This window comes from Carex rostrata, chromosome 5 (genome assembly GCF_964058835.1).
Source record: "Carex rostrata chromosome 5, lpCarRost1.2, whole genome shotgun sequence".
In the NCBI taxonomy this organism is placed as follows: Eukaryota; Viridiplantae; Streptophyta; class Magnoliopsida; order Poales; family Cyperaceae; genus Carex; species Carex rostrata.
In genome coordinates, this window is record NC_135922.1 from 5,648,695 (window position 1) to 5,791,020 (window position 142,326).

Below are 142,326 nucleotides of genomic sequence, written 5' to 3' on the forward strand. Positions count from 1 at the left end.
TGAGAGGAAAGATTGGTGTACTGGACATCAATAAAGAACAACAAGCTTAAGGAGGAGAATGATAGAATTAATCTTGTTGTTATGTTTCAGTTTGTTTTGTTTACGTTTTGTTTTAATTCTAGCAGAAGTTTAAGTTTTCTGTTTTTAGATAAAGTGTACTGTCAAGAGTAATCCTAACGGATGGCTAAGAATAGAGTAGAGGTTATTCTTAGTGAGCAGTTATTTTAGATTCCAGTTTTTTATTTAGTGGATGTAACCTTTCTTATAGCAGTTATGATTTGTATATATAAGAAAAACCAGAAAATGATGCAGTAAGTTTTTTTAAGCATCGCAAATATCTGTCTTTTGTTTTTCTCTCTGTGATTGTGTCACTGGCCGTATGCAAGAATAGCCAACATCAACCTAGTTTTGATGAAAAAAATCATATGGGTGTGAAACTGAGACGACACAGGTCAGACCCAACCCATACTGTTCTGACTCAGCCGATTTTCCAATCCATGGTCCATTGATTACTAGTACCGACAGGCTTATCACCATCTGCTTCCAGAGCCGGTACTAGCGGCGGGGACATTTTACCCAGATAGTACGCTTGACAAGGAGCATATGATCTTTCAGATAGTTTGAGGCTGTAGCCCCAACTGGCCTTGCCATGCCATGGCGAGAAAGTCATCAGGTTCAAAGAAGCAGGGGTAGTGCTCGACCATTTGTAGGTGGTCCAATCCCGGATGGATAGAAACTGATACGTGGTCGGAGATCGACACAATGATGCCTTGCAGGTAGAATTGTATCACCTAGTTGTAGCCTCCCACTGGGAAGCGCTCTGACTCGATGCTGTCCATGTTACTGATATTTCAAATGTTTTCGACCCTGTGACGAACACCAGGGGCTCTGAGACCATTGCAATATTTAGATGAGAAATATATATAGTTATATATACTGATATTTGAGCCCTGGTTACGTTGTAGGATCGATGACTTCATTGCAATTTTCTGAAGGTTCTTGCATTTATAGATAGATGGGTCATGAGTTGCCGCCTCAGAATTAATTACACAATATAAGTAATATAATCTCAGATGTTGAGGAATATCTATTGTCAAATCAATTTCTTTGAATAAAGAAAATGACGATCAGGTTCCACACATACGGCGGTACAGATTTTAGAATGTCAGACCGTTTGCTTACCTCTTTCTTATTGGAAATTGAATATCACTTAATTAACAATTGATGCAACCTTTCGACTCACACTGTGACTGTCCTTTAATCTTAAAAACGATCCAGTTGAATAGATGAGGGAAATGCCTTGAGTCCACCACTCACAAGTCTCCAAGGAATAATAAGCAAATTAAAAGGAACTAAAGTAGCAAGTCATTTATATATCTTATTAGGACAGTGCGTCATTTAATAACTTAATTAGTTTAATTATTATTTAAATATTTTAATAGGGCGGTGTGTTTAGAGGTTAAAATAAGTCTAATGTTCCATGGATATGTGATCAAAATAAGTCTAATGTTCAGTCAAAACCTTCCAATTCAAGTTATGTACATATGAATTAGTTTTTAAAGTATAAATTATAAATGTTAAAACCGAGTATGAAAACACAAATTATTAAAAAAAAACGTGTATAATTCATATTTATTTAGAAAAAATACCAATCAATCTTAAATTTGAATTCAAATGAAGCACTACATTCACCAATAGACCAAAAACACTACGCTAAATTTCAAAAAGATATAAATTAAAACAACACATATCAAAAACATTACATTTAGCAATATATATAAATAAATTTACAATTACATTAAACAAATTGTTAAATGAACAACATTCTAACTAAAAAAATGTAAATATAATGTAAAACCCAAGGTCTGAAACTTTATACATTTACATGATCAATATCTTAGAAAAACTACGGTTAAACTAAATAAAACATAAAAAAACTTCATCAGAACCTGAAAAGTGCAGTTTTGCCTATAGGTTATAATGTGGGAAATATTCGGACTTACACGCACTGATAATGTAAGGCAGCTCGAATCTGAGGTACAGACCATGGAGTATTATTTTTCATACTATTTTAATTGATTTTTCACTTTTGATTGAATCGCATATGCATTGGTTTTTCTATTGGTAGATCGAGTACTTGAAAACAAAGAATAAAGAATTACCAAAATTAAGAGCTGAGTTGTATAACAAAGATGAAATTCAACATAAGCTCGAATCTGAGGTACTGATCGTGGAGTATTATTTTTCATACATTTTTAATTGATTGTTCACTTTTAATTGACTCACATATGTATTGGCTTTTCTATTGATAGATCAAGTCCTTAAAAAGCAAGAATGATGAATTATCAAAATTAAGAGCTAAGTTGGATAACAAAGATGAAATTCAAAAGAAGCTCGAATCTGAGGTACTGGTAATGGAGTATTATTTTTCATACTTTTTAATTGGTTGTTCACTTTTAATTGACTCACATATGCATTGGCTTTTCTATTAATAGATCGAGTCCTTAAAAAGCAAGAATGATGAATTACCAAAATTAAGAGCTCAGTTGGATAACAAATATGAAATACAAAAGAAGCTCGAATCTGAGGTACTGACCGTGGAGTATTATTTTTCTTATTTTTTAATTGATTGTTCACTTTTGATTGACTCGCAAATGCATTGGTTTTTCTATTCACAGATCGAGTCCTTAAAAAGCAAGAATGATGAATTACCAAAATTAAGAGCTGACTTGGATAACAAAGATGAAGTTCAAAAGAAGCTCGAATCTGAGGTACTGATCGTGGAGTATAATTTTTCATTATTTTTTAATTAGTTCTTCACTTTTCATTAACTCGCATATGCATTGGTTTTTCTATTAATAGATCGAGTCCTTAAAAAGAAAGAATAATGAATTACCAAAATTAAGAGCCGAGTTGCATGACAGAGATGAAATTCAAAAGAAGCTTGAATATGAGGTACTGATCGTGGAGTATTATTTTTCATTCTTTTTTAATTGGTTATTCACTTTTGATTGACTCGTAAATGGATTGGTTTTTCTATGGATAGATCGAGTCCTTAAAAAGCAAGAATGATGAATTACCAAAATTAAGAGCTGAGTTGGAAAATAAAGATGAAATTGAAAAGAAGTTCGAATATGAGGTACTGATCGTGGATTATTTTTTTTCATTCTTTTCTAATTGGTTGTTCAGTTTTGATTGACTCATAAATGGATTGGTTTTTCTATGGATAGATCGAGTCCTTAAAAAGTAGGATTGATGAATTACCGAAATTAAGAGCTGAGTTGGAAAACAAAGACAAAATTGAAAAGAAGCTCGATTATGAGGTACTGATCGTGGAGTATTATTTTTCATTCTTTTCTAATTGGTTGTTCCCTTTTGATTCACTCGCATATGTATTGGTTTTTCTACTGATAGATCCTTAAAAATCATTCTAGTCCTTAAAAAGCAAGAATGATGAATCACCAAAATTAAGACCAGAGTTGGATAACAAAGATAGAATTGAAAACAAGCTCGAATATGAGTTACCGATCGTGAAGTATCATTTTTTCATTCTTTTTTAAATGGTTGTTCACTTTTGTTTGACCAGCATATGCATTGGCTTTTCTATTGATAGATCGAGTCCTTAAAAAGCAAGATTGATGAATTACCAAAATTAAGAGCTGAGTTGGTTAACAAAGATGAAATTCAAAAAAAGCTTGAATATGAGGTACTGATCGTGGAGTATTATTTTTCATTCTTTCTAATTGGTTGTTCCCTTTAGATTCACTCACTTATGCATTGGTTTTTCTACTGATAGATCGAATCCTTAAAAAGCAAGAATGATGAATCACCAAAATTAAGAGCAGAGTTGGATAACAAAGATGAAATTCAAAAGAAGCTCGAATATGAGGTACTGATCGGGGAGAATTATTTTTCATTCTTTTTTAATTGGTTGTTCACTTTTGATTGACTAGCATTTGCATTGGTTTTTCTATTGATAGATCGAGTCCTTAAAAAGGAAGATTGATGAATTACCAAAATTAAGAGCTGAATTGGATAATAAAGATGAAATTCAAAAAAAGCTTGAATATGAGGTACTGATCTTGGAGTATTATTTTTCATTCTTTTCTAATTGGTTGTTACCTTTTGATTCACTGACATATGCTTGGGTTTTTCTACTGATAGATTGAGTCCTTAAAAAGCAAGAATTATGAATTACCAAAATTAAGAGCTGAGTTGGATAACAAAGATGAAATTGAAAAGAAGTTTGAATATGAGGTACTGATCATGGAGTATTATTTTTCATTCTTTTCTACTTGGTTGTTCATTTTTGATTGAGTTGCATATGCAATGGTTTTTCTATTGATAGATCGAGTCTTTAAAAAGCAAGATTGATGAATTACCAAAATTAAGAGCTGAGTTGGATAACAAAGATGAAATTCAAAAGAACCTCGAATATGAGGTACTAATCGTGGAGTATTATTTTTCCTTTTTTTTAAATTAGTTGTTCACTTTTGATTGACTCGTAAATGGATTGGTTTTTCTGTTGATAGATCGAGTCCTTAAAAAACAAGATTGATAAATTACCAAAATTAAGAGTTGAATTAGATAACAAAGATGAAATTCAAAACAAGCTCGAATATAAGGTACTAATCGTGGATTATTATTTTTTATACTTTTTTAATTGGTTGTTCCCTTTTGATTCACTCACTTATTCATTGGTTTTTCTACTGATAGATCGAGTCCTTAAAAACCAAGAATGATGAATCACCAAAATTAAGAGCTGAGCTGAATAACAAAGATGAAATTCAAAAGAAGCTCGAAGATGAGGTACTGATCGTGGAGTATTATTTTTCATTCTTTTTTAACTGGTTGTTCCCTTTTGCTTGACTTGCAAATGCATTGGTTTTTCTATTGATAGATCGACTCCTTAAAAAGCAAGAATGTTGAATTACCAAACTCAAGAGCTGAGTTGGATAACAAAGATGAAATTCAAAAGATGCTCGAATATGAGGTACTGGTCGTGGAGTATTATTTTTCCTTGGTTTTTAATTGGTTGTTCACTTTTGATTGACTCGCAAATGCATTGGTTTTCATACTGATAGATCGAGTTCTTAAAAAGAAAGAATGATGAATCGCCAAAATTAAGAGCTGAGTGGGATAACAAAGATGAAATTCCAAAGAAGCTCGAAGATGAGGTACTGATCGTGGAGTATTATTTTTTTATCTATTTATATATTGAATACATGCATAATAAGAGTGAGTTACTGCAGACTAAGTTTAATTAATGTAGAGGTTGTGCTTTTGATCCACTTGCAAGAATTGAGAGCCATATTATTTTACATATTTATTAAATTAGTTACTCAATTTTAATTGATCCACATATGCATTGGTTTCTCTATTGAAAGATTAAGAACATAGAAATCGAGAATGAGGAACTGCAGACTAAGGAGAAGGGTTTGGAAGATGCAAACGAGTTGAATTCTACAGTCAATGCACGTATAGCTTTGTATACCAGTATGAGGTTTGTTCAATTTAATTTTAATCAGTTCTAAGGTTGAAGTAAACAAAAAGAAAGGGAAAGGGAGTATGACACGTTTTATATTTAAGTCCCATGGGAGTATGTTGCTAATAAATATAAATATAAATATTTCATAAAACTGTCCTTATTTGCATATATATAAAGTTGAGACCAATTTACTTTATGAGTGATGCTTTTACATGCAAAAAAAATATACTTTTCAGTTATTTTAGTATCAAATCAAGCAGTCAAAAATGTTGAAAAATGAATGCATTAAAATTAACTTAAAAACTCACACATTTGACCAGTTGACTTGATACTAAATAAATTTGAAAAATTATAAATTTTCCATGTAACACAAAACTAATGAAATAGATGAGTTTGAACGGTTTGGATTCACCATTTGAAGTCGTCAGTTCGATTGGTTTTAGAGTTAGTGTTTTGTAGGCTGAAATGACATTGATGTCACACTAGCCATACTCTACAATGTGTATTTACTTTTCTTATCTCCCTTAGTTTCCTTAATTTTACATTTGTCCTCATAAATTATCAGAACTACTAATTAATATTAGAAAGTATACATGTTGGTAAAATGTTGTTCGCATTATTTAGTTCTCCTAACGCTAGATTAAATATTCGTATGCCAAATCAGCAGCCATATCAGAAGAGCAGTTATAACACTTCCTCCAGTTCTATCCCGTGCCGTTTGCTAACACTTCCTCCAATTTTGATGCTTCTGGACCCACATTGCAGAGGAATTTACCCTCAACGGTCACAGACAGCCCTTTAATAGCGGGGCCCAAACTCAGCGTCCCTGTTTCATTTAATTTCTGCCCAAGCCATTGACCGTGCTGCCCCGTTCCTTCTCTTTTTCACTCTGTCCTTCAACTGAGTGAAAATTAGAATCAATCTGCCCCAATTCATTATCCGCATATGGCATTTTCCTCCCCAAGTATGAATTAAGATTATGAATTAGATCAGTGCTTTCCTTACTCAGATCATCTTCGGCTTTTCGTAACAAAACAGTTGCGCCTTGGAGAAAAATATGTTCAATTTAAACATGTCGATTGAAATATAAAAAATGGTTTATAGTGTTCAATATCATAACACGATTTTCATTTGTCAAATTAGATCTACTGTTACATCATATGCTTTAATGGTTAGCATCTAAGTTTGATGCAATATACATTCCATAGCTTGTCCAATTTTAATAACCTGCGTACCTTCCCCTGTTGTCTAACATAAACCGAAATCTTCAGAGAAATTTTCAAATCACATTTTTGTAGTATAATTTAGAAGAAAAACTCCATGAATGCATCTAATTCTGTAATCCTTAGATTATTGTATAATTGTCTTCTGATGCAGATATATATTTATATAGAGTAATAGATATATAGAGTAATATACTTTGCAAGATTTTCCCATTCACTTTCTATTCTGTTGAACTTTTTGAGGCCGTGAAATATTATTTTTCACATGAAAAAAAAAGTAAATAGTGTATAAGCTTCTAAACTTCAAAACCCTAGTTTGATGAGGAAATTAATTACAATGGCTGTTATGTTTGCAAAATGGTATGTACAGTACCAGTTATTTTTCACATAAAATCTTCTTTACTTTCATTTCATATCTTAGTGTTTTTATTATTATTTTTATTGTTGTTAATTAAATTAAGGGAATGCAAGTGCAGGACGAAGGCTTGTTGCCAGTCGAACATCACAATCCTTGTCCTATTCGGAGTTGCATGTCTTGGGATTGCTTTAATCGTGTTTAACATTAACAAGGTTTAATTTTTTTTGCCTTCTCATCTCATCCAATCCTTAATTTCCAGCTTTTGACTTTATTTACTTTTGCAATTTGTATGTATTATTCAAAAGTAGCATATTTAATCTTTTGGTGGGAAGCAGCCAGCGCGCTAGAGTGATTGGAATTGCATGTAATCCGATGGATGTACTGTGTGTTATTAAATAAATTGATTTATGCATATCAAATTATTCACCTTCATTATATTTATACACCTATAATATGAGGTAGATTCGTCCGTCATCTAAACTTGATTTTTCATGTCATACAATTCAATTAATGTTACGTTATAATTTTGTGATTTAACTATTAATATTAACTTTTAGTATGGTTTAATTTTTCATTTCAGTTTTAATTTTGTGATTGGCAGTTTTGATCTCACTTACATATATCATACAAAATTTAGTAAAGTTGGTCAATTGTATATTGAGGGTTCAAATGCCTCATGCAAAAAATGTGCTCCGAGACCAAATTTTTTATTTTTTTTGAACGCCTCACTTACTATTTTTTTTACTTAGGTAAAAAATTACAATTTCTAGACTATCTAAAATTACTGTCGAGATTGAGCATGACAGAGAATTTGATCCAATGCCTATCAGGCCCCCTTTGTTCCCTTGTAAAAAATGTTGAAATGTGAAAATTTTTCTGAGTGTGAAAAATGGGTTGTGGATTGTGAAATTAAAATTGAAATGAATATAAATGATTTTTTGGTATTTAATTAATTTTTATTTTTTTTTGCATTGTACCTAGCTGATTTGGTTTATAAAGCCAAAGCATGGATAGATGTGGGATACACTGACATAAAAAGAAAACTCCTTTATAAATAAAAACGAATATGGTGGCCATAAAAAGAGAACACCATAAATGAGAAAGAGATAAAGATCAACTAACACAAAAAGCTTCAACCAAATTGAAATACATATGAGTCTTTCAAATGCTGTTAACAACCTAATGTCAAAGTACAAAATGCTGTTAAAACAATATACTTAATAGCACTGACTCGACCATTCCTTCACATACAAATAATCTAAAATTACAATGACTTGACCCTCACTACCTCTCTCTCTGTCTCTGCAATAGCAAAGGGTTTAAATCATAACAATTATAAAATATTTTCAATGCCAAAAAAGGAGAAAGGAAAAAAACTCCAGAACTAACATTTCAATTTATCTTGGTCCAGTTATCATTGATCATATAAGCAGTTCCATGGGCACGACTACTACTGGCACCAACACGTACGGTTCCTGTTGTATGTGCCGGCGATATTTGATTGGAAAGGCCCAGGGAAAGGGTTAGTTGTGCCATGATTGACTGACAGGTGGGGTCTAAGGTACAGATTTGTGTGTACATTAAAATAGTAAATTGGTAAATTGAACGGACAAATCTTAATGTGGATCACACGGCTCAGATCAGACAAGAAAGGATGCATAAAAGTTGGATTTATTTTTAAGTGTTTATTTTTTTGTTAATGATGTGAGAACTTGGGTTATCTATATGACCAGAGTTTTTATTAATTTGAACTTGGGGTTATCTCCAAAAACTGTTGATTAATTAAGACCACAATAATTATTTCCTTTCTTAATCAATATTTTAGATTTAGTAAACTTAGAAATAGAAACATTAATAATAAAGCATTTGCTTTTGATGGTTAAATATACAAATTAATTTAATGTTTTGATGGACAAATGTCTAATACAAGAGACGATACATTCATGAACACGCACAACTTTATATATGAACTAACAATAATAAATCCAAATGGATGAACCAATAAGACTCAACAATATTTTTCGGCCCAAACAAATAACTAACCAGGCCTGAGGCCCAGTCCAAGGATGGGCAATTTACATGGATCAAGAGATAGACAACGGCCTAGACAATTGAAGTTATATATGAATTAAGAGGAATGCTCAAATGCTCCATTAATTTTGTATTCCAATGATGCCTCACAATTAAAGTTAATGTCACGGATCAATGCTCCTTTCAAGATTGTTGGAAAAATTAATGCGATGGTGGTTTCTAGATGTTGACAAGAGAAGACCTTTGATCAAGTCAACTGTCTTTTATGCTCATGTATGCTACTAAAAAAATATTAAGTTTACATGGTTGTATAGTAAAGTTTACAGTCATGAAAAGTTTGAATTTAAATAATTAAAAGTAGCAGTTAGATCCAGATTTAGAAAAAAAAAATTAAAATTAATTTACAAGTTTAGAGACTTCAAACAAATGCTTTACAAAATTATGGTTTGTAAACTTGGTGATGAATAATTTACATACTTAAAAGTAGTTCCGGTTAGTTGCTAGTTATGGAAAGTCGACATTGACCTTCTAGAAGTGGTCCCGGTCAAAACGGTTAGCCTGAGAATTTACTTAATAAATTTACAGATTTGAAGTACCCACTTTACATGTGAAATTTACAGATTTTGGTGCAAAAGTAGTCTTAAAAGTACTCGATTTATAAATAATAATAATGATTAATTTCATTATCACCACTAGAACTCTCCCACCATTCATTTGGTTTGCAGCTGAAAAAATAAACGGTCCAACTTTTGACACATCTCTTTAATTGACTTGACTAACGACTTCTCTCTTGACAATATCACCTTGTTAACTATTCTACTCGAAACAAGAAAAATTACCTAATTCCTTTGTGAAAATTAGAATTTTGTTCGCCTATACGTACTACATAAATGCTTGTGTCTAATTGCCTTGACAAGGACATAAGTAACTATATATAGACGATTAATCAAAGCTCTCTAACATCGAATCTCTCTCTGATCTTATATGAGCAACTGTTTTTCAAATTACCTTTTCCTTCTTTTTCCTCTATCCACCAGTTAAGGACTTAATAGGAACCAGGCATTCATTCAACCGTATTTATTATACTGAGCTTCTTTATTTGTTTTATTATAGAAGTGAGACATCTCTTTGTGTAGGATAAAGTGTATGTGTGTGTGTGTCTCGCACCCTCTCACACACAATCCTTTGGTTTTGATTTAAGAAGAACAGATAAAGAGTTAAAACTTGCCAATGACACTATTCATTTTAACCATCATCATCTTCATCATGGGGAGTCGTCTGTGTACAGCCAAAGACACCCTCCCACCAGGTAAGACTCTTTCTGGAAATCAAACCTTAGTTTCCAAAAATGGTTTCTATGAACTCAGCCTTTTCACTTATTATGTCATGTCTAATGACCACTACCTTGGAATTCGGCCTGTAAACATTTCTGATGAAGTGTTGTGGGTTGCCAATAGAGGCAATCCTATTCGAGATCCTCTTACGTCTGAACTCAAAATTTCTTGTACTGACAATTTAGTACTGATCCAATCTCTTGAACTGATCTGGTCAACACATCTTAAAAGATCGGATGACACACCCTCTAGCATTGCAGTTTTGCTTGAAACAGGCAATCTTGTACTACAAGAAGATGCACTACTACAAAAATGACATTTATCATCGGTCATACACCAACGGTTTTAGTGAACCACTGGTAAAATATAAATAACACAGGTTTTTAAAAAACCGATGGTAAATATAGCACAATTACCACCTGTTTTATCTAAAAAACCACTGCAAAAAAGTTTTGCACTTATTGCAGCGGTTTTTTCGATAAAACCAATGGTAAATGTTCTACATTAACCATCGGTTTTCCATAAATAACCAGTGCAAAAAGTATAGAATTTTCTCCAACTGTTGTTTTAAAGAAAACCGATGCAAATTGTTTGACATTTCCCATTGATCCACGTAAAAATAATGTTTTTTTTTAGGCTTGCACACTTTATTTTGCAACTTTTTAAATAAAAAATAGTATTACCATTTTCTATTTTTTTATGCAAACATATTTTATTTTGAAACTGTAGTATAATGAACCAATTTTTCGATAAAACCAATGGTAAATGTTCTACATTAATGTCACACCTCAGATTTTTACCATCCGGAGCATGATTATATAAGCATTTTCACATCTTTCATTGGCCCGTCAACCTACATCGCCAACAGAAATGAAAACAAAATAACAAAACAGAGTCAGCTACAAAGCTCAATAACTGGTTATTTAACGACGCGCTTCTCTATAATTGGCTTAATTTAACAACCATTCAAATAGGCCGGATTAATCCACACAAATTCACATCAAATTAAGCATGCATATTTAACCAGCGATAGCACGTCGGTTTAGGTTATCCATAAAACAAGTCACATCATATTTTCAACCATCGAACCCGACTGCGACTAACATTCCCCGCATATCGGTCCTGACCACGACTAGCAGCCCCCGTGTATCGGACAAATCAAATTCCAACCTCAAACCCGCTATCCCGTTAAATATGCTATCATAATCCAATATGCAATACCAATATTCAAATCAACCACAAAAAACGAAAACACAGATTATAGAGAAGTCCGGTTACCTGATAGCGAGATGTTTTCAAAACTGAAGTCAGACAGAAATCAATTATACAAAAATCAACCGCGATGTAGATCAAAATTCCAATCAGACATATTACAAAATTCTCTTTTATTTAATCTTTTGTTTTCCTTTCTCTTTTTCGCTAACTTTTCTTTTATATAATTTTGTTTGTTTTCCTCTGTACAGAGAGGGATTTTGCCTTTTTAATAGGATATAGGTCGGTTAGGGTCGTGCCCTTTCAATAGGATTAGGTCAGTTATAGATGGATATATTGAATTGCTTATAGAAAATGTCACGTCGGTTAATATATTTCTTTACAAAGCTTCTCAATATAATTTCATACTCAATTAAATCATCCAAGAAAGGAAATAGAACCCGCTCATTTTGAGCAATCAATGAAATTATCCTAATTTTGAAGTAAATGACAAATATAAATTTCCGATCATGGTTTAATCCATCACGTTGAAGATATATTGAATAAACAGAAATTATTTCCAATAATAAAAAAAACAAACTTTATTTATGAAAAGGCCTTGTAAGTAGAATTAATAAAAACTTAATTTTTCAAGTTGTTACATTCTTCCCTTCTTCAAAAAGAATTTTGTCCTCAAAATTGAATCATAAAATTGTAAATAGGTGCACTACGCTTCTGTTGGACAACTCTGGTTAAATTATAAAACTGTTTTACAAAAAAAATCAAATTAAATAATAATTTTAGTTAGACAAATAATAAATAATAATTTATCTAAAATCATATCACACAAGATTAGATATAAATTAATTTAATTAGAAATTTATAACTTCTAAGTTTAACATAGTTAAAACTAGACAGCGAGGATTTTCGAAACTAGATGATTGAATTAACAAAACCAAGTTAGACAATAATAATTAATAAACAACTTTAACATATCAACAAAAATTAGGAGTTTATTAAGTCGATAATAAATCAGTTAGGATGGAATCAACTTGAACAATCGTAATTTAACATGACCAACAATGAAATGTATTTATGGACAATTTTAGTTGGAAATGAATCAAATTACACAAAATCGAGAGATAGATTAATTTGGATATTGAATAACAACTTCGTAGGAATTGTCGGTGAAATATGCAATTTAAACTATAATAAAACCGATTTGCCATTATAATATTTTATATATTTTAATTCAAGGTAAAAAGGATAAATATTTAGCCTGTATAGCAATTATTGATAGAGGAAATCAAGCAATGAATTGACACAGAAATTATAATTCAATCGGGATATCTCAAATAGATATCTATCACATTGGTGGCGCAGATCAGATGAAGATAGAACAAAACCGTCAAGCAAATTATATATTTATATCTCAAGAAAATTGATTGCAGATCAAAATTCAAAAGGAAATCGAAAACAAATGAAACAAGGACCCAAACACAATCCGAGGAACGAATGCTCTGATGCCAACTTAGTTGTCACACCCGAAGACAATCCGCCACGTATTTACATGTAAAGCGTACACACATCACATACATTATCAATAACATCCATAAATGTCACATTTAATTTCACAAATCAGGTCTTACAATAATAATAAAAGTAGTCTAGCAGTGGTCACGACAGACATGGTTAGAATACGATAACAACCATGCCTATTCAAATGTACCAATTTTTATGGAAAATAAACACACGATACAAAAGCAAACATAAGTGGCATTTCATCTAAATTTGGATCTTTCCGCCTGCTATTACTCATGACGTTTGCTCTGGCGCCTTTTCTTCATTACCTGGAACCCATATAAATATGGAACGGATGAGAGATTCAAACATTCTCTCAGTGCGGGATTCAGTTCCAGCCGGAGTTGTAAAATCTACTTAGTTCTCACAAATATGATATAGATGAAATATGATAAAATAAATTCATAAATACCACTAATGCAATGCAATCCTACACATTTAAACCATTATTCACTTTCAAGTTTCTGTTAAACCATTTTATTTGTCTCACTAGACGGCGAATTCATATTCTGCTAGATCTTGACTGTGATAGGACTGCTTCCGCCTACAGTCATGTCCGTGAGAGGACTGCTTCCACCTACAGTCACGTCCGTAACAGGACCGCTTCTGCCTATAGTCACATCCATGACAGGACCGCATCAGCCTACAATCACGTCCATGAGAGGACCGCATCAGCTTACAATCACATCCGTGATAGGACCGCTTTCGCCTACAATCACGTTAACGAGGGGTCTAGTCAAACACCGGACCCAATGTATACATCCCGATACACAAGTATATCTGTTCACTTTAATTATCAGCTCATTTCACGTTCATTCATTTAACACATCACTCATGTCATAGTCAACACATCCTATTCACATAAGTCCTTTGATCAAATGAATAATCCTATCTTAATATCTCCTAACAAAGTCAAATGGTTGTTCGAATCCAACATGCATAATTCATCTATATGCATGAAAAATAAATGCACACAAAACGGTAAGTAATAATTTCACAAAGTCCATAAAACCCGCACCTGATATATGAGTAACTCCTTGATTGTCTTTTCCGTTGTTATTATCCTTAAAAGTCGAACCTAAAACATAAGCATACCATTAATTAATAATATTTGACTTCATTGATTCTCGTTTCCTAAAACCCTTAATATTAATCCTAACTTTTGAATTTTTAATTAGTATACTATCTAAGCTAATTAGCGAGAATAATATTTTGACTGTTTTGATCAAATCTCATGTTAGATGTTGTTTTGTTAATTAAAAGTCTGACAATTGATTCGGCTTAAAGTCTCATTTGGATATCCTCTCTGCTTCGTATTCTAAGAAAGAAAAATAATAATAAAAAGAATAATTTGCTTATGTTATTTGATCCTTATCATAATTGAAAATTAATTAGATGTAATATATTATATATACAATTATATGATCACAATTGAATATCTGGTTATATAAAAAGATAATTTCAGTTTTAAAATAACTAAAAAGGATATTATTAATAAACCTAAAATTTCAGATTATAGTATATTAAAGAAAATACTTATTTCTAATATTAAATTTTCAGATGTTACTAAAATAAATACTAATAATCACATGGTATTCTAAAATTCCAAAATTAATCTTCTGGCTTATAATTAATATCTACTAACTTTATGTTCTTCAATAGATATCAAAACTCAACGAACTAAAATAAAACTTGCAGTTCTTACTAATAATAAATACATTTCCAAATTAAAGTATACTCACAGAATGATAAAACCTTTTATACTTTTAGTGCAGAAATTCACTCAAACTAAATATATCAAACTAACGTGTATATATATAATCAATCAATGTATGTATATAATAAATTGTTTTATACCTTTTCTTGCAGAAATTTTCCAAACAATAGAGAGGGATGGCAGCAGTTTGAGAGAGAGATATATATATGGCAGAGAGAGGGTCGTTGATTGGGTGGGAGACAAGGGGACATAGGTTGCTATCCTTACAACAGAGGAGAGAGAGAGACGGTTTAGAGAGTGAGGATTGTGTGGAGTGAAGAGAGAGAGAGAGAGAGAGAGAGAGGGGTAAGTCTTAAATAAGAGGGGGGGTCAGGGATGGGCAGGGTTTTATGTAGTTTAAATTTGTGAAAGGAGTGAGACGTGTACAGGGGATGTGATCAGTTTTCAAATGAAGGGGTGGTTACATGAGTTGGTTATTTGAAAACAAAATATGGGCTGCTGGAATTTAATTGGGTTGGGCCTCTTTTGATATGAAAATCAATTTCATTTGTATCATGGCCTACTAATTAATTAAGTTAATTAAAAATGAAATTTTAAATTAGATCATTTCTCACATCAATTTTTTCAATCTACGTGGCGTTACAATTAACCATCGGTTTTCCATAAATAACCGGTGCAAAAAGTATAGGATTTTCTCCAACTGTTGTTTTAAAGAAAACCGGTGCAAATTGTTTGACATTTACCATTGATCCACGTAAAAATAATGTTTTTTTTAAGTCTTGCACACTTTATTTTGCAATTTTTTAAATAAAAAATAGTATTACCATTTTCTATTTTTTAATGCAAACATTTTTTATTCTGAAACTGTAGTATAATGAACCAATTTTTTTTTCAAATTTTTATTAATATTGTGCACTAGTTTATAAAAGAAAAACCGGTGTGATAAAATTTATCTCCAGTTTTAATTGCATAACCGGTGTGAATTTGTTTAAAATTGAAAATATCCCAAATTCATTTAGAACCCCTTGTATATCTCATATATTTCTCATATATTTTACATACTTGTATATTTATGAGATATTTGTATTTATAATATTCCAGTACCAAATTTAATAAAAATGTAGTAATAGTAATAGTAATAATAATAATAATAATAATAATAATAATAATAATAATAATAATAATAATAATAATAATAATAATAATAATAATTATGGTGTATAATATACTTGATCGACTATTTTTATAATATCTAAAACATAAGTGATAAGGGTCTTTAAAAAAATATATGAGATAAAAAACTAGTCATAATTTATAAATACTTGGACGGTCAAGATGTTATCTGACTTTTTTTGAAAGAGAAATGTGAAAGTCGAGCCTTCAGATTCCATTAATCAGACACCAGTAGTGTCAAAATTACAAATTAAAGTAGTTTTTTGAAATCAGTAAAATCAAAGAAAAATAAAGTGATTAAACACAAAACATCTAAAATAGCCAAGAGCTATCGATAGGTTTATTTATTCTAATCTGTCTCCCGATTCTATGATGAACCAACTTCTGCACTCTTGTTTGATCTCTGCTGCCAGTCCAACATATGTTTTTGCTTCATCAGCAAAAATTCATTTGCATCGCTCTCGCCATACGACAAAGTAGGTTATTATTTGGACTTGCCTCAAGAGCTTGCTCCCCGGTTGCTGTATGTTATCCGTATAATGCTGGTGCAGGAACTCTCTGTGTGCCTTCAATTCTTCCCATGTATCAACCAGCTGTGTCATGACCTGTCTTGTGAACCAACACCGATGGAATAGGTGGTCGCACGTTTCCTCCGCTGCTCTACACATGTAGAACATGTTTGGCAAGTTCCATCCCTTCACCACTAGATTTTCTTGTGTCAAAATTTTATTTTGCAACATAATCCATGTGAAGACCATGAACCTTACTGGTGCCTTAATTTCCCATATCTTACTCACTCTAGCCGATACAAATGGTCCTTGTCTCATTGCGTTGTAGCATGATCCTGCAGTATACAACCCCTGTGTCGTCCATTTCCATTGAATTTCATCCTTGGATTCAATTCTTATGGTCTGCATATGTAGTTCCGCCATTAGGGCCTCTTTCTGTAGTATTGCTTCTTCTGACAGTGTTGACAGTATGTCCAGTGTCCATTCTCCATTACTGTTGATTTGTTGCACCGTCGCCTCACTCTGTTGAGTATGTTTATACAGTTCTGAATACCTGATGCTTAAGGGCCCCCCCCATCCATTGGTCTGTCCAGAACCTAATTGTTGCTCCATCTCCCAGAATGAATTGTACTGAACATTGAAAGAAAGGTACCATTTGACTCAATTTATGTATCTTAGAAAGAGGCAGTTCAGTGGGAGTAAATTATTTGACTCAATTTAATTTAGAGATCAATTATTAAGGCAATGCTAAGTAAATCCATTCTCATGGGGTCATGTTCTAATTAAAAGGATAAAGTTAGCAGTATTGATGTTTTTTGGCAGGACTTTAAATTTCTACAAAAATAACAATAATTTGAATTCGGAGGAGTCCAACTGGTGCAACAGACATTACCTTCAATCATTCAAAGGAGGCATGTAATGGCAAAAAATACAGCCAGAATATGTAGCTTGGTGTTCATCTTGTTTTCAGTAAGGACCTTAATTTTAATCCTCAATTATTCATTGTCAAACTGGTACGGGTTCTGTATTTTACTCTAATCAACCCTGTCTTTCTTCATTATATTTTCATCCCTTATTATAGTTGCAATTATGCCCTTGGACTTCTCTAAATTTTGTATTTACCAACCACATATCAATAATGAAATATATATACGAGTGTGGTCATGATATACAGTAAAACTTCCAAATTACAAACTAAAATATTATATTTTTGCTTACCCGATTTCTTTTTAAACAATATAATTTTCTTTATTTGAAAACGTCTAATTGTCGTTTGGAAACCAAGGTTCTAACCTGTAACTTGTTTTTTTTTTGAGTAAATAACCTGTAACTTGTTATTCAAAGATTCATGCATAATCAAGGATTCATACCAAATATTCATAACCAAAGATTACTAATATAACAATTATGCTACAGTAACATCTTACTGTACTTGTTGTAAATTCTATTATTTTCAAAGTGTTTTCCTAATGAATTTATACTATTATTCTGTCAACAAAACAGATATTCTGAAGGAGAAGCTGCGAAGGGGGGACTTCGTGCCAGATAGAGAGGATGATATACTCACGAGGGCCTTGGGAAATAAAGAACATCATGGGTGAACACGAGGTGCTGGTGCTACTGTTTCTTGGGGGAGAGAGTTCGAGGTACCAAAGAAGGCTAAGAGGAAATCCCGTTCAGAAGAACTGACGGGTGCGGACTTGGAGTTGTTGCGCCCTCAGATTTCTGAAGAAATACGTGCAGAATGCAAAGAAGATATGGAAGATCTCGAAAGACTTGTTTCTAGCATTCAAGCAACAATCGTCGTAGGCAAACCAGCAGTGGATGATTCATCAAGCCCAGGGCTTCATTGCAGCAGTCACAATTCGGCCATTTATGTCGATCTTTTAATTTACTTAAGGTATTTACATTTTAATTCAATTTGATCAAGGCAATTGATACATTCTGTAGGATATGTAGTTTCAATTAAGAAAAACACTGATTGGTTCTGTTTTACATAAAGAAATCCAAGCGCTGCAAGCTTCTCATTTAATTTGACCCGGATGAGCCACGGTCGTTGCCCAAGGTACAGTCATGGCAAATACTCCTCATGCCACTAGCCACTGTGAAGAGATAAAAGAGGGGTATATTAGGGTCTCAGTGGATAAAGTAATGCGCGATTATATGGGGTGTCCTCTTCCCGTATCGACCACCTATGTCAAAATTTTGGACCATGCAGTGGGGAACTTTGTAAAATGGCCCAAGAAAGGGATCATGTTGGATGAGGTAAAGAAAACTTCCCTTCTATTTATGATATTGGATAATAGATTTCTTATACTGTGATGTTTACATCATGATTGCATGCAGACACCACATGTTGCTTTTATTTATGATATTGGATAATAGATTTCTTATACTTGGTAGTTTTCACAATACTAATCCTTTTGTCTGAAATATACAATATAGTGCCCTCAGCAGCTGAAGGGTGATGTTAAGTGGTGTGGATTGTAACATCCCAACTTTTAAATATTGGTAGAAACTTTTATAACATTGTAATATGTTTAGACTGACCTCGAACTTTTGTAAATAAAACAGAACAACTATTTAAATATGATTTGGTGATAGCATCACATAAGTAATTTTATAGGGTTTTGCTAATCTTTGAATATTTAAGAGCTTATTTAATAAAATGTAACATAGTTTTACTTTACTTATGATCAAATGGCAATTAATCTGATTACTTTATTTAATTATAAAGTAATACCAGTGATTAGATAGATTTTATTATTCTTGAAATATTTTTAGATTAACAACCTGTTGATTAAAATTAAGATTTTTATAAAAATATGTTTAGTTCTGAAATATATATATATATATATATATATATATATATATATATATATATATATATAAATATATATATCTCCTTCTTATTAAGGAGCTTAATGTCTAGATCCTGCAAGGGTTGTGATTAAAAGTTAAATTTTTGGATTGAATATCAGCCATTCAATCACATAACTTATCTTTTCTTTATTAAATTTTATTTCTTATGTGTAGAAGTCTATATTTAGTTAAATATTTATCCGCTACACGTAATGCCATACTTACTGCACACCATTTCAATTCTAAGATCTGTAAAAAAATTTTGCTGGGTGCGCCTCCCTCCCTAATCCGAATCCGTATCCTCTGAGATATCTCATATTTTTGCGTGACTTAATCTCAATCGTTCAGTAAATCCAATGGATAAGAATCACAACCTAATTTATTAGTGTTGCCCATAAACCTCTAACCTGACCGATTTGCGTGACTCTCCCTCTCTCTCGTTCTCTTCTCCTTCGACTAGATCAGATGAGCTCTCGTGCTCTTCTCCTCTGCTCCGACCCGACCCCGCCCACTCCATCCCAACCCACTGCCTCCAGCAGCCCTCCAGCGCCCTCTCCCTCTCTCTCTCCAGCAGCCCTCTAATGCACTATGTGTCTATGGTTCTATTTCATTCTTGCGCTAATAAGGATATCGTCATATTTAGTGTGTGTTGTACTTGGTTGTTTTAAGGAATTCTAATCAGGGGCCATGATGAGTGCGATTGTGATGCCAGCTCTTTAGGGAGTTCTAATTAATAAGTTCCATTTTCATTTAAATACTAAAAATGATACTTGGATAATCATTTGTGTGAAGACTACAGTTCTATTTTGCTACAATAGTGTGGTAGTATTTTATCTAACAACCATAGCACTAATGAGCACACCTACCTGCGCCATTCCTATTGGCCCATACCAGTAGAATAAAATACAAAATTATAGCATCTGAAGTGATTTTATAAAGATTTTGGAGAAACTAAGTGCTCGAAATTCTTGGATTATCAGATCAATTTGTTAAGAATAGACTTTTCTTGGCTATACTAAAGCTACCTAAGGTTGTCATCTCTAATAGTTAACAACACATGCTTTTGAATTTTAGTAGTACTTGCGCAATATAAATTAAGATACCTGGTTCAATTTGTGTTTAGAATCACATGCAAATTCAATGATATATAAAGATTTGGGTTTGCATCAAAATCCATTACATGCCACTTTGCTTCAATTTAAATGAACTTGAGCAGTGGAACAAAAATGATCGAATTACATGCTACTTGATGTAGAACCATTAATACGTATAGAACCATTATATCAAGTACATAAAAAGAAAAGGTCATTACATCAAAATCCATTAACCACATTACATGTAATTTAAAAAAAAAAAAAAAGCCGAATTACATGCTAAATCAAAATCCATTAACTATATCAACTAATTAAATGAAATTTAATTACAACTTCAAAATTTCAAAACTCAAAATTAATTATTATTCAAGAGATCTTCAATAGATTATCTTTCATGCTCCTCTTTCTCAAAAACTAAATGAACATCATCATACCAAAATAGATGAGTATATCTTCTCTGCTCCTGTAAATGAACATTAATTAAGTGCAGAAAGTGAGAACGAGGAGAAAAATGAAAACTGGATGCTAGAGTTGAAGCAAGGGATAATGAATATACTTCCATTCCAAAAAAATTTATAAACTCAAAAATTAATTACAAACTCAGAATTAATTATTATTTAAAAGATTTTCATCCGATTATGAGTATACTTTCATTTCATCTACTTCACTTGTAAGGCAATTTTATAAAATTTCTCCAATTTTACATCTAACAAGATAAACAATAAATTTCATCAAAACATTCATGATTTTTGCCCCAATACACTCAATTTTATGAAATTTTCATCCAATAAAATAAATTGAAACGTGACCAAGAATTTCTGCCCCAATACAGTCAATTTCATATTTTATACATGATTTTTCTTCCAATAAAATAAATTGTAAGCTGTATGTGCTTCTTACTCTTTCTTGGGGGTTCTGTTCACCTGGCTGGATTTTCTATTTTGTTGTCCTGAACTGGTGTCTGTTCAATAAATTTAGTCTGCTTATTCAATAAATTTATTTTGCTTTACTTTCTCAATATCATCCTACGTTGGTTCATGTCCCCTTTGAACATTTAACTTGGTGAAAGTGTTTCTGTCTGTACTGTTTCTTAATTATTCTATAAAGGAGTCTATTACGTATTGGTTTTTCAGGCAACTTAGCAACATCTTGGGTTTCAGCAGCTTGCATTGTCAACAAGTTAATGTTGTGTGTTTTCATCAATCTATGTTAATTTGTCAAAACTGAAAATAGTATTTTATTATATTTTTTTTCAATTTAGACAATTATAATATACTTTTTTATATTTTATTTATTTATTTTTAAAAATGTTAGACTATATCGAAGTATATCAATGGCAATAATACTTCAAAAAAAATTTCATGTTATATTTTATCTTCTTTTTTTTCATTTATTGTTGTTTCTTTTACTGTTATTTATTATTTGGATCTCTGTTTTTTTTCTTAATTTTGTGCAAATATCAATAACAAAATCTTTTCATATTCTATTTAATTATATAATATGGCCCCGTCGCAACGCACGGGCACGATACTAGTATATATATATATATATAAATATGGGATGCGGTGTGCAAGTCATTCAATATGAAAATAAGTAGAATAAATAAACAATTTTCTTGTCTCATAGCTTCATGTGTAGACACCTGTCAAATACTTTGATGGTTCATTTTCATCACCTTATTCCGGTCCACTAATTTCTCCACCTGTCAAGCACTTGGATAATTCATTTTGACCACCCAATTCCACTAACTTTCTGTCATTAATTGTTTTACCAAATTTCTTCAGTCCATATCATTTTTGTTGTGAAGTTCACCAATTGGCCTTCCCACTTTTCCCTTTCTAACTATAATTTATTTTCTCTTTGACTCAATAAGTAAATTAGAGAAAGTCTTAGGACTTAAATGTAAAAATTCTCAAAATAATACAGCCGACATTCTTTCTACTTCTCTCTATTTCTTTCTCGTTCAGTCCACATAGCTGTTACCTTGAAAATATCGAGAATAGAAAGTATAAACCGAGGGAGAATAAGAGTGAACAGAGGGAGGAGATAGAGGAGAGAAGGGAGATAGTGGTGCCTCTTTGCTTGCTTGGTTCATGTGCCCGCATCCGAGTAACTTTCTCCGATGGCCAAGCAACTACGAAGAGATGAAGGAGACGAGTGCTCACAGCACCTATCGTTCGCTCGAGTTTGATCGACTCTTTCTCACAACTAATTGAATAATTTTTTTGGTATTTAACAATCTCCCTTGTACATTCATTTTCTTTCTGAATTTGATGGTATTAAACGAAGAGTAATCAAGTGAAAATTATTGTACTCATTTGTTCATCCACTATCTCAATTAAAATCTAGTTTAACGCCCTCAATTTTGTCATCCCTATCAATTATATAATTGTATTAACTATTTTCTGGTTTAAGCCATGTTAAGAACTCTATGTACCTCTTTTGTTCCGGTACCGACGGATTACAGTGCTTCATGGTGTACTATAAACCACTAGCAATAACATAGGCCTCTTTATTTTGTAAGTTTGGAGAGCTATGGTTAATGAAATTAATAAAGGACAACATTAAACTATCGATTCAGTTTTGATAATTCGACATAGGCATGAACCTTGCGCAATTGGATCAAGTAGAATTGTATTATGCATCCACACTGCAAACACACACTGATCGCATCGCCTCAACATTACTAAGGTGCAGATTTCGAGTTATTCCTAGATTCTTCTAACTTATTTTATTTTATTGATTATTTGTGGGTATTATTGTTTGCTTGGTCTTGCATGTTGTTTGTGTGATGACTATGATTTGGTTGTGGTTTAGATTTGCATGGCATAATTATCTTTATTATGAATCTGGTGCATGGCATAGTACAAAGAAATTTGGCCAAACATGAGTTTCATTTAAATGTTCTTTTTGCATGATATGAATGCATCACGTTGCATATGAGACATTACCTTATTTTATGAAATAAATATATAATTTGATTATAATCATTTCAATTAGAACATGAGTTTTAGTTGAAGTAAGCATTGTATTTTCTAATGGAATAAAAAGGATGCAGGAACATACTTTATGTAGGAAATATTTTTCAAACTGCAACTTGACATGATTTGGAAACAATCACTTGTAGTATGATATTGTTTGTAAATGAACTATGTTAAAGAACCAAATGTCTGAAACCTGACGATCATGTAGGCGCCCTATTCGGGGTAAGCATGTAATTTATGTTATGTAGGCGCTGAACTTGTAGCACATAACAGAAATTGCATAGGCGCCATATTCGGGGTAAGCGTGTAATTTTTGTTATGTAGGCGCTGAACTTGTAGCGCATAACATAAATTGCATAAGCGCCATATTCGTGGTAGCACATGACTCGGTTATGTAGGTGCTGAACTTGTAGCGCATAACTTTAGTTGTGTAGGTGCCATATTCGGGGTAAGCGCATAATTTCAAGTTATGGCCATAACAGAAATTGTGTAGGCGCAATATTCGTGGTAGCGCATGATCGGAGTCCTGTATGAGTCTTGACGGTCATGTAGGCGCTGAACTTGTAGCGCATGACCGGGGTCATGTACGCGCTGTACTTGTAGCGCATGACCGAGTATTGTTAATACCACAATGGTTACCTTATATAATGATATTTTATTTTATCATGAATAATCTTGAATAAAGCATAAGTATATGACATGGTTGCACAACTAAATTGTATTGAACTTTTAAGTCTATTGTACATGAGCATTGCATGATATAATGTTTCTTTTGCTTGATTGTTATTGCCATAAATTGTTTCTATGACTTGCTAATTATAAGTTGTTATAGTATTAGCAATTGTTTCTCTAGCTTGCTGATTTCGTTCGCGGTATTTGAGCATTTCTTAAAGTGAACTTATATATTTTTTTTTTACTGATAATAGTTGGTAAGTTAGATTCTTTGATTCTTATATTATTCTTGTAGTCTATATTTTTTGTGCTCGGTGTTGTTTTAGTTTCAGTTGGTCGGATCTAAGGATAACTCGATTGGAACTGAATACCGCACTGGGAGATTTTCAATCTCTCACCGTTCCACTTTGTGGGTTCCAGGTACAAAGAATAAGAAACGAAAACGACTTGTAGAACTTCAAGATTTGCAGGACTTGCCACTAGAAGGTTATTCGTTTACTTCAATAAATCTGCTATGGTATATTTGGGTTGTATATTATTACACCATAACAGGTTTATTCTTCATTTTGTGTATATCATGTATAAAAGATTAAAGAAGGTTCCTTCATGTATTGTGGCTCTTGTCTTGTCATTGATAATGTTTGTGTATATATTGTGTATAATTATGGAAGCGCCTTGCGTTAATAAGCGCGGCGGGTTGTCTTCCCTATTGTCGGGGTGTGACATGGATACTATGTCATGCGGTTAATGCTTGAGCTGATGACTACTTATTTCAATATGTTTCCAACTAAGGTATAATATTATATTGATTCATAACCATTATCTGTTTTTATCTCACTAACCACGATTAACTAAAAAATTATACAAGATAGGTACATTAACTGTTTTATTATGTTTGCATGCAGTGTTCTTTACCTTCTGGGCCATGTTCTGATGAAAGCTTTAATGAAGTACGTAGGTTGTGGTCTAAGTTTTTCATGAAAAAATGTTAAACCAATATGTACCAGTATGTGATTGCTGGTTTTTTTCTTTTTTTTTTCCTTATTATGGGTTAGTTTAGCTTGATTGTAGTAGGGTCTCCATTGTATGCTTGATGAACAGTATGATGAGCAAGCTGTACCTAATTTTGATTAATGAAAATTCTTGGCAGATGCAGTTTCCAAAAAAAAAAAAAGACAATCAATATGTTTATCTAATTGTGTGTTATTTAATTTATAAAATTATGTTTTTGTGGCATATGAATGTTGTTATAGCAAGAAAATTTGAGGGCTAGCTAGCCCAATATACACATAATTTTGATAAATTACAAATGAGAAGTACCACCGGTTTTTTAATCAACATCGGGGGCAAACCATTTAAGTGACCGATTGTTTAAAATTTATCGGTGTTAAAAATAGTTTTAACATCGGTTATTTTGATTATAAACCGGTATTAGAACTATTTGTAACACCGGTTATTTTGGTTATAAACTGGTGTTACAAATAGTTTTAACACCGGTTGTAAAAACTTCATATTTCCAGCAACCCTCCCATTAGCAGCAGTATAAGAACAGATGGTAAATGTCAAATTTAACAGCTGGTAATTGGAATTTCTGTAGTAGTGATGATAGTATTTCTAGAATAGTATGGCAGAGTTTTGATTACCCAACTCATACTTTCTTCCAGGGAAATAATGTTTACCTCACCGCTTGGTTTATAATTATGTTAGCCATAGCGGTTGCAACCTTATTGGTTGTTGGGTTACTGTTTTTTTGGAAGCACAAAGCAATTTGCCTTGTCTTAATTCAACCAAAAGGATATAACTGGGGACCAACTCGTAGCATATTCATATACACAAACAAAAAATATCACCAAGAATTTCTATCACAAGCTTGGAGAGGGAGGTTTTGGTAGTGTTTTCAAGGGATCATTACCAAATTCAACTATTGCGGCTGTTAAGTGAATGAAAAATGCTTGCTTTGAAGAGAAGAAATTTAGAACGGAGGTGCAAACGATAGGAATAATTCAGCATATAAACGTTGTCAAACTTCTTGGATTTTGTTCCGAAGGCACTAGGCGGTTGTTGGTGTATGAGTACATGCCAAATGGTTCTTTAGATTCTATTCTCTTTTCAAATCAATGTGTCCGTTTAAAGTGGAACACCCGTTACGAAATGATGATTGGAATTGCAAGAGGTTTAACTTATTTGCATGAGGAATGTAGAGACTGCATTATTAATTGTGACATCAAGCCTGGAAATATACTTCTTGATGTCAACTTTTGTCCTAAAGTTGCTGATTTTTGTATGGAAAAACTACTGGGGAGAGATTTTAGCAGAGCATTAACAGCAATGAGAAGAACAATCGGCTATCTTGAACTCGAATGGATTTTAGCAGAGCATTAACAGCAGTTGTTTTCCTTGTTGAAATTTTTTGTAGACTTTTTGAAGAATTTATTTGTTCAATTATTCAAAGTCAAATATGATTCACTTGCATATAATTGGTCTCCGCCAGTATTACAAAACTTGATTCGTCCAGTAATTGGTTGAAGGCCTGAGGTCAACATTAAATATTGAAAAGAATGGATTGCAAGAATTGGTTTAACACTGGAGATGATTTGGATCATGCTACTAACTATGATAATATGATGTCACGGCTTCCCTAATCAATTAGTAAAGTATCATTCCCTAACAGTATAAATATCAAAGCAACTCCTCTCTGTACTTATTCAAGAGGAAAAACAGAGCAAGCGCAGATGGCCACTTCTAGAATGAAATTGGGATCCCTGGTGTTTGGAATTATTAGTATTACATAAATATCAAGATGTGATGATAAAAAATTGGTTATCTGTAAATCAAATTAAATATGATTTATTTGAATGTTCATTATGTAACTTTTAATATTAATTTTCAATTTATAATTCCACTACCTCATTGCTATTGGTATTCATTTTATCCTTTACTATTATAACGTCTTTTTATGTACAATTTCTAGCCTATAAATATAGACTTTGTAAACATAAAAAATATACACAAAAGTAGACAATAAAATTATGTTATTGCTCTCTCTATCTATTTCTCTTGTTATATATTTACTTTATTTTTGTTGTAACTTTACTTTAATTTTACAACATCTTATATATATATCTTAAATTTTTTATTGTTCTCGTGCTTGAATACAAAAAAAAAAAAAAAAAAAAAAACCCTGCTCTGTGGGGGGTCTCAAGTTATTTCCGAATTTAAATTAAAAATATAAGAGTATCACAAGTTGATCAGGGGATCGAAAGGGACTGCTATTTTACAGCCCTTGGGTTTTGACACCAGGTTACAGGCTACAATCACTTCAGAAAATTGCAAATAAGCGACAGACTTGAAAATTTAGTTGTTTCAAAGAATATGGTTCTCTCTACAATTGATCCGGGCAACGCAATTAAAATTGTCAATAAATATCTCCGATCCAATAAATGATACAATACTCTAGTTTTGCTCACCAAATTTTCTTTGATCGAATAATCGATACAATACCGCGAGCAAAGCTAGCTTGTACTATCATCATCAAGAGAATTTGATGAGTGTAACTCTAAAATCTATTAAAACTTTTGAAACGGATCAATTTCACAAGTGATATGTGTTCATATAAATTTTTCAATGTTAAAATTCATTTAGTATAAAATAAAATGGTAAAAAATAATGCAAAATAAATGTATTAAAATAACATGTAGAACTTCATTTCTTTTACCTTTCAAAATTGTATTAAATAAATTTCAAAATGTTCAAAATTTTGCATGTAAACACATTACTCGTAAAGTAGATCGGTTTCAACGTATTGAATTCATCGTTTCAAACCAATCAAAAATAATAGATTCAGGAGTTATGCTCACCAAGTATCTCCATATTAACATCACTGTTTTTCATAAAATTCTCAACCATCCAAAAAAAAGAAGTGATTTTGTACCTATCTAAAAAAATAATATTTCTTTTTCAAAAAAACTTAAAATTTGGCCGTCAAACACATTTTAATACGGATATCATGTTAAATGATTCTAATCGATTGTTTGAATATTAAAAATAATGATAAAGATGTGAGGTATAATTGAGACAGAGAAAATATTCCAATATTTTTCTAGGTGTAAATAAATTAGAATGTATGCATCTCCAACTCTATACGTTAGACATTATTCATTCCCAAGTTAATCTTTTCTTGCATGGCTCGCAATATTTCTCTTTTGCATTGTTGCATCCTTGTTCTTGGATGTTTGCTTTATTCTCATTCTTCACAAGCCCTTGAGGAAAGCATTGTTGTTGGACAAGTATCATCTCCATTACTGTAAAAGATTACATTCACTTTACGGTTTGAGATTAAATCTCAACCGCTTTGAGATTCGGGCTAGCGCAGGTAGAAGTATTAATGGGCTTTGAAATTCGTGCCAAGTTAAAATAAATGGTCCAGATCCAGTAATTGTAAAAGATTCCCTATTACAGTACCAGGGATGATGTGAATTCCATGTTTTTGATGTCCGATATCTCTTGTCTAGCTCTGATTTCTCTTCTCCAATAGGTACATTACAGTCTTGCATAATCTCTCCATTGATGCGAACGTCATTTTTTTTGTTGTTGTTATTAGCTTAAATAAATAGTAGCTAATGCACAATTCAATTAATTTCTTTTGTTACTACAACGGTGATTTCTTTTAGATTGATAATCTGATGTGATAATTGATGGGATGTACCACAGTTTCTAAATTAGCAAATTTGCTTTAAAAGAAAATATTTTTTTAATGACATACTAGCTAATTAATTAGTTCAAATATTTTCTTCCCTTATATGTAGCACTCTCACTCTCTTAATTGCAATTCATAATTAATTTTTGGGATGGAGTGATTTAGAAATTATGAATCCCTTAATTGCTAAACTCAGTGACGTGGCTAATTTTAATTTCTAAATAATTTTATGAGATAGAGATGCTCTTAATATTCATTTCGTTCTGTGTGTGGTACCTTTTCCTTTTGTTTTTGTTTTCTCTTTTGTAAATTTGAAGCTTAATTTAATAATTCATAAGATGTGTAAAGCATAATTGCAAGACAAGGAAATGGTGAAATGCTCTTGCTTTTAGTAATGTAGATATCCATATGTTTTATTCTTTACTTCTTCTTTCCTCTTTGATGATATGGAAATTCTTTGCTTGAGAGACTAGCTACGTACTCTTTCCACTTTTAAACCCCTTAACAAACCAGAAATTTTAAATTTACCATTCATTAAAAAAAAGGAAACCAATTTACCATAGACGCAACTTCATGTTGCGTCCAAAAATTTGGGTGGGCCCCACATTTTTTTTGGCCACTCAAGTTGGTTAAAAAAGAGGATGTTTTTGATGCAAGACTCCACGTGAAGTTGCGTCGATGCTAAATTTTGAATTCTCACAAAATCGTGATTTTTTTTATTTATCATTTTTTTAATGGTGAAAATAAAAGTTTCGTCTTAACAAACAATTAGATTTCTTTTCCTTTACTTTATCATTTTTTTGTCTTTCTTTTTTTTTTCCTCTTCCAAATAGGTTAAAAGAGGAAATAGGTATATTATATAGGGGTATCTTTCTTTTACTTTTAAAAGAGAAAGAGAGGTATATTAGGGGTATTTTTTTTCTCTTTTTCTTTTACTTCTCTGTTCAGCAGGGTATCTTTCTGTACTTTTGTGTTTATTTCTTTTTCTTTAGCAATAGAGCAAGATGTCTCCCTCTCTCCTCTCACTAGCACTTCTAAATTTTGGTAATTTCATACAACTAATTTTCCTTTTATCCTACATATAGTTGAATTTGGGCATCAATTTTAGTGCTCAGTGTTAAGGGAGAATTACAAAAGCTGAACAACAAACTAGAAAATAGAGAAACACATGGAATGGTAGAATGAGGAGGTAGAATGAGGCAAAATGACTGAAATTGAGGTTGAGGAGGAGAGGGGAGCAGCATGAGAATGCCAGCGATGGAATTGAGGAGGGAGAACACAAAGTTGGCACGGTCAGTGGGATCAAGGAGGACGGCAGTGGTCGTGTGGTGTAGATGTAGAGAAGAAAGGAAAGAAGAAGGGTAGTTTTGTCTTTTATTTTTTAATCAAAGTTTAATCAACTTTTTTATAATTTAATTAGAAATAATTTAGAATTGGTTAAGTGATGGGTAAATAAGAAACTATTGTAAGAGTTGAGGGATAAATAAGATAAATTTAAGACTTGACGGGTAAATATGAAATTGAAGATGTCTTGAAGGGTACATAAGAAATTATCCCAATATTATATTAGAATCCAACTAAGGATCAATCACTGCCAGTATAGCTAATCCACGCATTAGTTTATTAGTTGTCTTATAATTAATATCTAAAATGAAGTTTATTGTTTTCCTACAAGTAATATAACTTATTTAGTCCACATAAGACCTTATTTCCCATCATATAAAACATAAATGTTCATAAGGGAATAAGTGGCAAATACTCTAATCATGGGTGCATCCATTCCTCCACTTGCAGCGGCTTCTTTTCAACATTACTTGCAGCAAAACAATAAACTTCATTTTAAATATTAATCCAGCTTAGGCACATACACACATACTCGTCACACGTAGATGTCTCAATTTCTCCATATTTTTGAAAAGATTTCCTAATCCCCCCCCATTTAATCATCATATACTCAATTTTCTGATTTCTTTTCATATTTTAAATGTCATTTAAGAAATTTTTGAATTGATTGGTAATTGAATGATAATGTCTTTATTTTGCGAACTCTTAAGATATGTTTCTTTCATACTGTGGAGATGATTTTAAAAAATAAATCTAATTCGCCTGCTCCTAATCAAAAGTTTTGAATACCTCATTTAGAAAACAAATATTATAACTTATTTATAAAATCGAGCATTTATCACAATGTTGTAAAAAATGGCGTTTAGCCTGACTATATGTTGGTTATTTTTGTTATTCTTTTTTTTGTATTTATCCGTTTTATGTATTATACTTTCTCTTGTCTTATTTGAATTTTTTTAAATGACAATTTCATAAAATTTATTAATTGTGCTTTTGTTTAGTGTGACAAACGCATATTGGTTGCATTTAGAAATTAGTCATAGGTTAGGGAAAATTAGAGTTCATATATATATATATATATATTGTTTTTCATTTGCTCGGAAGATCTAAGACCAAAGAAAAGAATAACAAATAAAAACTACGTTAGTGAAGCAATACCATTCATTTTTCTCGTTAAAAAAATTATGCATCGTTCGTGAAAATATATTTATATGTATATACAATACTTTTTTTTACATAATAAAAGCCAAAACTTATATTAACCTTAATGTGTTACATTTTATGTTAGGATTTTGACTTGTAGTCCTAATTTGTATGTACACAGCGGTGCGGTAAAGATTTTAGAATAGATGACCGTTTGCTTGCCCTCTTTCTTATTGGAATTGATGCAACTTTTCTGTCTCCTTCCACCTCATTAAACAAACACAGACTGTGACTGGCCTGACATCTTAAAAACAATCCAGTTGACCAGAAGAGAAAAATGCCTCGAAGGCCATCATTCACAATTCTCAAAGGGCTCTACCAAGGAATAACAAAAAAGAATTTATGTCATTGTTAATTAGGCGTTGTCTTTTAGGAATCAAAAGTAACAAGATCAATTAAAAATCTTAATAGGACGGAATGTCATTTAATTGTTTAATTAGTTTAATTATTATTTAAATATCTTAACAGGACATGTCTATGCTGGTTAGAGAAGTGGAAAGGGGGCGTGTCTAATGAGATCAAAATCTGTCCAATGTGTTTCAAGATTTGAGAACATGCACTTTATCCGTACGATTTTTGAAGCGGTGCATACAAATTTTGAAACGAATTAGACACTTCCGACTGGATATCGGATCAATTTTGGTCCGATACCGATACCAATTACACGCCCCTCATTTCCTAGAGAAGTTTAACATGAGAAGTACAGCAAATTAATGGTTAAACCATTTGACGATACGTTTAATTATATATTTCTAAAACCTTGCTGGTATATTATATAAGTTGGGAATCTCCTTGAGAAATAAGTAAATATTTTCTATAAGGTATATAGGTATAAAATATTCTTAGTAGTACTATAAATAAATGTGACATATAACTTGAATTGTAACCTACAAATCAAGAAGAAAATAATTTAAGGTTTAAATTTTTGTATGTCTCTCTTCCACATACTACTACAAATTAAAAGCACCAAACAAGTAACCATAATTAGTATCTCAAATTTTCATACTGTTGACTGAATATTGTTAAAATTACTGGTCAAAGAGTAGTCTATTTATCAAAATGCATATAAGTTTTTTTTTTCAACAACCAGGCCATGCAAGTTAATTAGTGTGAGTTTAAACTCAAAACTTTAAAATAATGGAATCAACTTCAACAATAATTACTAATTGTAATTTTGATTTACTTTATGATCGTAAATTTAGAGGTTCAGCACGTAATATTTGATTCATGAAGTAAATCAAAATTACAGTTCACAATTATTGTTGAAGTTGATTGCAATACTTTGAATTTAGAGTTTAAACTTATACTTACATATAAGTGGGGATAGAGCTGCACAAAAAATTCGTAGTTCGTGATTCGATTCGAGTTTGATTCGAAAAAGCTCGTAAAAAGTTTGATTCGAAATAGTTCGAAATTAATTCAAACCAAATTCAAACTGGACCTGAATCGTTTGAAATAGGTTTGCGAACTATTCTAGTTCGAATCTCAAAGTAACGTGAACCGTTGATTTCCGCTGATGACTTATGTTCGCTAATGACTTAAAAGTTAAAACATAAACCGCCCAACCATAAGTCATAACTCGTAAGTCGTAACCCTCACTCTCAATTCTAAAACCCTAGACGACTTTCACCTCTCGATTTCGGCAACTACGATCACTCTTTCTTGTTGTAAAAAACTTCGTAAAAAATTTGAAATTGAGTTCGTAAAAAATCGATTCAAAATTAATTCGAACCAAATTTAGTTCGAAATTAATTCAAACCAAACTCAAACTTACGTAAATTTGATTTGGTTCGATTCGTTTGCAGCCCTAAGCAGGGTTGAATATAACATTAAGTTTTTGAGAATAATATAATCAAACGTTCCCTTAAATAATAATTAAACTATTAAGATATTAAATGACTTGGTACTTTTAATTCCTAAAAGACAACGCCTAAGAATTACATGAATTCCTTCTTATATATATTATTATTCCCTCGAGACTTGTTAGTGATGGCCATCCAGGCATTAATCAATTCTCTGGTCAAACTTGATCGTTGCTTAGGAAGTGCAATTAAAGTTCCAATAAGGAATACTGCCGTGTGGATTTATTGTTTAATTAATTGTGAAGCGCCAATGGAGGACCCATGCATGCATGCATCTATCTATAAATGCTCGATCTATCTGCAAATTAACTAATTCATCCCACAAAAAGTGCTCAAAGATCAGTTTAACTGACAACTCTAAATATCAACTCTTCTCATCAGTTAAAGTTTTGGTATAACAACCATTAATCAGAATGGCCCTGGAGTTCGTCACCGGGTCGAAAACTTTTGAAATAACAGACTACTCTGTCGTCAAAAGCATCAGTGGGAGCAGCATCCTGTCGGAGCGCTTCACAGTGGGAGGCTACTACTGGGTGATACAATTCTATCCGCAAGGCGACAACAATTCAGATTCTGAGTATGTATCGGTTTTTGTCAATGTGCTGAACGCAACAAAAGATATCCAGGTGATGTATTCCTTCAGTCTGTGGGACTGGACCACCTCCAAATGGTCAAACACCTCCAAAACCTCTAGTCTGTTCACTTTCTCGCCATCAATCTCCAGTGGGGGCTACCTCAGATGCATTAAGAGGTCGGACCTTGAGGACTAGAACTATCTGAGAGACGATACTCTCTGAATCAAGTACTCTCTTTGTAATGGCAGACAATGATAAGCCTGTTGGTAACCCAAGTGGGGCCAAGATTTCTATTGATAACGGTTTCCACACAGCTAGCTACGCAGCTACGCTCCACCGAACGCTCCCAACAGCACATACACCAAGCTGCCGAGACAACCAACAGTCAGGATTTACTGTGAGGCCAACAAGGATCTCAGTGTGACTGTGCGCAACGGTATTGTTGTGTTGGCACCTGTTGACTCCAATGATTACTATCAGGTACTTAATCAATTGATTAATAAATTATTCCTTTCCTTTTTTACATGGGTGATCTTTGATAACTGGTTTTGATTCATTAGTATATATGAACTATTTATTAGTTTTTCTTATTGTTTTTCATTAAAAATGCAATGCATGTACAGCACTGGATAAAGGACATGAGTTATGGTGATAAGGTAAAAGATGTAAGGGGTATGCCTGTTTTTGCACTGGTCAACAGAGTCACAGGAGAAGCTCTTCAGAACCCCGCTGGTGAAAATGAAGAGGTAACTAATTATTTGTGTTAAACAAACTTAATTATTTGGCATAATAGTTAAAGAGCTTGTACCTATATCATACATATATTAAACCCCTGTTTAATGAATACATCAGGTCAGCTTAGTTCCTTACAACACGAACCGCCTCGATGAATCGGTTAAGTGGACTGAGATGTGGTCGACAGGTTTCCGTTCCATCAGGATTGCAGACAAGACTTCCCTCAATCTGACTGCCATCAGTTCTGATATTGTTACTAATTTCTCTGACGGCGACAAAATTGTCGTCAAGAAGTGGGTCAATAGCCCTGTTCAGCGCTGGATGATCGTCCCAAATGTTCCATGTTAATTAATTTTTAATATTGAGGCAGCTAGCAAGGATTCCAACGTAAACTTATGCATTGTTTTTTATTATCATTGTTATCATCTTTTTATCCTTTTCTCTAGCTATGTATCCTCTTAAACTTGTGCTGGTGTGAGTTCATAATTAAGTGTTCCTGAAAAAAATATTGTTCTTCTATTGGTGTTTCAACTTTAATTACAATTAATCACGTGTTATCAATTGAAAATTGGTAAGTATGTTCATTTATTTACTCTTTAGCTGTAGCTAAATTTTGAGATTTTCTACTTTTTCATATTTTTATTAATATCAGAATTTTGTTAATAAAAATATTGTAGGCATCTTCACAAAAAATATCATACATAAAAATTTAAGCATAAGTACATCTATAACTTTATGGAAACATTCAATTTTGGTGGTACCTATATTTGTAAAATATAAAACATTATTCCAATTAAAAATAAAAATTGTTGATGTGTTCTCAGTTGTTTGGATAGGAGGATCAAATTTGAGTCAATTTAGAATTTCAATGGTAAATATTTAATTATTCGATGGAATGATAATTATTTCTCAATTTAATTTACAAAATAAGAAATAATAGACTATTCTATCAAAATCAGATGAATTTATTCAAGAATTTTATCAAGAAGTTGTTATACTCAACCAAGAACACTTTTCTCTTGTTTATTTTAGTTTCATTTATAAAATGAAGAGTGATCAAGAACTTTTATTGTTTGGGCTCCAACAAGATTGTGCCATCTTCTAGGCTCATGTTCATTTGAGAAAATATTATCCAAGTTCTAATTGTCAGAGAAAACTAAATGGTAAATGTGTGTGCACGGTACCAATTTGAGGGCCTCACCTGGTAGAACGTGATCAGACCGTGTGCATGAATCTCAAAATCCCCGTGCATCAAAGGAAAGCCTGGAAAGAAAAATTGCTCAATGTGAATTTCATCAGCAACGTGCAGTATAACATAGGGGATACTCATTCCACCGCAATGGAGACAATCAGGCATTTGGAAAGAAGGGTCTGGGGGATACCGGTTCTGTATGGTTGTAAACTTGTAATTTCCATGTTTTATTTTGGTCTATATTTCAGAATACCATGCATGACTCAACAGCAACACTTATATTTCGGCCATTTCTAATATACAGTGAATATGTATTTACTATAACTTACATTTCGGCCATTTGTTGATATAGGGTATTAGTTCAGAAAAAGGTTTGCAGCTCAAAATGTATTCTTTTTAAAACAGTGGCTCATCCTACCTTTGACCCATAGTTTTATATCGGTGAAAACGAATATGGGCCGAATCAAAGATGTTTCTCCTTTAATTTTCTCGATACTATGATCAAGAATGCAAGACTTCTCAACCGCCACCTCTTGTGATTTATAGAATGTACATAGCATCGGTGATCCTGAATTAAGTTGAACTTTACCCATTTACCAGTTCGAATATCCTAAAATAAGTCAAATTTTTTGCTTTGTCACGGATATTAAAGGGGGCCATCAGTTTCTAACTTTGACCAGATTGGTCTGAATTCTGATCAGACGGTTTGAATTCAGACCCCTCATCAAATGTATACATATATTGTAAAAAAAATTGAAAAGAGAGTTGAAGGTCAAGCCAACCAACATATTTTACTTGTTCAAATGAATATAAGGTCAAGCCAACACAAGTTACACAACATATTGGTCTGATCAAATGAATATCAGTATAACGTAGAATTGATGTCGCAATACAAATCATTTCTGACCTGGATGCATCAACAGGTACTTATATATTTTGTCTGGTTGTGTAAATTAAGTAAAACTAACATGCAAATAATTTGAGACTTTTATGAACTAAATTAAACATATAAAAAATTGTGATTAATACTTTGACATGATCATCAGAACAAATTATCTTATTTAAATTTAATTATATAAAATTGAACAATGTCTTTTATGTTGGAGGTATCAAGATTAAAATCCAGCTGAGAGTAGCTTATTTATATTTCAAGTTGAATCAGTTGATTTCAACATTATCTAGAATACCCATTCCAGCTGGGTTGTAATTAATACTGAATTGATCTGTCATTAATTTTAGATAATTAAACACCGTGAATTTTCCCAGATCAATGGCCTTATCACAACAAGCTCCTAATATCATCCAAATTAAACATCAGTGGCCTTGTCACCTGCGCGCTGGCCACCACTATTGGGTAGACGGATCGAGCCTGAAGAAAGGAGGTGCTGCTTATGTTCTTTGCTGGGATGATATATATAATGATTCAATATGAGGTTACATATAGCTCGGCCTGCTCAGCTTATCACATGGAGGTAGTGGCTATGCTGAACGACATGCGTGCAGCTGCTTCTGTTGGAATTAATTCATGTGTTTTTCATACTGACTCTAAAAGTTATGCCGTTTGCTAAACTGTAGGAGAATTCCTCTTGGGTAAAATAAAGGAGTTGTAATAATATTTTTGATGTACTCAACGTTGGCAAAAAAAAAAAAAAATTTATGTTTGTAAATAAGGACCATATAAGGTCGGGCAAATACAATTTTAGAACAAAATTACACAACAAAACTCTTATACATATCCACTAAATAAACAAATGTTGGCTCTGAATTTTTAAAACTTAAACTTTGTATTGTTTCATTATGCTTGTTGAAGAGAACAAAAAAACATGCTTAATTATTTTAGCCGCATATAGTTTTCTCTCCTCATAAACTATCAAGCCCTGACTTGGTTGCTTAGGAGACTTAGCGGAAGTGGGATCCACCAATAATGTGCTTGAGCTTTTTTCTTTTTTTTTCATAAAATTGGTACTATATATATTGAAACATTTAAAATTCTTTATTTTTCTATCTAAATAATTAAATTTTTTATTTCTCTATTTTAAATTGAGAGAATCGTCCATATACCAATTCAAAATATTCAAAATTGTCTATTTCTCCATCAAAATACTCCAATATCTCATTTTTCCATTTTCAATTAAAAAACTTTCTTATTTTTTCTTATGTCCATTAAATATTTTTTTGAATTTACTTAATTATATAGTTATATTTAATAGTTGAAATACTGGTTTTGTTCTATTTTAAAATAAGCAAATAATTAGGAATTTGAGTGTTATTTTGGTGAAATAAACAATTTAGGATGTTTCAAATGATATACCAACAATTATGTCTATTTTGTTTTTGAGAAATTATTCGGTCTCCTGGCTCTCAATCCAAATTCCAGATTCAATGTACTTTGTTAAATTTTCCTTTTTTAAATTTTTTATAGTTCATTTCATTCTCTTATCACTCACCTCTCGTCTTTTACATGTTTTTAAAGGAAACTTTTCATTTAGTCTCATTCATGTTTTATATAATCTGTGATGAACTTGTGTATCTAAAACTACGGAGATTTTGTACTTGATTTTATCTTCAAATGAGATCCATATGAAGCACATTACCCTGACCCATGTTAAAATTAAAAAAAATTACAGCCTATTTGCTCGATATGAAAATAAAGATTAATTTATAAGAATTAATGTTGTTAGTTGAAAGCCACAAACAATTGCTCAAAGAATTAATTTTACAGCATATTAAGGTTAGACGCATGCAAGTTTGCATCAATTAATTATTTATTCGCCATTTAGCTTCGTGCATGTTACTGGCCTGCTAAGTTCAAACCAGCAATTAACATATTTTTTATTTATTTTCATATCTACCATTTTTTAATTTATTTACATTGAGTGATAATCTATCTCTATCTATAAATATAAGAACCATCTGCAAATTAATGGATTCATCCCACAACAATTGCTCAAAGATCAGTATAACTAAGAACTCTATATATATATACTTGTTATCAATTAATTAGGTTTGCTCTAACAACCATTAATCGAAATGGCCATGGAGGCGGAGAACCCGATATTCGTCTGCAGATCAAATACTCTTGATATAACAGGCTTCTCAACCCTCAAAACCATTGGCAACATGAATGGCATTGAGTGGGAGAGCTTCACATTGGGTGGCTACAACTGGGCGATAGAATTCTACCCGCAAGGCATCAACAAGTTGGACTCCGATTACATATCAATTTTCGTCAAATTGTTGAATGCAACCAAACCAAAGGGGGGGAAGTATTCCTTCAGTATGTGGAACTGGATCGGAGCACCTCCGACTGGTCTACCGCTTCCTCAAATCTGGTCACTTTTTTTCCATCAGATGGCAAGGCCCGATGGGGCTATGACAGGTACGGTCTCAATTCGATAACTGAAAGCACAAACTATCTAAGAAACGATACGTTCAGAATCAGGTATACTCTCTTGGTAACACCTCAACTTCAAGCTCCAGACACTGGTAAGCCTGCTTGTAACGGCTTCCATACGGCCAGCTATGCTCCGCCGAACACTTCCCGCGACACATACACTAACTTTCTGAGACAACCGACGGTCCGGATTTATTGCGAGGCCAACAAGGATTTCAGTCTCACCATACGCAACAGTATTGTTGTGCACTTGTGCTGGCACCTGCTGACTCAAACGATCACTATCAGGTACTTATATAATCAATTGATCTATTATTTTCCTTTTGGGTCATCCCTGATAATTGGTTTTCCGTGATGTAACTTTTGAATATGAGGTCATTAATTAACTCCTTTAGTTTGATTAAAAAATGCATGTAGCACTGGATCAAGGATATGAGTTACAGTGATGAGGTTACAGATGTAAATGGTTTACCTGCTTTTGCACTGGTCAACAGAGTGACAGGACAAGCCCTTAAGAACCCAGTTGGAGAGAATCAACAAGTAAGCAATTAATTATGTTAAACAAACTCAACTATTTTCCATGATAGTCGAACAACTCATAACTAAGATGAAGAATTTTAATGTCTGCATGAATAAATCAGGTCAGGTTAGTTCCTTATAACCCGAACTGCCTCGAAGATACGGTCAAGTGGACAGAGTTATGGTCTACAGGTTTCCGTGCCATTAGGATTACAGACATGCCTACTCTGAATATGACTGCCCTAACTTCCGGAGATAGTGACGCATTCTCCGTCGACGGTACCAAGGTCATCATCAAAGGTTGGAGCGACACCCCAATCCAGCACTGGAAAATCGTTCCTTATAATTCCAGGGTTCCCTATTAATTAATTTGTAATCTTAATTAAGGCAGCTAGCAATGTTCCCAAAACTTATGCATGCCTTAATTTGTACTATTACTTTAATTTATCATCTGTTAATTATTTTCGTGATATATTCCTAAACTTGTGCTGATGTGATTCATAATAAAGTGTTCATGCAATGGATTCCTTGAAATATATATGGAACAAAAAAACATGATGCTATTATATTGATGTTCGCTAAGATGCATCTGAGCAAACAGTTGATGTTCCAAAGCAGCAGGATGAGAATACATGCATGACTAATTAGTTAAAGAGTTATTAGGCTTCTTTGACGCACGCTAACATATAAATCAATCCTCAAAAATTTTTACTGTCTTGGTCTTAATTATGGCATTGTACCTTACCACGGTTCATATTACAACCTTCTCACTGGTTTACAAATCGCAGCCCTTTTAGGTGAAGCCCTTTTAGGTGATTCGGATGTAATTTGATTTTATACTGGTACGGAGCCAGTACCGGTTTTGTATGAGCATGATGATGAAATGCTGTGGCATTGGTCGGCCAATGGTGAATATTCTGCAGCTTCGATCTATAAACTATGGACTACGGCCGGTAAATTCGCAAGCTGTTGCTCCTTCGAAAGTTAAGGTGTTCTCACTATTACTTTAGAAAGACAGAATATTGACCAGAGATATGCTTCAAAGAAGAGGAATACACTGTGAGCAAAATTGTGTGATGAGAGACCATTAGAAACATCATATCATATTTTCTTCTAATGTGCAAATGCGAGAGAGGTATGGGCATGATTCGATGATCTGTTGCTAAGCAAGGAGTCAGTTTGTGATACATGGGAGGCATCAAAACTGAAGTACGGTAGTACCGACGGGAGACAAGGAAAAGTCTGGATGGCAACGTTTACGGTTGTCCTATGGTCATTATGGAGGCAACGCAACGAGATAATTTTCTGAGACTCGAAGTTACCAACATTGTTAGTTGCGAACAGAGCGGAGGAAGATGCTAAGATGTGGTTGATGTTCTATAGAAACCGTAGAGTTCTTGTGTCAGGGGGAGATCCAAGTAGGGGTACATAATAACAAAATAAATGTAATAAGTAGGATATGTTGTTGTAATCAATTTTATTAATATATCCTTGGTTGGTAGTTGCTACCAAGTTTTTAAAAAATAAAAAAATCGCAGACCAAATTACTTTTTTAGATGCAGATTTCTAACAAAATTTCCATAAATCGCGCGTTTTGCTTTTTACAAGCAATTTTGGTTCTATTTTCGTTATATTGCAAAGATGTTGTTATATATTATGCTTTGCTTTTTACAAGCAATTTTGGTCCTATTTTCGCTATATTGCAAAGATGTTGTTATATATTATGTTTGTAGTGGGTATAGGTCACTTTATTATACGGTTGCATTTTAAATGACTATGTGTGTAAGGTTGGCTAATTTTTGCGGATGCGTCTCCTCCCTTTACACATGTTAATTTGAATTTTTTTTCATCCGTGTATAATACGCCATGTATGGTTAATGTTTTTGCAGTAGTATAATTAATTTAAAATTTAAACTCAGTATTGTATCATTTGATACAATTGAGATTTAAAATATGAACACAATTTACAAAAAAAAAAACGTTTATAAATCTTTTTATAAATTTTTTTAATGATGTTGTAATGTAGTTAACGAATAATTTATGGTAAATCCTCCACAACATGATAACAAGACAACAAAAATAAGTGTTATACAGCTACAAGGAGACGAAGTGTCTTGCTTCTTTGTGTATATAGGTAAGACTCGGCGAAAGTGAGATCAACCAGGTAACCTATTTTTCTATTAAATATTCAAATTATTTTTATTGTACTATTTTAAATTAGGAGAATTTTGATATCCATTCAAATATTATATATTATCTATTTTTGCATCAAAACAATATTGGGTTTACTTCCCTTATTTTATTAAATTATATTAATTATTTAGTTGTACTTAATAGTTGAAATACTTTTTTTTTTTCTAAATGTACTCTTTTTTTTTTCAATGCACTTGTCCATTTGATTTTCAACACTCCGTCCCTTTCTTAATTTGTGATTATGCCTAGCACCAGCTGTGTAACTTTTGTCTCTCTCTCTTATTAGTTTTAGTATACGTAGTGATTAGCCACTAACACTTTTCTCAGGCGCAATGTTAATCAATACTAAAAATAATAAAATGGGGAAAAATAGAAGTAAATGATTAATTAAATTAAAAGTTTAAGATTTAATGAACATAGGGGACAAGAAGAAAATATCTCAATTGAAAATGGAGAAATAAGGAATTTTATTGTTTCGATAGTAATATAAACAATTTCGAATGTTTCAATGTAGAGGAGGGTTCCACTGCCTCAATTTTTCATGCCTCCATTGAACCTCCAAATCTGGACCGCTCATTCATCATTCTCATCAACGGTCAAGATTAGAAATCTCTTCAGCGAATTTTTTTTTCAAATCGTCTCCAATACTATCTCTTCGTCTCTCTCATTCGCCCGACCCCTCTATGCCTCCCAACCTCAAATTCGCTAGGTTGCCTCTCCCCCACGCGCCTCCCTCACCTCTTTCTCGTGTCTTCTTCCCCGGCCCCCTTCCCCCAGCCCCTCCGTGCAACCTCCGATGCTTCTCTAAGCCTCCTCCGACGCCCCCATGGATCCTTTTGCTTAATTGCTTGTAAGTTAGATAATTTTTTTTCTTTTCATTTCGCTGCTCATGGATTTTCCTTTCAAATTAGAGGGAACGTCCAAGAATTGATTGGAAATTAATATTTTGGATTTCTTGGTTAGAGGAGATTAAGAAAAGCAAATTACAGAAGTTTTGATTTACATGGATTAAATGAAAATTACCATTTATATACTTATGTTTTCATAGTCACATTCTAATTCAAGAAAAATTTTATCTTTTGATGCAGTGCAAGGTACTCTGTGGTTCTAACCCTCGATGGATCCACCACCGATTTTGCTGATTTCAAACCGCCCCCATCCTCCTCTTATCTCCCCTGATTCGCAACAATGGATTCTTCACTTTCGATCCCATATAACAACCTATCCCTTTCATTGTACCGCATCAGGTTATTGTGGCACTGATTGCCCTGATTTTGCTTTGTGTTGTTACTGTTATTGTGATGTCACTGCTACTGTTTTTGTATTGTGTTGTTATTGTTATTGTTATTCTGATGTTAATCCTATTATTTTTACCTTGTGCATTTACTGTTGTTTTAATATTGTACTGTTACTTCTTTTTTATGCATTGTGTTTTGCTGGTTTGTTATCTTGTGAACTGCTACTATTTGTTGTTTGCTGGTACCGTAGCCCTTTCTGGTATTTTTGTAAATTTGAAATTTATTCAAGATGACCGAACTTTATACAAGATCATGTTAAATCTGAATTTTTTGTAAAATATAACGAATTGGAGCCATACTGGTAATGTAGATGAAATTGATACATGTTATGTATTCTTAATTGGAATAAATTAACTTAGTAACTTTCTAATATTTTATTGTAGGAAAAACCAAAGTGATAGATTAAATGCCTCTTACTGTTGTCCGGATTCGTTACTGATGGAAGCTGCGGAGACATGATGGCTATACTTGGGGTTTTATTTTGCTTTGTGGGATCTAATAATTTGCAAGGAAAAATTGTCTTTTCTGGTCAATAATTTTTGACATTTTTGTTTTGTGCCAGCAGTGAGCAATATAGTTCTCTTTTTGTTTCACACAATATATGTGCAAATATAGCTTAGGGAAGTTATTCAATTAAATGACTTGAGATTCAGTTTTTTGAACGATTATAATGAATTGGCTCAGTTCAATGGTAACAATGAAGGTGGTGCATGAATATATTCCTTTTTTTGTTTCCATTAACTCATCCATTTGTAACTGCTGTATGAAATCCTGAGCAGTAACTTTTAAAATTAATAAGCCCTAATTTACCCACAGAATCAAAGAAATCTTGGGCAGTCATAAAGTGCAAAATAAGGAGATAGCTTTTGAGATGGGTACAGTATTGATCAGTAGGTCTCCAAAATGAGCCTATGCACTGATCTGTACTGATACAAGTAGTTTTATAGAAACTTATCTCAAGTCTCAACAATCATTATATAATAATAATAAAATCAAAACCATACAAATATACACATCTTTTCTCACTTTTGCAAAATATGAAAAAATAAGAAAAAAAGTAACTCCTCACTTGCATCCCCGAATTTAACACAATAAGTTACATGCTTTTGAGCAATAGAGCAAGCTCACCTCAAGTAAAATTCTATTACAATTACTACAACAAATACACAACTTAAAAAAAAAAATCCAGGACCTTCACACCATAAAAATATATGTGCCTTCCACACAACTCAAATGTAGTACCAATTCCTCTATGATTTTCCATGCAAGAGAAATAGAGATGTCATTAATCTAGTCTAGCCAATCCATTATCATATAATTAATCTAGCCAATTCAACAATCTACAAAGGTCTTGAATCGAAAGACTTGGAATCAATTAGAAATAGAAGGTTCATAGACGATTATTTCTATTGCATGAATATGATTTCCTCTTCTGAATCTAGGGTTTCGTTAGGTGGCACAAGGGAGAGGTTGTCCGACAGAGAATAAGGCCGGCAAAGAAGGTTGTATTTTTCTGTTGCACAAGGCGGTCGGGAGGTGGACACGAAATAGAGCGAAATTAAGAGAGGGAGAGGACCAGAGGCAACAAAGGGGGTGGACAGCGAATTGAGACTGGAGACGATTTGGATAAATTTTTCGCTGAAGGGATTTCTAATCTAGACCGTTGATGAGAATGATGAATCAGCGGTTCAGATTTGGAGGTTCAATGGAGGCATGAAAAATTGAGGCAGTGGAACCCTCCTCTTCAATGTATATACCAACAATTTGATTGTTTCTTGGGACAAAATGATCAACGTTTTTGTTATGATATTCGACGTGGAAAGTTGACAAAAGAGCGTAATGCAGTTATAAATATGGTTTATATTGAATTCATTACATACTCTTATGGATGACCCGGACAATTACTTTTAGATGAAAATTATACAACAAAACTTGTACATATTCATACTAATAAACAAATTTAGTTTTTCTATAATTAAGAATTAAAGAACGGTCCCGCACGCATTGTTGCACCACAGGATGATGAAACTCAAAACTTTGTATTGCACTATTTCATTTCATACATGCAATTAATTAAGATTTAAAATATAAACACAATTTAAAATAAAAGTGTATATATCTTTAAAAAAAAATAATGTTGTTGTGATGTCGTTAACGAATAATTATACTAAATACTCCATAACAACATGGCTACCTAGAAAACAATAAAAAGGATATTCGACTAGTTATACAGCAGCTATCACGACCCAATTGATTTAGTCCATGACCTCTACGAAATTAGAGTGCTATACTAATTAACCCACTAATTGGTTTCAACATTACAATAACATTATATTTTACTGATTAAATTATAAGAAGAGCGCTCAGCAATCTTGAATGATGATGATGTCCTTTTACGATCAACATTTTGTAGTAGATCGGTTTTCCATTTTTTTTTTTAAATATGGATTTTAAATATAAATAAATTATTTGTGAAGTAGATCGGTTTTAACGGTTTAGATTTATTGTTTAAAGTCAAATTCTATATATTTTAGTTACCGAAGAACTTGGTGAGTTTAAGAAAACCTAATTAGTTTTACTCGTGTAATATATATATATATATATATATATATATATATATAGAGTTAGGCTGGGGTGCTATGGATAGCATAGTGACCTCTATGCTACGGCTCAATATTCGAGTTTCCAAAATCCAAACGGTCAATCCGAACCGTTCATCTAATTCTCCATATTAATATCTGCTTGGAGACCAAATTTTACATTTTTCTGAATTTTTTTACTATTTATTAAGTATTTTACAAAATTGTTGATCCAACGGTGGCTGCACAAAACAGTAAAACCGTTGGATTAGCGATTTTCAAAGTGGCTTAATAAATAGTAAAAAAATTCAGAAAATTATAAAATTTGGTCTCCAAGCAGATATTAATATGGAGAATAAGATGAACGGTTCGGATCGACCGTTTGGATTTTGGAAACTCGAATATTGAGCCGTAGCATAGAGGCCACTATGCTATCCATAGCACCCCAGCCTAACTCTATATCTCCATTCTATTGTTAAGCACGTTGGGTGTCCGATCCGCCAACGGCTACGATTAAAAGGTGAAACTTCAGATTTAATCTCAGCCCTTCAATTACATAATTTGTCTTCTTTTGATTAAATGCATCTGTTTTATGTATAGAAGTATAAATTTAGTTAAAAACATACCCACCACATATGCTGCCACACGATACGTTACAATTAAAATTGAACAAATTCTGAAATTTAGCAATATATTTATTTGTTTCCTTATTTCTCTGTTTCCATATTTCTTCTCTTCAATTAAGAAGACTCCATCTTTCATTTTCTTATTTCTTTGTTTCCTTACTTTTTTTTCGTTTCTCTTTCTTTGTTTCTATACATATTGGTGTGGGCAATTTAGAATATATTTTCAATATAGAATATATCAATGTGTGTGTATTCTATAAATTGGAAACAAATAAGAAGAAGAATATAAATTAGAAACTAAGAAGAATATAAATTGGAACCTGTGTGTGAATATATATTTCTCTTATAATATGTGTGTGTGTATATATCCTATACGAGGAGGGTTCAAATACACCCAAATGCACCCTATCTTTCAAATCATTTTTCTCCGTTTTCAAAGTCCGAATAGTCAATCCGAACCGTTAGATTCGATCTATATATTAAGATGTGCTTGGAGACCAAATTTTACATTTTTTGGAATTTTTTTACTATTTAATAAGCCACTTTGAAAATCGCTGATTTTACTTTTTCTGGACCATTGGATCAGCGATTTTCAAAGTGGCTTAATAAATAGTAAAAAAATTTCAAAAAATGTGAAATTTGGTCTTTAAGCACATCTTAATATATAGATCGCATCTAACGGTTCGGATTGACTATTCGGACTTTGAAAACAAAGAAAAAGGATAGGGTGCATTTGGATGCATTTGAACCCTCCTCATCCTATACATACATACGATAACACTTTTTATTTATGTTTTTTGATATCATATTATATATTGATATTGAATTGTTGTATGATATTTAATATTAGATTCAAATCGAGCTATTATTTGATACCATTGGTACTTAAAAAAAAATAATCATCACATCATCAAATTGTTATCAGAGGTCACGATTAAAGTTAATTAAAAATACATAATCATATAAATTTTCTATTAACATGTGTTTTAATTTTTAAATAGTTATTAGTTTTATTGATATATTTGTTTCTTATAATATGTCCCGTTGCAACGCACGGGTATGATACTAGTATATATATATATATATATAGAGAGAGAGAGAGAGAGATGAGCTATGGTGAGCTATAGAGTAAAAGGGATTTTTTACTCCATGGAAAAAAAGTTCATTTTGAAAATCCAAACAACCGATCCGAACCGCTCAACATGATCTACATATTGAAATGTGCTTGGAGACCAAATTTTACATTTTTTGGAATTTTTTTACTATTTATTAAGCAATTTTGAAAATCGCTGATCCGATGGTCCAGAAATTTTTACTGTTTTTACTGTTCACCCGGATTTTCAGATTTTTCAAAGTGGCATAATAAATAGTAAAAAAATTCCAAAAAATGTAAAATTTAGTTTTCAAGCATATTTTATTATAGATTAAACATCTAACGATTTGGATCGGCTATTTGAACTTTGAAAATAAAGATATTGCATGGAGTATAAACGTGTTTTACTCTATAACTCACCGTAGCTCATCTCTCTCTCTATATATATATATATATGAAGAGAGAGAGAGATATGGGCTACGGTGAGTTGTGAAGTAAAACACATTTTTACTTCACTCAATATCTTCATTTTCAAAGTTTAAATAGTCGATCTAAACCGTTAGATGTTTAATCTATATTAAAATATGCTTGAAAACTAAATTTTATATTTTTTGGAATTTGTTTACTATTTATTAAGCCACTTTGAAAATCTGAAAATCCAGCTGAACAGTAAAAAACAGTAAAAATTTCTGGACCGCTGGATCGGCGATTTTCAAAGTGGCTTAATAAATAGTAAAAAAATTCCAAAAAATGTAAAATTTGGTCTGCAAGCACATTTCAATATGGAGATCATGTTGAGCGGTTCGGATCGATGTTTTGAACTTTAAAATCGCAAAATATGAGCGTGAAGTAAAATAGTTGCTTTACTTCGCAACTCACCATAGCCCCATCTTTCTCTCTCTCTCTCTCTCTATATATATATATATATATATATATATTAACAATTCATAATATAAGGTTTAAAAAAAATTATATAGATCACCACTAATTGATAGGGTCACTACGCAGGATCCGTATCCTAACTCTCATTAAATCTTAGCCAAGCGATTAAAATTTGGTGTCTATTTGAACATGGAGGTCTGTATTGAGATTTGTGTCAAGTTAAAAACTTAAAACTGACGACTCAGATTTTATTGTACTCGCACAGATAATTGCACTCGATACGAATCCCACTAAGCATGCATGGGCACATTCAAACCTGACATATATGGACGCTGACTTTTTTTATTCATTTTCGATATATACGAAAGCCACAATTAAGATATTATTGTAATTATGAAAAGGCATAGAGACTATTTTGTCCAGGCCATCTCAACGCTCAACAGACTATTGCATATCAAATAATATTATGACTCAACCATTAAGACTTCAAAATCGAGATTCAGATCTAAAGTTTGGAACGATTGATCTGTGTTTTATATAAAATAAATTTACAAAATTAAATGTCAACTACGTATTATTTGCTAGTTATGAAAATAAAGATCAATTTATTTGAATTAATGTTGTTATTTGAAGCCAACGACGATTTTTGAGGTTAGACGCACGCATGTTTGCTTCAATAATTAATTATTTATTCGCCATCTTTGCTTTGTCCATGTTAAGGGCCGGCCTGCTAAGTTCAAACTATTATCCTATTTTCTTATTTTTGTTAACTAATGTTTTGTTAGTTTAATTATTTTTCTTAACTACTATTTTGTTAGTTCAATTATTTATACAGTGTAATTAAACTGGCAATAGATGGGGTCGGAGCCCGACATAATTAAACTCATCCCATTTATAAACTGGCGATAGATGGCGATATAGAGTTGTTGTGGGTGATCTCTTATAATTGTTTTCGATTCAGTTAGTATGAGCTATTTAAATATCTTGTTTAATTATTTTTCATTAAGGTCAAAGATGCAAATGGTTTTCCTGCTTTTGCACTGGATCAAGGACATGACTTATGGTGATAAGGTCAAAGATGCAAATGGTTTTCCTGCTTTTGCACTGGTCAACAGTGTGACAGGAGAAGCCCTCAAAAACCCAGCTGGAGAAAATCAAGAGGTAAATAAATATTTATGTTAATTAAACTGGTATGATAGGTTTCCATTCCACAACAAACCATACCAAGTTTTCAGTTTAGGTACCACCACTCTGGTACCGCACATTCAACAAACACACACACACACATATATTTAAGCTAATGCGCTTCCTGTAGTATTTGAACAATATGCTTTCGGCCTCCAAAATTATTCAAGTCTGTTTCAATCGATAAATCCAAACTGTTTGAACCGATCTCCTTAATGAGGGTTTTGTTTCGATATATTTTTTAATTTTTAAATTTCAACTCAAGCAGTCAAAATATAAAGGATTTTGTGCGTATTTTAATGCGATATTTTATTAAAATGACCGCTTGACTTGATATACTCTCATTAAGGAGATGGGTTGAATAGTTTGGATTTATCGTTTGAAACCAATTTAATAGATTTTGGAGGACAAAATCATATTGTTGAAATAACAGAGAAAGCGCGTCAGCCGGAATATATATATATGAGATAGGCTAATGTGTTTTCGGTAGCATATGGGCCGAAATACACACGGTCCAAATTTAAAATTTCAAAATCCAAACGGTCGATCCGAACCGTTCATCTTATTCTCCATATTAATATCTGCTTGGAGACCAAATTTTACAATTTTCTGAATTTTTTTACTATTTATTAAGTATTTTACAAAATTGTTGATCCAACGGTGGCTGCACAAAACACTATTAGAGTTCTCCAAACACCTTCAATTGGAGTGTTGTATTAGGGTTGTAAATATATCCTATTATCTTGCCATATAGAGACAGTATTGGAGTTCTCCAAACTCCATCAATTGGAGTGTTGTATTTGGATTGTAAATTTCCTATTATCTTGTCATCTAGAGTCATTCCTAGAGTTCTCTAAACACCTTCAATTTGAGTGTTTGTATTAGGATTGTAAAAGCCCGATTATCTTGCTATATAGAGACACCATTAGAGTGCTCAAAACACCTTCAATTGTAGTGTTCTATAAGGATTGTAAATGGTCTGTTATGTTTCCATATAGAGATACCATTAGAGTTCTCGAAACTCCTTCGATTGGAGTGTTGCATCAGAGTTGTAAATGCCCTATTATCTTCCAATCTGTAGACACTACTAGAGTGCTCCAAACACATTCGATTGGAGTGTTGTATAAGGCTTGCGAATGCCCTGTTATGTTGCCATATAGAAGAACTATTAGAGTTATCAAAACTCCTTCAATTGGAGTGTTGTACTAGGGTTGCAAATACCCTATTAACCTGCATTCTAGAAACACTCCTAGAGTTCACCAAGCACCTTCAATTGGAGTGTTGTATTAGGGTTGTAAGTGCCCTATTATCGTGCCACATAGAGACACTATTAGAGTGCTCCAAATACCTTCAATTGGAGTGTTATTTAAGGGTAGTAAATGCTCTATTATGTTGCCATATAGAGGCACTATTAGAGTTCTCCAAACATCTACTATTGGAGTGTTGTATCAGGGTTGTAAATGCCCTATTATCATATCAACTGGAGACACTATTAGATTTCTTCAAACACCTTCCATTGGAGTGTTCTATTAGGGTTGTAAATTCTCGATTATCTTCCCATCTATAGACATTAATAGAGTGCTCCAAACACCTTCAATTGGAGAGTTGTAAAAGGGTTGAAAATGCCCTATTATCGTGCCACATAGAGATACTATTAGAGTGCTCCAAACACCTTCAATTTGAGTATTGTTTAAGGGTAGTAAATGTTCTATTATGTTGCCATATAGAGACACTATTAGAGTTCACCAAACATTTTCAGTTGGAGTGTTGTATCAGGGTTGTAAATGCCCTATTATCTTGTCCGGTGGAGACACTATTAGAGTTCTCCAAACACGTTTAATTGGAGTGTTGTATCAGGGTTTTAAGTGCTCTATTATCTTGCCATATAGAGACACTATTAGAGTTCTCCAAACTTCTTCAATTGGATTGTTGTATTACGGTTGTATATGCCCTATTACCGTGCCACATAGAGACACTATTAGAGTGCCCCAAACACCTTCAATTGGAGTGTTGTTTAAGGGTAGTAAATGCTCCATTATGTTGCAATATAGAGGCACTATTAGAGTTCTCCAAACATCTTCTATGGGAGTGTTATGTATCAGGGTTGTAATGCCCTATTATTTTGTCAACTAGACACAATATTAGAGTTCTCCAAACACCTTCAATTGGAGTGTTTTATTAGGGTTGTAAATTCCCGATTATCTTCCCATCTGTAGACATTTCTAGAGTGCTCCAAATACCTCCAATTGAAGAGTTGTATTAGGGTTGTAAATGCCCTATTATCGTGCCACATAGAGACACTATTAGAGTGCTCCAAACACCGTGATTGGAGTGTTGTTCAAGGGTAGTAAATGCTCTATTATGTTGCCAGATAGAGACAATATTAGAGTTCTCCAAACATCTTCAATTGGAGTGTTGTATCAGGGTTGTAAATGCAATATTAGGGTTGTAAATACCTTATTATCTTCCCATATAGAGACACTATTAGAATTCTCCAAACTCCATCAATTGGAGTTTTGTATTAGGGTTGCAAACACCCTATTAACTTGTAATCAAGAAACACTACTAGAGTTCTCCGAGCACCTTCAATTGGAGTGTTGTATTAGGGTTGTAAGTGCCCTATTATCGTGCCACATAGACACACTATTAGAGTGCTCAAAAACCTTCAATTGGAGTGTCCTTTAAGGGTAGTAATTGCTCCATTATGTTTCCATCTATAAACACTATTAGAGTTCTCCAAACATTTTCAATTGGAGTGTTGTATCAGTGTTGTAAATGCCCTATTAGCTTGTCAACTGGATACACTATTAGAGTTCTCGAAAGACATTCGATTGGAGTGTTGTATTAGGGTTGTAAATTGCCGATTATCTTCCCATATGTAGACATAACTAGAGTGCTCCAAACACCTTCAATTGGAGAGATGCAAAAGGGTTGTAAATGTCGTATTATCGTGCCACATACAGACACTAATAGAGTGCTCCAAACACCTTCAATTGGAGTGTTGTTTAAGGGTAGCAAATGCTCTATTATGTTGCCATATAGAGACACTATTAGGGTTCTCCAAACTTCTTCAATTGGAGTGTTTCTAGAATGCAAGTTAATAGGGTATTTGCAACCCTAATACAACAATCCAATTGAAGGAGTTTTGATAACTCTAATAGTGTCTCTATATGGCAACATAACAGGGCATTTGCAACCCTTATACAACACTCCAATCGAAGGTGTTTGGAGCACTCTAGTAGTGTCTACATATTGGAAATAATAGGGCATTTACAACTCTGATACAACACTCCAATCGAAGAAGTTTCGAGAACTCTAATAGCATCTCTATATGGAAACACTCAAAAATCATATGGGTGTGAAACTCAGACGACACAGCTCAGACCCAACCCATACTGTTCTGACTCAGCAGATTTTCCAATCCATGGTCCATTGATTACTAGTACCAGCAGGCTTATCACCATCTGCTTCCAGAGCCAGTACTAGCGGCGGGGGCATTTCACCCAGATAGTACACTTGACGAGGAGCGTATGATGTTTCAGATAGTTTGAGGCCTCCAGGACCGACCTCATGATGTAGGTGCTGTAGCCCCAACTGGCCTTGCCTTGACATGGCGACAAAGTCATCAGATTCAAAGAAGCAGGGGTAGTGCTTGACCATTTGTAGGTGGTCCAATCCTGGATGGATAGAAACTGATACGTGGTCGGAGATCGACTCAATGATGCCTTGCAGGTAGAATTGTATCACCTAGCTGTAGCCACCCACTGGGAAGCGCTCTGACTCGATGCTGTCCGTGTTGCTGATGCTTTTAATGATGCAGTAGTCTGTTATTTCGAATGTTTTCGACCCTGTGACGAACACCAGGGGCTCTGAGACCATTGCAATATTTAGATCAGAAATATATAGAGTTATATATACTGATATTTGAGCCCTGGTTACGTTGTAGGATGAGTTCATTGCAATTTTCTGAAGGTTCTTGAATCTATAGATAGATGGGTCATGAGTTGCCGCCTCAAAATTAATTACACAATATAAGTAATATAATCTCAGCTGTTGAGGGATATTTATTGTCAAATCAATATCTTTGAATGAAGAAAATGACGATCAGGTTCCACACATACGGCGGTACAGATTTTAGAATATCATACCGTTTGCTTACCTCTTTCTTATTGGAAATTGAATATCACTTAATTAGCAATTGATGCAACCTTTCGACTCACACTGTGACTGTCCTTGAGTCCACCACTCACAAGTCTCCAAGGAATAATAAGCAAAAAGGAACTAAAGTAGCAAGTCATTTATATACCTTATTAGGACAGTGTGTCATTTAATAACTTAATTAGTTTAATTATTATTTAAATATTTTAATAGGCCGGTGTGCTCACAGGTTAAAATAGGTCTAATGTTCCATGGGAAATAAAAGCTCTCGCAATACAGCGCATCTCGAATCTGAGGTACTGATCGTGGAGTATTATTTTTCATACTTTTTTAATTGGTTGTTCACTTTTGATTGACTCGCATATCCATTGGTTTTTCTATTGATAGATCGAGTCCTTGAAACAAAAAACTACTGATATATCACAATTAAGAGCTGAGTTCGATAATTACAGATATACAACTCAAATGAAGCTCGAATCTGAGGTACTAACCATGGAGTATTATTTTTCATACTTTTTTAATTGGTTGTTCACTTTTGATTGACTAACATATGCATTGGTTTTTCTATTGGTAGATCGAGTCCTTGAAAAAAAAGAATGATGAATTACCAAAATTAAGAGCTGAGTTGGATAACAAAAATAAAATCCAAAAGAAGCTCGAATCTGAGGTATTGATAGTGGAGCATTATTTTTCATACTTTTTTAATTGGTTGTTCACTTTTGATTGACTCACAAATGCATTGGTTTTTCTATTGATAGATCGATTCCTTAAAAGGAAAGAGTGATCAATTACCAAAATTAAGAGTTGAGTTGGATAATAAAGATGAAATTCAAAAGAATCTTGAATCTGAGATATTGATCGTGGAGTATTATTTTGCATATTTTTTTAATTGGTTGTTCACTTTTGATTGACTCGCAAATGCATTGGTTTTCTATTGACAGATCGAGTCCTTAAAAAGCAAGAATGATGAATTACCAAAATTAAGAGCTCAGTTGGATAACAAAGATGAAGTTCAAAAGAAGCTCGAATCTGAGGTACTCATATTGGAGTATAATTTTTCATTATTTTCTAATTGGTTGTTCACTTTTGATTAACTCGCATATGCATTGGTTTTTCTATTGATAGATCAAGTCCTTAAAAAGCAAGAATAATGAGTTACCAAAATTAAGAGCTGAGATGGATAACAAAGATGAAATTCAAAAGAAGCTGGAATCTGAGGTACTGACTGTGGAGTAATATTTTCATAGATTTTTAATTGATTGTTCACTTTTGATTGACTCACAAATGCATTGGTTTTTCTATTGATAGATCGATTCCTTAAAAAGAAAGACTGATCAATTACCAAAATTAAGAGCTGAGTTGGATAATAAAGATGAAATTCAAAAGAATCTTGAATCTGAGGTACTGACCGTGGAGTATAATTTTTCATTATTTTTAATTGGTTATTCACTTTTGATTAACTCGCATATGCATTGCTTTTTCTATTGATAGATCGAGTCCTTAAAAAGCAAGAACAATGAATTACCAAAATTAAGAGCTGAGTTGGATAACAAAGATGAAATTCAAAAGAAGCTCGAATATGAGGTACTGATCGTCGAGTATTATTTTTCATTTTTTTTAACTGGTTGTTCACTTTTGATTGACTCGTAAATGGATTGGTTTTTTCTATGGATAGATCGAGTCCTTAAAAAGCAAGAATGATGAATTACCAAAATTAAGAGCCGAGTTGGATATCAAAGATGAAATTGAAAAGAAGCTCGAATATGAGGTACTGATCGTGAAATATTATTTTTCATTCTTTTCTAATTGATTGTTCACTTTTGATTGACTCGCATATGCATTGGTTTTTATATAAATAGATCGAGTCCTTAAAAAGCAAAATTGATGAATTACCAAAATTAAGAGCTGAGTTGGATAACAAAGATGAAATACAAAAGAAGCTCGAATATGAGGTACTGATGGTGGAGTATTATTTTTCATGCTTTTTTAATTGGTTGTTCACTTTCGATTGACCCCCAAATGCATTGGTATTCTTTTGATAGATCGAGTCCTTAAAAAGCAAGATTGTTGAATTACCAAAATTAATAGCTGAGTTGGATAACAAACATGAAATACAAAAGAAGCTCGAATATGAGGTACTGACAGTGAAGTATTATTTTTCAATTTTTTTTAATTGGTTGTTCACTTTTGATTGACTCGCAAATGCATTGGTTTTTCTATTGATAGATCGTGTCCTTAAAAAGAAAAAATGATGAATTACCAAAATTAAGGGTTGAGTTGGATAACAAAGATGAAATTGAAAAGAAGCTCGAATATGAGGTACTGATCGTGGAGTATTATTTTTCCTTGTTTTTTAATTGGTTGTTCACTTTTGATTGACTCGCAAATGCATTGGTTTTTCTATTGATAGATCGAGTTCTTAAAAAGCAAGAATGATGAATCACCAAAATTAGGAGCTGAGTTGGATATCAAAGATGATATTGAAATAAAGCTCAAAGATGAGGTACTGATCGTGGAGTATTATTTAACATATTTTTTTAATTGGTTGTTTACTTTTGATTGACTCGCAAATGCATCGGTTTTTCTATTGATAGATCGAGTTCTCAAAAAGTAAGAATGATGAATTACCAAAATTAAGAGCTGAGTTGGATAACAAAGATGAAGTTCAAAAGAAGCTCGAACCAGAGGTACTGATCGTGGAGTATTATTTTTGATATTTTTATAATTGGTCGTTCACTTTTGATTGATTCGCATATGTATTGGTTTTTCTATGGATAAATCGATTTCTTAAAAATCAAGAATGATGAATTACCAAAATTAAGAGCTGAGTTGGATAACAAAGATGAAATTCAAAAGAAGCTCGAATTTGAGGTACTGACCGTGGGGTATTATTTTTTATACTTTTTTAATTGGTTGTTCACTTTTCATTGACTCACATATGCATTGGTTTATCTATTGATAGATTGAGTCCTTAAGAAACAAGAAGGATGAATTACCAAAATTGAGAGATGAGTTGGATAACAAAGATGAAATTCAAAAGAAGCTCAAATATAAGGTATTGATCATGGAGTATTATTTTTTATACTTTTCTAATTGGTTGTTCCCTTTTTGAATGACCCTCATATGCATTGGTTTATCTATTTATATATTGAATACATGCATAATAAGAGTGAGTTACTGCAGACTAAGTTTAATTAGTGTAGAGGTCGTGCTTTTGATGCACTTGCAAGAATTGCAAGAATTGAGAGCCATATTATTTTTCATATTTATTACATTAGTTACTCAATTTTAATTGATCCACATATGCATTGGTTTCTCTATTGAAAGATTAAGAACATAGAAATCGAGAATGAGGAACTGCAGACTAAGGACAAGGGTTTGGACGATGCAAACAAGGAGTTGAATTCTACAGTCAAGGTACGTATAGCTTTGTATACCAATATGAGGTTTGTTCAATTTAATTTTAATCAGTTCTAAGGTTGAAGTAAACAGAAAGAAATGAAAAGGGAGTATGACACGTTTTATATTTAAGTCCCACGGGAGTATGTTGCTAATAAATATAAATATAAATATTTCATAAAACTGTCCTTATTTGCATATATATAAAGTTGAGACCAATTTACTTTATGAGTGATGCTTTTACATGCAAAAAAAAAAATATACTTTTCAGTTATTTTAGTATTAAATCAAGCGGTCAAAAATGTTGAAAAATGAATGTATTAAAATTTACTTAAAAACTCACACATGTACAGTTGACCACTTGACTTGATATTAAATAAATTTGAAAAATTATAAATTTGCCATGTAATACAAAACTAATGAAATAGATGAGTTTGAACGGTTTGAATTCACCATTTGAAGTCAATTCGATTGGTTTTGGAGTTAGTGTTATGTAGGCTGAAATGACATTAATGTCATACTAGCCAGATTCTATAATGTGTATTTACTTTTCTTATCTCCCTTAGTTTCCTTTATTTTACATTTGTCCTCATAAATTATCAGAACTACTAATTAATATTAGAAAGTATATATGTTGGTAAAATTTTGTTCGCATTATTTAGTTTCTCCTAACGCTAGATTAAATATTCGTATGCCAAATCAGCAGCCATATCAGAAGAGCAGTTATAACACTTCCTCCAGTTCTATCCCGTGCCGTTCGCTAACACTTCCTCCAATTCTGATGCTTCTGGACCCACATTGCAGAGGAATTTACCCTCAACGCGCGGTCACAGACAGCCCTTTAATAGCGGGGCCCAAACTCAGCGTCCCTGTTTCATTTAATTTCTGCCCAAGCAATTGACCGTGCTGCCCGGTTCCTTCTCTTTTTCACTCTGTCCTTCAACTGAGTGAAAATTAGAATCAATCCGCCCCAATTCATTATCCGCATATGGCATTTTCCTCCCCATGTATGAATTAAAATTATGAATTAGATCAGTGCTTTCCTTACTCAGATCATCTTCCGCTTTTCGTAATAAAACAGTTGTGCTTCTGAGAAAAATATGTTCAATTTAAACATGTCAATTGAAACATAAAAAATTGTTTATAGTGTTCAATATCATAACACGATTTTCATTAGTCAAATTAGATCTACTGTTACATCATATGGTTTAATGGTTAGCATCTAAGTTTGATGCAATATACATTCCATAGCTTGTCCAATTTTATCCTATAATAATAACCTGCGTGCCTTCCCCTGTTGTCTAACATAAACCGAAATCTTCAGAGAAACTTTCAAATCACATTTTTGTAGTATAATTTAGAAGAAAAATTGTCTTCTGATGCAGATATATATTTATATAGAGTAATAGAGAGGTTGGCTATTCTACTTCCATAAACATATGGCCACATATGCTTATAACTCATTTTTACATTTTCAATGTCCAAACGACCAATCCAAACCGTTCATCTTGTTCTCCATATTAATATGTGCTTGGAAACTAAATTTTACATTTTTCTGAATTTGTTTACTATTTATTAAGCCACTTTGAAAATCACTGATTCGATGGTTCAGAAATTTTTACTATTTTTTACTATTCATAGCAAAACAGCAATTTTCAAAAATGCTTAATAAATAGTAAAAAAATTCCGAAAAATGTAAAATTTGGTCTCCAACCACATTTCAATATGGATTAAACATTTAACGGTTCAGATCGGTCGTTTGGACATTAGAAATGCAAAAATGAGTTATAAGCATATGTAGCCATATGCTTATGGAAGTAGAATAGCCAACCTCGAGTAATATATATATAAAGTAATATAGTTTGCAAGATTTTACCATTCACTTTCTATTCTGTTGAACTTTTTGAGACCATGAAATATTATTTTTCACATGAACAAAAAAGTAAATAGTGTGTAAGCTTCTAAACTTCGAAACCCTAGTTTGATGAGGAAATTAATTACAATGGCTGTTATGTTTGCAAAATGGTGTGTACAGTACCAGTTATTTTTCACATAAAATCTTCTTTACTTTCATTTCATATCTTAGTGTTTTTATTATTATTTTTATGTTGTTAATTAAATTAAGGGAATGCAAGTGCAGGACGAAGGCTTGTTGCAAGTCGAACATCACAATCCTTGTCCTATTCGGAGTTGCATGTCTTGGGATTGCTTTAATCGTGTTTAACATTAACAAGGTTTAATTTTTTTTGCCTTCTCATCTCATCCAATCCTTAATTTCCAGCTTTTGACTTTATTTACTTTTGCAATTTGTATGTATTATTCAAAAGTAGCATATTTAATCTTTTGGTGGGAAGCAGCCAGCGCGCTAGAGTGATTGGAATTGCATGTAATCCGATGGATGTACTGTGTGTTATTAAATAAATTGATTTATGCATATCAAATTATTCACCTTTAATATATTTATACACCTATAATATGAGGTAGATTCGTCAGTCATCTATTGATTTTTCATGTCATACAATTCAATTAATGTTACGTTATAATTTTGTGATTTAACTATTAATATTAACTTTTAGTATGGTTTAATTTTTCATTTCAGTTTTAATTTTGTGATTGGCAGTTTTGATCTCACTTACATATATCATACAAAATTTAGTAAAGTTGGTCAATTGTATATTGAGGGTTCAAATGCCTCATGCAAAAAATGTGCTCCGAGACCAAATTTTTTATTTTTTTTTAACGCATCACTTACTATTTTTTTTACTTAGGTAAAAAATTACAATTTCTAGACTATCTAAAATTACTGTCGAGATTGAGCATGACAGAGAATTTGATCCGATGCCTATCAGGCCCCCTTTGTTCCCTTGTAAAAAATGTTGAAATGTGAAAATTTTTCTGAGTGTGAAAAATGGGTTGTGGATTGTGAAATAAAAATTGAAATGAATATAAATGACTTTTTGGTATTTAATTAATTTTTTTTTTTTGCATTGTACCTAGCTGATTTGGTTTATAAAGCCAAAGCATGGATAGATGTGGGATACACTGACATAAAAAGAAAACTCCTTTATAAATAAAAACGAATATGGTGGCAATAAAAAGAGAACACCATAAATGAGAAAGAAATAAAGATCAACTAACACAAAAAGCTTCAACCAAATTGAAATACATATGAGTCTTTCAAATGCTGTTAACAACCTTCAAAGTACAAAATGCTGTTAAAACAATATACTTAATAGCACCGACTCGACCATTCCTTCACATACAAATAATCTAAAATTACAATGACTTGACCCTCACTACCTCTCTCTCTGTCTCTGCAGTAGCAAAGGGTTGAAATCATAACAATTAGCAAATATTTTCAATGCCAAAAAAGGAGAAAGGAAAAAAATTCCAGAACTCACATTTCAATTTATCTTGGTCCAGTTATCATCGATCATATAAGCAGTTCCATGGGCACGACTACTACTGGCACCAACACGTACGGTTCCTGTTATAAGGTACGGATTTGTGTGTACATTAAAATTGTAAATTGGTAAATTGAAAGGACAAATCTTAATGTGGATCACACGGCTCAGATCAGACAAGAAAGGATGCATAAAAGTTGGATTTATTTTTAGAGTAATTATAATTTCCCCCGGGCTTTCATCCCCCGTTTCATCCCCCGAACTCCTTATCCATACTAACGACTTAACAAAAATAATTTCTCCATTTACCTTCTCTCTCCTTCCTCTCCATTTCTTTATCCCTTCGTTCTCCTTTTCCTTCCCCTTTCTCGTTCGTTGACAGCTCAAGTATTCACTCGATCTGTTCTCCGACTTCACCTCTGATTTGTCCACCGTCTCTCTCTAACCTGGACATGAAGGATTCTCGACGGAGAGAAACAGATCGGAAAGAGCAAGATGTATCAATGGCGGCAAGTTCGAGTTCTTCGAGGAGAAATCCGGTGGGAAGGCCGCGATCCTTGCCGAGATCACTGGAAGGATCCAATGTTGCTCCAGCGGTAGAGGCAAGATCACCATTGGTTGCGACGATGATACTGCCGGTCTCATTGATCGTAGCTTTAAGCTTTCAAGCGGGTTTCAAGCGCACTCCTCCATTGTCCTCTTTCTCCAGCAGGTCAAGGTCAGCTCCTTATGATAAATCGACTTAGGAAATTAAAATTGGATCAATTGAACTGATGTGAAATTGGATTGCAGATGGTGATTTCAGTCAAACCACTAGAAATTTACTACTTGTTTTACTATTTTGACTTAATTATGGCGATTCACGATTAATATTATCGGTTTTCCTGTAGCAAAGCTCTACTATGAATAACTAATGTTATAACTTCGGTTTGATTTGAGATTAGAAATTCAGGGGTCAATTTCAACTTAAATAGCTTCAAATATAATGTACCTGAGATCCTTAGTTTCTGATCTTAAAAAACAAATGATGCCATCTGGAAGGGCTTGTCAAGACAGGTTTTGGATGCTGTTAAGACGGGCTGAAAATCATACATTACTCTACTTATCTGGTACTGTTATTGTGCCAGGGTCACAGGCTGAAATGAGACTCGCTTGAGTGCTGAACTCATCAGTGAGTAGTGTTAGATTGATTCTAATTTGAGTTTACCGAAACTTTGGGTACCGGTTGATTTTAATGATTAGATAGTGAACTTTGAATGGCTATAAGGGCTAATTTGCATTTTTTTTTTTACTTCATTTCCTTGTCAGACCTTTGCAGGTGTTTATTTTTTCAGTTTTGTGCTATGCGTACCAGCACACAATGACACAATTGGATCCAGATGTTTACAGCAGGCAAGGCTTTCAATGAGACACCTTAATATGGATTTAATATATTATACTTTGTTTTATTTCAATTGGCTTTTAGTAGTTACTTTAACTATATAGTGTATGAATTGTGTATGACTGTACTGGTATTAAGTACTAAGAAATTACAGGAAAAACAAATTTAAAAAAAATAGAGGTGTGTGAACGAATATTTCAACGTGTATGAATGAATACTTGATGTCTTAGGTATTAATATTGAGTATGGCTAATATAACATCAATGTCGTTTCAGTCTATATAACACCAACTTCAAAACCTATCAAATCGGGTTCAAATGGTGAATCCAAACTGTTCAAACCAATTTACTTTATGAGTGATGCGTTTACATGCAAACTTTTTATATTTTCGAGTTATTTTAGTATCAAATCAAGCGGCAAAAAAATTGAAAAATGAATGTATTAAAATTAACTTAAAGTAGCGAGTTATTTCCAAAGAACAAAGCTTCAATAATAGTGAATTAGACTTCACTACGAAATGACAAAAAAATATTTTTTTTAAAAAAAATAGAGATATGAATACTTGATATTTTTGTTATGAATACTTGATATCTTGGATATGAATTTTTCAATGTGTATATATGAATACTTGATATCTTATGAATGAATACTTCAATGTAAATATATGAATACTTTCCATATTACACATTAATATCATCAATTTCCAAAAAAAATTTGTAACAAAATATATTTATCTAACAATATGTTGAAATAAAATACTCTACAATGTAAATATTCACACATCAATGCACAAGTGTGAATACTTTCTATTAAATTTGTTTTTTTCTTAATAATATTGTTATCATTACTTCAATAATTTTGTTTTGAAAAAAAAGATAGAGGTATACGAATGAATACTTTAACGTGTATGAATGAATACTTGTACAACGAACAACTCGAAAATATATCATTATGGATCTCATTTAAAAGATAAAATTGTGTAGAAAACACTCGTAGTTTTAGATTTGTAAAATTCCTCACATATCGTCAGAAATATTGTTTAAATTGAATGGAGAAGAAAAAATCATATCTAAAAACGTGTAAAAGATGGATGAGTGATGTGTCCAGTTTACATATTTATACATGCACGACGAGGATGAATACTTTCTTGACGAGGGATGAATACTTCTGTGATGAGAGATGAATACTTGTGCAATAGACAACTCGAAAGTATGTCATCATGGATCTTATTTGAAAGATAAAAATTGTGTAGAAAATATTCGTGGTTTTAGATTTGCAAAATTCCTCATAGATCGTCAGAAATATTGGTTAGATTGAACGGAGAAACAAAACCACCTCTAAAAACGTGTAAAAGATGGATGAGTGATGTGTCAAGTTTTTAATTTGCACTTGCACGACGAGGATGAATACTTTCTCGATGAGAGATGAATACTTGTGCAACGGACAACTCAAAAGCATGTCATTATGGGTCTCATTTGAAATATAAGATTATGTAGAAAACATTCGTGGTTTTAGATTTACTAAATTTCTCACCGATCGTCAGAAATATTGATTAGATTGAACGGAGAAAAAAAACCCACCTCTAAAAACGTGTAAAAGATGGATGAGTGATGTGTCCAGTTTTTATATTTTCACTTGCACGACGAGAATGAATACTTTCTTGATGAGGATGAATACTTGTGGAACGAACAACTCGAAAGTATGTCATCATGGATCTCATTTGAAAGATAAAATTATGTAGAAAACATTTGTGGTTTTAGATTTACAAAATTCCTCACCGATCGTTAGGAATATTGATTAGATTGAACAGGAAAAAAAAAACCACCTCTAAAAATGTGTCCAGTTTTTTTTTTTAAATACTTGATATATTAGTTATGAATACTTGATGTGTTATAGATAAATACTTGATACATTATAGATGAATACTTGCGTGCGCCAGTTTTAAAATCTTTCAAATATTAGATGGTCCCCAAATAGTAAGTGGTCCCCCTAGGTAGTTAGTAGTTATCCAGGTAGTTAATAACTGGGGGATAAATGGGGGATTGTTACGGGGGGATAGCTAGGTTCTCCCTTATTTTTAAGTGTTTATTTTTTTGTTAATGATGTGAGAACTTGGGTTATCTATATGACCAGAGTTTTTATTAATTTGAACTTGGGGTTATCTACAAAAACTGTTGATTAATTAAGAGCACAATAATTATTTTCTTTCTTAATCAATATTTTAGATTTAGTAAACTTAGAAATAGAAACATTAATAATAAAGCATTTGCTTTTGATGGTTAAATATACAAATTAATTTAATGTTTTGATGGACAAATGTCTAATACAAGAGACGATATATTCATGAACACGCACAACTTTATATATGAACTAACAATAATAAATCCAAATGGATGAACCAATAAGACTCAACAATATTTTTCGGCCCAAACAAATAACTAACCAGGCCTGAGGCCCAGTCCAAGGATGGGCAATTTACATGGATCAAGAGATAGACAACGGCCTAGACAATTGAAGTTATATATGAATTAAGAGGAATGCTCAAATGCTCCATTAATTTTGTATTCCAATGATGCCTCACAATTAAAGTTAATGTCACGGATCAATGCTCCTTTCAAGATTGTTGGAAAAATTAATGCGATGGTGGTTTCTAGATGTTGACAAGAGAAGGCCTTTGATCAAGTCAACTGTCTTTTATGCTCATGTATGCTACTAAGTACGCTGTCATTACTAAAAAATATATTAAGTTTACATGGTTGTATAGTAAAGTTTACAGTCATGAAAAGTTTGAATTTAAATAATTAAAAGTAGCAGTTAGATCCAGATTTAGAAAAAAAAAATTAAAATTAAAAGTAACATTCTGTACTTTCGAAAATTACAGTTATAGGAAGTTATTGGCAGTTAGAGTTAATTATTAGCGTCCGCACTGGGTTGAATCTTGTATACTGTAAAATTGAATCTTGTATATTGTAAAATTGAATCTTGTATACAGTAAAATTTTCAATTGAATCTTGTATACTATAAAATTGAATTTTCTACACATTAAAATTTACAATTAAATCTTGTATACTGTAAAATTGAATCAGCAGAACTGTAAAATTGAATCTTGTATACAGTAGAATTTTCAATTGAATCTTGTATACAGTAGAATTTTTAATTGAATCTTGTATACTGTAAAAATTAAATCTTGTATACAGTAGAATTTTCAATTGAATCTTGCATATTGTAAAATATATACTGTAAAATTAAATCTCGTATACTGTAAAATTTTCAAATAATACTGTAAATTTTCAATTGAATCTTGTATACTGTAAAAAGACAGTTAGATGAGAGTGGATAAGGTTGTGGACAAATAGTGGACAAAACCCAGTGGACAGAAACCTTTTCTCTTTCACTTATTATGTCATGTCTAATGACCACTACCTTGGAATTCGGCCTGTAAACATTTCTGATGAAGTGTTGTGGGTTGCCAATAGAGGCAATCCTATTCGAGATCCTCTTACGTCTGAACTCAAAATTTCTTGTACTGGCAATTTAGTACTGATCCAATCTCTTGAACTGATCTGGTAAACACATCTTAAAAGATCGGATGACACACCCTCAAGCATTGCAGTTTTGCTTGATACAGGCAATCTTGTACTACAAGAAGATGCACTACTACAAAAATGACATTTATCATCGGTCATACACCAACGGTTTTAGTTAACCACTGGTAAAATATAAATAACACAGGTTTTTAAAAAACCGATGGTAAATATAGCACAATTACCACCTGTTTTCTCTAAAAAACCACTGCAAAAAAGTTTTTCACTTATTGCAGCGGTTTTTTCGATAAAACCAATGGTAAATGTTCTACATTAACCATCGGTTTTCAATAAATAACCGGTGCAAAAAGTATAGGATTTTCTCCAACTGTTGTTTTAAAGAAAAAACGATGCAAATTGTTTGAAATTTACCATTGATCCACGTAAAAATAATGTTTGTTTTTAGTCTTGCACACTTTATTTTGCAACTTTTTAAATAAAAAATAGTATTACCATTTTATATTTTTTTATGCAAACATATTTTATTTTGAAACTATAGTATAATGAACCAATTTTTCGATAAAACCAATGGTAAATGTTCTACATTAATGTCACACCTCAGATTTTTACCATCCGGAGCATGATTATATAAGCATCTTCACATCTTTCATTGGCCCGTCAACCTACATCGCCAACAGAAATGAAAACAAAATAACAAAACGAAGTCAGCTTAATTTCACAAATCAGGTCTTACAATAATAATAAAAGTAGTCTAGCAGTGGTCACGACACACATGGTTAGAATACGATAACAACCATGCCTATTCAAATGTACCAATTTTTATGGAAAATAAACACACGATACAAAAGCAAACATAAGTGGCATTTCATCTAAACTTGGATCTTTCTGCCTGCTATTACTCATGACGTTTGCTCTGGCGCCTTTTCTTCATTACCTGGAACCCATATAAATATGGAACGGGTGAGAGATTCAAACATTCTCTCAGTGCGGGATTCAGTTCCAGCCCGGAGTTGTAAAATCTACTTAGTTCTCACAAATATGATATAGATAAAATATGATAAAATAAATGCATAAATACCACTAATGCAATGCAATCCTACACATTTAAACCATTATTCACTTTCAAGTTTCTGTTAAACCAATTTATTTGTCTCACTAGACGGCGAATTCATATTCTACTAGATCTTGACTGTGATAGGACTGCTTCCGCCTACAGTCACGTCTGTGAGAGGACCGCTTCCACCTACAGTCACGTCCGTAACAAGACCGCTTCTGCCTATAGTCACGTCCATGACAGGACCGCATTAGCCTACAATCACGTCCATGAGAGGACCGCATCAGCCTACAATCATATCCGTGATAGGACCGCTTTCGCCTACAATCACGTTAACGAGGGGTCTAGTCAAACACCGGACCCAATGTATACATCCCGATACACAAGTATATATGTTCACTTTAATTATCTGTTCATTTCACGTTCATTCATTTAACACATCACTCATGTCATAGTCAACACATCCTATTCACATAAGTCTTTTGATCAAATGAATAATCCTATCTTAATATCTCCTAACAAAGTCAAATGGTTGTTCGAATCCAACATTCATAATTCATCTATATGCATGAAAAATAAATGCACACAAAATGATAAGTAATAATTTCACAAAGTCCAGAAAATCCGCACTTGATATATGAGTAACTCCTTGATTGTCTTTTACGTTGTTATTATCCTTAAAAGTCGAACCTAAAACATAAGCATACCATTAATTAATAATATTTGACTTCGCTGATTCTCGTTTCCTAAAACCCTTAATATTAATCCTAACTTTTGAATTTTTAATTAGTATACTATCTAGGCTAATTAGCGAGAATAATATTTTGACTGTTTTGATCAAATCTCATGTTAGATGTTGTTTTGTTAATTAAAAGTCTGACAATTGATTCGGCTTAAAGTCTCATTTGGATATCCTCTCTGCTTCGTATTCTAAGAAAGAAAAATAATAATAAAAATAATAATTTGCTTATGTTATTTGATCCTTATAATAATTGAAAATTAATTAGATGTAATATATTATATATACAATTATATGATCACAATTGAATATCTGGTTATATAAAAAGATAATTTCAGTTTTAAAATAACTAAAAAGGATATTATTAATAAACCTAAAATTTCAGATTATAATATATTAAAGAAAATACTTATTTCTAATATTAAATTTTCAGATGTTACTAAAATAAATACTAATAATCACATGATATTCTAAAATTCCAAAATTAATCTTCTGGCTTATAATTAATATCTACTAACTTTATGTTCTTCAATAGATATCAAAACTCAACGAATTAAAATAAAACTTGCAGTTCTTACTAATAATAAATACATTTCCAAATTAAAGTATACTCACAGAATGATAAAACATTTTATACTTTTAGTGCAGAAATTCACTCAAACTAAATATATCAAACTAACGTGTATATATATAATCAATCAATGTATGTATATAATAAATTGTTTTATACCTTTTCTTGCAAAAATTTTCCAAACAATAGAGAGGGATGGCAGCAGTTTGAGAGAGAGATATATATATGGCAGAGAGGGTCGTTGATTGGGTGGGAGACAAGGGGACATAGGTTGCTATCCTTACAACAGAGGAGAGAGAGAGACGGTTTAGAGAGTGAGGATTGTGTGGAGTGAAGAGAGAGAGAGAGAGAGAGAGAGAGAGAGAGGGGTAAGTCTTAAATAAGAGGGGGGGTCAGGGATGGGCAGGGTTTTATGTAGTTTAAATTTGTGAAAGGAATGAGACGTGTACAAGGGATGTGATCAGTTTTCAAATGAAGGGGTGGTTACATGAGTTGGTTTTTTGAAAACAAAATATGGGCTGCTGGAATTTAATTGGGTTGGACCTCTTTTGATATGAAAATCAATTTCATTTGTATCATGGCCTACTAATTAATTAAGTTAATTAAAAATGAAATTTTAAATTAGATCATTTCTCACATCAATTTTTTCAATCTACGTAGCGTTACAATTAACCATCGGTTTTCCATAAATAACCGGTGCAAAAAGTATAGGATTTTCTCCAACTGTTGTTTTAAAGAAAACCGGTGCAAATTGTTTCACATTTACCATTGATCCAAGTAAAAATAATGTTTTTTAATTTTAAGTCTTGCACACTTTATTTTGCAACTTTTTAAATAAAAAATAGTATTACCATTTTCTATTTTTTAATGCAAACATTTTTTATTTTGAAACTGTAGTATAATGAACCAATTTTTTTTTTCAAATTTTTATTAATATTGTGCACTAGTTTATAAATGAAAAACCGGTGTGATAAAATTTATCTCCAGTTTTAATTGCATAACCGGTGTGAATTTGTTTAAAATTGAAAATATCCCAAATTCATTTAGAACCCCTTGTATATCTCATATATTTTACATACTTGTATATTTATGAGATATTTGTATTTATAATTTTCCAGTACCAAATTTAATAAAAATGTAGTAATAGTAATAGTAATAGTAATAGTAATAGTAATAATAATAATAATAATAATAATAATAATAATAATAATAATAATAATAATAATAATAATAATAATAATAATAATAATAATAATAATAATAATAATAATAATAATAATAAATGTTCCAAATGTTTATATGAATAATTACGGTGTATAATATACTTGATCGACTATTTTTATAATATCTAAAACATAAGTGATAAAGGTCTTTAAAAAAATATATGAGATAAAAAACTAGTCATAATTTATAAATACTTGGACGGTCAAGATGTTATCTGACTTTTTTTGAAAGAAAAATGTGAAAGTGGAGCCTTCAGATTCCATTAATCAGACAGGTGTCAAAATTACAAAGTAAAGTAGTTTTTTGAAATCAGTAAAATCAAAGAAAAATAAAGTGATTAAACACAAAACATCTAAAATAGCCAAGAGCTATCGATAGGTTTATTTATTCTAATCTCTGTCTCCCGATTCTATGATGAACCAACTTCTGCACTCTTGTTTGATCTCTGCTGCCAGTCCAACATATGTTTTTGATTCATCAGCAAAAATTCGTTTGCATCGCTCTCGCCATACGACAAAGCTGGTTGTTATTTGGACTTGCCTCAAGAGCTTGCTCCCCGGTTGCTCTATGTTATCCATATAATGCTGGTGCAGGAACTCTCTGGGTGCCTTCAATTCTTCCCATGTATCAACCAGCTGTGTCATGACCTGTCTTGTGAACCAAGACCGATGGAATAGGTGGTCGCACGTTTCCTCCGCTGCTCTACACATGTAGCACATGTTTGGCAAGTTCCATCCCTTCACCACTATATTTTCTTGTGTCAAAATTTTATTTTGCAACATAATCCATGTGAAGACCATGAACCTTACTGGTGCCTTAATTTCCCATATCTTACTCACTCTAGCCGCTACAAATGGTCCTTGTCTCATTGCGTTGTAGCATGATCCTGCAGTATACAACCCCTGTGTCGTCCATTTCCATTGAATTTCATCCTTGGATTCAATTCTTATGGTCTGCATATGTAGTTCCGCCATTAGGGCCTCTTTCTGTAGTATTGCTTCTTCTGACAGTGTTGACAGTATGTCCAGTGTCCATTCTCCATTACTGTTGATTTGTAGCACCGTCGCCTCACTCTGTTGAGTATGTTTATACAGTTCTGAATACCTGATGCTTAAGGGCCCCCCCATCCATTGGTCTGTCCAGAACCTAATTGTTGCTCCATCTCCCAGAATGAATTGTACTGAACATTGAAAGAAAGGTACCATTTGACTCAATTTAATTTTGACTCAATTTTGACTCAATTTATGTATCTTAGAAAGAGGCAGTTCAGTGGGAGTAAATTATTTGACTCAATTTAATTTAGAGATCAATTATTAAGGCAATGCTAAGTAAAGAAATCCATTCTCATGGGGTCATGTTCTAATTAAAAGGTTAAAGTTAGCAGTATTGATTTTTTTGGCAGGACTTTAAATTTCTACAAAAATAACAATAATTTGAATTTGGAGGAGTCCAACTGCTGCAACAGACATTACCTTCAATCATTCAAAGGAGGCATGTAATGGCAAAAAATAAAGCCAGAATATGTAGCTTGGTGTTCATCTTGTTTTCAGTAAGGACCTTAATTTTAATCCTCAATTATTCATTGTCAAACTGGTACGGGTTCTGTATTTTACTCTAATCAACCCTGTCTTTCTTCATTATATTCTCATCCCTTATTATAGTTGCAATTATGCCCTTGGACTTCTCTAAATTTTGTATTTACCAACCACATATCAATAATGAAATATATATACGAGTGTGGTCATGATATACAGTAAAACTTCCAAATTACAAACTAAAATATTATATTTTTGCTTACCCGATTTATTTTTAAACAATATAATTTTCTTTATTTGAAAACGTCTATAATAGCAAGTGCTGGACTTCTCCATTTTAATCAAACACTTTAGAAGACCTGAGACGAATATTTCTTCTCAATCAAGAATAAAAGTTTTCTTTTGTATTTGTTTAATTGACAGCTCATGCTTACCATTTCGTATAGCTTACCATGTAATCAAATCGCCTATTAATAGGCATGTCATCTTCTTATTCGATATATACAAAAACAGAGATTTAAAACCTTCTTCTTATTATTTACCAGTATCAAATGAATAGAAAATAGAAAATTTTTATGGTATCAGAGCTATTCAAATGGCCAGCGCCGTTCCTCCTCCATCATCTCCTTCTAACCAACCACCTCCTCCACCTCCTCCACCCATTATACCTCCTTCTGTCCCTCAACCTATTATACCTCTTAATTTCCCCATAGCCACAAAATTGAATCAAAATAACTTTCTCACTTGGAAATCCCAGATTCTACCTATTATCCATGGATTCAATCTCACCCGTTTTCTTGAAGAACCTGGTCCCGATCGAACCTTTCGCAATGATGTTGATCGTCACCATTGGGATTGCCAGGATCAGATGTTACTCGGCTGGATTAGGTCCTCTCTCACTGAAACAGTACAAGGCCAGGTGGCTTCATGTCTTACTACCTCTTCTCTTTGGTCTACACTCAAGCACTCTTATTCGGCCGCCTCTCGAGCTCGTCTCAATGAACTCCGCCGCCAGATTCAATCCAGCAAGAAAGGATCCTCCTCATGCATCGACTATCTGAACCGAATCCGTAGCCTTGCCGACGAACTCGCTTTCATCGGACAGCCCATGACCGATGACGATTTGACCTCTGCCCTTCTCAACGGACTCGGACCAGAGTTCAACTCTTTTGTCATCTCTATCACCACATCCTCCGCCAGTCGCTCTCAACCATTCACCTTTGCGGATCTGCATGGCATGTTGCTTGGTTTTGAGAAATTAATCGAAGGTCAGTCTCCTAATATAACCTCTCTTCCTTCTACCGATTCACACTCAGCATATTTGGTCAGACCCAAACCCGGTTATCACAACCAAACCCGAACCATTAATTCTAACTATTCGCAACAAAACCAGAACCGACTCCCTGCACCAAACCAATACCAAATGAAACCCAATCAGAACCAAAATCAGCCCAACTACTCTCAAAACAGACAACCCAATTACAACTTCAAACCCAAATTGCAATCTTCTGGACCGAAACCTTTACCTGATGGCTCCATAAAACCCCAATGTCAAATATGTCAAAAATTTGGACATGTTGCCAAAGCTTGCTATTTTCGGTATGACCCTGATCCCTCTTACCAAGGCCGTCCCTCTACCTTTCAAGCTTATGTGGCAAACCCGACTAGCTCGGCCTTTACCTCTTCCGAGTGGATCTTGGATTCCGGTGCCACAAACCATGTCACAAATGATCTCAACAACCTTTTTTCATTCTTCAACTATGATGGCAATGACATGCTCCAAATTGGCAATGATGCGGGTTTACCGATTCGTCACATCGGTTCTTCTAAACTTTCTTTTTCTCAACATTCTATTTCTCTTACTAAAATTCTACATGTCCCTCAATTCTCCAAAAACCTTATTAGTCTTTCTCAATTGCTAATTGATAACCCTCAACTAACAATTGAATTCTCTAATTTCTCTTGTTATTTCAAGGACCCCCTCACCAAGACTACTATCCTCCAAGTTCCATGCACTAATGGCCTCTTCTCACTTTCATCACTATCAACTTCTCCTCCTCAAGCTCTTCTAGGCGTACGTGCTTCTGCCGACACTTGGCATGCACGATTCGGTCATCCCTCATCCACCACTACTCTACATTTACTTCAAATAGCCAATTTACCTTGTAATTCGCAAAAATTGAGTACTTGTCATAATTGTTGCTTGGCAAAATCGCATAAATTGCCTTTTAAACCTTCTTTTTCTACCACTTCTTCTCCTCTTGAAATAATACATTCCGATGTTTGGGGACCTTCTCCCATAACATCTTTTAATGATTTTCGTTTTTATGTGATTTTTGTGGATGATTTCTCAAGATTTACATGGATTTACTTTATGAAAAACAAAAGTGAAGTACCCTACCTCTTCTCATGCTTCAAAAACCAAGTAGAAAACCTACTCTCAACTAAAATAAAAATTTTGCGAACTGATGGTGGAACTGAATACTTGCCTATTACCAAAAAATTTCCCCAAATAATACATCAAACAACTTGCCCTTACACACCCGAGCAAAATGGTTTAGCTGAACGAAAACATCGACATATCATTGAGTTAGCCCTAGCCATTATGTCTCACGCTTCTTTACCTTCCACCTTTTGGGATGAGATTTTCTCAAGTGTTATTTACCTTATAAACCGCATACCTTCTCACTCAAACTCAATACCTTACACAAAACTCTTAAACAAAAACCCTGACTACTCTTTTTTTCGAGTTATTGGTTGTCAATGCTTCCCTTATACCCGACCTTATAACTCCAATAAACTTGAAATGAGAGCCCTTCCTTGCTTATTTATTGGTTATGCTACCAATCAAAAGGGATACCGTTGTCTCCATTTACCAACCAACAAAATTTATATATCCAGGCATGTACAATTTGATGAAGATTTTTTTCCCTTCAAAAACCTACCCCTCTCGGCCTCTACTGCCTCTACTGCCTCTGCCGAAACTTCCCCAAATTCATCTCAAATAATTCCCCTCTTCACAGCCCACCCTTCTACTTCATTACTTGGCCCAGCTCCCACCACTACAATAAACTTACAGCCCAACACCAATTCACAATCTAACTCCCCCTCTCATTCCTTTCGGCCTGTTAACACCCAAACTGGGCCGCCTCTTCAACAGCCCACACCTCCCCTGTCAATTGCCGAACCAACTAACAACCCTACACACACTACTGGACCTGATAACCCAACCTCTCCAACCATTCACTCACATTTACCCAACAACCACGAAAATATCCCCATTACAACTCTCAGATCCGCTACAACCTCATCCTCTATTCCTACAACTACATCTATACATCCCATGACAACCAGAAATCGTGACAACACAAGGCGTGCACGTACTTTTCCAGACCATATAGCTCTCTCCACAACACTTGAAACTGAACCCTCCTCTTTTCTTCATGCCAACTCAAAACCCGAGTGGCGCAATGCCATGGCTCTCGAAATGAATGCTCTTGCCCTCAACAAAACTTGGACATTAGTTCCACCACCACCAAATCATCAACCCGTTAGATGCAAATGGGTCTATCGCATCAAAAGACGTGCCGATGGTTCCATTGAGCGTTACAAGGCTCGTTTGGTCGCTAAGGGCTTTCACCAAATCGAAGGTATTGATTACTTTGACACTTTTAGTCCTGTGGTACGACCAACTACCATCCGACTCATTCTCTCCATTGCGATTTCTTCCAATTGGCCCATACAACAACTAGATGTGCACAATGCCTTTCTCAATGGTGACCTAACTGAACAAGTCTTCATGACTCAACCACCTGGTTTCATTGACCCTGACCACCCCGACCATGTGTGCCTCTTATCCAAAGCCCTATACGGCCTTAAACAATCCTCTCGGGCTTGGTTCACCAAACTTAGCTCGGTTCTCATCACCCTTGGTTTTGTGGCCTCTCACTATGACCCCTCTCTCTTCACTTCCCATTCCCATGATCACACAACTATGATTTTGATCTATGTTGATGACATATTAATCACGGGCAACAACACCTCTCATATAAACCAATGCATTTCTCACCTTCAAAATGCCTTCTCGCTCAAAGACCTTGGTTCCCTTAGCTATTTTTTAGGAATTGAAGTTCATTCCACAAACCATGGCATTCATCTCACACAAACCAAATATCTCCAAGACCTCCTTACCCGCACCAACATGCACACTGCTAAACCATCCCCTACCCCAATGCCAGCCAGCTCTCAACTTTCTAAAGAGGATAGTGACCCTTTTGACAACCCTCACCAATATCGAAGCGTTGTTGGCGCCCTTCAATATGCCACAATCACCCGCCCCGATCTTTCCTTTGCAGTTAATAAAGTATCACAATTCATGCATGCTCCCACCACCAACCATTGGTCCGCAGTCAAGCGAATCTTGAGATACATTTGTGGTACCTTAAATCATGGTCTCAACATCTACTCAGCCTCTTCTCGTGACCTTCATGCTTATAGCGATGCTGATTGGGCCCGCTCGCTTGACGATCGCCGCTCAACATCAGGCTTTTGCATCTATCTTGGCCGAAACCTTATATCTTGGAGCGCTAAAAAGCAACCAACTGTCTCCCGCTCTAGCACTGAAGCCGAGTACCGCAGTCTTGCCATCACATGCGCTGAACTACTTTGGCTCCAGTATTTGCTTCAAGAACTCCACATTCCCCTTCCCTCTACTCCTACCTTATGGTGTGACAATATTGGAGCAACTTTCCTTGCCGCAAACCCCATGTTTCATGCTCGCACAAAACATGTGGAGATCGACTACCACTTCGTCCGCGAACGAGTGGCTTCCAAAGAATTGCATGTTCGCTTCCTTTGCTCTAATGATCAATTGGCCGACATCATGACAAAACCCTTGGCTACATCCCGTTTTCAATTTCTCAAGACCAAGCTCACCGTGACTGATGTCACTTCGGCTTGAGGGGGGCGTAATAGCAAGTGCTGGACTTCTCCATTTTAATCAAACACTTTAGAAGACCTGAGACGAATATTTCTTCTCAATCAAGAATAAAAGTTTTCTTTTGTATTTGTTTAATTGACAGCTCATGCTTACCATTTCGTATAGCTTACCATGTAATCAAATCGCCTATTAATAGGCATGTCATCTTCTTATTCGATATATACAAAAACAGAGATTTAAAACCTTCTTCTTATTATTTACCAGTATCAAATGAATAGAAAATAGAAAAATTTTAGTCTAATTGTTGTTTGGGAACCAAGGTTCTAACCTGTAACTTGTTATTCAAAGATTCATGCATAATCAAGGATTCATACCAAATATTCATAACCAAAGATTACTAATATAACAATTATGCTACAGTAACATCTTACTGTACTTGTTGTAAATTCTATTATTTTCAAACTGTTTTCCTAATGAATTTATACTATTATTCTGTCAACAAAACAGATATTCTGAAGCAGAGGCTGCGAAGGGGGGACTTCGTGCCAGATAGAGAGGATGATATACTCACGAGGGCCTTGGGAAATAAAGAACATCATGGGTGAACACGAGGTGCTGGTGCTACTGTTTCTTGGGGGAGAGGGTTCGAGGTACCAAAGAAGGCTAAGAGGAAATCCCGTTCAGAAGAACTGACGGGTGCGGACTTGGAGTTGTTGCGCACTCAGATTTCTGAAGAAATACGTGCAGAATGCAAAGAAGAGATGGAAGATCTCGAAAGACTTGTTTCTAGCATTCAAGCAACAATCGTCATAGGCAAACCAGCAGTGGATGATTCATCAAGCCCAGGGCTTCATTGCAGCAGTCACAATTCGGCCATTTATGTCCATCCTTTAATTTACTTAAGGTATTTACATTTTAATTCAATTTGATCAAGGAAATTGATACATTCTGTAGGATATGTAGTTTCAATTAAGAAAAACACTGATTGGTTCTGTTTTACATAAAGAAATCCAAGCGCTGCAAGCTTCTCATTTAATTTGACCCGGATGAGCCAACGGTCATTGCCCAAGGTACAGTCATGGCAAATACTCCTCATGCCACTAGCCACTGTGAAGAGATAAAAGAGGGGTATATTAGGGTCTCAGTGGATAAAGTAATACGCGATTATATGGGGTGTCCTCTTCCCGTATCGACCATCTATGTCAAAAATTTGGACCATGCAGTGGGGAACTTTGTAAAATGGCCCAAGAAAGGGATCATGTTGGATGAGGTAAAGAAAACTTCCCTTCTATTTATGATATTGGATAATAGATTTCTTATACTGTGATGTAATTCATGATTGCATGCAGACACCACATGATGCTTTTATTTATGATATTGGATAATAGATCTCTTATACTGTGATGTAATTCATGATTGCATGCAGACACCACATGATGCTTTTATTTATGATATTGGATAATAGATTTCTTATACTTAGTAGTTTTCACAATACTAATCCTTTGTCTGAAATATACAATATAGTGCCCTCAGCAGCCGAAGGGTGATGTTAAGAGGTGTGGATACTATGTCATGCGGTTAATGCTTGAGCTGGTGACTACTTATTTCAATACATTTCCAACTAAGGTATAATATTATATTGATTCATAACCATTATCTGTTTTTATCTTGCTAACCACGATTAACTAAAAATTTATACAAGATAGGTACATTAACTGTTTTATTATGTTTGCATGCAGTGTTTTTTACCTTCTGGGCCATGTTCTGATGAAAGCTTTAATGAAGTACGTAGGTTGTGGTTAAGTTTTTCATGAAAAAATGTTAAACCAATATGTACCAGTATATGATTGCTGGTTTTTTTCTTTTTTTTCCTTATTATGGGTTTAGTTTACCTTGATTGTTTTAGGGTATGCATTGTATGCTTGATGAACAGTATGATGAGCAAGCTGTACCTAATTTTGATTAATGAAAATCCTTGGCAGAGGCAGTTTCCCAAAAAAAAAAAAAAAAAAAAGACAATCAATATGTTTATCTAATTATGTATTATTTAATTTATAAAATTATGTTTTTGAGGCATATGAATGTTGTTATAGCTAGCAAATTTGAGGGCTAGCTAGCCCAATATAAACATAATTTTTATAAATTACAAATGACAAGTACCACCGGTGGCAAACCATTTAAGTGAAACCTATCTTTAACACCGGTTGTTTAAAATTTATCGGTGTTAAAAATAGTTTTAACACCAGTTCTTTTGATTATAAACCAGTGTTGGAACTATTTATAACACCGGTTATTTTGGTTATAAACCGTTGTTACAAATAGTTTTAACACCGGTTTTTAACCGGTTGTTAAAACTTCATATTTGCATCAACCATCCCATTAGCAGCTGTATAAGAACAGATGGTAAATGTCAAATTTAACAGCTGATAATTGGAATTTCTGTAGTAGTGATGATAGTATTTCTAGAATAGTATGACAGAGTTCTGATTACCCAACTCATACTTTGTTCCAGGGAAATAATGTTTACCTCACCGCTTGGTTTATAATTATGTTAGCCATAGCAGTTTCAACCTTTATTGGTTGTTGGGTTATTGTTTTTTTGGAAGCACAAAGCAATTTGCCTTGTCTTCAACTAAAAGGATATAACTGGGGACCAACTGGTAGCATATTCATATGCACAAACAAAAAATATCACCAAGAATTTCTATCACAAGCTTGGAGAAGGAGGTTTTGGTAGTGTTTTCAAGGGATCATTACCAAATTCAACTGTTGTGGCTGTTAAGTGAATGAAAAATGCTTGTATTGAAGAGAAGCAATTTAGAACGGAGGTGCAAATGATAGGAATAATTCAGCATATAAACCTTGTCAAACTTCTTGGATTTTGTTCCGAAGGCACTAGGCGGTTGTTGGTGTATGAGTACATGCCAAATGGTTCTTTATATTCTATTCTCTTTTCAAATCAATGTGTTGGTTTAAAGTGAAACACCCATCACAAAATGATGATTGGGATTGCATGCAAGAGGTTTAACTTATTTGCATGAGGAATGTAGAGACTGCATTATTCATTGTGACATCAAGCCTGGAAATATACTTCTTGATGCCAACTTTTGTCCTAAATTGCTGATTTTGGTATGGCAAAACTACTGGGGAGACATTTTAGCAGAGCATTAACTGCAATGAGAAGAACAATCAGCTATCTTGAACCCTAATGGATTTCTGGGCAACCTATTACAAAAAAAAGCTGATGTCTATAGTTTTGGCGCGATGCTTTTCGAAATCATATCAGGGAAGAGAAATACAAAGAAATTCCAAAATCCAGAATGCGCATACTTCCCTCTTTATGCTGCTATGAAAATTAGACAAGGAGAGATTGTGTGCCTGTTAGATGATAGGTTGCAAGGAAATTAATGCCGACATGGGGGAGCTAAACATAGCTTGTAAAGTTGCTTGTTGGTGCATTCAAGAGATGGAAACAGATAGATCATCGATGCGACAAGGTGTTCAAATGTTGGAGGGTGTTGTTGAAGTTGTGATGCCTCCGATTCCAAGTTCTCTCCAAAGGCTTGTGGATCTTGAGAATGATTCCATATACTCTGTTGTTGGTTAAGTTCTACACTGGAAGTTGACCATGGTTCCGAAAATCGGCCGATTCTGAGTTGACTCGGCCGAGTCGACTCGGAATCGGTGGTGTCCGGGCCGAGTTTTACCCGATTCTCGCGTCCGTGCGAGTTTTTCGGCAAAACTCGGATGAACAGTGCCGAGTCAGCCGAGTTAGCCGATTTTTTATCCGAGTCAGCCGAGTTTTGGTCCGAGTCATCCGAGTTCAGCCGTGTCGAATAGTTTCAAGCTGTGTTTTTTTATCGGAGAAGTTCACGCCATTGTCGTTTCTCTGTAGAAAGACTAATGCTTGAGCTTTGAAGAAGAAAGTTTAATTGACAAATATTATAAATAGACATGGTGTATAAATATCTTGTTTCTAGATATCCAATGCATTAATAGGTTTACATACACCGAGATCAGAGAACAAAAATCATGACATTTATTAAGCAGTACAGCGTGTAGGCTAGTAAAGATTCTGAAAATTTACTTTTCCCTAAGACCATCCAGCCATTCATCCAAGCTAGATCAACGGATAAGATTAAGTATAAGAAACACATCTAGACCTCGATCCGTGTCTTCATATATCACCCATTAAGAGAGTTCCACGTGATTGGAGGAGAGGAAAGAAACTCATAATGGGCCCACAAATTTGCAGAGAGAAAGAGAATAGGAGAAAAAAAATGCAATCAGACTTAAAATCAGTTTCGAATTAAAAAAAAAGAGAGTTCCACGTGTATAATGCTAGAAGTTTGATTGTTATAAAAATGTAGAATATAAATTATATATATATATTTTTATTATCTTACGGAATAGTCTATTTCATTTTAAAATCAGATATATTTTAATTTATAAGTGATTACATACAAATTTTATTGTTATCCGTCCGAATTTAATGATTATGAGCGTTATCAATATTTAAATAGTTAATTATCGTAGATTGAAAAATTTGAAGAATGGTTATAATAGTGAATTATCTTAGTGTAACTTTCATTTTAACAAAATTATTTATCAAATTACTTTTTAAGTACAAAATAAGCTTTTGCCAAAAAAATCCGAGTTTCCGATCCGATTCAACCGATTCTGGCCGATTCTTCCGATTCCAATTTTACGGTCAAGTATCCGATTCCGATTCCGATTCCGATTCCGAGTTTCAGAACCTTGAAGTTGACGCCAGTTGATTTTTCATTGTACTGTTAAGTTTGTTTCTATTTCATTATTGTTGTTGTAATTTCCTCTCTCTGATTTATGTAGCTGCATTAAGTTATGAAGTTTTTACTTGTTAAGAATCTTTTTATCCTATTGTTGAATCCAAGTTGGATGTTAAATTATTGTTGACAGCTAGCGTTAGGCATATTGTATATCCTTTTCCATTTTAACTAGTACTACTTTGCTGCAGGTGTTATGTTTTTTTTTTCTTGATTAAATAGAAATTTTTGGCATGTACTTGCTTGGCAGTATAAGTCGCAATATAAATGCAGTAATTTAGATAACGTTTAGTTATCTGTTTCATAACGATCTGCTTATTAGGAGGTGCCAACCCCATCCCACGTATTGTCCCAAATTCTGAATATAGTATATCCGTAACAAACTGTGCAGCGGGTAAAAATCAAGTTGGTATTTGTTCGTGTCAGCTGCTTCACGGTCGTATCATAACTTTTGCAGCAGAAAAACTTTGGGGATGAAGAACTGTATATTGTATCTTTTATTTTTCTCCCAACTTTCCCAAATTATATATTCATCAATGATGACATTTTATTGATATTGTAACACTTATCAAGTGAATTAGATTTTGAATTGCTTGAAATTAATCATAGTCTTTAAACATCAGCAAACTATAAATAAATAAATAATTATTTTGATACTTTTTTTAATTTCTTTTTAAAAACACTTGCATGCACAGTTTTACAGAAGCAATTATGGTTGTTTTTGCAGGTATCAAAGCTGGGTTTTGGATGCATGGGACTCTCATATGCTTACAACTCTCCAGTGTCTGATGATGACAGTTTATCGATAGTAAAACATGCATTTGACAGCGGCATCACCTTCTTTGACACCTCTGATGCGTATGGACCTCATACCAATGAGATTTTGGTTGGCAAGGGTAGTTTTACACTTCAATTTCATACAGAGGATTTAGATTTAGAATTTGTAACCGCAAGCTTAGTGCAGTGAGACGAGCCCTCATTTCTCTATGGAGATAAACATGTATAATTTTTGAAAATAGCATCTTAAAAATACCGGAGTGAACCGGGGACCTTTAATAAAAAAAATTAAAATAATTTTGCTTTCATACTTGATTTTGGAAAATTCAACAGAAAAATTAAATTTGGTCAATTATTTTTTAAATTTACTAAAAGGAGAAATTGAAACTCAATACATCAATTTGAAGTTGCCAACCAAAAAGCTTCTTATGTTCCTAACAAAGGTCTTCACTTATCATGCTCTTAAGCACTTGCCAAGGGAAAAGGTGCAAGTGGCTACCAAATTGGGAATTCAAGAAATGCTGCTGGAAATCTAGTGATATGTGGCAAGCCAGATTATGCTCGTGTGTGTTGTGAGGCAAGCCTTAAAAGACTTAAAGTAGAGTACATTGATATCTACTATCAGCAGTGGATTGATACAACCATTCCAATCGAGGAAACTGTAATTACGTTCTTATCCTATTAATTCTTTATTACTGCTAATTAACAATTATCAATTGATTGGGCCTGCTCATCTATGCCCAAAACCTTAATTTGGTAGACAAATAGGAGGCCACAAGCTCTAGAGATTAGTTTACTTAAAGTAATACCAATCAGTAAGCATAGCCTTATGTGATTGAGGTTTTTTTCTATATAAGTTGGAGAACTAAAGAAGCTAGTTGAAGAGGGGAAGGTGAAGTATATAGGATTGTCAGAGGGAAGTCCTGGTACAATTAGGTGTGCACATGCAATGCATCCAATCACTGCTTTGCAGATGGAGTGGTCGCTCTGGTCTTGTGATATCGAGTCAGAAATTGTGCCACTTTGCAGGTAATACTTTTTCTTCTCTTTATTCTTATATCAAACATACTAAAATACGGTAAATTATATGGTTTCAGTTGAAGGTTCTTTCATAGACAATAGCATGTGAAAAAAAACCCAATGACACACAAATATATGAGTATTGTTAAGGTTACTTATTTGTTGCATTTTGGTTGTACAGAGAACTTGGCATAGGAATAGTAGCCTACAGCCCGCTTGGTCGTGGATTTTTCGGTGGAAGGGGAGTTGTTGAAGAATTAAAGGACGGCTCATATTGGTTATCTAATCCCATACTAATTTTCCTTCTGAGTTTTGGTTAAATTATATGAAAATCAAACCCCAATTAAACAAAAATCATAATTAAGTTACTGATTAAAAGCTCTACAAAATAATGGTACAATGTTACACAGACCACACTTCATAATACCAGAAAATGTGTCTATTGATTTGTATCTCAAAGACAAGTACATCCTGCTGGTAATAAACTATTTTTTTTTTTCATTACTAAAAAAATAGACAAATCACCCAAGGTTTATGGGGGAGAATTTTGGAGAAGAACAAACAATTGTTTTTTCGACTTGAGAGCCAAGCGAAGAAGCACAAATGCACAACTGTTCAACTAGCTCTGGCATGGGTTCTTCACCAAGATGTAGTTCCCATCCCAGGTTTTGCTTGATTTATTTCCTATCAAATATTTTCTCAAATTATTATTTTTAGAAAACAAACATTCCTTCTCAAATGGTTGTAAACAATATATGCTTGCTATTATTAACTTTTTCATGTAAGGCCAATTGCTATAACAATAGAAAAACAATGACCAAAATAATAATACTGACAATTGAAATGTAATTTTGTTTTTGTGTAGGTTATATCAGGAACCACCGAAATTAAGAACTTGGAGAGCAACATAAGTGCACTGAAAGTGAAACTCTCAGATGAAGACATCAAAGAGTTAACTGATCTGGTAAATGCAGATAATGTGGCTGGTAGTAGCTCTGGCAAATACACCGCCTCTCAATTTGTGAGAAAAATGAACATTTTTGATGATTTACTATTTTCGTTTTGTAAAGCTATGTAAATAGCAATATTATATTAAGGTACGATGAAATTAATTTATATATTTTAATTTCTTTCTTCTTATTAAATAGCTTAATATAATAAGAATGCAAACTAACCACCTTGAAAATATTCTGATTGATGCTCGTACAAATTTACATATACATGTATAAGTTGGTAGTTATTTTAAACGACTCGATTTGACGTACAGACGGTAGTGAAAAATCCTATAAATGATAATATAAATAATAACTTTCAAATAAAACCATCTCCATTCGCAATTGATGACTCTCCACAGATAAATCTAACTAATTAGCGACTTCTCATAAAACTATTTATATTCTATGTGCTCTATCTTTCTCTCTCCGCCATTTCCACAGAAGTTAATAGAAAAGAGTTCTACATTTTTTTTTAATTCCTCTTTCCTTCATAACTCCCATAAGAGACCCAAGACATTCAAATAAAAGGTATTTCAATCTTTTATTATATAATTAGTGTTTAGTAAGTAAAGTCAATACTTTTGTAATTTATTGATGTGATAAAACTTCTTGAAAACTATATTGTTTCTGAAAACTATGTATTTGATAAGATTCCCTAGATTTATTAATTTGATAAAATATCTAAATCATAATCTGTAATGGTATCGATTGTCAGAAATTATGGAATTTTATAAATTATTTGGTTAAACGATAATCGAAACGTTTCTTAATGTTTCTTCGACTTGTATTTTGTCTGATTTAATTCTTTTGGAATCGGCAAGCGAATGAAAAAGATGTTATTTCATACTACCTATATATATACACACACATATATGTCTTCGTTCATATAGTTTAGATACTGAGTTATTTTAATTATTAACCGATCAATACTAGTAATATTGAGTAACTAAAATCAGTTTGAATTTTCATCTGGCAATTTCATAAATATAACTTCAGTTTTCAATTAGTTTGAGTAATTTCAATTAGTTTATTAAAATAGTAAATTTTCACTGAAGACCCTTAGAGTTTTCTGACCGATGATCCTAAAATTATTTTACTATAAAGAATATAATAAATCTAATTCTTTTCATTTATCAATGATTTAATTCTATTTTCCTTGAAAAATAATTTGCAAATATAATTACCTTATTTTAGAGTAATGATTATATGTCTGAATCTTATTGACGATATTCAGATTTTAAACTTAATTAACCAATATTATTTATGAACAAACTTTGTTTAATTAAAATCATGCATAAATATTAATTTAGAAACCCTGTTTCGTAGTCTAAATCCGAGTGTCCAAGTAAGAAGAAACACAAAGACAATATTGAAGTTCCCCACGACAACAGGTACGTTTTTCTAGACATTGTCAAATTGTTACTTACCATTTTGTTTGCATTTATTTATTAATGGAATTATGCACGTTGAATCGAACAATCCCTTTGGCTTTCTTTAGATAATACTATGATAGGATTGTTCAATTGATCAACGGATTCATAGGATGTGTTATGTTGAGTATGACCTTTGTGTGATTAAATGAAACGAACATGGAAAGTAATGGATAAGTTAAAGAAAAGGGGCCAATATGCGTTCAACGCATATTGGGATGTATACATTGGGTCTAGTGTCCGACTGGACCTCTCGTTAACGTGGCGTCGGTTGGACTTCTCGTCACGGGTCAATCTCTTGCGGTGGTTCGAGTCCCTGTGGAGTGAGATAGTTGAACTAGTGGTGATTTGAGTTCCCCTAGTGAGACACCAATAGCTGGTAGTGCTAGTTTGAGTCCTCTTGGTGAGGCAAAGAAGATCTAGCAGTGGTTCGAGTCCCTGTCTAGTGGCACGACCAAGATCTAGTGGGGTTTGTGTCCCCATGGTGAGGCAGTTAAAAACATGAAAGATAACTAAAGAAGTGTATGTGTGCTTTTGTGTGTGTGTGTGTTCTTAATATGCATTAGTAAGATAGCCACTACAGCAGAAATACCCTTCTGCGACCCATCAAATGGGTCGCAGAAGGTGTGTGCTGGTCCCAGATGACCAAAATGGGTTGCAGATGACCGGGTCGCAGTTGCTCCGTCACTGATGAGTGCTCTGCTGACGTCACCGGTCTCTGAAGGGTATGGCGCCGGTCGCAGATGATCCCTTCAGCGACCGACTAGATCCGTCACGGATGCAACACGCTGACGTGGCTAGAGACCTATTAGAGACCGACTGGTCGGTCACAGAAGGGTCCAAATCGGTCGCAGAAGGTTAATTTTTTTTTTGGATATTTTTTGGTTAATTTTCTTTTCCCCAACTGGTACGAAATGTATCAAACAAATATAACATTTAACCCATTATGTTCATATATTTTTCTCTAGCCCCAATTGGTACGAAACATAATTCATATGTATTTAACAGCAAATATCAAACAATTCACAAGCAATTTAATTAGTATGTACCAAGCAATTCACATCAAATATCAAAAAAAATCAAAAGGTAATGTAAAATACAAGTGATTTGTACCCAACTAAAATCACCATTGTCTAATTACAAAATAATCACATATTTATGAAACAATAAATGTAAAAGGAGAAATAAAAGAGTAAAAAGACAGGAACAAGAGAATATGTGTTGATCAATTCTCCTTGGGGTTCGTCAAGAGAGACTGAGACCACTACAACTCCATTGGAATCTGCCCAACAAATAATATAACTATTAAACTACTATAATTCATGTATGGTTCTTTGTCGAGAGAGACCGGAACCATCCTCCCAGAAACCTAATGGGAATTTTGAAAGAGTCTAAAGGGCATGAGCCTCATGTCGTGACCTATAAAACTCTTTTAGATGGGCTGTGCAAGAATAGTGAAATTGAGAAGGCAATGAATGTTCTACACGACATGAAATTTAAAGGGCTTGAGCCTAATGTCGTGACATGATTTGTAAAGGGTTTGAGCCTAATGTCATAAACCTATAACACTCTTATAAATGAGCTGATCTGTTGCTGCCTGTTCATCTCAAGATTGATAAAATACAAAATATAGCACCACTATTAAAATGTATGCATTTTCATACACAAAAGCTGAAGTTATATGCAAAAAGACACCAAGACCGAAGGAGAAAACAGCAAAGGTGTCTTGCACAATGACAATCAAATGCACATTCCCGAAATTCCCAAATTTGTCCCATAATCAAGCCGGGAAAATCAACAACCCGCACTCAATTGATCAATACCCCAATTCATCACAACAACTCACAATTTATCACATCTCGAGCAACAATCAATCAAGAAAAAGGGAGGTGCTTGAAATTACCCGAGAAAGGCTCCAAATGCAAAAAGGGCAGCAAGACTCGGCCGTCAGAAAATTCAGCAAGCACACCACAGAAAAGTCAGCCGGCACCAAGGTGCTGTAACTCTTATCATTCCATTTTTACCTTAACAATCACACACCAAAGTTAAGATATAATTTAATAAAAATTCACTGGAAGGATATGCATAAAAACAAATTATATAGATAATTGGAACTTACACCAGTATATGCATACAAACAGGTGGTAGTAATTGGAGTTTAAACTAGTATATCCATCTTTTTGTTGTAACACTCATAGATTCTGATAGACTCTTTTTTTGTTGTAAAAAAAAGGAAAAACAAAATAATACAGAAGACAAAAATAGAGTTGTTGTTCTCACATATCAGGTGAAGGCTTTCCCTTTTCTACTTCATCACCTCCAACAATGACAGAAAAAGATTCTTTCCAACCTACAACACAAAAAGATAAATTTAGTAAACATTAGCAAAACCTAAAATAATTTCAGTCATGAAATGAAAGAAAACTTCTTTGTAGGTCACTAAAGTGCCATGGTATCCATCACCCAACTTATATATGACTCTAGAAAACAGTGAATTTGCACATTTTCCAGAATCGATGCCATGCATTTAAAATTATTTAAAAAAGAAATTACTGGTCAGCAAACAATGGAATGGTCATTGACATGTGAATGAGGTGATTAATACAAATCAACAATGACATGTGAATTAATACAAATCAACAATGACATGTGAATGAGGTGATTAATGCAATTCACTTTCTTTATCTGCATCCGTTATAAATCTGTACCAAAGTTTCATTTTAATTTCCTGTTTCTTGTGCTCTGAGATGAGTGTGCGATACTACCTGTGTTCAAGAGAGTACCATCCAAATCAACAATGACATGTGAGACCAGCTTGCATTTTAATTTCCTGTGCTCTGAGATGAGTGTGCGATAACCTGTGTTCATTTTAATTTCCTGTTTCCAAAGCTATGAATTTTATCAAATACCTGACCTGACAAGACAAATGTATCTCAATGACAAAAAAGAGACTTAACTCCATGTAACAACCTAAATGCTAATTGCTCCAATTATTAAAGATGCACCATTAACCCTATGAAGCACAACAGTGACAATTACCTTACTCGAGATTACTGAGCTGAGCTGATCCAACCAAAATCGTGTCTCTATTGAACAGGATTAGCTGAAACTGGAAACATATCAAAATAAATAAAATTTCATACATATACTTTTTAAGGTAATAAAACTAGCTAAAGACCAAATCATTAAAATCGTGTCTCTCCCACCAAAAACTAGCTGATCCAACCAAAATCGTGTCTCTCCAACCAAAATCTCGTGACTGTGATTTGGTACTTGCTGATTCCTCATACCCATCAAGACAGCCAAAATACAACTTTTATTGTGCATATGCATTTATGCAATTTACAAATTTGTGTTTCTAAAAATTCTACAATTTTGACCATGCCTCAGATCTCAGATAGCATCAAAAAAATATTCCAATTTCATAAAATTGACATAACAGCTACAAGTATAAAATTTCAATTTCAAATCAGTAAAGAAAGAAAAAGGGAACCAGGCCTGCAAGCTCGAATTCAAGCTTTAAGTAAGCAATAATGGATATTTTACCCAAATCAAATAAAACAAAACTTTAAAAGACAAAAGGATGTATACCAGTATGAAGAGAATCGAGCAAATTAAGGAGGGGGTCTCGATCTAGCGCCTCTCCCTCAGTCCTGGCTCGATCCGACGGCTGCACCAGTCACCATTTAACTAAGTTTTGCTTTTGCAACAATTTTTTTAAGAAAAATGGAGAGATAGAGTTTACCTGGAGGAGGCGGAGAGACAGAGAGAGAGAAGCGGCGCACGGCGAGAGAGAGAGAGAGGCGGTGATGGAGGGACGGGATAGGGTTAGTAGAGACCGGAATTTTTAGAAAAAGGAGGGACGGCGATCGATGGAGGGCGATGGAGGGACGCCTCTCTCTCTCTGTCTCACCGTGCGATTAGACAAAAGGGATAGAAAAAGGGTTAGCGGCGATGGAGGAACCAGGAGGCGGCCAAGGGTTTAGAAACGAGCGGGATTTTTTTTATTTTCGGCTAACCTAAAACAAAACGCGGGATGAGTACCGCACTGGGAGAGAAACGCGTTTTTCAGGGGCGCCCTTGTGCGACCGGGCCAAATGGGTCACTGAAGGTTGTGGGCGCCGGTCCCAGAAAGATCTGGGCCAAATCCGTCTCCGCTACCTATTTTTTTTTTTTTTTTTTTTTTCTCAGGGGATCTTCTGCGACCGGCGACCAGACCGGTCACAGAAAGATCGTTTTGCTGTAGTGAGCATTTGAGGATATAATTTTAATATCTAGTTTGTGTTAATAAGTGAATTTGACAAATTCCGGAACTGGAACTAAATCCCGTACTGAGAAACTGTTCGATCTCTCACCCATTCCACTTTTATATATGTGGGTTCTAGGAAATGATGAGGCCGACATGGAGCACGAATAGGAGTAATGTGGATCCGGTGGTCAACGAGTAGATGGCTCAAGCATCTTTTTATTATTATTTTTATTTAACTTTAGTTCTCTCTTTAAAAGTGGATACATTGATTAACATGACAATTATCGGTTTATTTGCCATGTTAGTCTTGGTCTCATGTTGAATGTGTGTTATGTACTCAATTAATTGTGATGTTAGAAGACTTGTTTGAATTTCAAATATTGCATGAGTATTTATTATTGATAATGTATGTGATGTGCACACGCCTTACATGTAAATACTTGGCGGGTTGTCTCGGGGTGTGACACGTTTACTTTCCATTTTAATTAATTGGCAAACTAGCGGCTATATATAACTAATTTATTATATTGCAGTTACTTCCTTTTTATTTTTGTTTTGTTGGTAATATCTCCTCCAATTACTTTCAATTAATTTATCATAAACTTATCATAAACTTGACAATAAGCTACAAAAAGAAAGGCAAAATATAAAATGACCTGCCATAACTTGAATAGTCACATAAAACCTTACAAAGAAGAAGCAGCAAATGATCTCTCCAAAGTAGCTGTTAAGGTCATAAGATCTTTATAAAGGATAAGTGAATCACTAACTCCAATAAATGAAGGCACAAAATGGGCCCTATCATTTTTCAATGTGCAATTAAATTTGATTGATGTGATATAGTGTTCACACAGGCGTTTGGAATTATTAGTATTACATAAATATCAAGATGTGATGATAAAAAATTGGTTATATTGTAAATCAAATTAAATATGATTTATTTGAATGTTCATTATATAACTTTTAATATTAATTTTTAATTTATAACCCCACTACCTCATTGCTATTGGCATTCTTTTTCTCCTTTATTATTATAACATCCTTTTATGCATAATTTCTAGCCTATAAATAGAGACTTTGTAAACATAAAAAATATACACAAAAGTAGATAATAAAATTATGTTATTGCTCTCTCTATCTATCTCTCTTGTTATTTATTTACTTTATTTTTGTTGTAACTTTACTTTAATTTTACAACATCTTATATATATATATAGAGGAGGGTTCAAATGCCTCCATGTTTTTGTGCCTCCATCATGCCTCCATCTCTCTCTATTATTTTCAAAGTTCAAACAGTCGATCCGAACCACTCAACCTAACCTCCATACTAAAATATGTTTGGAGACCAAATTTTATTTTTTTAGGAATTTTTTTACTATTTTTTTAGATAGGTACAAAATCAGTAAATCTGAACCATCTAAAAACAGCATTTTTGTACCTATCTAAAAAAATAGTAAAAAAATTCCTAAAAATAGAAAATTTGGTCTCCAAACATATTTTAGTATGGAGGTTAGGTTGAGCGGTTCGGATCGACTGTTTGAACTTTGAAAATGATGGAGAAAGATGGAGGCATGATGGAGACACAAAAACATGGAGGCATTTGAACCCTCCTCATATATATATCTTAAATTTTTTATTGTTCTCGTGCTTGAATACAAAAAAAAAGAAGAAAAAAAACCCTGCTCTGTGGGGGTCTCAAGTTATTTCCGAATTTAAATTAAAAATATAAGAGTATCACAAGTTGATCACGGGATCGAAAGGGACTGCTATTTTACAGCCCTTGGGTTTTGGCACAAGGTTAGAGGCTACAATCACTTCAGAAAATTGCAAATAAGCGATAGACTTGACAATTTAGTTGTTTCAAAGAATATGGTTCTCTCTACAATTGATCCGGGCAACGCAATTAAAATTGTCAATAAATATCTTCGATCCAATAAAAGATACAATTCTTTAGTTTTGCCCACCAAATTTTCTTTAATCGAATAATCGATACAATACCGTGAGCAAAGCCAGCCTGTACTATGATCATCAAGATAATTTGATGAGTGTAACTCTAAAATCTATTAAAACCATTGAAACCGATCAATTTCACAAGTGATATGTGCACATGTAAAATTTTAAAATTTTAAAATTCATTTAGTATAAAATAAAATGGTAAAAAATGATGCAAAATAAATGTATTAAAATAACATGTAGAACTTCATTTGTTTTTCCTTTCAAAATTGTACTAAATAAATTCAAAATATTCAAAATTTTATATTACTCGTAAAGTAGATCGGTTTCAAAGTATTGAATTTGTCATTTGAAACCAATCAAAAATAATAGATTCAGGAGTTATGCTCCCCAAGTTTCTCCTTATTAAAATCACTGCTTTTCATAAAATTCTCAACCATCCAAAAAAAGAAGAAGTGATTTTGTACCTATAAAAAAAAATAATATTTCTTTTTAAAAAAAACTTAAAATTTGGCCGTCAAACACATTTTAATACGGATATCATGTTAAATTATTCTTATCGATTGTTTGAGTATTAAAAATAATGATAAAGATGTGAGGTATGATTGAGACACAGAAAATATTCCAAAATTTTTCAAGGCGTAAATATATTAGAACGTATGCATCTCCAGCTCTATACGTTAGACATTATTCATTCCCAAGTTAATCTTTTCTTGCATGGCTCGCAATATTTCTCCTTTGCATTGTTGCATCCTCGTTATTGGATGTTTGCTTTATTCTCATTCTTCACAAGGCCTTGAGGAAAGCATTGTCGTCGGACAAGTATCCTCTCCATTACTGTAAAAGATTGCCTTCACTTTACTGTTTGAGATTAACTCTTAGCTGCTTTGAGATTCGGGCTAGCGCAGGTAGAAGTATGAATGGGCTTTGAAATTCGTGCCAAGTTAAAATGAATGGTCCAAATCCAGTAATTGTAAAAGATTCCCTATTACAGTATGAGGGATGATGTGAATTCCATATTTTTGATGTCTGGTATCTCTTGTCTAGCTCTGTTTTCTCTTCTCTAATAGGTACATTAGTCTTGCGTAATCTCTCCATTGATGCAAACTTCATTTTTGTTGTTGTTGTTATTGTTATTAGCTTAAATAAATAGTAGCTAATGCACTGTTCATTTAATTACTTTTGTTACTATAATGGTGATTTCTTTTCAATTGATAATCTGATGTGCAAATTGATGGGATATACCACACTTTCTAAATTAGCAAATTTGCTTTAAAATAAAATATTTTTTTAATGACACACTGGCTAATTAATTAGTTCAAATACTTTTTCACTTATATGTAGCACTCTCACTCTCTTAATTGCAATTCATAATTAATTTTTGGGATGGAGTGATTTAGATATTATGAATCCCTTTATTGTTAAATTTAGTGGCATGGCTACTTTTAATTTCTAAATGTATTATGAGATAGAGATGATCTTAATATTCCTTTCGTTCTGTGTGTGGTACCTTTTCCTTTTGTTTTAGTTTTCTCTTTCGTAAATTTGAAGCTTAATTTAATAATTCCTAAGATGTGTAAAGCATAATTGCAAGACAAGGAAATGGTGAAATGCTCTTGCTTTTAGTAATGTGGATATCCATATGTTTTATTCTTTACTTCTTCTTTCCTCTTTGATGACATGGAAATTCTTTGCTTGAGAGACTAGCTACATACTCTTTCCACTTTTAAACCCCTTAACAAACCAAAAATTTTAAATTTACCATTCATTAAAAAAAAAGAAACTAGTTCACCACGAATTCTATAGAATTCAAAATTCACCATAGACGCAACTTCATGTTGCGTCCAAATATTGGGTGGGCCCCACATTTTTTTTTGGCCACTCAAGTTGGTTAAAAAAGAACAAGTTTTTGGATGCAAGACTCCACGTGAAGTTGTGTCCATGCTAAATTTTGAATTCTCACAAAATCGTGATTTTTTTATTTATCATTTTTTTAATGGTGAAAATAAAAGTTTCGTCTTAACAAACAATTAGATTTCTTTTCCTTACTTTATCATTTTTTTCCCTTTCTCTTTTTTTTTTTCCTCTTCCAAACAGGTTAAAAGAGGAAGATAGGTATATTATATAGGGGTATCTTTGTTTTACTTTTAAAAGAGAAAGAGAGGTATACTAGGAGTATTTTTATCTCTCTTTCTTCTACTTCTCTGTTCAGCAGGGTATCTTTTTGTACTTTTTTATTTATTTATTTTTCTTTAGAAATAGAGCAAGATATCTCCCTGTCTCCTCTCACTAGCACTTCTAGATTTTGGTAATTTCAGACAACTAATTTTCCTTATCTTACATATAGTTGAATTTGAGCATCAATTTTAGTGCTCAGTGTTAAGGGAGAATTACAAAAGCAGAACAACAAACTACAAAATAGAGAAACACATGGAATGCTAGAGCAACAACTTCTCTACTTTGGATCATATCTCTTACAAGGTAAAGATTTTATGTTGTCTTCAATCTTTCTGTGTTTTATTATAACCTTCTCTATTATTACTTTATTATTATTTTATTATAATTGTTACTATTATATATGTTCTATTACTTACGAGTGTTATTCAGTATTTCAAATGAGTTTAGTATGATTTTAGTGGTAATTTAATAGTGGAAGAGAGAACATTTAAATATTAATAAAATTCTAAAATTCTTATTGATATCAGACTATATTTTTATAATATGGGTTATTCAGTTCTTAGTGTGATTGCCCATAAAGAAAGAGAAAGAGGTTAATCACATCGGTCGAATTATAAGGCTTCAATTTGTTTTTATTACTTTTGTAGCCTATTATGTAATTTAGTGTTTTTTACAAATCGCTAGGACAATAGGAGTATTTTCTTTTTTTTTATCATAATTTAATATTTTTGTTTAGTAAATTTTCGTACAGCTTTTTTATTTGAACTTATTGACTAGAACAACAAGTATAGAAATATTCAATTAAATAATTTAAATGATCTACTAGAAGTAGGAAATGTATAAGAAATTTGTTTACTTTTTTATAATGGAATTTAAGGAAACTAATATTGTGCAGTAGTTGATGAAAGAGAGTCCAATGCTAGAAGAAAGATTATTCAGGGAAAAATTGACTATAAAATAACAAAAAATATAGTGTTATGTTAATAATAAATTTACGTTGTGTTAATATCAGTTGGCAATTTAAAATTCCACAATTTCAAATCAAACTATTTTAAACCGAATAGTTCAAATCAATTTTTTGTTCTCATTAAAGAAAATTTGTCAAACAATCTGGATATCACAACCGATTAATAGAAATGCAGTTGTTGACTTATCAAACTTACATATCAAAACAAATTCATGTTATTTAGAAATTATGTATCAGATTTCTCATTATCTTAAAATCAAGTTAGTGATAAACTTTAAATTCTTATTTTGATCTTAAACGAAAACTTTCATGTAAATTGAGAAAAAAACATTGCCTAAATGAATCATTTAATTAATTAATCCTATTATGTATTCTATCCAAGGAGCCAGTGTTGCAAAGTTGATCGGACCACTACTAAAACGCCTTAATCTACCCAAGGAGCAAGTTCCTGAATATTTAGAGATGGAAAATATCACCGAACAAATTAGCATAGAGGTTGAAAAGATCAAAAAAAAAAAAAAACCACACAATTGGTCCCAATAACCCACGCGTCCCATCCTAGCTTTCTTTCTCCTCTTCATACCGGAATTTTTTTCCTGGTCGTGATAGACAATGAAGTCATGTTTTTTTTTTTTTTTTTTTGCTTGTTTTGATAGACAATGAAGTCCCTTTTTTTTAGTTGTTTAGTCAGGGGTTAATATTTTTTGCTAAGCAGGACGTGATGGTATATAATGTCCCCTTGACATTATAAACTATCACATTTTTCTTACATATCGAATTTATCCATATTCCTTCCCTATTGTCGATATTTTAAATTTATTTTTCTATTAATAAAAATTTCAGCATATATGAGGGTGTCTGTCAAATTGCAGACCACCGTCTTTCTTTTTATACGTTTAGCTATTAATTATGCTTTTAATAAAGATACGACTATATCAAGAGCACACATTTTAATTAACAGCAATACAACGAAATTCATTAAAGCTTATAAAACCAAATGGATGAACCAATAAGGTTCTTCTTAAAAAGTAAAGATCACACGGCATGGACTAATCGAAGGACTTGGACTTGACTCGGCCTGACTCAGACAAAAAAACAAATAACTTGGCTGAGTCAATCCGATTCAACCGAGTTTTGATGAAAAAAATCATATGGGTGTGAAATTCAGACGACACAGCTCAGACCCGACCCATACTGTTCTGACTCAGCCGATTTTCCAATCCATGGTCCATTCATTACTAGTACCAGCAGGCTTATCACCATCGGCTTCCAGAGCCGGTACTAGCGGCGGGGGCATTTTACCCAGATAGTATGCTTGACGAGGAGCATATGATCTTTCAGATAGTTTGAGGCCTCCAGGACCGACCTCATGATGTAGGTGCTGTAGCCCCAACTGGCCTTGCCTTGACATGGCGAGAAAGTCATCAGATTCAAAGAAGCAGGGGTAGTGCTCGATCATTTGTAGGTGGTCCAATCCCGGATGGATAGAAACTGATACGTGGTCGGAGATCGACACAATGATGCCTTGCAGGTAGAATTGTATCACCTAGTTGTAGCCTCCCACTGGGAAGCGCTCTGACTCAATGCTGTCCATGTTGCTGATGCTTTTAATGATGCAGTAGTCAGTTATTTCAAATGTTTTCGACCCTGTGACGAACACCAGGGGCTCTGAGACCATTGCAATATTTAGACGAGAAATATATAGATTTATATATACTGATATTTGAGCCTTGGTTACGTTGTAGGATGAATTCATTGCAATTTTCTGAAGGTTCTTGCATTTATAGATAGATGGGTCATGAGTTGCCGCCTCAGAATTAATTACACAATATAAGTAATATAATCTCAGATGTTGAGGGATATTTATTGTCAAATCAATATCTTTGAATAAAGAAAATGACGATCAGGTTCCACACATACGGCGGTACAGATTTTAGAATATCAGACCGTTTGCTTACCTCTTTCTTATTGGAAATTGAATATCACTTAATTAGCAATTGATGCAACCTTTCGATTCACACTGTGACTGTCCTTTAATCTTAAAAACGATCCAGTTGACTAGACGAGGGAAATGCCTTGAGTCCACCACTCACAAGTCTCCAGGGAATAATAAGCAAAAAGGAACAGTGTGTCATTTAATAACTTAATTAGTTTAATTATTATTTAAATATTTTAATAGGCTGGCGTGCTTAGAGGTTAAAATAGGTCTAGTGTTCCATGGGGGGCGCTCCAAGCTCTAGCAATAAAGATACGCAGCTCGAATCTGAGGTACTGATCGTGGAGTATTATTTTTTATACTTTTCTAATTGGTTGTTCACTTTTAATTGACTCGCATATGCATTGGCATTTCTATTGATAGATCGAGTCCTTGAGAAAAAGGAATGCTGACTTAAAAGAATTAAGAACTAAGTTCGATAATTACAGAAATACAATTGAAAGGAAGCTCGAATCTGAGGTATTGACTATGGAGTATTATTTTTCATACTTTTTTAATTGCTTGTTCACTTTTGTTTGACTAGCATATGCATTGGTTTTTCTATTGGTAGATCGAGTCCTTAAGAAAAAAGAATGATGAATTACCAAAATTAAGAGCTGAGTTGGATAACAAAGTTAAAATTCAAAAGAAACACGAATCTGAGGTACTAATCGTGCAGTATTATTTTTTATACTTTTTTAATTGGTTGTTCACTTTTGATTGACTCACATATGCATTGGTTTTTCTATTGGTAGATTGAGTCTTTGAAGAGAAAAAATGATGAATTACCAAAATTAAGAGCTGAGTTGGATAACAAAGATAAAATTCAAAAGAAGCTCGAATCTGAGGTACTGATCGTGGAGTATTATTTTTCATACTTTTTTAATTTGTTGTTCACTTTTGATTGACTCACATATACATTGGTTTTTCTATTGGTAGATCGAGTCCTTAAGAAAAAAGAATGATGAATTACCAAAATTAAGAGCTGAGTTGGATAACAAAGATAAAATTCAAAAGAAACACGAATCTGAGGTACTAATCGTGGAGTATTATTTTTTATACTTTTTTAATTGGTTGTTCACTTTTGATTGACTCACATATGCATTGGTTTTTCTATTGGTAGATTGAGTCTTTGAAGAGAAAAAATGATGAATTACCAAAATTAAGAGCTGAGTTAGATAACAAATATGAAATTCAGAAGAAACTCGAATTTGAGGTACTGATCGTGGAGTATTATTTTGAATATTTTTTTAAATGGTTGTTCACTTTTGATTGACTCGCAAATGCATTGGTTTTTCTATTCATAGATCGAGTCCTTAAAAAGCAAGAATGATGAATTACCAAAATTAAGAGCTGACTTGGATAACAAAGATGCAGTTCAAAAGAAGCTCGAATATGAAGTACTGATCGTGGAGCATAATTTTTCATTATTTTTTAATTAGTTCTTCACTTTTGATTAACTCACATATGTATTGGTTTTTCTATTGATAGATCGAGTCCTTAAAAAGCAAGAATAATGAATTACCAAAATTAAGAGCCGAGTTGCATGACAAAGATGAAATTCAAAAGAAGCTCGAATATGAGGTACTGATCGTGGAGTATTATTTTTCATTCTTTTTTAATTGGTTATTCACTTTTGATTGACTCATAAATGGATTGGTTTTTCTATGGATAGATCGAGTCCTTAAAAAGCAAGAATGATGAATTACCAAAATTAAGAGCTGAGTTGGAAAACAAAGATGAAATTGAAAAGAAGCTCGAATATGAGGTACTGATCGTGGAGTATTTTTCGTTCTTTTTTAATTGGTTGTTTAGTTTTGATTGACTCATAAATAGAATGGTTTTTCTATGGATAGATCGAGTCCTTAAAAAGCAGGATTGATGAATTACCGAAATTAAGAGCTCAGTTGGAAAACAAAGACAAAATTGAAAAGAAGCTCGAATATGAGGTACTGATCGTGGAGTATTTTTTTCATTCTTTTCTAATAGGTTGTTCACTTTTGATTGACTCGCATATGCATTGGTTTTTCTATTGATAGATCGAGTCGTTAAAAAGCAAGATTGATGAATTACCAAAATTAAGAACTGAGTTGGATAACAAAGATGAAATTCAAAAGAAGCTTGAATATGAGGTACTGACAGTGGAGTATTATTTTTCATAATTTTTTAGTTGGTTGTTCGCTTTTGATTGACTCGCAAATGCATTGGTTTTTCTTTTGATAGATCGAGTCCTTAAAAAGCAAGATTGATGAATTACCAAAATTAAGAGCTGAGTTGGATAACAAAGATGAAATTCAAAAAAAACTTGAATATGAGGTACTGATCGTGAAGTATTATTTTTCATTCTTTTCTAATTGGTTGTTCCCTTTTGATTCACTCGCATATGCATTGGTTTTTCTACTGATAGATCGAATCCTTAAAAAGCAAGAATGATGAATCACCAAAATTAAGAGCAGAGTTGGATAACAAAGATGAAATTCAAAAGAAGCTCGAATATGAGGTACTGATCGGGGAGTACTATTTTTCATTCTTTTTTAATTGGTTGTTCACTTTTGATTGACTAGCATATGCATTGGTTTTTCTATTGATAGATCGAGTCCTTAAAAAGGAAGATTGATGAATTACCAAAATTAAGAGCTGAGTTGGATAATAAACATGAAATTCAAAAAAAGCTTGAATATGAGGTACTGATCTTGAGTATTATTTTTCATTCTTTTTTATTGGTTGTTCCCTTTTGATTCACTCACATATGCTTTGGTTTTTCTACTGATAGATCGAGTCCTTAAAAAGCAAGAATTATGAATTACCAAAATTAAGAGCTGAGTTGGATAACAAAGATGAAATTCAAAAGAAGTTCGAATATGAGGTACTGATCATGGAGTATTATTTTTCATTCTTTTCTAATTGGTTGTTCATTTTGATTGACTCGTATATGCAATGGTTTTTCTATTGATAGATCGAGTCCTTAAAAAGCAAGATTGATGAATTACCAAAATTAAGAGCTGAGTTGGATAACAAAGATGAAATTCAAAAGAACCTCGAATATGAGGTACTGATCGTGGAGTAGTATATTTTATACTTTTCTAATTGGTTGTTCCATTTTTGAATGACCCGCATATGCATTGGTTTATCTATTTATAGGTTGAATACTTGCATAATAAGAGTGAGTTACTGCAGACTAAGATTAATTAGTGTAGATGTTGTGTTTTTGATGCACTGGCAAGAATTGAGAGCCATATAATTATTTTTCATATATATTAAATTAGTTACTCAATTTTAATTGATCCACATATGCATTGGTTTCTCTATTGAAAGATTAAGAACATAGAAATCGAGAATGATGAACTGCAGACTAAGGAGAAGGGTTTGGAAGATGCATACAAGGAGTTGAATTCTACAGTCAAGGTACGTATAGCTTTGTATACCAGTATGAGGTTTGTTCAATTTAATTTTAATCAGTTCTAAGGTTGAAGTAAACAGAAAGAAAGGGAAAGGGAGTATGGCACGTTTTATATTTAAGTCCCACGGGAGTATGTTGCTAATAAATATAAATATAAATATTTCATAAAACTGTCCTTATTTGCATATATATAAATTTGAGACCAATTTACTTTATGAGTGTTGCTTTTACATGAAAAAAAAAATATACTTTTCAGTTATTTTAGTATCAAATCAAGTGGTCAAAAATGTTGAAAAAAGAATGCATTAAAATTAACTTAAAAACTCGCACAGTTGACCACTTGACTTGATACTAAATAAATTTGAAAAATTATAAATTTTCCATGTAACACAAAACTAATGAAATAGATGAGTTTGAACAGTTTGGATTCACCATTTGAAGTCAATTCGATTAGTTTTGGAGTTGGTGTTATGTAGGCTGAAATGACATTGATGTCATACTAGCAAGACTCTATAATGTGTATTTACTTTTCTTATCTCCCTTTGTTTCCTTAATTTTACATTTGTCCTCATAAATTATCAGAACTACTAATTAATATTAGAAAGTATATATGTTGGTAAAATGTTGTTCGCATTATTTAGTTTCTCCTAAAGCTAGATTAAATATTCGTATGCCAAATCAACAGCCATATCAGAAGAGAAGTTATAACACTTCCTCCAGTTCTATCCCGTGCCGTTCGTTAACACTTCCTCCAATTCTGATGCTTCTGGACCCACATTGCAGAGGGATTTACCATCAACGGTCACAGACAGCCCTTTAATAGCGGGGCCCAAACTCAGCGTCCCTGTTTCATTTAATTTCTGCCCATGCCATTGACCGTGCTGCCCGGTTTCTTCTCTGTTTCTCTCTGTCCTTCAACTGAGTGAAAATTAGAATCAATCCGCCCCAATTCATTATCCGCATATGGCATTTTCCTCCCCATGTGTGAATTAAGATTGTGAATTAGATCAGTGCTCTCCTGACTCAGATCATCTTCGGCTTTTCGTAACAAAACAGTTGCGCCTTGGAGAAAAATATGTTCAATTTAAACATGTCGATTGAAATATAAAAAATGGTTTATAGTGTTCAATATCATAACACGATTTTCATTAGTCAAATTAGATCTACTGTTACATAATGTGGTTTAATGGTTAGCATGTAAGTTTCATGCAATATACATTCCATAGCTTGTCCAATTTTATCCTATAATAATAACCTGCGTACCTTCCCTGTTGTCTAACATAAACCGAAATCAGCAGCCATGAAATATTATTTTTCACATGAACAAAAAAGTAAATAGTGTATAAGCTTCTAAACTTCAAAACCAATGCATATGTTTGCAAAATGGGATGTACAGTACCAGTTATTTTTCACATAAAATCTTCTTTACTTTCATTTCATATCTTAGTGTTTTTATCATTATTTTTATGTTGTTAATTAAATTAAGGGAATGCAAGTGCACGAAGAAGGCTTGTTGCAAGTCGAACATCACAATCCTTGTCCTATTCAGAGTTGCATGTCTTGATTGGGATTGCTTTAATCGTGTTTAACATTATCAAGGTTTAATTTTTTTTTTGCCTTCTCATCTCATCGAATCCTTAATTTCCAGCTTTTGACTTTATTTACTTTTGCAATTTGTATGTATTATTCAAAAGTAGCATATTTAATCTTTTGGTAGGAAGCAGCCAGCGCGCTAGAGTGATTGGAATTGCATGTTATCCGATGGATGTACTGTGTGTTATTAAATAAATTGATTTATGCATATCAAATTATTCACCTTTAATATATTTATACACCTATAATATGAGGTAGATTCGTCAGTCATCTAAACTTGATTTTTCATGTCATACAATTCAATTAATGTTACGTTATAATTTTGTGATTTAACTATTAATATTAACTTTTAGTATGGTTTAATTTTTCATTTCAGTTTTGATCTCACTTACATATATCATATAAAATTTAATAAAGTTGGTCAATTGTATATTGAGGGTTCAAATGCCTCATGCAAAAAATGTGCTCCGAGACCAAATTTTTTATTTTTTTTGAACGCCTCACTTACTATTTTTTTACTTGGGTAAAAAATTACAATTTCTAGACTATCTAAAATTACTGTCGAGAAATTGTAAGACAGAGAATTTGATCCGATGCCTATCAGGCCCCCTTTGTTCCCTTGTAAAAAAATGTTGAAATGTGAAAATTTTTCTGAGTGTGAAAAATGTATTGTGGATTGTGAAATTAAAATTGAAATGAATATAAATGATTTTTTGGTATTTAATTAATTTTTTTTTTCATTGTACCTAGCTGATTTGGTTTATAAAGCCAAAGCATGGATAGATGTGGGATACACTGACATAAAAAGAAAACTCCTTTATAAATAAAAACGAATACGGTGGCAATAAAAAGAGAACACCATAAATGAGAAAGAAATAAAGATCAACCAACACAAAAAGCTTCAACCAAATTGAAATACATATGAGTCTTTCAAATGCTGTTAACAACCTAATGTCAAAGTACAAAATGCTGTTAAAACAATATACTTAATAGCACCAACTCGACCATTCCTTCACATACCAATAATCTACAATTACAATGACTTGACCCTCACTACCTCTCTCTCTGTCTCTGGAATAGCAAAGGGTTCAAATCATAACAATTAGGAAATATTTTCAATGCCAAAAAAGGAGAAAGGAAAAAAACTCCAGAACTCACATTTCAATTTATCTTGGTCGAGTTATCATCGATCATATAAGCAGTTCCATGGGCACGACTAGTACAGGCAACAACATGTACGGTTCCTGTTGTAAGTGCCGGGGATATTTGATTGAAAAGGCCCAGGGAAAGGGTTAGTTGTGCCATGATTGACAGACAGGTGGGGTCTAAGGTACGGATTTGTGTGTACATTAAAATTGTAAATTGGTAAATTGAACGGACAAATCTTAATGTGGATCACACGGCTCAGATCAGACAAGAAAGGATGCATAAAAGTTGGATTTATTTTTAAGTGTTTATTTTTTTTGTTAATGATGTGAGAACTTGGATTATCTATATGACCAGAGTTTTTATTAATTTGAACTAGGGGTTTATTTTTTTTTTTTTTTTGAGAAAACCTGACAGAGGCTGTCGGTTGATTTTATAATAAAAACCGCAATCATACAAGGAATAATTTTATGGGCCTTAGCCCAGTACTGTGTGGCACAGTGCCATGCAATGCATGCACCTCCATACAGCCCTGCCTATCCATTACTCTCTGCATGCACTATCCTTGTCTTGAAAGTAATTTACAAAAACAAAAGAGCAAACGTAAATTTCAAGGAGTCTTTCTTCTTTCAATTTTTTCCCACAGCGTTGCTTCTCTGATTACCCACTGCGCAACCACATCTGGAGGAGTATGCTTGCCTTCAAAGATAGCATATTGCCCAACATGTTGCAGGAAACAACTGCTTCCAACGTGAATGTAGGCTTGGCCTTCTTTTGTGTAGATCCAAGGATCGTCTCCAAGTATCACAGATTGTGTCACCGGAATTGAGAATTCCGAAACCCACCCGTCCTTCAACCTTGTCCCAAATGGCCATTGCATAGGAACACTGGAAAAGCAAGTGTTGCAAAGACTCTAGATGGCTGGAAGGACATAGTGAGCAGAAGGCATCCTGACAGTTGAAATGCCTGTGCAACATGACCTCTTTAGTTAGGAATTTGTTCTGAAGCAGGAGGTAAACAAAGATCCTAACCGATGGAGGGATGTTAAATTGCCACAGTGATCTAAACTCAAATCTTGTCTGACCAGAACCACAAAGGACCCGATAGGCAGAAGCTGCACTGTAGAGCCCATTTGATTGCCATATCCAAACCAGGTTGTCAGACTGGTTGTTCAGGGATGGGAGCAGCAGTGGTAGGGTTATGCCTGAACGGATAGCTTGTTCCAGGGACCATGGATGATTCCGTTGTCTAGTACCCATTTCCAGAAGTGTTTCCGGGCCCCAATTATCATACCAAAAGGAGATCGATTCTCCATTTCCCACTTCCCAGGAGGTTGCGCATGAAAAAATTGTTTTAATTGAGATGAGTTGAGTCCAAAAAAAAGAACCTTTTTTTGACCATAAAAGTGGCCCCTGACGGTAATTTCCTTGCCATCTGATTGTGTAAATTACAGAAGACCACATAGAGCTGGGTTCTTTGTAACAAAAACTGTTGATTAATTAAGAGCACAATAATTATTTCCTTTCTTAATCAATATTTTAGATTTAGTAAACTTCGAAATAGAAACATTAATAATAAAGCATTTGCTTTTGATGGTTAAATATACAAATTAATTTAATGTTTTGATGGACAAATGTCTAATACAAGAGACGATATATTCAAGAACACGCACAACTTTATATATGAACTAACAATAATAAATCGAAATGGATGAACCAATAAGACTCAACAATTTTTTTCGGCCCAAACAAATAACTAACCAGGCCTGAGGCCCAATCCAAGGATGGGCAATTTACATGGATCAAGAGATAGACAACGGCCTAGACAATTGAAGTTATATATGAATTAAGAGGAATGCTCAAATGCTCCATTAATTTTGTAATCCAATGATGCCTCACAATTAAAGTTAATGTGACAGATCAATGCTCCTTTCAAGATTGTTGGAAAAATTAATGCGATGGTGGTTTCTAGATGTTGACAAGAGAAGACCTTTGATCAAGTCAACTGTCTTTTATGCTCATGTATGCTATTAAGTACACTGTCATTACTAAAAAAATATTAAGTTTACATGGTTGTATAGTAAAGATTACAGTCATTAAAAGCTTTGAATTTAAATAATTGAAAGTAGCAGTTAGATCCAGATTTAGAAAAAAAAATTAAAATTAATTTACAAGTTTAGAGACTTCAAACAAATGCTTTACTAAATTATGTTTTGTAAACTTGGTGATGAATAATTTACATACTTAAAAAGTAGTTCCAGTTAGTTGCTAGTCATGTAAAGTCGACATTGACCTTCTAGAAGTGGTCCCGGTCAAAACGGTTAGCCTGAGAATTTACAGATTTGAAGTACCCACTTTACATACTTGTGAAATTTACAGATTTTGGTGCAAAAGTAGTCTTAAAAGTACTCGATTTATAAATAATAATAATGATTAATTTCATTATCACCACTAGAACTGTCCCACCATTCATTTGGTTTGCAGCTGAAAAAATAAACGGTCCAACTTTTGACACATCTCTTTAATTGACTTGACTAACGACTAAACAAGAAAAATTACCTAATTCCTTTGTGAAAATTAATTTTTTTTCGCCTATACGTACTACGTAAATAGATCGGTTTCAACGTATTGAATTTGTCCTTTGAAACCAATCAAAAATAATAGATTCAGGAGTTATGCGCCCTAAGTTTCTCCATATTAAAATCACTGTTTTTCATAAAATTCTCAACCATCCAAAAAAAAAAGTGATTTTGTACCTATCTAAAAAAATAATATTTATTCTTTAAAAAAACTTAAAATTTGGCAGTCAAACACATTTTAATACGGATATCATGTGAAATGATTCTAATCGATTGTTTGAATATTAAAAATAATGATAAAGATGTGAGGTATGATTGAGACAGAGAAAATATTCCAAAATTTTTCAAGGTGTAAATATATTAGAATGTATGCATCTCCAGCTCTATACGTTAGACATTATTCATTCCCAAGTTAATCTTTTCTTGCATGGCTCGCAATTTTTCTCCTTTGCATTGTTGCATCCTCGTTCTTGGATGTTTGCTTTATTCTCATTCTTCACAAGTCCTCGAGGAAAGCATTGTTGTCGGACAAGTAAACTCTCCATTACTGTAAAAGATTGCCTTCACTTTACGGTTTGAGATTAACTCTCAGCGGCTTTGAGATTCGGGCTAGAATAATCTATCCATTGATGCAAACTTCATTTTTGTTGTTGTTGTTGTTGTTGTTGTTATTATTAGCTTAAATAAATAGTAGCTAATGCATGGTTCAATTAATTTCTTTTGTTACTACAATGGTGATTTCTTTTAGATTGATAATCTGATGGGATGTACCACAGTTTCTAAATTAGCAAAATTGCTTTAAAAGAAAACGTTTTTTAATGACACACTAGCTAATTAATTAGTTCAAATACTTTTTCCCTTATATGTAGCACTCTCACTCTCTTAATTGCAATTCATAATTAATTTTTGGGATGAAGTGATTGAGAAATTATGAACCCCTTAATTGTTAAATTCAGTGACGTGGCTACTTTTAATTTCTAAATGTTTTATGAGATAGAGATTATCTTAATATTCCTTTCGTTCTGTGTGTGGTACCTTTTCCTTTTGTTTTAGTTTTCTCTTATGTAAATTTGAAGCTTAATTTAATAATTCCTAAGATGTGTAAAGCATAATTGCAAGACAAGGAAATGATGAAATGCTCTTGCTTTCAGTAATGTGGATATCCATATGTTTTATTCTTTACTTCTTCTTTCCTCTTTGATGATATATAAATTCTTTGCTTGAGAGACTAGCTACATACTCTTTCAACTTTTAAACCCCTTAACAAACCAGAAATTTTAAATTTACCATTCATTAAAAAAAAATAAACCAATTCACCACGAATTCTATAGAATTCAAAATTCACCATAGACGCAACTTCATGTTGCGTCCAAAAATTTGGTGGGCCCCATATTTTTTTTGTTCACTCAAGTTGGTTAAAAAAGAAGAAGTTTTGGGATGCAAGACTCCATGTGAAGTTGCGTCCATGCTAAATTTTGAATTCTCACAAAATCGTGATTTTTTTATTTATCATTTTTTTAATGGTGAAAATACAAGTTTCGTCTTAACAAACAATTAGATTTCTTTTCCTTACTTTATCATTTTTTTCTCTTTCTCTTTTTTTTTTCCTCTTCCAAACAGGTTAAAAGAGGAAGATAGGTATATTATATAGCGGTATCTTTCTTTTACTTTTAAAAGAGAAAGAGAGGTATATTAGGGGTATTTTTTTTTCCTCTTTTTATTTTACTTCTCTGTTCAGCAGGGTATCTTTCTCTACTCTTTATTTATTTCTTTTTCTTTAGAAATAGAGCAAGATGTCTCCCTCTCTCCTCTCACTAGCACTTCTAGATTTTGGTAATTTCATACAACTAATTTTCCTTTTATCTTACATATAGTTGAATTTGAGCATCAATTTTAGTGCTCAGTGTTAAGGGAGAATTACAAAAGCAGAACAACAATCTAGAAAATAGAGAAACACATGAAATGCTAAAGCAACAACTTCTCTATTTTGGATCATATCTCTTACAAGGTAAATATTTTATGTTGTCTTGAATCTTTCTGTGTTTTATTATAACCTTCTCTATTATTACTTTATTATTATTTTATGATAATTGTTACCATTATATATTTTCTATTACTTACGAGTGTCATTTAATATTGCAAACGATTTTAGTATGATTTTAGTGGTAGTTTAATAGTGGAAGAGAACATTTAAATATTCTTAAAATTCTAAAATTCTTATTGATATCAGACTATATCTTTATAATATGGGTAATTCAGTTCTTAATGTGATTGCCCATAAAGAAAGAGATAGAAATTAATAACATCAGTGTGGAATTATAAGGCTTCAATTTGTTTTTATTAGTTTTGTAGCCTATTATGTAATTTACTGTTTTTTACAAACCGCAAGGACAATAGGAGTATTTTCTTTTTTTATCATAATTTAATATTTTTGGTTAGTAAATTTTCGTACAACAGTAAATAATTTTCTTACAGCTTTTTTATTTGGACTTATTGACTAGAACGACATGTATAGAAATATTCAATTAAATAATTTAACTGATCTACTAGAAGTAGGAAATGTATAAGAAATAATTTGTTTACTTTTTTATAATGAAATTTAAGGAAACTAATATTGTGCAGTAGTTGATGAAAGAGAGTTCAATGCTAGAAGAAAGATTATTCAGGTGCAAAATTGACTATAAAATTACATAAAATATATAGTGTTATGTCAATAATAAATTACGTTGTGTTAATATCAGTTGCCAATTTAAAATTCCACAATTTCAAATCAAACTATTTTAAACTGAATAGTCCAAATCAATTTTTAGTTCTCATTCAAGAAAATTTGTCAAACAATCTGAATATCACAACCGATTAATTATCGAAATGCAGTTGCTCACTTATCAAACTTACATATCTAAACAAATTCATGTTATTTAGAAATTATGTATCAGATTTCTCATTATCTTAAAATCAAGTTAATGATAAACTTTAAATTCTTATTTTGATCTTAAACGAAATCTTTCATGTAAATTGAGAAAAAAACATTGCTTAAATAAATCATTTAATAAATTAATCCTATTAGTAAACTATCTAAAGCCTTAATTAACAAAACTAAAACACAAATAATGACATAAAAGTATAGATTTTGAAGAAACATATTAATTTCAACAATTTTTCATTATGTTTGTTATCATTTGTTCATCCTTTTTAACATCAACAATAGACAAAATCGTTATTTCTTAGATTAAAGAAATTAACCATTGCAATGCAACTATCAAAAGGGAGCCAGTGTTGCAGAGTTGGCCGGACCACTACTAAAACGCCTTAAACTAGCCAAGGAGCGAGTTTCTGAAAATTTAGAAATGGAAAATATCATCGAACAAATTAGCATAGAGGTTGAAAAGACATAAAAAAAAACCACACGACTGGTCCCCATAACCCACACGTCCCGTCCCTTTCTTTCTTCTCTTCATACAGGAATTTTTTTTCATGGCCGTGATAGACAATGGAGTCCTTTTTTTCTTTTTTTTCGCTATTTAGTTAGGGGTTAATCTTTTTCGCTAAGCATGACGTGATGGTATATAACGTCCCCTGGATGTTATAAACTATCATGTTTTTCTTATATCTCAAATTTCTCCATATCCCTTCTCTATTAATAAAAATTTCGGCATATATATGAGGGTGTCTGTCAAATTGCAGACCACCGTCTTTCCTTTTTATACGTTTAGCTATTTATTAATGCAACCTTTTGACTCACACTGTGACTGTCCTTTGATCTTAAAAACGATCCAGTTGACTAGACGAGGAAAATGCCTTGAGTCCACCACTCACAAGTCTCCAAGGAATAACCAAAAAAGAATTAAAGTAGCAAGTCATTTATATATCTTATTAGGACAGTGTGTCATTTAATAACTTAATTAGTTTAATTATTATTTAAATATTTTAATAGGACGGTGAGTTTAGAGCTTAAAATAAGTTTAATGTTCAGTCAAAACCTTCCAATTCAAGTTATATATGAATTGGTTTTTAAATTATAAATGTTAAAACCGAGTATGAAAACACAAATTATTAAAAAAAACGTGTATAATTCGTATTTATTTATAAAAAGTACCAATCAATTTTAAATTTGAATTCAAATGAAGCACTACATTAACAAATATACCAAAAACACTAAACTAAATTTCAAAAATATATAAATTAAAACAACACATCAAAAACATTACATTTTCCAATATAATTAAATTTACAATTACATTAAACAAATTGTTAAATGAACAATATTCTAACTAAAAAAACATGTAAATATAACATAAAACTCAAGGTCTAAGACTTTATACATTTACATGATCAATATCTAAGAAAAACTACAGTTAAACAAAATAAAATATATAAAAACTTCATCAAAACCTGAAAAATGCAGTTATGCCTATAGGTTATAATGATTACAGATCTCCTCGCAAGCTTTCTGAATTAGGATAGAACACTGAAAATCAAACACTTGAGTGAAGGGTTACATCCGTTTGAAGTTTCTTCATCCTCTATCGCCTTCTCAGTGAAGATATCGCCTCCCTTGACTTACTTCTCGCCTTAGCATCATTTGTTTGGAGGAGTTGCCTCAAAGGAATATATATGTACTTGGAAGAGATGTTTTAGATATGAGAGACATGTCTTAGAAAAAGATAGATAGAGATGCTTTATAACAGAAGGGCATGGGATCGATGACGTGAAATTTTTTCCATTTCTTTTATCACACATGGATCATACAAAAATATGTGTATGAAAATTGAAGCTCATTTTCGGAGCGCACCTTCTTGCTTTACACATTAATGAAAATTTTGAGAAAATGTATATGATGTACCTTAGTTGATTCATGTTTTTGCGGTAGTGACACTTCGCAAAATATTTCATTAATTCGGAGTCATAATTGAGAAAATGTTTTTGCCGACCATCTATACAAAAAAAGGAAACTTACCTTGTGTAGTCTTATGCATATTCATTTAGTACGTACGGGAGGATTCTTGGAATTAAAGCCAAAAGAGGAGAACTTGTACGCCGTATTATCATATATATTATTAATATTAGTACCTCAGACAAGAGTATGACGAAGAAATGGTTGTCTAGGGTATTCTCATTGCTCGAATAATAAAAAATTAAATGTGCTAATACAAGATTTTGCAATTTGCATTGGTGTCTATGCAAAAATGCAGCAGATGCAACTAGTTTTTTATTATTATTAATTATATCATTTCGTGGACGGAGATGACATGCTTTTGCGTGTCTAATTAATTACATCATTGCGTGTTTAATTGCATCAAGTATATATTCATCCAGGAACCTCTAAGCCTACAAAACAAAGCAATCAACAAATACAGCAATAACTCCATCGTCGCTAGTGTGCTCAAATTTTTCCCGAAATGGTATGTGCTATCTTTTATATATAGATGTCAAAATGAAGGTTTTCTATGAAAAATGAGTGTTCAGAAACTAATTAGCGAGAAATTCCTCTAATTCATTAATCATCTTTAAAATTCCTTTTGCGCACTGTGTGATTTAATGAAGGCATCAACTCAAGTTGTCATAAAGAAGGTCGGGCCAGTTGGTGGGACTGGTGGGGTAGTGAAAGATATGAATATCAGTGGTGTCAATCGCATTATTAAGATCAGTGTTCACTATGGTTCTGTTATTGACTGTCTTACTGTACGTTTTCTACATGATAACGGTGAGGAAAGTACAGAGGTGTGGGGTCTAAAAGGAGGAGATCTGGTAGAGGTACCACCTTTTTTAATTTTTTAAACTAATAAAATTCCAACTCTGTGAGCGAGAAGTGGAAAGTCTTATTTCTTGGTAAAGCAAATTGTCCACATTGATCCATTACTTGTGATAACAATAGAGGAAGAATGTAGTGAAATGCAGGACATGTTATCCTACTGTTAGCAGGACCACTTGAACTGATACTGATAATTGTACCAATGGGGCTTCTTAAGTGATGAAAAACAAAATAATATAGTGACCAAGGATTTTTCTATGAAATTTGGAAGGAAAAATATAAAAGTAACCATTAAGTGTTGATTAATGTAGCCACCAAAAGGATATTGATGATATATGTTATATGCTCTTTGTCTTGTAGTTCAATCTTGAAGATTCTGAGTACATTACCTCCGTTAAAGGCCACTATGGTGCATCCACGAGAGGTATAATTGTTCTGAGATCACTTAAATTTGAGACAAACATGAGATCTTTTGGACCATATGGTACAGGAGGGGAATTACCCTTTGAACTTCCAGCAATTAGTGGTCAAATTATTGGTTTCCATGGACGCTCAGGATGGTATCTTGATGCACTTGGAGTTTACGTCAAGGTGTGTAATAAAAGTATTATTATTGATAATAAACATCTCTATTTTATCTGTTCTAAAATCCATTTGAAATCAAGTAACAGACCATTTCATAAAATATTCTACATTATTAAAATGTTAAACAAAATACACCTTCAGATTTGTAAACAAAACAAAATTCTTGGACCCAAATATATATCATATCATGCTCCCATTCTCTTCCCTCTCGTTTACTTCCACCTTGTATTGTCTAATAGAAAATGTATCCAGGTACTTGTCTTCTTAACTTGTATTCATTTCCTCCATTTAGAAATTAATAACTGCAATTTACTTCACCCAGGACACAGAAGAAAGCATCAAGAAAGAACTTGAGGATTGCAAGCAGGTCTCTTTTTCTCACCATATTCCCGCAAATATATTTCTTACATTGTTTAATGAGTCACTTAGAGATTGTCAATATTGATTTTTCTCTCTTTTGGACACAGAATTTGAAACAAACAGAGGCCAACTATTTGAAGCTAATGCAAAATTTAAGAGCTGAGTTGGATAACAAAAATGAAATTCAAAAGAAGCTCGAATCTGAGGTACTGATCGTGGAGTTTTATTTTTCATATTTTTTTAATTGGTTTTCACTTTGATTCCCTCGCAAATGCATTGGTTTTTCTATTGATAGATCGAGTCCTTAAAAAGCAAGAATGATGAATTATCAAAATTAAGAGCTGAGTTGGATAACAAAGACAAAATTCAAAAAAAACTCGAATCTGAGATATTGATCGTGGAGTTTTATTTTTCATACTTTTTTTAATTGGTTTTTCACTTTTAATTGACTCGCATATGCATTGGTTTTTCAATCGATAGATCGAGTCCTTAAAAAGCAAGAATTATGAATTACCAAAATTAAGAGCTGAGCTAGATAACAAAGATGAAATTCAAAAGAAGCTCGAATCGGAGGCACTGATAGTGGACTATTATTTTTCATGCTTTTTGAATTGGTTTTTCACTTTTGATTGCCTCGCATATGCATTGGTTTTTCTATTGATAGATCAAGTCCTTAAAAAGTAAGAATGATGAATTACCAAAATTAAGAGCTGAGTTGGATAACAAAGATGAAATTCAAAAGAATCTCGAATCTGAGGTACTGATTGTGGAGTATTATTTTTCATACTTTTTTAATTGGTTGTTCACTTTTGATTCACTCGCACATGCATTTGTTTTTCTATTGATAGATCGAGTCTTTAAAAAGCAAGACTGATGAATTACCAAAATTAAAAGCTGAGTTGGATAACAAAGATGAAATTCAAAAGAAGCTCGAATTTGAGGTACTGATCGTGGAGTATTATTTTTCATACTTTTTAAATTTATTGTTCACTGTTCATTGACTCGCACATGTATTGGTTTTTTATTGATAGATCGAGTCCTTAAAAATCAAGAATGATGAATTACCAAAATTAAGAGCTGAGTTGGCTAACAAAGATGAAATTCAAAAGAAGCTCGAATCTGAGGTACTGATCGTGGATCATTATTTTACATACTTTTTAAATTTTTTGTTCACTGTTGATTGACTCGCACATGTATTGGTTTTCTATTGATAGATCGAGTCCTTAAAAATCAAGAATGATGAATTACCAAAATTAAGAGCTGAGTTGGCTAACAAAGATGAAATTAAAAAAAAACTCGAATCTGAGGTACTGGTTGTGGAGTATTATTTTTCATACTTCTTTAATTGGTTGTTCACTTTGGATTGACTCGCATATGCATTGGTTTTTCTATTGATAGATCGAGTCTTTAAAAAGCAAGAATGATGAATTATCAAAATTAAGAGCTGAGTTGGATATCAGAGATGAAATTCAAAAGAAACTCGAATCTGAGGTACCGATTTTGGAGTATTATTTTACATACTTTTTGGATTTGTTGTTCACTGTTCATTGATTCGCTTATGCATTGGTTTTTCTATTGATAGATCGAGTCCTTAAAAAGCAAGAATGATGAATTACCAAAATTAAGAGCTGACTTGGCTAACAAAGATGAAATTCAAAAGATGCTCGAATCTGAGGTACTGGTTGTGGAGTATTATTTTTCAATCTTTTTTAATTGGTTGTTCACTTTTGATTGACTCGTCTATGCATTGGTTTTTCTATTGATAGATCGAGTCCTTAAAAAGCAAGAAAGGTGAATTACCAAAATTAACAACTGAGTTGGATAACACTGATGAAATTCAAAAGAATCTCGAATCTGGGGTACTGATTGTGGAGTATTATTTTTCATACTTTTTTAATTGGTTGTTCACTTTTGATTCACTCGCATATGCATTGGTTTTTCTATTGATAGATCAAGTCTTTAAAAAGCAAGAATGATGGATTACCAAAATTGAGAGCTGAGTTCGATTATAAAGATGAAATTCAAAAGAAGCTCGAATCCGAGGTACTGATCGTGGAGTATTAGTTTTCATACATTTTTAAATGGTTGTTCACTTTTGATTGACTCGCATATGCATTGGTTTTGCTATTGATAGATCGAATCTTTAAAAAGCAAGAATGATGAATTATCAAAATTAAGAGCTGAGTTGGATAACAAAGATGAAATTCAAAAGAAGTTCAAATCTGAAGTACTGAACATGGAGTATTATTTTACATACTTTTTAAATTTGTTGTTCACTGTTGATTGAGTCGCATATGCATTGTTTTTCTATTGATAGATCGAGTCCTTAAAAAGCAAGAATGATGAATTAACAAAAAGGGCTGAGTTGGACAACAAAGATGAAATTCAAAAGAAGCTCGAATCTGAGGTACTGATCGTGGAGTATGATTTTTCATACTTTTTTAATTAGTTGTTCACTTTTATTTGATTCGCATATGCTTTGGTTTTTCTATTAATAGATCGACTCCTTAAAGAGCAAGAAGGATGAATTGTCAAAATTAAGAGCTGAGTTAGATAACAAAAATGAAATTCAAAAGAAGCTCGAATCTGAGGTACTGATCGTGGAGTATTAGTTTTCATACTTTTTTAATTGGTTGTGCACTTTTGATTGACTCGCATATGCATTGGTTTTTCAATTGATAGATCGAGTCCTTAAAAAGTAAGAATGATGAATTACCAAAATTAAGAGCTGAGTTGGATAACAAAGATGAAATTCAAAAGAAGCTTGAATCTAAGGTACTGATCGTGGAGTATTATTTTTCCTACTTTTTTAATTGGTTGTTTACTTTTGATTGACTCGCATATGCATTGGTTTTTCTATTGATAGATCGAGTCTTTAAAAAGCGAGAATGATGAATTATCAAAATTAAGAGCTGAGTTGGATAACAAAGATGAAATTCAAAAGAAGCTCGAATCTGAGGTACTGATCATGGAGTATTATTTTTCATACTTTTCTAATTGGTTTTTTAGTTTTGATTGACCCGCATATCCATTGGTTTATCTATTGATAGATTGAGTTCTTAACAAACAAGGAGGATGAATTACCAATATTGAGAGTTGAGTTGGATAACGAAGATGAAATTTAAAAGGAGCTCAAATATGAGGTACTAATCATGGAGTATTATTTTCCATTGTTTTCTAATTGGTTGTTCCCTTTTTGAATGACCCACGTATGAATTCCTTTATCTATTTATAGATTGAATACCTGAAAAACAAGAATGAGTTAGTGCAGACTAAGTTTAATTAGTATAGAGGTCGTCCTTTTGATGCACTCGCAAGAATTGAGAGCCATCTTATTTTTCATAGTTTTTAAATTAGTTACTCAGTTTTGATTGATCCACATATGCATTGTTTTCTCTATTGAAACATTAAGAACATAGAAATCAAGAATGTGGAACTGCAGACTAAGGAGAAGGGTTTGGAAGGTGCAAACAAGGAATTGCTACAGTCAAGTTACGTATAGCTTTGTATACCAGTATGAGGTCTATTCAATTTATTTTTAATCAGATCTAAGGTTGAAGTAAACAGAAAGAAAGGGAAAGGGAGTATGACACGGTTTATATTTAAGTCCAACGGGTGTATGTTGTTAAGAAATATAAATATAAATATTTCATAAAACTGTCCTTATTTGCATATATATAATGTTTATTTGCTTTTGTTATATCCCTTAGTTTCCTTAATTTTGCATTTGTCCTCGTAAATTATCAGAACTACTAATTAATATTAGAAAGTATATATGTTGGTAAAATGTTGTTCGCATTATTTAGTTTCTCCTAACGCTAGATTAAATATTTGTATGCCAAATCAGCGGCCATGTCAGAAGAGCAGTTATAACAGTTCCTCCAGTTCTATCCCTTGCCGTCCGCTAACACTTCCTCTAATTCTGACGCTTCTGGACCCACATTGCAGCGGAATTTACCCTCAACGGTCACGGACAGCCCTTTAATAGCGGGGCCCAAACTCAGCGTCCCTGTTTTATTTAATTTCTGCCCAAGCCATTGACCGTGCTGCCCGGTTCCTTCTCTTGCTCTCTCTGTCCTTCAACTGAGTGAAAATTAGAATCAATCCGCCCCAATTCATTCTCCGCATATGGCATCTTCCTCCCCATGTATGAACTAAGATTATGAATTAGATCAGTGCTTTGCTTACTCAATTGAAAACAGTTGCGCTTCTGAGAAAAATATGTTCAATTCAAACATGTCGATTGAAATATAAAAAATGGTTTATAGTGTTTAATATCGTAACACGATTTTCATTTGTCAAATTAGATCTACTGTTACATCATATGGTTTAATGGTTAGCATCTGGGGTACCTGTAACATTTCGTAAAAATACGTATAAGTAATAAATAACTAAAAAAAATATACAAAATGTTTGGAATGTATCTTTTAATAAAATAGGTAACAATTAACGAACAAATAGTATTTTATGAATAGACAAGCAAGAAAAAAATTAAGTGAAATTAAAGTGAAATGTGAACAATGGATTATATGAAAATATATTTAACCAAGATAAAGTATATATAATGAGATATTTAGAAACAAATATTTGAAATTTAGCATTGACACGAGATGAATGTTATGGAAAACTAGTACTTCAAAATATTTATAATTTTCTTTTAAATATTTGGACTCATTTGCAATGTTTGAAAAATTAAAGGACAATTATGTGAAAATGCAAAGTTAAAAATAAAAATAAAAAGAGTAGGATGTGGCACTAAGGCCACGCGGCCCCTGGAGAGTGATACACCCTCCCCTTAATTCCCTCTTAATTAAGAGGTCATCTTTCTCCCATAAATGAAAGAAAAAGAGAAAAAAAAAATAGAAAGAAAGGAATAAAAGAAGAGAGGCTTTCTTCCGTCTTGATAAACTTGTGATAAAATTTCTATAATGAATGTTCTTCCTCTCTCTCAACGCATATAAAATGATTATTGGTATTTCTCTCTTGATTGGTTTTTCTCATCTATATATATGTCTTGATTATAACCTCTGAAAAGTAAACAAGAAAGCCTTGGTAATATGCAAGTTGAGTTCAAAGAATTGATAGCACCGTGTTAGGATTTGGTTCACTTGCTTTGCTGGCTATGATACGGTTGTGACATTAAGGATGTTATTTAGACTATGGTATTGATCGGTAGCAATCATTCTTTGGTATATATTGGTGCATAAACTTTGAGTTGCCAGTTCTAATTGCAAGAAAAGAATAAATAAGGATAAAATCTATAAAGTTTCTATGCTTGAGAAATATTTCCTGTCAGAGGGTTATATAACAAAATGAAGAATTAATTAGTAAATAATGCTATTAATTAAAAGTAAATAACAGATACCCGTAGATTGATTACTAGTGTGTGTGTGTCTATATATATATATATATAGGGCACGGCTAAATTGCTGCCGGCAGCATTTCAGCCGGAGGTACTGCCGGAGCTTTTTTTATTTTCTGATGTCTAAACAACAAATCTAAACCATTAGATGTTTAATCTATATTATAATCTACTTGGAGACCAAATTTTACATTTTTTGGAATTTTTTTACTATTTATTAAGCTGTTTTGAAAACCGCTGATTTCAATGCTGCAGAAATTTACTGAAATCAGCAGTTTTCAAACCAGCTTAATAAATAGTAAAAAAATTCCAAAAAATATAAAATTTGGTCTTCAAGTATATTATAATATAGATTAAACATCTAACAATTTAGATTTGTTGTTTGGACATCAAAAAATAAAAAAAGCCCCGGCAGCACCTCCGGCTAAAATGCTGCCGGCAGCAATTTAGCCGTGCCCTATATATATATATATATATATATATATATATGTATGTATGTATGTATGTATGTATGTATGTATGTAAATTGTTTAGTAATAATAATGATGTAAGTCATAATCAAGAAAATATTATTATGCTATAGGCATTGATACTGTAATTGAAACTGAATTACATGTAAGTCTGACTGTCATATTGATATGGTTTATCGATTGCTTGATTCTTATTGTAAATGATTGATTGAGACCATAATGACTTAATTGAATGAATATGAAATACTGAAATCCTTGAACCTCCATATAGTGGAGAAAAAGGATTAATATATCGTAAAGTCTAGCTAGCTACTAGACTTTACTCCAGGACCTTTATGCGCATATGGTGAATGGCCCCAACTGAATCCAGTACCGGTTGGATAGGGGATATTGAATAAATGTGAATTGTGATTGTGAAACTAATGAACTGTGGTAACTGTCTTATCATTGATTTTCTTTTCGATAATGATAGTATTGTAATATTGTTTCCGTATTGGTTCTGTTAACAATATGTCAGAATAGTTAGAATGGTATAAGCCCTAACACGACAGATACATGTTATAGTATCTTTCTGTGTTACCAGACTATAAATTGTAAAGTTAAGAAACCAAATGTTACCAGACTTAGTGGTTCTAAAGATAGGTCCCAAACGTTACCTAACTTTATGGTTTAAAAGAGTTTGACTCAAACCATTTATGCTGATAAAATTCTTAGAGTTCTGATTTACTTATGAAATATTTGTTATTCAATTGGATATTGTTATTAAACATTTGCATTCGTCATTATGAAATAAACTGGTTGTTTCTCGTTCAGTGATTCATTCTGAATATGAATTTACTTCGAATCCAATAATCTGAGTGGCAATTAGCACTGAGAAATAATTTATTATTTCTCACTCGTTTCCCCTTGTGGGTTACAGGTTTATTATACAAAGATAAAGAGCGCTTCCGGGTAATTGACAGCAGGGCCACCTAAAGGTATGGGATTTGGGTTTATTATATCTGACCGGGTGCAGAGAATATATCTCTAGCATCATCCACTATAAAATGTCAGATAATTATTGTAAATAAATTGGGATGTGGCAAAAATAATGGATGCTATTGGCAATGCATAAAAAAATTCATGCCTTATGTTACGTATATTGTTATGGTAAATAGACGCTACAGGAACTGTCGCGCCTCCGGATTGGGGGTGTGACAGTACCTTCCCCTGTTGTCTAACATAAACCGAAATCTTAAGAGAAACTTTCAAATCACATTTTTGTAGTATAATTTAGAAGAAAAACACTCCATGAATGCATCTAGTTATGTAATCATCAGATTATTGTATAATTGTCTTCTGATGCAGATATATATATTTATATAGAATAATAGATATATAGAGTAATATAGTTTGCAAGATTTGACCATTCACTTTCTATTCTGTTGAACTTTTTGAGTCCATGAAATTTTTTTTTTTACATGAACAAAAAAGTAAATAGTGTATAAGTTTCTAAACTTCAAAACCCTAGTTTGATGAGGAAATTAATTACAATGGTTGTTATGTTTGCAAAATGGTATGTACAGTACCAGTTATTTTTCACATAAAATCTTCTTTTCTTTGATTTCATATCTTACTGTTTTTATCATTATTTTTATATTGTTAATTAAATTAAGGGAATGCAAGTGCAGGAAGAAGGCTTGTTGCAAGTCGAACATCACAATCCTTGTCCTATTCGGAGTTGCATGTCTTGGGATTTCTTTAATCGTGTTTAAAATTATCAAGGTTTAATTTGTTTTTGCCTTATCATATCATCTACTCAATGTCCAGCTTTTGACTTTGTTTAATTTTGCAATTTGTATGTATTGTTCAAAAGTAGCATTTTGTTTGTTTAATTTTGCAATTTGTGGGAGGCAGCGAGCTAGAGTGATTGGGATTGCATGTAATCCGATGGATGTACTGTGTGTTATTAAATAAATTGATTTATGCATATCAAATTATTCACCTTTAATATATTTATACACCTATAATATGAGGAAGATTCATCGGTCATCTAAACTTGATTTTCCATGTCATAAAATTCATTTAATGTTACGTTATAATTCTGTGATTTAATTATTAATATTAACTATTAGTATAGTTTAATTTTTCATTTCAGTTTTGATTTTGTGATTGGCAATTTTGATCTCACTTACATCATACAAAATTTAGTAATGTTGGTCAATTGTAAATTGAGAGTTCAAATGCCTCATGCAAAAAATGTGCACCGAGGCCATTTTTTTTTTTGAAAAAAAATTACTATTTTTTTACTTAGGTACAAAATTACTGTTTCTAGCTAGACTCTCTAAAATTACTGTCAAGATTGAGCATGAGAGAGAATTTGGTCTGATGCCTATCAAACCCCCTTTGTTCCCTTGTAAAAAAATGTTGAAATGTGAAAATTGAAATGAATATAAATGATTTTTGGATATATATATATATATATATATATAGAGAGAGAGAGAGATGGGCTATGGTGCATTGCAATGCATGGACCTCCTTATGCATTGCACTATAAATCACATATTTAAAGTCTAAACTACCGATCCGAACCGTTAGATATTTAATCCATATTGAAATGTTCTAGGAAACCAAATTTTACATTTTTTGGAATTTTTTTACTATTTATTAAGCATTTTTGAAAATTGCTGTTTTGCTGTGAACAGTAAAAAACAGTAAAATTTTCTGGACCATCAGATCAGCAACTTTCAAAATTACTTAATAAATAGTAAAACAATTCCAAAAAATGTAAAATTTGGTCCCCAAGTACATATTAATATGAAGAACAAGATGAACGGTTCGGATCGGTCGTTTGAACTTTAAATCCGTGATTTATAGTGCAATGCATAAGGAGGATCATGCATTGCAATGCACCATAGCCCATCTCTCTCTCTCTCTCTCTATATATATATATATATAGGGTCCGGCTGAATTGCTGCCGGCAGCATTTCAGCAGAGGTGCTGCCGGGGCTATATTTAGCCGTGTGATGTTCAAACAACAAAACCAAACCATTATATGTTTAATCTATATTATAATCTACTTGGAGACCAAATTTTACATTTTTTGGAATTTTTTTACTATATATTAAGCTGGTTTGAAACCGTTGTTTTCAGTAAATTTCTGCAGCATTAAAAAACAGCCGTTTTCAAACCAGCTTAATAAATAGTAAAAAAATTCCAAAAAATATAAAATTTGTTCTCCAAATACATTTTAATATAGATTAAACATTTAATGGTTTGGATCGGCTATTTTGAACTTTGAAACTAGAGTCACAAAGTATATATATATATATAGAGAGAGAGAGAGAGAGATGGGCTACGGTGAGTTGCGAAATAAAGCGACTATTTTACTTCACGCTCATATTTTGCGATTTTAAAGTTCAAAACGTCGATCCGAACCGTTCATCTTGTTCTCCATATTGAAATCTGCTTGGAGACCAAATTTTACATTTTTTGGAATTTTTTACTATTTATTAAGCAATTTTGAAAGTTGCTGATCTGATGGTCCAGAAAATTTTACTGTTTTTCACTGTTCACAGCAAAACAACAATTTTAAAAAATGCTTAATAAATAGTAAAAAAAATTCCAAAAAATGTAAAATTTGGTCTCTAAGCACATTTCAATATGGATTAAACATTTAACGGTTCGAATCAGTCGTTTGGACTTTCAAAATAAAAATACAGCGTGAAGTAAAAACGCATTTTACTTCGCAACTCACCGTAGCCCATCTCTCTATGTGTGTGTGTGTGTGTGTGTGTGTGTGTATTTATATTTGCGTTGTACCTAGTTGATTTGGTTTAAAATGCCAAATTATGGATAGATGTAGGATACACTCACAGAAAAAGAAATCTCCTTTATAAATAAAAACGAATATGGTGGCAATACAAAGAGAGAACACCATAAATGAGAAAGAAATAAAGATCAACCAACACAAAAAGGCTTCAACCAAATTGAAATACATATGAGTCTTTCAAATGCTATTAACAACCTAATGTCAAATCACAAAATTCTGTTAAAAACAATATACTTAATAGCACCGACTCGACCACTCCTTCACATACAAATAATCTAAAATTACAATGACTTCCACCCTTGACCCTCACTACCTCTCTCTCTATCTCTGCAATAGCAAAGGGTTCAAATCATAACAATTAACAAATATTTTCAATGCCAAAAAAGGAGAAAGGAAAAGAACTCCAGAACTCAGAAAAAGGAACCCACATTTCAATTTATCTTGGTCCAGTTATCATCGATCATATAAGCAGTTCCATGGGCACGACTACTACTGGCACCAACATGTACGGTTCCTGTTGTAAGTGCCGGGGATATTTGATGGGTAAGGCCCAGGGAAAGGGTTAGTTGTGCCAGGATGGACTGACAGGTGGGGTCTAAGGTGCGAATTTTTGTTGAGAATTTGATGAGTGCAGCTGTAAAATCTATTAAAACTGTTGAAACCGATCAATTTCACAAGTGATATCTGTACATAATTTTTAAAATTTTAAAATTAATTTAGTATAAATTAAATGGTAAAAAATAATGCAAAATAAATGTATTAAAATAACATGTAGAACTTCATTTCTTGTACCTTTCAAAATTGTACTAAATAAATTCAAAATGTTCAAAATTTTACATGTAAACACATTGCTCGTAAAGTAGATCAGTTTCAATGTATTGAATTCATCGTTTGAAACCAATCAAAAATATTAGATTCAGGAGTTATGCTCACCAAGTTTCTCCATACTAATAAAATCACTGTTTTTCATAAAATTCTCAACCATAAAAAAAAAAAATGATTTTGTACCTATCTAAAAGACTAATTATATTTCTTTTTCAAAAAAACTAAAAATTTGGCCATCAAACACATTTTAATACGGATATCATGTTAAATGATTCTAATCGATTGTTTGAATATTAAAAATAATGATAAAGATGTGAGGTATGAATGAGATAGAAAATATTCCAATATTTTTCTAGGTGTAAATAAATTAGAATGTTGCATCTCCAGCTCTATACGTTAGACATTATTCATTCCCAAGTTAATCTTTTCTTGCATGGCTCGCAATATTTTTTCTTTGCATTGTTGCATCCTCGTTCTTGGATGTTTGCTTTATTCTCATTCTTCACAAGCCCTTGAGGAAAGCATTGTTGTCGGACAAGTATTCTCTCCATTACTGTAAAAGATTGCCTTCACTTTACAGTTTGAGATTAACTCTCAGCCGCTTTGAGATTCGGGCTAGTGCAGGTAGAAGTATTAATGGGCTTTGAAATTCATGCCAAGTTAAAATAAATGGTCCAGATCCAGTAATTGTAAAAGATTACCTATTACAGTACCAAGGATGGTGTCAATTCCATGTTTTTCATGTCCGATTTCTCTTGTCTAGCTTTGTTTTCTCTTCTCCAATAGGTACATTACAGTCTTGCGTAATCTCTCCATTGATGCAAGTTTCATTTTTGTTGTTGTTGTTGTTGTTATTATCTTAAATAAATAGTAGCTAATGCATGGTTCAATTAATTTCTTTTGTTACTACAATAGTGATTTCTTTTATATTGATAATCTGATGTGATAATTGTTGGGATGTACCACAGTTTCTAAATTAAGGAAATTTGCTTTAAAAGAAAACATTTTTTTAATGACACGCTAGCTAATTAATTGGTTCAAATATTTTATTTCCTTATATGTATCACTCTCACTCTCTTAATTGCAATTCATAATTAATTTTTGGGAACGAGTGATTTAGAAATTATGAATCCCTTAATTGCTAAACTCAGTGACGTGGCTAATTTTAATTTCTAAATATTTCCTGAGAGAGATGCTCTTAATATTCCTTTCATTCTGTGTGTGGTACCTTTTCCTTTTGATTTTGTTTTCTCTTTCGTAAATTTGAAGCTTAATTTAATAATTCATAAGAGGTGTAAAGCATAATTGCAAGACAAGGAAATGGTGACATGCTCTTACTTTTAGTGATGTGGATATCCATATTTTTTATTCTTTACTTTTTCTTTCCTCTTTGATGATATGAAAATTCTTTGCTTGAGAGACTAGCTACATACTCTTTCCACTTTTAAACCCCTTAACAAACTAGAAATTTTAAATTTACCATTCATTAAAAAAAAGAAACCAATTCACCACGAATTCTATGGAATTCAAAATTCACCATGGATGCAACTTCATGTTGCTTCCAAAAATTGGGTGGGCCCCACATTTTTTTTTGCCACTCAAGTTGACTAAAAAAGAAGAAATTTTTGAATGCAAGACTCAACATGAAGTTGCGTGCATGCTAAATTTCAATTTCTCACCAAATCGTTGTTTTTTTATTTATCATTTTTTTAATGGTGAAAATAAAAGTTTCAGCTTAACAAACAATTATATTTCTTTTCCTTTACTTTATCATTTTTTTCTCTCTCTTGTTTTTTTTCCTCTTCCAAACAGGTTATAAGAGGAAGATAGGTATATTATATAGGGGTATCTTTCTTTTACTTTTAAAAGAGAGGTATATTAGGGTTTTTTTTCTCTTTTTTCTTTTACTTTTATGTTCAACAAGGTATCTTTCTGTACTTTCTTATTTATTTCATTTTCATTAGCAATACAACAAGATGTCTCCCTCTCTCACTTCTAAATTTTGGTAATTCCATACAAATAATTTTCCTTTTATTTTACATGTAGTTGAATTTGAGCATCAATTTTAGTGCTCAGTGTTAAGGGAGAATTACAAAAGCAGAACAACAAACTAGAAAATAGAGAAACACATGGAATGCTAAAGCAAACAACTTATCTATTTTGGATCATATCTCTTACAAGGTATAGATTTTATATTGTCTTCAATCTTTCTGGTTTTATTATAACCTTCTCTATTATGTATATGGATCATATCATTTTATAATTCCTTTATTATTATTTTATGATCACTGTTACCATTATGTTCTATTACTTACAAGTGTCATTTAATATTTCAAACAATTTTAGTATGATTTTAGTGGTAATCTCATAGTGGAAGAGAGAACATTTATATATTCTTAAAATTCTGAAATTCTTATTGATATCAGACTATGTTCATATGGGTTATTCACTTCTTAGTGTGATTGCACATAAAAAAACAGAAAGAAATTAATCACAACGGAGCAAATTATAAGGCTTCAATTTGTTTCAATTACTTTTGTAGCCTATTATGTATACAAACAGCAAGGACAAGTATAAAAAAAATTGATACAGGTTTTTTATTTGAACTTATTGACTACAACTACAAGTATAAAAAAATTCAATGAAATAATTTAAATGATCTACTAGAAAAGTAATTGATGAAGGAGAGTCCAATGCTAGAAGAAAGATTATTCAGGGGCAAAATTGACTATAACATACCAAAAAAAATATATAGTGTTATGTCAATAATAAATTATATGTTGTGCTAATATCAATCGCCAGTTTAAAATTCCACAATTTCAAATCAAACTATTTTAAACCGAACGGTCAAAATCAATTTTAGTTCCCATTTAAGGTAATTTGTCAAACAATCTGAATATCAAAATCGATTAATAGGACTTATCAAACTTACATATCAAAACAAATTCATGTTATTTAGAAATTATGTATCAGATTTCTCATTATCTTAAAATCAAGTTAATGACAAACTTTAAATTCTTATTTTGATCTTAAACAAAATCTTTCATGTAAATTGAGAAAAAATCATTGCCTAAATGAATCATTTAATTAATTAATCCTATTAGTATACTATCTAAAGCCTTAATTAACAAAATTAAAACACAAATAATGACATAAAAGTATACATTTTGAAGAAACATATTGATTTCAACAATTTTTCACTATGTTTGTTATCATTTGTTCGTCCTTTAACATCAATAGACAAAATCGTTATTTCCTAGATTGAAGAAATTAACCATTGTAATGCAACCATCAAAAGGTAGTCAGTGTTACAGAGTTGGTCGAACCAGTACTAAAACGGCTTAAACTAGTCAAGGAGCGAGTTCCTAAAAATTCAGAGATGGAAAATATCATCGAACAAATTAGCATAGTGGTTGAAAAGACAAAAAAAAAAAAAACCACACGACTGGTCCCCATAACCCACGCGTTCCATCCCTTTCTTTCTCCTCTTCATACCGGAATTATTTTTCCTGGCCGTGATAGACAATGAAGTCATTTTTTTTTCGCAGTTTAGTTAGGGGTTAATCTTTTTCGCTAAGAAGGACGTGATGGTATATAACGTCCCCTAAACGTTATAAACTGTCACGTTTTTCTTATATATCGAATTTCTCCATATCCCTTCCGTATTGTCGATATTTTTAATTTATTTTTCTATTAATAAAATTTTCGGCATATATGATGGTGTCTGTCAAATTGCAGACCACCATCTTTCCTTTTTATACATTTAGCTATTTGTTATGCTTCTAGTAAAGATACGACTATATCAAGAGCACACATTTTAATTAACAGCAATACAACAAAATTCATTAAAGCTTATAAAACCAAATGGATGAATCAATAAGGTTCTTCTTAAAAAGTAAAGATCACACGGCATGGACTAATCGAAGGACTTGGACTTGACTCGGCCTGACTCACACATAAAAATCAAATAACTTGGCTGAGTCAATCCGATTCAACTGAGTTTTGATGAAAAAAAATCATATGGGTGTGAAACTCAGACGACACAGCTGCTCAGACCCGACCCATACATTTCTGACTCAGCCGATTTTCCAATCCATGGTCCATTGATTTCCAGTACCAGCAGGCTTATTACCATCTGCTTCCAGAGCCGGTACTAGCGGCGGGGGCATTTTACCCAGATAGTACGCTTGACGAGGAGCGTATGATCTTTCAGATAGTTTGAGGCCTCCAGGACCGACCTTTTGATGTAGGTGCTGTAGCCCCAACTGGCCTTGCCATGCCATGGTGAGAAAGTCATCAGATTCAAAGAAGCAGGGGTAGTGCTCGACCATTTGTAGGTGGTCCAATCCCGGATGGATAGAAACTGATACGTGGTTGGAGAATTGTATCACCTAGTTGTAGCCTCCCAGTGGGAAGCGCTCTGACTCGATGCTGTCCTTGTTGCTGATGCTTTTAATGTTGCAGTAGTCTGTTATTTCGAATGTTTTCGACCCTTTGACGAACACCAGGGACTCTGAGACCATTGCAATATTTAGATGAGAAATATATAGAGTTATATATACTGATATTTGAACCCTGGTTACGTTGTAGGATGAGTTCATTGCAATTTTCTGAAGGTTCTTGCATTTATAGATAGATGGGTCATGAGTTGGCGCCTCAGAATTAATTACACAATATAAGTAATATAATCTCAGATGTTGAGGGATATTTATTGTCAAATCAATATCTTTGAATAAAGAAAATGACGATCAGGTTCCACACATATGAGGTACTGATCGTGGAGTATTATTTTTTATTCTCTTTTAATTGGTTGTCCCCTTTTGATTTACTCACAAATGCATTGGTTTTTCTTTTGATAGATCGAGTCCTTAAAAAGCAAGAATGATGAATCACCCAAATTAAGAGCTGAGTTGGATAACAAAAATGAAATTCAAAAGAAGCTCGAATATGAGGTACTGATGGTGGAGTATTATATTTTATTCTTTTTTAATTGGTTGTTCACTTTTGATTGACTCACAAATGCATTGGTTTTCCAATTAATAGATCGAGTCTTTAAAAAGCAAGATTGATGAATTACCAAAATTAAGAGCTGAGTTGGATAACAAAGATGAAATTCAAAAGAAGCTCGAATATGAGGTACTGATCGTGGAGTATTATTTTTCATTTTTTTTAATTGGTTGTTCACTTATGATTGACTCGCAAATACATTGCTTTTCCTATTAATAGATCGAGTCCTTAAAAAGCAAGAATGATGAATCACCAAAATTAAGAGCTGAGTTGGATAACAAAAATGAAATTCAAAAGAAGCTCGAATATGAGGTACTGATCATGGAGTATTATTTTCCATAGTTTTTAATTGGTTATTCCCTTTTGATTGACTCGCAAATGCATAATTTTTTCTATTGATAGATTGAGTCCTTAAAAAGCCAGAATGATGAATTACCAAAATTAAGAGCTGAGTTGGATAACAAAGATGAAATTCAAAAGAAGCTCGAATATGAGGTAATGATCGTGGAGTATTATTTTTCATATTTTTTTAATTGGTTGTTCACTTTTGATTCACTCGAATATCCATTGGTTTTTCTTTAGATCGAGTCCTTAAAAAGCAAGAATGATGAATCACCAAAGTTAAGAGCTGAGTTAGATATCAAAGATGAAATACAAAAGAAGCTCGAATATGAGGTACTAATCCGGAGTATTATTTTTCATATTTTTTAATTGGTTGTTCACTTTTGATTCACTCGCATATTCATTGGTTTTTCTATTGATAGATCAAGGCCTTAAAAAGCAAGAATGATGAATCACCAAAATTAAGAGCTGAGTTGGATAACAAAAATGAAATTCAAAAGAAGCTCGAATATGAGGTACTAATCGTGGAGTATTATTTTTCATTCTCTTTTAATTGGTTGTTCCCTTTTTATTTACTCGCAAATGCATTGCTTTTTATTTTGATAGATCGAGTCCTTAAAAAGCAAGAATGATGAATTACCAAAATTAAGAGCTGAGTTGGATAACAAAGATGAAATTCAAAAGAAGCTCGAATATGAGGTACTGATTGTGGAGTATTATTTTTGATATTTTTTAATTGGTTGTTCACTTTTGATTGACTTGCATATGCATTGGTTTTTCTATTGATAGATTGAGTCCTTGAAAAGCAAGAAGGATGAATTACCAAAATTGAGAGTTGAGTTGGATAACAAAGATGAAATTCAAAAGAAACTCGAATCTGAGGTACTGATCGTGAAGTATTATTTTTCATTCTTTTTTAGTTGGTTTTTTCACTTTTGATTTATTCGCATATGCATTGGTTTATCTATTTATAGATTGAATACATGCATAATAAGAGTGAGTTACTAAAGACTAAGTTTAATTAGTGTAGAGGTCGTGCTTTTGATGCACTCGCAAGAATTGAGAGCCATCTTATTTTTCATAGTTTTTAAATTAGTTACTCAGTTTTGATTGATCCACATATGCATTGGTTTCTCTATTGAAATATTAAGAACATAGAAATCGAGAATGAGGAACTCCAGAGTAAGGAGAAGGGTTTGGAAGATGCAAACAAGGAATTCCTACAGTCAAGGTACGTATAGCTCTGTATACCAGTATAAGGTCTGTTCAATTTAATTTTAATCAGTTCTAAGTTTGAAGTAAACAAAAAGAAAGGGAAAGGGAGTATGACACGGTTTATATTTAAGTTCCACGGGAGTATGTTGTTAATAAATATAAATATAAATATTTCATAAAACCATCCTTATTTGCATATATATAATGTTGAGACCAATTTACTTTATGAGTGATGCATTTACATGCAAAAAAAAAAAATTCTAGTTATTTTAGTATCAAATTAAGCGGTCAAAAATGTTGAAAAATAAATGCATTAAAATTAACTTAAAACTTACATATTTGACTACTTGACTTGATATTAAATAATTTTGAAAAATTATAAATTTTTCATATAACGCACAACTAATGAAATAGATTAGTTTGAACGATTTGGATTCACCGTTTGAAATCGATTCGATTGGTTTTGGAGCTGGCGTTATGTACGCTGAAATGACATTGATATCATACTAGCCAGACTCTATAATGTTTATTTGCTTTTTTTATCTCCCTTAGTTTCCTTAATTTTACATTGTCCTCATAAATTATCAGAACTACTATTTAATATTAGAAAGTATATATGTTGGTAAAATGTTGTTCGCATTATTTAGTTTCTCCTAACACTAGATTAAATATTCGTATGCCAAATCAGCAGCCATGTCAGAAGAGCAGTTATAACACTTCCTCCAGTTCTTTCCCGTGCCATCCGCTAACACTTCCTCCAATTCTAACGCTTCTGGACCCACATTGCAGCGGAATTTACCCTCAACGGTCACAGAGCCCTTTAATAGCGGGGCTCAAACTCAGCGTCCCTGTTTCATTTAATTTCTGCCCAATCCATTGACCGTGCTGCCCGGTTCCTTCTTGTTCTCTCTCTGTCCTTCAACTGAGTGAAAATTAGAATCAATCCACCCCAATTCATTATCCGCATATGGCATTTTCCTCCCCATGTATAAATTAAGATTATGAATTAGATGAGTGCTTTCCTTGCTCAGATCATCTTCGGCTTTTCATAACAAAACAGTTGCGTTTCTGAGAAAAATATGTTCAATTTAACATGTTTATTGAAATATAAAAAATGGTTTATAGTGTTCAATATCATAACACGATTTTCATTAGTCAAATTAGATCTACTGTTACATCATATGGTTTAATAGTTAGCATCTAAGTTTGATGCAATATACATTTCATAGCTTGTCCAATTTTAGCCAATAATAATAACCTTCGTACCTTCCCCTGTTGTCTAACATAAACCGAATTCTTCAGAGTATGTACAGTACCAGTTATTTTTCACATAAAATCTTCTTTTCTTTCATTTCAATCTTACTGTTTTTATCATTATTTTTATGTTGTTAATTAAATTAAGGGAATGCAAGTGCAGGAAGAAGGCTTGTTGCAAGTCGAACATCACAATCCTTGTCCTATTCGGAGTTGTATGTCTTGGGATTGCTTTAATCGTGTTTAAAATTATCAAGGTTTAATTTGTTTTTGCCTTATCATATCATCTACTCCTTAATTTCCAGCTTTTGACTTTGTTTACTTTTGCAATTTGTATGTATTGTTCAAAAGTAGCATATATATATTTTTTTTTTGGTGGGAGGCAGCGAGCTAGAGTGATTGGGATTGCATGTAATCCGATGGATGTACTGTGTGTTATTAAATAAATTGATTTATGCATATCAAATTATTCACCTTTAATATATTTATACACCTATAATATGAGGTAGATTCGTCAGTCATCTAAACTTAGATTTTTCATGTCATAAAATTCTGCCAAAAATAATAGAACAACTCAAGAACTCAAGAACACAAGACTCCCATGAACCTCTCTTTCCTCCCAGATTTTAATTTTTATTTATTTTTAATTACACGTCTCTTACATGCCTATTTATCAATTCAAAAATATTTTTGTATATCATGCTAAACAAGGAAACCAATCCTTAGAATTAATGACAAACAATCAAATACTGTTTATTGCCTATTTCACTAGATATGATTGATATCCTCGAATTTCTTATTTCTTTCTTTTGAGTAGATATAGATCTTCTAGAGGATTTGACTTGATCCCCAAGTTATGCTAAAATCGAGTGTAATCTTAACACTCCCCCTCACGAGGGTACGTAAATGTCTACCATTCCGATCTTCTCCAGCATTTCTTCAAATGGTTTAGTTGCTACCGCCTTGGTTAAAACATCGGCCACCTATTCTGTTGATCTAATAAAGGGAAGAGAAATAACGTGAGAATTAAGTTTTTCTTTAGTAAAGTGTCTGTCTACCTCTATATGTTTTGTCCTGTCATGTTGCAGTGGATTATGTGAAATGTCAATTGCAGCCTTATTATCACAATACAACTTCATCTCATTTTCCGTTCCCAGTTCTAATTCATTGATCATTTTTCGTAGCCATAATAGTTCGCAAATCTCTTTCACCATGCCTCTAAATTTGGCTTCAGCATTAGATAATACGATCACATTCTGTTTCTTACTTCTCCATGTTATCAAGTTTCCCCCAACGAAAGTAAAGTAACCCGATGTTGATTTTCCATCCATGAGATTTCCTGCCCAATCTGCATCTGTATATCCTTCAATTTTTGTATGTCCATTCTTTCAAATTTGATTCATTTGTCGGGTGTCCCCTTCAGATATCATAAGATACGTGTGACAGCTCCCATGTGATCTTCACTTGAATTATGCATGAATTGACTTACTACTACCACTGCATAAGCTATGTCAGGTCTAGTATGTAACATATATATTAATTTTCCAACTAACTTTTGGTATTTTTCTTTATTCGTAGAACATTGGTCAGGACAAATCTCAAACTTCACATTTTGTTCCATTGGGGTACTAACGGGTTTACAATCCAACATTTCAGTTTCGGTCAAGAGATCAAGAACGTATTTTTTTAGAGAGAAATATACATTTTTTTATCGTGATACTTCAATCCCTAGAAAATATTTTAGACCTCCCAAATTTTTCATTTCAAATTCTTTTGACAGCTTCATTTGAAGCTTCTCAATTTCAACTTTTTCTCAATTTCAACTTTGTCATCACCTGTTATTATCATATCATTTAGATAGATAATGAGAACTGCAATTTTACCTTCGGTCCTTATAAAGAACATGGTGTGATCAGAATCTCCTTGATTGTACCCATAGTTTTTCATAGCCTTGCAGAACCCCCGAACCATGCTCTTGGTGGCTGTTTCAAGCCATATAATGTCTTTTCTAATTTACACATTTTGTTTTATGATCCCATATGGTTGTAACCGGGAGACAGCTCCATGTAAATTTCTTCTTCCAAGTCTTTATGAAGAAATGCATTTTTGACATCAAATTGATGTAATGGCCAGTTAAAGTTAGCTACAAGGGACAATAAAACTCGAACCAAATTTAATTTTGCAACCGGAGAAAAGGTTTCCTGAAAGTCAACCCCATAAATTTGTGTATACCCTTTTGTCACTAGTCTAGCTTTATATATTTCAATTTTTCCCTCTGTATTATACTTGATTATATACACCCATTTACAACCAACTGTCACTTTGAAAATCACTGATCCAACGGTGGCTTCTGATTTTACTGTTTTGTTAAGCCACCGTTGGATCAGCAATTTTCAAAGTGGCTTAATAAATAGTAAAAAAATTCAAAAAAAATTATAAAATTTGGTCTCCAAGCACATTTTTACATCTAACAGTTCAGATCGACTTTAGATTTTGAAATTTCAAATTTGGACAGGTAGCACTTCGGCCCATATGCTACCGAAAGCATATTAGTCTCTCTCTCTCTCTCTCTCTATATATATATATATATATATATATATAGAGAGAGAGAGAGAGAGAGAGAGTGAGTGACTAATGTGCATTCGTATGCTTATGGGCCGATATGCATACCGTCCAAATTTGAAATTTCAAAATCCAAAATGTTGATTCGAACCGTTCATCTTGTTCTCCTTATTAATATGTGCTTGGAGACCAAATTTTATATTTTTCTAAATTTTTTTACTATTTATTAAGCCACTTTAAAAATTGTTGATCCAACAGTGGCATAACAAAATAGTAAAATCAGCAGTCACTGTTTGATCATCAATTTTCAAAGTGGCTTAATAAATAGTAAACAAATTCAGAAAAATATAAATTTTGGTCTCCAAGCACATATTAATATGGAGAACAAGATGAACGGTTCGGATCGATGGTTTGGATTTTAAAATTTCAAATTTGGACAGTATGCATATCGGTCCATATGCATACGAATGCACATTAGTCACTCTCTCTTTATATATATATATATATATAGAGAGAGAGAGAGAGAGAGAGAGGGACTAACACTACAGCAAATCATACTTTCTGCGACCGGTTTTCCGGTCAAAGAAAGTATAGGCACCGGTCTCAGATAATCAAACCGGTCGCAGAAAGTGAAAAACGGTCGCTAATACCCCGGTCGCTGAAAGCATTGTCGCAGATACCCTCCTGATGATGTCACCGGTCGCTGAATGACGTCATCCAGTCGCTGATAATTTTTTTGCGACCAAATTTTTTGGTCGTAGTTATTTTTACTGACGTCATGAAAAGGTATCTGAGACCGGTGAAACCGGTATCTAATTCCTAAATACCGGTCGCTGATACTTATATCAGCATTTTTTTTTTGTATATTTTGTTATTTACATTTCTCCATGACATTTCAACATACAACATTACATCAAATAACATAAATAAGACAACAAATGACATATAATTCCACATTCACATCGATCAAACAATAATATCAGATAATAGCTCAATTCGAATATACTATCAAATAATCATAACATACATAATAGCTTGATTTGAATTTAATATCAAATATCGTACAACAATTCAATATTGACATACAACATGATATCATATAACATAAATAAAAAATCATGACATACATATACACACATTGAGTTCTCTCCGAGCATGATGATCGGCCATGAGTCTAACAAATGCAAATGATAGTAACACCAATTAATAATGGGTACCAATCAAGGAGGACTTATTGCGAGAAATTTCAGCTTCAAACGATAAGCCGATTGATGCAATATGGTCCTGCGCATGCTTCACGAAAAGGGGCGTAACTTTTGATACGTCCGTCGGATCGGGCTGAAATTTTGACAGGAACTCCACAGCCTAAAACCGGATGCAAAACCAATCTATGATTCGTTTCGCCCATGCGGGCTCAGATTCGCGATCCGAGTCTTCCTTCATGGACTTTTGGACCTTTCTTTATAATTTTAGAGTTTTTAGGGTCTTTTATGTTTTTTTTTATGTATTTTATGTTTTCAGGGTTTGTATTTAAACAGACGTCATGTATTTTGGCATGGTGTTCTATGTGCTGGTAAAGTTTCATAAATTTTAGGGCTTCCTAGCTATGCCGAACAGTAGCCTAACTGGGAACAGTGCTGTCATTTTTGCTGTTTTTTCTCCTATATGAACACAATCATCATAAACAGATATGAACACACCTCCTAAAACCAATGAAAATGAAAAATATTTTTTTAAGAACTGACACAAAAATATAAGTCCTACTTACATGCATTAAAGCTATTTATTTGACTAAAATTATAACTACCAAAACCTTAATGTGACATTCTGGTAAAATTATAACTACCAAAACCCACTGCTTTATACAATCTACAATACTGGACGGGTACCATTGGTACCAACACTGCCACCACACAAGCAACACGACAGCAACAAAAATTAGAGACAGAGTTACAAGAATCAAAGCCGCGTAACACCCAAAATCAAGTAATTCAATCGTGTCGGAAAAATCAACAATCCGCACTCGATTTATCAAATCCAATTCTACGAATTATCACGACAAACAAAGAAATCAGCAAGGAAAAGAGAGAGAAGATACCAGTGTCGTCAGTTCACGGCGTGCGGTCTGGGCGAGTCGTTGGTGGTGCTGGTCGTGAGTCCAGAAGACGGCACAGAGAAGAAGGCTGGTGCTGGTCGCGCGGAGAAGAAGACGGCGAGGAGGAGAAGACGGCGCGGAGGAGAAGACGACCGGCGACATTGCCGGTCGCTGAAAAGTGTTGGTCGCCGCTGATTTTTCTTTTTTCTTTTTTTTTTGGGGAAAAATGACTATCAGAGACCGGCGTTAGCACCGGTCGCTGATACCGGTCGCTAAAAAATCATTATGTTGTAGTGTAATATGCTTTCGGTAGCATATGGGCTAAAGTGCTACCAGTCCAAATTTGAAATTTCAAAATTCAAAAAGTCGATATGAACCGTTAGATGTAAAAATGTGCTTGGAGACCAAATTTTATATTTTTCTAAATTTTTTTATTATTCATTAAGCATGGATAGATGTGGGATACACTCACAGAAAAAGAAAACTCCTTTATAAATAAAAACGAATATGGTGGCAATACAAAGAGAGAACACCATAAATGAGAAAGAAATAAAGATCAACTAACACAAAAAGGCTTCAACCAAATTGAAATACATATGAGTCTTTCAAATGCTATTAACAACCTAATGTCAAAGCACAAAATTCTGTTAAAAACAATATACTTAATAGCACCGACTCGACCACTCCTTCACATACAAATAATCTAAAATTACAATGACTTCCACCCTTGACCCTCACTACCTCTCTCTCTGTCTCTGCAATAGCAGAGGGTTTAAATCATAACAATTAGCAAATATTTTTAATGCCAAAAGAGGAGAAAGGAAAAGAACTCCAGAACACAAAAAGGAACTCCAATTTCAATTTATCTTGGTCCAGTTATCATCATATAAGCAGTTCCATGGGCTGATGGGCACGACTACTACTGGCACCAACACGATTCCTGTTGTAGGTGCCGGGGATAGTTGATGGGTAAGGACAAGGGAAAGGGTTAGTTGTGCCAGGATTGACTGATAGGTGGGGTGTAAGGTGCGGATTTGTGTCGAGAATTGTGTGTACATTAAAATTGTAAATTGGTAAATTGAACGGACATATCTTAGTGCGGATCACATGGCTCAGATCAGACAAGAAAGGATGTATAAAAGTGTTTCATGTATTTTTAGTGCTTATTTTTTTGTTAATGATGTGAAAACTTGGGTTATCTATATGACCATAGTTGTTTATTATTTGAACTTGGGGTTATCTACAAAACACTGTTGATTAATTAAGAGCACAATAATTATTTTCTTTCTTAATCAATATTTTAGATTTAGTAAACTTAGAAATAGAAACATTAATAATTAAGCATTTGCTTTTGATGGATAAATACAGAAATTAATTTAATGTTTTGATGGACAAATGTTTAATACAAGAGACGATATATTCATGAACACGCACAACTTTATATATGAACTAACAATAATCAAACCAAACGGATGAACCAATAAGACTCAACAATTCGATTTCGGCTCAAACAAATAACTAACCAGGCCTGAGGCCCATCCCAAGGATGAGCAATTCACAGATCTAGAGATAAACAACGGCCTAGACAATTGACATTAGAGATGAATTAAGAGGAGGGCTCAAATATTCCATTAATTTTGTATTTCAATCATGCCTCACAATTGAAGTTAATGTGACTGCTCAATGCTCTTTTCAAGGTTGTTGGAAAAATTAATGCGATAGTGGTTTTCAGATGTTGACAGGAGAAGACTTTGACCAAGTCAACTGTTTTTTTATGCTGATGTATGTTATTAAGTACTCCGTCACTACTATAAAAATATTGAGTACAAATGATTATAATCATATATAATTCATATTAGAAAAAATAACAATCAAAATCTAGATTGAATTTAAATTAAACACTACATTTACCAATATATCAAAATGCTAAACTAAATTTATAAAAACTATGAATTTAAACACAATATAGACCAACAATAGTACATTTACCAATATAAACAACATACAATTACATTACACAATGTGTAATGTTACATAAATAATATTTTAACTAAAAAATGAAAATACAACAAAAAATCCTAAATCTTAAACATTATTCATTTACATGAAAAATGTCTAAAAAAAGAAGTATTATTAAAGAATACAAAATAAAAAATTAGAAAATAAATTAAACTTAATCAGAGACTTCAAATTACTTTTTCCTTTTTTTTCTCTATCCACCAGTCAAGGACTTAATAGGAACCAGGCATTCATTCAACCGTATTTATTATACTGAGCTTCTTTATTTGTCTTATTATAGAAGTGAGACATCTCTTTGTGTAGAATAAAGTGTGTGTGTGTCTCGCACCCTCTCACACACACAATCCTTTGGTTTTGATTAAAGAAGAACAGATACTCAGAGGAAAAAATTGCCGATGACACTATTCATTTTCACCATCATCATCTTCATCATGGGGAGTCGTCTCTGTAAAGCCAACAACACCCTCCTACCAGGTCAGACTCTTTTCGGTGGTTATATGGGGTCTTATGACCACTACCTAGCAATTAGAATTGTAAACGCTTCTAATTCTTTGTTGTGGGTTGCCAATAGCGGCAATCCTATTCAAGATCATCTTATGTCTGAACTGCATATTTCTTCTACTGGCAATTTAGTACTGACCAAATCTCAAGAACAGATCTGGTCAACACATCTGAAAAGATCGAATGAGACAACATCCACCATTGCAGTTCTTCTTGATGCCGGCAATCTTGTACTAAAAGTAGAGGATAACATTTCTAGAATAGAATGGCAGAGTTTTGATCACCCAACTAATACTTGGTTACAGGGAGCACCACTTGGATTTAATGCGGCCACTAGAAAGAATGTTTACCTCACATTGGCTGATCATTATTCAGGTTCTATTGAGTTCAGTTTGGAGTAAGATCCAAGTAGAGCTAGGGGGTTCATTATAAGACAATTATCAAGAAACATTACATATCATGGTATATTTCCACAATTAATTGATATAGTGGATGATGGCAATGGTTTAGCAACATTTAATGTTCCCAACAAAAATCATACATTCAAACAATTATACTACTGGTTCGTTATGATGTATTGGCCTAATGACCCTTCCAATTATACTACTCTTTGGTCTAGTCCTGATACTCGGTGCGACTTTGATTCATTTTGTGGTCCATCTAGCTTCTTCTCAGGTACCATGTACCTAGAAACATGCTCTTTTCCTGATCATTTCCATTCTACCAATCCAGAAACATGGTGGGCATATGAGAACTACGGTGTCGGTTGTTCAAGAAATATATCACTCAATTGTCAAATTAATAGAAGTTCCAGTTCTGATAAAGTATTCCTCCCAATAGAAAACATAGGTAAGTATCCTGATAATCCCCAATTGCTTGTGCTAAAAGATGAAAACGAGTGTGCCGCAACATGTCTTAGTAATTGCTCTTGTACCACTTATTCTTATGAGAATAACTGTAGCCTATGGTTTGAAGAACTAAAAAATACTATCCTAAGAAGTGACTACGGGAATGGATATAAAATGAACATTCGTATTCAAACTGCAGCACCCAAAGTTATTGGTTTATCATTATGTCAGCCATAGGGGCTGCAAGTTGCAACATTATTGGTTGTTGGGTTATTGGTTTCTTGGAAGCGCAAAGCAATATGGCTTAGCTTCAACCGAAAGGAAATAACTGGGGACCAACTGGTAGCATTTTCATATTCAGAAACAAAAAGTATCAGCAAGAATTTTTTTCATAAGCATGGTGAAGGAGGCTTTGGTAGTGTTTTCAAGGGATCATTACCAAATTCAACTGTTGTGGCTGTTAAGAGAATGAAAAATGCTTGCTTTGAAGAGAAGCAATTTAGAACGGAGGTGCAAATGATAGGAATAATTCAGCACATAAACGTTGTCAAACTTCTTGGATTTTGTTCCGAAGGCACTAGGCAGTTGTTGGTGTATGAGTACATGGCAAATGGTTCTTTAGATTCTATTCTCTTTTCAAATCAGTGTGTTGGTTTAAAGTGGAACACCCGTTACGAAATAATGGTTGGAATTTGCATGAGGAATGCAGAGACTGCATTATTCATTGTGACATTTGTCACAACCCGACGATAGGATTGACAACCCGCCGCGCTCATTAGCGCAAGGCGATTCTATTTTAATACACAACATAATTATACATACATTATCAATGACAAGTAGATAAGCCACAATACATGAAGTATTTTTTTTTTTAAAGTGCCATGAGTTATATGTAACAAAACAAATCGATATAAATCTGATACGGTATAATAAAATACAAATGAAATACCATAGCAGATTTATCGGAAACAACATATACTTTTATTGTGGCAAATTCCGCAATCTTTGAGTTTGACATCTCACCTCGGCGTCTTGCGCTCCGTACCTGGAACCCACAAAGTGGAACGGTGAGAGATTGAAAATCTCCCAGTGCAGTATTCAGTTCCAGTCGAGTTATCCTCAGATCCGACCAACTGAAACCAAAACAACACTGAGCAAAACAATATAGACTACAATAATCTAAGAATTCAAGAATATAAATTACCAACTATATTCAGTCAAGAAACATAAATATAAGTTCAGTTTAAGAAGTTTCTCAAATACCGTGAAAGAAATCAACAACCTAGAGAAACAATTTAATACCTATAACAATCATGTGCAATAAATTTAAAAACTCCAATCCAATTTAGTTGTGCAACCATATCATATAATTATGCTTTGTTCAAGACTATTCATGATAGAATAAAATATAACTATATTAGATAACCATTTTGGTATTAACAATACTGGGTCATGCGCTACAAGTACAGCGCCTACATGACCCCGGTCATGCGCTACAAGTTCAGCGCCTACATGACCGTCAAGGTTCATACAGGACTACGATCATGCGCTACCACGAATATGGCGCCTACACAATTTCTGTTATGGCCATAACTTGAAATTATGCGCTTACCCCGAATAGGGCGCCTACATGACTAAAGTTATGCGCTACAAGTACAGCGCCTACATAACCGAGTCATGCACTACCACAAATATGGCGCCTATGCAATTTATGTTATGCACTACAAGTTCAGCGCCTACATAACAAAAATTACACGCTTACCCCGAATATGGCGCCTATGCAATTTCTGTTATGTGCTACAAGTACAGCGCCTACATAACAGAAATTACACGCTTACCCCGAATAGGGCGCATACATGATCGTCAGGTTTCAGACATCTGGTTCTTTAACACATTTCATTTATAACAAGTAAATAGTTCATATCATGCTATGTATCATGCATCAAGTATATCATGCAAAATTTATGGTTCAACTCATGTCTTATGTCATATATGCATATGCCATTCAAAATTATATTCAAGAGTTTAACTATAATTAATTACCAATCAAGTAATAAAGCAAATATAGTTCAATTAACAAACAAGTGATCAACTAGCATCAAACAATAAATTAGCAACCATGGAAACCGACACATGATTCAACTAATGTCAAACCAATTGATTGAAATCATACCGTGGTCTAATCTTACCAATTAATACAACAACCATTAAATACTATACTTGAGGTTTATGCATACTTGTCTAAATTATAACATCTCGTCTAAAGATTGTCACCATGCATACTGATTTGGTTAACAATTCTCTACAAAAGTCATTAGAATATCTACTAATTTCTAATGCAATTCATTTCTATAAACTCTACAGTTCATGTCATGCAAACAGAATTTGTTTGTACCAAATTCATGGTTCAGGTTTTATTTCGTCATGCATGTACTAATTACAAAAATTTTATATAGTTATTGCTTCTTACATTATATCACATATTTATGCCATGAAAATTTGAACCATAACCATATAACTTATCTACACTTATCTAGAAATTAATTAAACGATTTGACAATTAAAAGCAAGCTACCCACAGCACGGTCATCACACAACAACAATATCAAGCAAACAATAGAAATTGACAAGAAAACAACAATAATAAAATTAGTTCGAGGAATCTGAGAATAACTCGAAATCCGCACCTTAGCAATGTCAGGCATGATGATTAAAGTGTCATTGCCGTATGGACATGTTCGACAATACTTCTTGACCTAGTTGTGCAAGGTCTGCGCCTATGCGTGCGAACAAGTTGAGTCAGTAGTTCAATAGCATCCTCTAGTGCTTTAGTTAGTTACAATTCATGGAACTTGCAAAATTCCCAAGTAAGGTTTGGTCAAGGACAGAAAATAATTTCAATTAATTTGTGATATAAGGTTACCCAACCGAAGTTCCTCTTTCATTGATTTTAAGCCATAAAAGTTTAGGTGAGGTGAACCAAATAAAAATTCAGTTTTCTCCAATAGAGAGGTTCAAGTATATTAATTATATGAATAAGATAACCAAATTAGATTCATGTTATAGAATTGATATTAGGAATATATCAATTGAGGTCTAAGTTTGGAACTTCAAATGGTCCAAGATTGCCCAACCCCGATTATTTCAAATCCAAGACTTTTAGTAAGTATAATATGATTATTTTTGCAAATTTACCCAAAAACTTAGTTTGATTTCAATGTCACAACTCTTTCTAAGGTTCACCACCATGAATCTCAAGTTATAAATTAATGAAACGATTAACAAGTTCAAACATCGTAGCATAGCAATAAATAAATGGGAATACCGGATTAATTTTCTGCTCAACACCCGAGAGAGAGAGAGAGAGAGGAAGCAATATCTCGACAAGATCTCGCAACTAATCGACTCTCTACTCCATCTTGCTCAGTCCTCCACTTCCACTGCACGTTCAACTCTCGAAGTCAGAAAGGACCAACTTCTCCTCCGTTCTTCCCTGTTGCAAAGGTGTCGGCACCACCACATTCTTTCTCTGCTCTGTCTCCTTTTCTTTTCTTTTTAATTTCCGATATCTCCAAGACAGGAGAGCGATATATGCAAGGGGAACAAAAAGAATAGAATGTGGAAATGCAAATGATGACACGTGTGAGAGATTGAATTTATTAAGATGAGTGGTCAATTGCAAATTCAATGAATTAAAGGAAAAGAGACTGACGGGTGTCTACATGTAGTTATTTAGGAGATATAACTTGTCACTTATTCTCATTTAATTAATTAGTTACTTTCACAGAGGCCCCTCAAAAGTTTAGAAATAGAATTTGATAGTTTAAATTCTAAGTTTTTGATGAACCTATGTTAGAATAAATTTTGAAATATTCTAATTAGAGAAAAAAAAACGTTTGTAGTCAGTATATGACTTCGCAGGCAAATAAATTTTATATGAATAGTCAAATTATTTTATTCAACTTTATGGCTAGTACAACTATGATAGGAATGATATAGATATATGAGGAGGGTTAAAATGCACCCTCTTTTTGTGCTCCTAACGTGCACCCTCCCCTTATATCTTCATTTTCAAAGTTCAAATAGTCGATTCGAACCTTCCAACGTGTTCTTCATATTAAAATGTGCTTGGAGACCAAATTTTATATTTTTTGAAATTTTTTTACTATTTTTTCAGAATTTTTGAAAATAACCACTTTGCTGAATTTTTTATTATTGTTTAGTTTAATAAAAAATTCTGAAAAAATAGTAAAAAATTTCCAAAAAATGTAAAATTTGGTCTCCAAGCACATTTTAATATGAACAACATGTTGGAAGGTTCAAATCGACTGTTTGAACTTTGAAAATGAAGATATGAGGGGAGGGTACACGTTAGGAGCACAAAAAGGAGGGTGCATTTTAACCCTCCTCTAGATATATATATATATATATATATATATATATATTCAGAATTTTTGATTTAGCATTTCATATGTATTTGTATTGTATTAAATACAAATTTTCAAAATAATATTGTTTTTAAATATACATGAAAATCCACATTGTTATTTCTAAACAAACTTTACTTTAATTTAGATAAATCTCTAAGTGTTCAAAATTTGAGATGTTACAACATTAAGCCTGGGAATTATATACTTCTTGGACCCAAATGGATTTGTGGGCAACCGATTACAAAAAAAACCGATGTCCATAGGTTCGTCATGATGCTTT

At 33.0% G+C, this 142,326-nt stretch overlaps 5 protein-coding genes, 5 long non-coding RNA genes and 2 pseudogenes across 11 annotated transcripts; 11 read left to right on the plus strand and 1 right to left on the minus strand.

The window, feature by feature from the left end:
- The first annotated feature begins 10,366 nt into the window (after positions 1-10,366).
- Positions 10,367-10,750, plus strand: LOC144553756 (G-type lectin S-receptor-like serine/threonine-protein kinase At2g19130). The gene has a single exon (XM_078301957.1). It carries the CDS (start codon positions 10,367-10,369, stop codon positions 10,748-10,750), a length of 384 nt encoding a protein of 127 aa, XP_078158083.1.
- Positions 10,751-13,216: 2,466 nt separating this feature from the next.
- LOC144553946 (uncharacterized) lies at positions 13,217-15,258 on the minus strand. Its single transcript, XR_013511481.1, has 3 exons — positions 15,064-15,258; positions 14,225-14,284; positions 13,217-13,475 (listed from the first exon to the last, which is right to left on the minus strand). It is a non-coding gene; the product is annotated as an uncharacterized LOC144553946 (long non-coding RNA).
- Positions 15,259-18,266: 3,008 nt separating this feature from the next.
- On the plus strand, positions 18,267-77,599 carry LOC144554617 (uncharacterized). Of its 2 annotated transcripts, none has more exons than XM_078302934.1 (4): positions 18,267-18,505; positions 18,608-18,870; positions 77,067-77,168; positions 77,282-77,599. In XM_078302934.1, the coding sequence occupies exons 2-4, from the start codon at positions 18,679-18,681 to the stop codon at positions 77,354-77,356; spliced, it is 369 nt and encodes a 122-aa protein (XP_078159060.1). In that variant the 5' UTR covers positions 18,267-18,505; positions 18,608-18,678; the 3' UTR covers positions 77,357-77,599. The 2 variants fall into 2 exon arrangements, with proteins under 2 accessions (XP_078159060.1, XP_078159059.1); XM_078302933.1 differs by lacking the exons at positions 18,267-18,505; positions 18,608-18,870 and adding exons at positions 75,847-76,446; positions 76,549-76,812 and having other exon boundaries at positions 77,282-77,554.
- LOC144554383 (G-type lectin S-receptor-like serine/threonine-protein kinase At2g19130 pseudogene) lies at positions 25,777-26,599 on the plus strand (annotated as a pseudogene).
- On the plus strand, positions 26,933-82,791 carry LOC144554616 (putative aldo-keto reductase 1). Its single transcript, XM_078302932.1, has 5 exons — positions 26,933-26,984; positions 81,075-81,243; positions 81,982-82,153; positions 82,326-82,421; positions 82,660-82,791. The coding sequence occupies exons 2-5, from the start codon at positions 81,099-81,101 to the stop codon at positions 82,724-82,726; spliced, it is 480 nt and encodes a 159-aa protein (XP_078159058.1). The 5' UTR covers positions 26,933-26,984; positions 81,075-81,098; the 3' UTR covers positions 82,727-82,791.
- Positions 34,227-35,043, plus strand: LOC144554618 (ricin B-like lectin R40G2). The gene is made up of 3 exons (XM_078302935.1): positions 34,227-34,377; positions 34,521-34,643; positions 34,750-35,043. The coding sequence occupies exons 2-3, from the start codon at positions 34,536-34,538 to the stop codon at positions 34,978-34,980; spliced, it is 339 nt and encodes a 112-aa protein (XP_078159061.1). The 5' UTR covers positions 34,227-34,377; positions 34,521-34,535; the 3' UTR covers positions 34,981-35,043.
- LOC144553947 (uncharacterized) lies at positions 42,645-43,916 on the plus strand. Its single transcript, XR_013511482.1, has 3 exons — positions 42,645-42,780; positions 43,019-43,177; positions 43,612-43,916. It is a non-coding gene; the product is annotated as an uncharacterized LOC144553947 (long non-coding RNA).
- Positions 54,936-55,883, plus strand: LOC144554059 (uncharacterized). The gene is made up of 3 exons (XR_013511528.1): positions 54,936-54,969; positions 55,427-55,519; positions 55,794-55,883. It is a non-coding gene; the product is annotated as an uncharacterized LOC144554059 (long non-coding RNA).
- LOC144553945 (uncharacterized) lies at positions 56,712-59,505 on the plus strand. The gene is made up of 3 exons (XR_013511480.1): positions 56,712-56,806; positions 57,079-57,149; positions 59,276-59,505. It is a non-coding gene; the product is annotated as an uncharacterized LOC144553945 (long non-coding RNA).
- Positions 77,950-79,149, plus strand: LOC144553758 (G-type lectin S-receptor-like serine/threonine-protein kinase At2g19130 pseudogene; annotated as a pseudogene).
- Positions 82,792-93,175: 10,384 nt separating the features above from the next.
- LOC144554384 (horcolin-like) lies at positions 93,176-112,771 on the plus strand. Its single transcript, XM_078302705.1, has 9 exons — positions 93,176-93,252; positions 109,925-110,010; positions 110,153-110,362; positions 110,721-110,951; positions 111,268-111,312; positions 111,413-111,511; positions 112,337-112,429; positions 112,520-112,612; positions 112,766-112,771. The coding sequence occupies exons 2-9, from the start codon at positions 110,008-110,010 to the stop codon at positions 112,769-112,771; spliced, it is 780 nt and encodes a 259-aa protein (XP_078158831.1). The 5' UTR covers positions 93,176-93,252; positions 109,925-110,007.
- A 1,398-nt stretch (positions 112,772-114,169) lies between these two features.
- LOC144554624 (uncharacterized) lies at positions 114,170-118,931 on the plus strand. The gene is made up of 3 exons (XR_013511668.1): positions 114,170-114,264; positions 114,356-114,448; positions 118,793-118,931. It is a non-coding gene; the product is annotated as an uncharacterized LOC144554624 (long non-coding RNA).
- Positions 118,932-142,326: the final 23,395 nt, after the last annotated feature.

What these genes read in the sequence shown, in the direction of transcription:
- LOC144554384 (XM_078302705.1), top strand. An exon ending in AAAAGAAGCTCGAATCTGAG is followed by an intron (nt 111,512 to 112,336) that starts GTACTGATCGTG and finishes TTTTATTGATAG; the next exon opens with ATCGAGTCCTTAAAAATCAA. An exon ending in AAAAGAAGCTCGAATCTGAG is followed by an intron (nt 112,430 to 112,519) that starts GTACTGATCGTG and finishes TTCTATTGATAG; the next exon opens with ATCGAGTCCTTAAAAATCAA.
- LOC144553756 (XM_078301957.1), top strand. Translation starts at nt 10,367, where the DNA reads ATGGGGAGTCGTCTGTGTACAGCCAAAGACACCCTCCCACCAGGTAAG.
- LOC144554616 (XM_078302932.1), top strand. Translation starts at nt 81,099, where the DNA reads ATGGGACTCTCATATGCTTACAACTCTCCAGTGTCTGATGATGACAGT. An exon ending in GAAATTGTGCCACTTTGCAG is followed by an intron (nt 82,154 to 82,325) that starts GTAATACTTTTT and finishes TTGGTTGTACAG; the next exon opens with AGAACTTGGCATAGGAATAG. An exon ending in TTAAAGGACGGCTCATATTG is followed by an intron (nt 82,422 to 82,659) that starts GTTATCTAATCC and finishes ACTAAAAAAATA; the next exon opens with GACAAATCACCCAAGGTTTA.
- LOC144554618 (XM_078302935.1), top strand. Translation starts at nt 34,536, where the DNA reads ATGAGTTATGGTGATAAGGTAAAAGATGTAAGGGGTATGCCTGTTTTT. An exon ending in CCGCTGGTGAAAATGAAGAG is followed by an intron (nt 34,644 to 34,749) that starts GTAACTAATTAT and finishes TGAATACATCAG; the next exon opens with GTCAGCTTAGTTCCTTACAA.
- LOC144554617 (XM_078302934.1), top strand. Translation starts at nt 18,679, where the DNA reads ATGGCAAATACTCCTCATGCCACTAGCCACTGTGAAGAGATAAAAGAG. An exon ending in AAGGGATCATGTTGGATGAG is followed by an intron (nt 18,871 to 77,066) that starts GTAAAGAAAACT and finishes TATACAATATAG; the next exon opens with TGCCCTCAGCAGCCGAAGGG. An exon ending in TCAATACATTTCCAACTAAG is followed by an intron (nt 77,169 to 77,281) that starts GTATAATATTAT and finishes GTTTGCATGCAG; the next exon opens with TGTTTTTTACCTTCTGGGCC.